The sequence below is a fragment of the Equus asinus genome, chromosome 12, assembly GCF_041296235.1.
Source record: "Equus asinus isolate D_3611 breed Donkey chromosome 12, EquAss-T2T_v2, whole genome shotgun sequence".
Classification (NCBI taxonomy): Eukaryota; Metazoa; Chordata; class Mammalia; order Perissodactyla; family Equidae; genus Equus; species Equus asinus.
The window spans coordinates 39,943,432-40,087,610 of record NC_091801.1 but is presented as its reverse complement, the minus strand read 5'-3'; the positions used below and the strand labels follow the sequence as shown (position 1 = coordinate 40,087,610).

Genomic DNA, 144,179 nt, shown 5'->3' with positions numbered 1-144,179 from the left:
GAAAGAATTGAATCTACAAATTAGTTTGGAAAGAATACATTTCTTCATAATATTGAGTCATCCAGTCCATGCACATGTCTTCTCTCTTTATTTACTATAGTCTTCTAAATATTTCGTTAAGCAGAGTTTTGTAATTTTCAATGTTTTGGTTTTGCACATATTTAGTTAAATTTATTTGTAAGTATTTTATACTTTTAGATGCTATTGAAGATATTTTAAAATTTTATTTGGCAATTGTTCATTGCTAACATATAGAAATATAATTGATTCTTGTATATTGACCTCGTTAGATTCACTATTAGTTCATTAGCTTTTTTTTCCACCCTGTCTGAGACTTGCCTACTTTTTTTTTAAACACTGTCTTTTGAAGAATAGAATTTTTAATTTGGATGTAATCCAAATAACCAATATTTTACTTTATAGTTTGAGCTATCTGTGTCCTATTTAAGAAATCATTGCCTAAGAAAAGATGATTTGATTTCTTTGGAAAGTATAATAGTTTAGATTCTGACATTAAGTCTATTATCCCTTTTGAGTAAATTTTTGTACATGGTGTGAGGTAAAGATTGAAATTAATTTTTTTGCATACTCCTGTAATTGTTACAGCATCATTTGTTGAAAATATTATCCTTTCCTCATTAAATTTCCCTGACACATTTGTCAAAAATCAAATAACTATATGTGTGGATCTACTTACTGACTCACTATTTTGTTCCATTTATTTTTATATCTATCTTTACTCCAATACTAGACAGTCATGATTCCTAGAGCTTTAAAATATATCCTAAAATCTAATAGTGTATGTTCTCCAATGTGCTTTGGCTATTTTAATTTCTTGTCACTAAATAAGATTTAGAATAAGTTTATCAATTTCTATAAATAAGCCCACTGAGACTTTGATTACTATTGTATTGAATCTATAGATTAATGCAGAAAGAGCCAAAATTTTAACAATATTGAGTCTTCCAATCCAAGATTATGTATAACTTTCTGTATATTTATGACTTCTTTAATATTTTTTAGTTTCGGTATACAGTTCTCACTAATCTTTGTCAAATTTCTAGGTATTTCAAACATTTGAGGCTATTTACATGGTATTGTTTTTTAAATTTTATTTTTAATTTCTCACTGAGAGTATATAGAAATACTTCTGACTGCCCTAGGCAGTCCCTGGGACCTTTCTACTCCGGCTCTGCAGAACTGGAACAGCTCCCATTCTTGCTTGAACTCTGGGAATTCCTCAGCTTACCGTTTCCCCTTAGCTGCTATTTTCTCAGTAGTTGTTCATTGCCTGGCCTTTGGAGTCCCACCTTGCAACTGTGCAGATTGATATTTAGCTAGAGATTCAAAGGGCCCCTTACGCAGATTTCTGGAACTCTTTTATTGTGAAGTTCCCTCCCCTTCACTTCTCTGTCCCACACATTTTAGCTATCTTAGGCTTCTGAGACTCAGATCTCTTCTCCCTCATCTCTGTAAGACTTCTGTCCTGTGTTTGGGCTCCTCCTTTCCACACGATGGTTCAGTTAAAGTGCCTCCAAGCAGAGATTGCTGTAACCGTAGTCTCACCTGAGTTGTTACCTTTTCTCAGGGACTCACAGTCTTGCATTGCCTGTTATCTGATGTCTGAAAACTCTTGTTTCATGTATTTTATTCAGGCTTCTCTCTGATTGTGGTGAGAAAACTGGTTTGGTACTAGCTGGAACCAGAATCACTTGTAAACTTTTGCAACATACACCATGCCAACCAAGAGGATGAGTGTTTGTTTCCCAGGTTGTTGGTGTTTCTAAAGGAGCTGAGTTATTGCTTATAAAGGAACTGTTTATTAGTAACCATAAATTAATTGCTTGATAATAAAGTGATGTTTTCAGTATTTTTCATCCTGATGTGATAGTTTTTACTCTTTATAAGTGCTTTATTATTTTTTAGTGAACACGGAAAACTGGTTTGCGGGTTTAGGCTCAAATGAAATGCATTATAATTTTCCTACTTAAAATAGTGGGAAATACACCTTTGCTTTGCTATATTATGGACAAGTTCTGATTTCAGAAATTTCTGAATTACTAATGTTAACGAGCAGATGCCTTTATGTGTGTAAGGCATCAAATATTCTTGCACAGAGCAGTTATCCATCATTTTCAAAGCTATATCTTAAGGGCTTAGAACAGCTCCTGGCACATAGTGGGGGCCATGAAATATGTGTTGATTAAATAAATAATAGGTGTTCGAGATGGAATCTTCTATGACAATAATAATAGTATAATAATACTATAAATATTATTATCATCATCATCTCTTTTGGATATTAATTGCTACTTTAATTAAATAAATCACATTGAACCATTCCATGTGAATTAATGGCTGAACTAATTAACTGAATTAATTAACTTGAGGAGCCATGCTCCTTTTCCGTGAGATACTAGGAATTGAGAAAGGATAATATGGAGTCAGTAAGCACATTTAGCAGGATTTAATAAACTATCAGTCAGGTTAGTTGGGACTATTGGTTTTATTATTTAACTAAATATTTAAGAGATGTCTGAACTGCAGTCAATTTTATCAATGCCTGACTTCTCAACATGTGGAAGTACACTAAGTTAATGCCAGTTTAGAGATAAGGACTCATTTCCTCAGAGCCCATGAATTTTTGGCCCTGTCCCATCCCAAACATTTGTGTGGCTGAGAGTCAGAGTACAAATGGAGCCCCACATATCATGGATGTAAATATAAGTTATTAATCAATTGCTAAACAGTTGAATAAAATATGTCCTATCTTGCTACCTTGATAACTATATTTTCATAATGACTGGCAAACCAGGTTTGAATTTCGAATTCTTGGACTCCTCAATGTTCATCCTAAGGTAGTGGGTCAATCTACTCCTATCCCACAGCCTGTCCCTTTTTACTCCCCACCCTTGACTCTGTCCTGCCATATAAGGATCTTTACATACACATTTGTAAACACCCTGCCTACAGGCCCTGGCTCTGTCTACATCCTTTGCAAGCACTTGTCCCTTTGCCACCTCTCAGGCATTTACGCCAGTTGTGAATTCAGACTTCAGAAACACTGACCCAAAGATAAAGTCCACCTAGGCCATGTAAGAGGCTCCTCAGTCATTTGGGCAGGTGATTCATTGGCCTGATTATCAGGGGCATGATCTAGCAAGGATGGGAATATGGCTTCTGTGTAGATGTCTCCCTTTGATCCAATAAACTCCCCTCCATTAGAGGGAGGCATGGCTTTGGAGAACCAGAGCAGTCTGTCTAAAGACCCAGGTCCAGAGCAGGGCCCCTCTTGGCTAGACTTTATACACTAGGATAAGAAGCATATGGGGGAATATAGAAGTTGGGAAGTTAAGCTATTCACATAGTGGATTTTAATCGTAGGCCCTTGCATATAGCTGTCTGACCAATATCCACATTCCCTTCTTTCTTGTAACTAGAACCCTGGTTTTGTTTAGGGCAGCAATACTCCTAGCTTAGAAGCTATATCTCCAAGATGCTTTGCAATTAGGAGTGACCAGGCAACATGTTTCTGGCCAGTGGAACAAGCAGAATTTTGCTGGAGATTTCTGTGAGAACTTTGCTCTCTTGATATAGTCCCTGCCCTTCCCTTTTTGGTTCTTTCTTCTTCTTCTTATCTGGAACACGTATGTGAACTTGGAGCTGGAGTGGCATCTTTATGACCATGAGATGAACTCAAAGATGAAAATCACATGATAAACATGACATAGCAAAAACATAAAAGAATCCTGGAATGTTAATGACATTAAAGAGTTCCATCACCAGCCTTCTTATGGTAAAATAAACCTTTATTTGGCTAAGCCATTGTAGTCATGTCTAATAAATGCATCCAAAAGCAACCACTTGATTGATAAAATTGTTTGATAAAATTCAATCAATTGATTTATATAATCCTTATTCTTCAATAAATATATGTATTTGTGGATTGCTTATTAGCTTATCCTGATAACAGGGAGAAAAGAACAAATTGATGAATTAAATTTATGAATTATCTTTTTGTCTATCCATTAAACTTTAAGCTCTTTGAATATGGAGACTGGGTTTTATTTATCATTTTCTCCAGTACTTTCTGCATAAGCTGAAACATGATCAAATCAATAACACAAAGATAGAGATGTGTTAAAAGTTTGCATAAAAAAATATTAGTATCTAGGGGCTGGCCCCATGGCTGAGTGGTTAAGTTTGCGTGCTCTGCTTCAGTGGCCCAGGGTTTAACTGGTTTGGATCCTGGGCACAGACATGGCACCATCCATCAGGCCATGTTGAGGCGGCATCCCACATGCCACAACTAGAAGGACCCACAACTAAAAGTATGCAACTATCTACTGGGGGAGATTTAGGGAGAAAAAGAAAAAAAAATATATATATATTAGTATCTAAATTCTGAGCTCTCTCCATTGTGCCATAAATGGTTTATAATCAAGGTAGATAGTAAAGCAATGGCATCTAGAATTAAAATGTAAGTAGAAGGATGCTTTATAATTTCTGAATTTTTCTTTCATATGGGTTCTCCAATATTCTTTTTCAAAAAAAAAAAAAAAGATCTGTTCTGAGATGTTTGAATTGTGCTAGTGAAAAGGTAATGGATGAATATTTTTCTTTCTTGGTGATTCACTAACAATTTCAAAGAAAAAATTTAGGTTAAATTTATAAATGCTTCAATCACTTATTCTCAGAAATGGAAAAATATTTTTATTTCTGATTTTGTTAAATATTTTAATTATTGTCTCTTTGGTGATAACAGAAGCGCTGTCATTTAGAATTAAAAGTCATATGCATTTGCATAAAATGAATATCTTCAGTATTTTTTTTTACAGTAAAACATATAAAACTTCAGTGAAAGATAAGCATACACAATGGCAGAATTTAGAATTTGGTTTACGGGAGTTTTACCAAGAAATATGGCTTTCTTCCACCCAATTCATTAACTGTCTTTTATGTTTTTGAGAAGAGAAAGTGTTTATTCTTTGATTTTACATCAACGTCTTATTATATGTACATAGGAAGAAAATAGAAATAATCTAAAAGACATCCGCATTTTCACTTGAAGTTTCCCCTGTGTCTCTTCCAGATCCAAATCAGTATTTGAAAAAAAATGAAAAAGATCATTTTTCCCTTGTTTAGAAAGTGTTACAAGTGAAATTAACAGAGAGAGTGGGTTATAAATTGAGCAGACTTAGCATTTAGATTTTCAGAGCAAAGGTGCTTGAATATAAAATCATCGGTTCTTTGTGGATAAAAATGTTTTCTTTTATAATCTTATTTTTCTTTGAATTGTGCACAGTTGGTCCATAAAATTCTAGTTCCTTTCTGAAATGCACTCTGTGAACATATCATAAATTCCCACACATTCAACATTGCACACTTAAGATGGTATCAACTTGTAAAGGTGTTCTGCCTTTATTGACATCCACAAGTTTCTTCTCTCTCTTTCCTCTTTCAAATTAAAGGTATAAGAAATGATGTCAAATGTCATTTATTACTTACTTCTTCAGAGGGTCAGAACAGAAACTATTATAGCCTTCAAATGTTTTGTGCTATCTTTATAGAAAATTTTCAGGGAGACCTGAACTGGTGTACTTACTGTTGACCTCAGAGCTATGGTAGCACTATATCTGTGCTGGGAAGATAAAAAATATGAAAGAGCTGGAAAAGGATAAACATTCAGAGATGCAAAAACCAAAAAGCCTACACTATGTTCTGATTGACAAGAACTCAACATATTACATCATCTGAGGCACATCTAGTTTTTTAAAAAATACTATTGAACACATGATACAGTTTTCATATTTATGTCATTATAATACATTGACAGGACATAAGAATATTTGCAAAGAAAAAGGTTATATTACAAATAAACTATTTGCCTATAGGCCTAAACATATTAGCATTTTTAGTAAATTGTATTAAAACTGAAAATGGGTTAAATTTCGTGGTAAACATTATCAATCTTCATTTTTAAGCTTGTATTAGTTAACTGAGACATTAATTCTGCATCACCCTAAACTAGAAAAGGGAAAGCTTCATTCTGTTTCTTCCCGCTAGGATTAATTGTTCATTTGTTCATTTATTCATTCAACAATCACTTTTTCAGTGCCTCTGTATGAGGTAGTTCCTACAAATAAATACAAAACCCTGATATGTGAAATAATATAGATATGTGCAATATACAGTGGGGTCTCAGAGCAAAGAGCTATCAATTCTCTCCAGGGAAGCAAAAAGATGACTCTTGGGTCAGGATGTTTCAAAGTTGAGTTGGAGAGGATGCCTGACCAGAGTGGAGGCGGTGGAGATGAGAGTGTGAAGGTGGTAGAAGAAATGAGGAGTCAATAATTGATTTGCCATCAGGGGTGAGGCAGAAGGAGACTTCTGGTACAAGCAACTTGGTGAATGGTGTTGCTGTTTACTGAGAAGCAATAGTCTGAGATAGTTGATGATGAGATAACTTTGAGCTTTGTTGAGTTCTAATTGCCTGGGACACATCTGAGAGGCAGTTGGATCCGTAGATCTGGAGCTCATGAGAGAAGATGGTGCTGACACTAGTGATCTTTAGCATAGAGATGATCTCTGAAGACTTCAGAATAGATGGGGTGTGAAGGGTTGTCCCTTCACATGAAACATGAAGACCAGGATGGCCAGTGGCTTGGCTAGACTGGAGCATAACACGGGCAAAGGAGAGCCAAATAAGGGGCTGGAATCAAGAGACCACTGAATGCCAGGCTGAAGGAATTGGAATTTGTTTCCTAGGTTCTGTGGAACAATTGAAGATTTGTATAGTCCAGTGGCTGATCAAAGCTGGATTTCAGAGGATTAATAAGGAATGAAAATAGGCTAAAGGCAGATGACTCAATTTGGAAGCAACTGTTGATGAAAGGTACTGAAGATCTGGGTGAAGATGACCCAGATCCTAAGGCTCTGGAGAAGATGTGAGGTTCAGAGCCATTCAAGTTGTAGATTCTACAGGACTAGGCAACTGATAGGAAATAGGGGAAAGAGTTATGTGACTGGGAACACATTAAACACCACTGATAGGAAAGAAAGCCGAGTTTGAAAAGAAGGTTGTAGGAGGGATGTTGATTAAGGTTTCAGTTTTCAACAGGTTGCATTGAAGGAGAGGGAAGATATCCTGCAGGCTTGGGACCCTGACCACAGTTCTGACCAGAGCCGAGGAGAGCTGTCTGGGATGGACATTAAGAATGGGGAGTTATCTGAAGAGAGGTGATTACTGACTTCGTGGGAATGTTTCCTGTCCGAGAAATACAGTCCTTGCTGAGTCCAAGACTCTTAGGAGAAGTGAAGTGCTTTGTATTTCAACTGTGGTTGGATACCCCTGGTCTATATGTGAAGTAGCAGGATGATCAGTGACTTTTTAGGACTTGTTGGTAGCAATGTTAAACTGAACAACAATCCTTTGTATTATTTCCTTTGCCTAGGACTTTAAAATAATTATTTAAAAAATCATTTCCTCGAGTGTTTTTGTTTTTTTTTTTAATATAACGTTTTAACTCATGTTTAGTATTTCAGACAAATTTCCTGATAACCCTGTGGCTGAGGATAGACTCCCCCAAAAACCTGGAGCAGCCTCCCAGCCAAGCCCATTAAAGGTTACCAGTTCTCTACTATCACTTCGGTAATGCACCCACCACGCCTAAGGCATTATTAACTATTCAAAATGCACTCACGTTCCAGCGTTCCTGCCATTTCCACAGGACAAATATGGCAGCCTGCATGGTTTTGCAAAACACCTTTCAAAACTGGCTCCCAGTTTTGCCTTACCTGCTGACATTTAAAAATAACTGAGTTGTTTATGCTATTTTCATTTCTTGGAGCAAATAAAAGTAAAAAAGATACTGTGAGCATTTCAGTCCTGGAGCCACAGTTGGAGATGTATTTTTTTTCTCTTTCCTTTTTATTGCATTTTTTTAATGAAAGGCTGTTATTTTTGTTGATTGGCCAATTAAAGGAGCCAGTGACTGCTATCTACTTCTAAGACTTGCTTCTATGATAAAACCTCTGAGGCTAATGCTGCTTCAGTCTTGCCCTAAAGAGACATAAAAGGATACACTTGCAGTTAAGTCTCCTGGCAAAAGGAGCATAAACCATTGATCACAATGTGAAATGCTGAAAACTGAAAAGGAATCCAATTTATTTTAAATAAAACTACTCTGTTCTCCAGTGACAGATTCCAGACTCAGACAACAGAAAGGAACTGACAGCAGATGTTTTAGAGCCAAGACACAGAAAGACTGAGTAATAGTATAGAAAAGAAATTGCTTTGAACTTCACCCCTGCTTTAAATACTTCAAATCAATAGGGTCACAGAGCTCTTTAATAGAGTGATGAGGTCTTGCCCTAGCAGATCTGCACAGTGACAAGTTGATGTGCGTCCTAGCAGCAGGGTCATAAAAATGGCAGGCTTCTCCCTGAAAGGGGGCTTTGTGTGAGCGGGGTCCATTTGGAGTGACACCCCTGTACGGCCACTCTTGAGAGCCAGGCCCTAATAGTCTCCATCTAAATGGGACTGACCTCATGAATTACCTCAGGAAACTTAATCTATAAACTGGCTGCTTCTTATGCAGACTGGTGAATTCTTGTTTATTCCTAAATGGCTGTCACAAGACCTATTCATCAAACTCTTAAGGGGGAAAGGAGGCTCACAGAAGCCAGCCTCGAGTGCAGCACCGTTAAATAATCATTAGGCTTCACGGCTGGTCTTGAGATCCACTCCAAATCCACAAAGCGGGCTTCTTTTTATTTTTAAAACTATTCATCAGAACTGCATTTAGAGGAGATTCTAACCTGATACAGAAAAAAAGAGTGCTTTTTGTCACTATCAGTTTCATGGCTGTGCTCTTTCTCTTTTGAGAGCTTTTTTTTAAACAAAAGTAAAAGAAAATAAAGGCAGATGGCCAACTCTTTGCAATATCCGTTTGCTTTATTTGAGCAGTTTAATGTAGTGAAACAGAGTGAAATGTTGCTACTTGCTAAATGGTAAACAACACCATTACCCAGAATTCTGCGGTAGATTGGTACGAAACAGAGTGCTGGTGATTAATTAACTGTTGTTGTAATTGTAATGCATGATACATAATAGATAGTGTGCCATGTATTTTAAAAGCAGCAAATTAGCAAATAATAACTTTCCTACATAGCACATCTCCATTGCTTGCCACTAATGCATAAATAATTAAAAATAAAAGGCTATTATGCAACTACCTAATATAACGAATGTTTCTGGTGTTCACCAATCTGTAAACATGTGTTAGTCAAGCTACACACCATGGCTTCTGTGGGTCAGATAGAGCTAGCCCTGGATGCAAGAGGAAGAATTTTCTCCCCAGTGGACCTTCCACTATCTGCTGAATTATAATATTCTCCATCCTGATAATAGTCATACATGCAGTAGTCTCCTACACATGTATTATGCTTTTGTGGGATACCAGCTTGGGTTCAGAAATGGCCGCACAAATACCTTTTATAGAGAAAATACGAAATGATAAAAAAAAGAGCAATTTTATGATAACATGTTCATGTTCTGTGTTTTTCACCGTGATAATTATTTTTTTAAAATGGGAATGTCAAGATGATCATTTCTCCTCCCCAATTCTTTCTACCTGAAATTCTCTAACGTGTGGTAGGCAAAGACAGAGACCCAAGAGAAGGTAATTAGGCAAATAAGTGCATGCTGACCACTCAGTTGGGATGATTGAGATAAAAATGTACAGATGGAAAGAAGGGGCTAATGTGTTTCTATGAATGTGAGAAAATTTCAGCACAGTATCATTTTTCCCCTTCTTAATTTTTCCCCTATCTTAATTAAGCAGAATGATCAACTGTGGATTTTTTTTCTTTAACAGCTTTATTGAGATATAATTTACATACCATAAAATTCACCCATTTTACCAGCACAATTCAGTGATCTTTAATAAATTTACAAAGTTGGGCAACCATTGTCACAATTCAATTTTAGACCATTTCTATCACTTTCAAAAGAATCCACGTGCCCGTTTGCAGTCAATGCCTGTTCCCACCCCCAGCTTTAGGCAACCACTAATCTAATCTCTGTCTCTATAGATTTGCCTTTTCTGGACTTTTCATATAAATGGAATCATACAATATGCAGTCTTCCATGTCTGACTTCTTTTACTTAGCATGATATTTTTGATGTTTATGCTTGTTGTAGCATATATCAGTATTTTACACACTTTTGTGGCTGAATAGTACTCCATTACATAGATATACCACATTATGTTTATATGTTCACTAATTGATGAGTGTTTGGACATGTTTTCATTTCTCTTAGGTAGATTCCTAGAAGTGAAATTGTTGGGTCACATGGTAAGCTTATTCAACCTGGGACTTTAGAATTACCTCTCTCTGTTTGCAAAATGACATTGAATTCCAGGACTGAAGAGCTATTAGTCATTTGAAACCTGGTGAGACTGGGAGATACTGGGTCTGCTTACGTGTCTACCATTTCCACCCATGTGACCGACCGCAGCCACAGTCATATCTCTCACTCTACTGTTCCCTAAGGATGGCTTCCTTCTAACTCCTAAAGGCAAGAGATACCTAGAAACAACCAACTCAGACATGGTTAGTATTGTTCTTTGGGTGACTTGGGTTAGCAGACTTGGATAGACATATAATATTTTGGCACATGGTAGTAAGTGCCCAGACCAGAGGCAGTATGCCAATGTCTGGAAAGGGGGAGGAGCAGAGCTGGTATGTCCCTCCTTTGGCCTAGGGCTACTCCATGAGAGGAGTGTGAGTGAACTGGAACAGCACTTTGCCAACACAGGAGCTCCCTTTATGTGATGCTGTTTGAGTGGGTGTTCCATATAAATTGCATAAATATATTTGCAGGACATAAGGTATCTGGGGCTCCATGTTTCCCACTTTGCTCAACCATTTATTCCTGATGATCAAGAAGGCCTCTGCCTGTTCCAGTGGCCAGGGATTATTTTAGGAAACATGGCCACCTTGGTGCTTTCTACTATCAGCCTTTGGCTTAAAGTGCTGATAAACCACACTCCATCCTACCTACACTCTCTGTAAATAAACACAAATGATAATCTCCCTACATGTAGTCTAGTAAAACTCTGATCAATGCAAAACGTGGTTGATTGCTGCCTGGTGCATAAGCAATACATTTCAACACTCACTGTCCTAGAGATCTTGTCTAGATGGTGGTGTAGGCAGACCCTGACCTCACCTCCTCCCATGAACACTACCAGGTTACAACTATCCTTGGAAAAATTACACTGGAGATAAAACTGAAAACTGGATAAAATGAACCCCCAAAACAAGGGACAGTCATTACTGAGGCAGAAATTCCTTCTGGAGAGAAAGAAAGCCACATTTACAGGTGGAAGAGCTTCATAGTCAGCTAGGTAGGAACCATGCTAAGGTACACAGCCTTCCCTGGAGAAGTGGGGACCTTAGTGGGGGTGCCTTAGCACTATAAGCATCCTTCAGACTCAGCACAATGGAGACAAGTGTCTTACTATCTGGCTTTGCTGGCTATTAACTACAACAGGGAACACACCCAGAAAAACTATGGGACAAAAGCCAAAAAACCCCAGCTCTTAAATGGCCCACACAAAAACTCACCCATCTCAGAGAGCAACCTAAAATCACCAAAAAGAAAGCTGCATGATCGTTTGGTGGAAAGAGACTCATCTTTTTTATTAAAGGCTCTGGGTGTATTTCAGCAAGAGGTGAGACCTCTCAAGAGACTGAGACATTCGTGGCAGCCATTGTTGTGATGTAGTACAGGCATGCTGACACAGACTCTGGCAGATGCCATTGAAGTTCTTCCCCTGGCCTATTAGCCCAGGTGTCTGCCACATCCACTAGAGCACAGATTTAATCCAGTTCAGCCAGGGCAGGCAGCCTGCCCTAGGGACTAGCTCCACTCAACAGCAAGACCCCAGGAAGCCTGTTGGCCTGCATAGACTGGGTGCCTTGATCCTCTACAGGCAGACCAGTGTGTCCACCTTGATGGGGCAGGGCCTGTGTGAAGACTGGGTGAACTGTGCAGGGTGTTGGTGGAAAGGTGAGGGCCTCTGCAGTGAGGCCACTGGGTACCCTCCAGAGGATCAGGAAGAGTGCATGGATCAGGGCTGTGTTGACGGTGTGTGTAGACCTGTGAGGGGTGGGGCTTAGCAGTGGCGTTAGACCTGTGCTTCACAAATAGCCACAAAGAGGATCAGCCCCACCTTCCAAAGCCTGAAACAATTGGGTGCTCCCATACCTATGGGAAAGCACACACAGCTGCAATCCTAAGAGATCTGACAACAGCCTTGCAGGCCAGAGGTACACAGCAACTGGAAGCCCCTGAGCCTAGCAACCAGCTACACTGGGTACCTACTCAAGTAACAGGATAACTGCGACAGGAGTGTGCTGTTAGACCTTGTAGCCAACAGTGCTGAGGCTCCCCAAACTGGGTTTACAAACAGCTGGCCAGGGAAGGAAAGACTAGACTCCCTGGGGACCTGTATTAAGAGTAAACCTGCCACAGCAGATGGGTACAAGTAGCCCACACAGTGGTAACTCCTGGATCATATGGACTGGTGATGAGAGGGAAGAAAACTGCTGGGCTTCAAAGGCATCTCTTACATAACAGCACTTCTCCAAGATCAGGAGACATAGCTGATGCACCTAACACAAAGATATAAGCACAGAGAAAGAGGCATACTGAGGAGCCAAAGGAATACATTCCAAACAAGGGAACAGAAGAAAACCGAAGAAAAGGAACTAAATGAAACAGAAATAAGTAATCTACCTGACAAAGACTTCAAATAAAAACTCATAAAGCTGCTCACTGATATTGGGAGAAGACTGGATGAACACAGTGAGAACATCAACAAAGAACTGGAAAAGATGAAAAAGAATGAATCAGAAATGAAGAATACAATACTGGAAATGCAAAATTCACTAGAAGGACTCAATAGCAGAATAGATGATACAGAAGAACAGATCAGTGAACTGGAAGAAAGACTAGAGGAAATCACCCCAGTTGAACAGATAAAGGAAAGAATTAGACAGAAGGAGAACAGTCTAAGAGAACACTGGGACTATATGAAGCACACTAACATTCAGATTATAGGTGTCCAAGGAGAAGAGAGAGACAAAGGGGCAGAAAAATCTATTTGAAGAAATAATAGCTGAAAAGTTTACTAACCTAAGAAAGTAAACAGACATCCAAGCACAGGAAGCACAGGGAATGGCAAACAAAATAAACACAAAGAGGGCCACCCCAAGACATAATATAATTAAATGTACAAAATGAAAAAAAAAGAGAGAATCCTAAAAGCTGCAAGAGAAAGGCAACAAGTGACATACAAAGGACAGCCCATAAGGCTATTGGTGGACTTCTCAGCCAAAACCCTACAGGCTAGAAGAGAGTGGCATGGTATATTTAAAGTGCTGAAAGGAAAAACCCTACAACCAACAATACTCTATCCAGCAAGGTTATCATTCAGAATGGAAGGAGAGATAAAGCGCTTTCTAGACAAGCAAAAGCTAAAGGAGTTTATCACCAAGAAACCAGTTCTACAGGAAATGGTGAAGGGACTTATTTAAGTGGGAAAAGAAAAACATAAATAGAGATAAGAAAATTATCCAAAAAACAAGGCAATAAATTCACTGGTAAAGACAAAAATATAGTAAAGGTAGCAGATGAACCACCTATGAAGATAATATGAACGTTCAAAGACAAAAGTACTAAGATTACCTATTTTAATGATAAGAGGATAATGGATAGACAAACACAAAACAAGAGATTAGATATTATTCCAAAAACATAAAGAGATGGAAGAAGGGAGTAAAAGAGTAGAGCTTTTAGCAAGAGGTCAGACAAAAAGGACTATCAACTCAGTATAGATTGCTATATATGTAAAATATTATGCAGGAACCTCATGGTAATCACAAACCAGAAACCTATAATAAATAAGCAAATAAGTAAGAGAAAGGAAATCAAACATATTACTAAAGAAAGCCATCAAAACCACAAGGGAAGAGAGCAAGAGAAGAAGAAAGGAACAGAGAAGAACTACTAAAACACTCAGAAAAATAGTAACAAAATGGCAATAAATACATATTTATCAATAGCTACTTTAAATGTCAATGGACTAAATGTTCCAATCAAAAGGCATAGGGTGGCCAATTGGATGAAGAAACAAAACCCATATATACGCTGCATACAAGAGATACACTTCAAACCTAAAGACACTTACAAACTGAAAGTCAAAGGATGGAAAAACATACTCTGTGAAAATGGCAGAGAACAGAAAGCTGAGGTAGCAATACTTTTATCAGACAAAATAGACTTGAAAACAAAAACTGTAACAAGAGACAAACATGAGCAACAGATAATGATAAAGGGAATAATACAACAAGAGGATATAACACTTGTAAATACCTATGCACCAAATGTGCACCTATGCACATAAACATATAAAGCAAATATTAACAAACATAAAAGGAAAAATAGACAGCAACACAATAACAGTATGGGACTTTAACACTCCACTTATACCAATGGATAGGTCATCCAAACAGCAGATCAATAAGGAAACATTGGCCTTAAATGACACACTATACCAGATGGACTTAGCAGATATATACAGACGATTCCATCCAAAAACCACAGAATACACATTCTTTTCAGATGCTCATGGAACATTCTCCAAGAAAGATCACATATTAGGCCACAAAACAAGTCTCAATAAATTTGGGAGGGTTAAAATAATACCAAGCATCTTTTATGATCACAAAGTTATGAAACGAAAAATCAACAACAGGAAGAAAATCAGAAAAGCCATGAAAATGTGGAGATTAAACAGAATGCTACTGAGAAACAATTCAGTCAATAAAGACATCAAAGGAGAAATCAATAATTACCTGCAGACAAATGAAAGTGAAAATACGACATGCCAAATCTATGGGATACAGCAAAAGCAGTTCTAAGAGGGATGTTTATAGCAATTCAGGCCTACCTCAACAAACAAGAAAAATACCAAATAAAAACTCTAACAGTACACGTAAAAGAACTGGAAAAAGAAGAACAAACAAAGCCCAAAATCAGCAGAAGGAAGGAAATAAAAAAAAATCAGAGCAGAAATAAATGAAATAGAAACTAAAAAACAATAGAAAAAATCAATGAAACCAAGAGTTGGTTCTTTAAAAAGATAAACAAAATTGACAATCCTTTAACTAGACTCATCAGGGAAAAAAGAGAGAAGGCTCAAATAAATAAAATCAGAAATGAAAGAGGAGAAATTACAATAGACACCTCAGAAATACAAAAAACCATAAGAGAATACTATGAAAAGCTATATGTCAACACATTGGATAATCTACAGGGAATGGATACATTCTTAGAATCATACAGCCTCCCAAGACTGGACCAAGAAGAAGTAGAGAATTTGAATAGGTCAATCACTAGGAGGGAGATCAAAACAGGAATCAAAACCCTTCCAAAAAATAAAAGTCCAGGTCCAGATGGCTTCCCTGATGAATTCTATGAAACATTCAAAGAAGACTTAATACCTGTCATTCTCACACTCTTCCAAAAAAAAAGAGGAGGGGAAGCTTCCTAACTCATTCTACCAAGCCAACATTATCTGATACCAAGACCATATTCTGATACCAAGACCAGACAAGGACAACACAAAAAAAGAAAATTACAGGCCAATATCACTCATGAACATCAATGCAAAAATCCTCAACAAAATACTAGCAAATAGAATACAACAATATATTAAAAAGATCGTACACCATGATCAACTGGGATTTATTCCAGGGATGCAGGGATGGTTCAACATCCACAAACCTATCAACATGATACACCACATTAACAAAATGAAGAGTAAAAATCACATGATCATCTCAATAGATGCAGAGAAAGCATTTGACAAGATACAGCATCCATTTATGATAAAAACTCTAAATGAAATGGGTATAGAAGGAAAACACCTCAACATAATAAAGGCCATATATGGCAAACCCTCAGCAAATATCATTCTCAATGGAGGAAAACTGAAAGCTATCCGTCTAAGAACAGGAACCAGGCGAGGATGCCCACTGTCACCACTCTTATTTAACATAGTATTGGAAGTCCTAGGCAGAGCAATAAGGCAAGAAAGAGAAATAAAACGGATCCAAATTGGAGAAGAAGAAGTGAAACTGTCACTATTTGCAGATGACATGATTATATATATAGAAAACTCAAAAGAATCCACTAAAAAACTTTTAGAAATCGTAACTGAGTACAGTCAAGTCACAGGATACATAACCAACATACAAAAATCAGTTGCGTTTCTATACACTAATAACAAAGTAGCAGAAAGAGAAATTAAGAATACAATACCATTTACAATTGCATCAAAAAGAACAAAGTATCTAGGAATAAACTTAACCAAAGAGGTGAAAGATCTGTACACCGAAAACTATAAAACATTGTTGAAAGAAACTGAAGTAGACACAAAGAAATGGAAAGATATTCTGTGCTCTTGGATTGGAAGAGTTAACATAGTTAAAATGTCCATACTTCCTAAAGCAATCTATAGATTGAATACAATCCCTATCAAAGTTCCAACAACATTTTTCACAGAAATAGAACAAAGAATCTTAAAATTTATATGGAACAACAAAAGACCCCGAATAGCCAAAGGAATCCTGAGGAAAAAGAACAAAGTTGGAGGTATCACACACCTTGATTTCAAAAGATACTGCAAAGCTATAGTAACCAAAACAGCATGGTACTGGCACAAAAACAGACACATAGATCAATGGAACATCTTTGAAAGCCCAGAAATAACCCACACGTACATGGACAGCTAATGTTCGACAAGGGATCCAAAAGCATACAATGGATCAAGCAGAGTCTTTTCGATAAATGGTGTTTGGAAAACTGGACAGCCACATGCAAAAGAATGAAAGTAGACCATTATCTTACACCATGCACAAAAATCAACTCAAAATGGATGAAATACTTGAATGTAAGACAAGAAACCATGAGACTTCTAGAAGAAAACATATGCAGTACACTCTTTGACATCGGTCTTAGCAGCATTTTTTCAAGTATCATGTCTGACGAGTCAAGGGAAACCATAGAAAAAATTAAAAAATGGGACTACATCCAACTAAAAACCTTCTGCACAGTAAAGGAAACCACCAACAAAATGAAAAGACAACTTAAAAATTGGGAGGAGATATTTGCAAACCTCATAAGGGGCTAATATCCAACGTACACAAAGAGCTCATACGTCTCAACAACAGAAAAACTAACAACCCAACTAAAAAATGAACAAAAGATCTGAACTGAGATTTCTCCAAAGAAATTATACAGATGGCCAATAGGCACATGAAAAGATGCTCAACATCATTAACTATCAGAGAAATGCCAATCAAAACTACGAGATATCACCTCACTCCCATCAGAATAGCTATAATTATCAAGACAGGAAACAACAAGTGTTGGAGGGGATGTGGAGAGAAGGGAACCGTCATGCCCTGCTGGTGGGAGTGCAAACTGGTGCAGCCACTATGGAAAGCAGTATGGAGTTTACTCAGAAAATGAAGAATAGATCTACCATGTGATCCAGCTATTCTACTGCTGGGTGTTTATCCAAAGAACTTGAAAACACAAATGCACAAAGATACATGCACCCCTATGTTCATTGCAGCCTTATCACAATAGCCAAGACTTGGAAGCAATGTAGGTACCCATCAGGGAAGAAATGGATAAAGAAAATATGGTATATATACACAATGGAATACTACTCAGCCTTAAGAAATGATGAAATCTAGCCATTTGCAACAACATGGATGGACCTTGAGAGTATTATGCTAAGTGAAATAAGTCAGAGGCAGAAAGTCAAACACCGTATGATCTCACTCATAAATAGAAGATAAAAACAACAAGAAACAAACACATAGAGATAGAGATTGGATTGGTGGTTACCAGACAGGAAGAGGAGAGGGAGGAGGGAGGAAGCGGTGATTAGGCACGTGTGTGGTGATGGATTGTAAGTAGTCTTTGGGTGGTGAGCGTGATGTAATCTACACAGAATTCAAAAGATATTACGATGTACACCTGAAAGTTATGTAATGTTATAACCCAATGTTACTGCAATAAAAATAAATAAATAAATAAATTCCATCCAAAAAACACCACTCACTGTCCTACTTTAACAGTCCAAGTAGCATTTAGTCAATAAAGACTCGTGTGTGTGTGTCTGTACCCTTCCTTTCCTTGCCAGACACAAGATTCCACTCTCTGCCCCACAGGGGGATTCAGTAGAGCTCAAAAAATTAACCAAGTGAAACAAGGACATCCTGGGAGCTGAAAGCAGTGTAAACCCTGCAGAGTGAGCTTCCCAAATTTCTGCAGGGTTCAGAAGTTTCATGGAGCATAGATACTTCCTGGTGGGAGATGAGAACATTATGTACAAATAGCTCTGTTTGCACAGGGTGTGTGCCATGCACAGGTTCTGTGTGCTTGTATTTGTTTCTTCTCTGTGATAGCACAATTTTTAAAATAGCATAAGAACAAGATGATGCTTTTACTTACCTAAGATTGTCCATGCTAGGGAGCTGGGATGTGGCACAGAAAGTGTCCCGTGTAGGACTCATGCATATAGAATAGTGCAATCAGACAAAAGGCAGGGGCATCTCAGGCAGAGTAATGCCAGGTTTGCAGCATAGTCATTACAGGTGTCTTCCCATTGCAGCATGGGCAATGTAGCCAAGGACTGGAATGTACTTGGGGCAAAAGTTGTGCCAAAAAGGTTAATTTTACTCTTTTGGTTGGCAGGATCTGAGATTCACATAACCCACTCTAAAGAAAACAAGACATTTTAAGGATAAGTGTGTTGAGAATTGGAAGTGAAAGACCATCCAGAGTCCAGGAAACTCTAATGACCTGTTATTTGTGGCCAGCACAGTATCTCGGTCTCATAGCACATGGATCATTGGTCCATCATGCATGCCCATCCATTCTCCATCCATTGCTGATTGGTCAGTTACTCCATCTTCTTCAGGACCAAGTAAGACAGAGCACATCTGATTGGCCACATGAAAACCATCACCCCTGCTGGTTAGAGAGCTTTGACCCAGATCACCTCATAGATTACTTGCCAAACTGTGGATGATTCTGGAGATGATTTTCATCCTTGTACATTCATTGGACATTTCTGCACAAAGGCTGGGCAAGCACTACCTTCTTGAGTTTGGAAATAAAGCTTTTCTTTAGACAAAGGGAAGTTGAACAGGAGGGGATTAATCAGCTCAGCATAGAAATCAGACAAAAGGGATTTGGTTCATATTCTTGCAGCAAAGAAGTAAGCCAAAAAAAAAAATAAATAAATAAGGTGATATAGAGGAAAGAATTTTGATTTGAACTTGTGGCAACTGTTTAAGAAATAACTCAATAATTGTGGGCTGAATTCTTATTTGGTCCTGGCTACTAAGAAAATAACGTGAGCATGAGTTGAGTACCTAGTACTACAAGGAATTATTTTCTCACCTACAAATGAAAAGCCTGAAGGTCAGAGAAATTGAGACTTGTCCAAAGGCAAACAGCTGCAAGCAACAGATTCTGGACTTGAACCCATGGTTCTAGGGCTCCAAAGTCCATGCTCTCTGCCAGACTGCCTTCCAAAGATGAATGTGGCTGGTCTTCTCCATCTGGGAGCTTAAATATGATTAGCAAAATAAAAGGTAACTTTTAGAAAAGAAGATAAGTTATCTCTCCTGAGAATCCATATGTCAGAAATATGAATTATTACAACTTTTCCCTTTATAAGCATAGGAAGCCTAAGTCTTTGGCACAGAACATAGAAATCACTTGTTTACTCTTCACTGTATGTAGTTTATGATTTTGCTTTCTTGATAAAGCTTGGATGAGCTAGAGCCTCTGACGCAGAAGTTGTCAACCCTGCACAGCCTCCATCTAATCAGCATTGCTCTCTGAGGACTTGCCATCACGTGTTTATTTGTTCAAGAGTGACGTCATTTAACAAGGACTGTCAATGGTTTTTATATTATCTAAATGAGAGCAAAATTCTAAGGCCACTCTTTATTAACTTAGCTAATGAGACAATTTCTAAATGGGAAAATAGTTCAAAACCCACATGAAATGACTTTTTAGTTGGTTTTTCCTCAAGTTTAAACACAGAGCTATTTTCTTTTAGTAGGTAAACAAAACTCAATTTTTCTGAGGTAGTTCAAAGAATTTGTGTTTAGATATAAGGTAACAAAAAAACTGCTCTTAATATTAAAAAAACATTAAAAAAAACCCTTTAAACAATTGCTATGAACTCTCAGCAGTGTGAACACCATGTCTATGTCACTGGATGAACCTCCCAACGTGAGTGCCAGCAGCAGCTTCTGACTCTTACCACCTCTGCACCCCAGAAGTCTGGTTTGTTTTATCGTCATGGTGGCTGGGCTCATCTTGGTCTTGCTCTGTTTGAGAGGACTCTGCTAATGGTGCACATGATGACCTGGGTTTTCTCTTTACTAAGTAAAGAACTCACTAATGATTTAGAGCTATTCTTTCAGAGTCACTGATCTCTTTTAAGTCCACCCTCTCCTACACAGGGAAAACGTGATCTGCTTACCTTATCCTCCTTCCCCTGCTGAGTTGGGTGTCTCAGTCTGGCAGAACGTTAGAAAGAATTGGGTGCTTTCTTCACCAACAAATAAAATATTTTTTTCTTATCTAGAAGAAGCTGTCCTATATGTGAGGAGTATGTCATGCACATGTTTTTCCAAAATTCTCAGCCTCCAAAAGTCAGTCTTCTTTATCTTCTTCTCCAGTTATCAGTTAGAATGTGAGATTCTCCCAAAGTTTATGACTAGAGAAACTATAGCATCCTAGTAGAAAACTAGTAACTCACATGCTTTTTTCATGGGATTTTTTTTCGTTTTTGGAATTGGTACTCTCAGAAACAGTGCTAATTTGTATTAATTTATTTTACAATATTTTATTGGGTTTAAATTAATGTCAATTTGATTTCTTTTTTAAGAATTTTATGACATTGTGGGTATTACAAAACCGTGAATAACATTTTATTTGAATTATTTGGTCTCCTAAACTCTGGAAAGTAGAGTGAAAGTCAAAATGAGCATGATATGAAAATAGTCTGCGTTCCTTGGGAACCAGGTATTCCTCTTAGCTGATGATAATTTCCTGTATTCACAGACTTATTAATGTTAAGATCTCCATCCCTCAATATTGTTTTTTTTAAATTTTTTTTTTCCTTTTTCTCCCCAAAGCCCCCCAGCACATAGTTATATATTCTTAGTTGTGGGTCCTTCTAGTTGTGGCATGTGGGATACCACCTCAGCGCAGCTGGATGAGTGGTGCCATGTCGGCGCCCAGGATTCAAACCCAGGAAACACTGGGCAGCCTGCAACGGAGCACGTGAACTTAACCACTCGGCCACGGGGCCCGCCCCCTCTCAACATTGTTTTAATGGGCATTCTATTTAAATTGTATTCCTTTTGACCAATGAAACATTTTATAAGCATGGTTTCTATGTGACTTTTACTGAACAATTATTAAATGTTATCATTTTGATTGAATTTATTAGACATTATATGAAATTACCTTTTCATGAAACTTCTCTAGATTTGAATTTTCATTTACTTAGAAAATATGAAAATTACAATTCACATTAGTTCAGTATATTATGGTTTGTAAAGCTGTTTCAAGTCCAATATGATATCTGATCCTCAAACCAATTATTTGAAAGAAGTAGGGTAAGAGTTTCCGTGTTTAAATTCATTAGATAGCAAGTGCTGAAGCTGAGATGAAAACTCAGGTCTCCACTCTCTGAGTTTAATACTGTTCTGAGTCAATATTATTGAAAAATAGCATCTCAGAGGCAAGGAGTATCTTAACAGTTCCGGGCTGAGTCTCAGTCAAGAACCTAATGTAAAGGGAAAATTATATATACCAGACAGTCTGAAGAGTTATCATGGGAATAACAGCTTGCGTTCCCATTACATGTCTGCAGACTCATAATTTTTGGTCAAAGTTGTAATCCTAGCATCATTTTCCCTGGATACTCTGGTTCAGCTCTCTTTTCTCCCAAATGGTCAAGTGTTCAAACATCAAGTAATAGGAAGCAGTCAAATTTAGTTAGGAAAGGAAATTTGCTGTGAATAAATGTAAAAACCTTGTGCTATGGAGGTCCTTGCCCAGAGGTTTGCTTATATTGAAAGGACTGGTGGTACTTTTACTGGTTCCCGTTCCACTTAAAAGCCTATGAAATATATCTCATGGGACATCAGTCTTCCCTATTCACAACAATTCAAGCATAGTTAATATAGTCTTTTCATGAGGAAGAAGACTAAGAGGACTGAAGTTCTGCACTCCTTCCATGATGGAGTCTTTATGGTCTTGGGGACACCAAGTTTAGACTGAATAGACAGAGCCTAACAGAGACACCCTCACAGTCCATCAACACAACCCAATAAACCTTTAGTTCCCTGTAAGTACTTGATTAGAAATAGGATTAATAGGATTGAGCCAAAATATGAATTTCCACATGATAAATTTTAACCTGTTAAATAGTGAAGAGTCATTGTGGTACAGTAGGGTAATACTTTGAAACGTCAACTAATGTATATTTTCATTGTTCACCAGGACCCCTTGGCTTCTGAGGTTCAGAATCTTAAGTCTAAAGCAAACAGGAAGTATTTGTGTACTTAAACATAATTTTGAGTGAATACATAACAGGGAAAAGCAAGACTTACATGCATCCTTACCCTGCAACCTCCAAGACTTGAAACCAGTTACCCCAGATTGGGGAAGGAGGAGAATAGAAAGGTGAAACAAAAAGTGAGGAGATATTGAGAAAGGAGACCTGTCAGCCTGGTTCCCCCACCTCCTGAAACAGTAGTTTAGGAAGACTAAGTATGGCAGCTGTGAGAGGGAAGACTTAGTGGGAAATGAAACTGAAACTTACTTTTATAAATCGCAGCAACCCTTGAGAAGGTTATCATCTAATATGAAAAAAAATTTGCAACCAATACCACAAAAATAAACAAATGTTTGTTGAAAATAGTCCTGAAATTTGTTGAGCTGACTTGTTGGACCAATGGTTGTTAGATTAGATTAGGATGAAGGATGCAATATTTGAAAAGAATGATGATACCTTTAATTGTATTAATCTGGATATGACCCACTTTTACTTCCTGATCCAATGGTTTATTATGCTGCCACAGACTAGCTACTAAACATTAGTTATATGTGTATATATACATATGTATATCTTTATCCTAAAAGTAACCAGAAAGTAAGAAACTTTTGTCACTTGGGGCTTTTGGATGGCAGCAGCAGGAAGCAGAATTTGCCTAGCTTAAAAAGATAAGCAATTAATTGCAAGATAATGGGGAATTTTCGGAATCAAAGAGGAGGCTAAAAGCCAGGCAGAGGAAGAGCAGACGCCAGGTAGCTTCAAGAGATTCATGAATATCACTACAGGGAAGACATGACAGTCTTCTCCAGGCACTGTGGCAGGAATGAGCATATCCAAACATATTTATTTCCTGTCATTCTGTTCATGATTTATATTTTAGGGAGAAAACTTGGGTCACATGCTTGAATAGGAGGACAGGGTGCCTTGACTGACAGTACTACCAAGCTGTACTCAATGATACAGAGGAAATGCCTTCAAAAGGAAACCAGAATTTGAGTACCCAAAGAATGAGGAATTGGTGTTACAGAGCCAACCAGTAACACGTGTTCCCTGCTGGTTGTATGCTATTTTGACATTTGTGAATAAACAGCAGAGGTTACCCCTAAACGCTATGAAACAGTTCCACATGTTTCTTTCTGTGTTTTCTGTCTTGCAGGTTCCATTTGATCAAAGGATGTCAGAATTACTCTCAAGTGCCAACTGCCTTTTAGAAGAAAGAACAACTTAACAGATCCTGAGATGCTAAGACTGGGTCTGAGTCAGAGACACTCAGTGCTAAACATTAACATTTGGCCGGTGACCATGAGTTCTCCTATATGCAGTCATATATCTCTTCTTAAAAGAGAGAGTGTCGTTCCCAATCATCTTGAAAAACAACCTCAACACATTCATTATTTAATGTGCTTTTGTAAATATCTTCTACTGACAGGATGTTCTTCTGTTGTAAGGGAAATTGCTACCTCTTCATTCACCGCTAAGATCATCACAGGAACCTAAGTATTTGGAATCTCTCAATCCTCACAATTCACGATTAAGTTATGTTTAAATATGTCTATTATGTCTAAAGTAAATGGTATGTTTTATTTATTAAACTAAGTGATCACCTGCATTCATCATTAAATAATTAAAGATGAGCATTTTTCATTAAAGTCTGAAATTTCCAGTCTATGATAGCAACATTGTGACTAAGTAATGCCTCTCATTCCACTGAACTGTCTGCACCAATACACTGGGTTTTCAGTTGGACTAAAGACCTAACAACTGCTTCCCATATAAATGCATTAATCACTCATTTATTTATACTATTTATTAGAAACCAATTATTATAGAATACTCAAAACTCACTTAGGGACCAATTCATTTAAAAAATCAATTACACAGTTAGGTTGTATAATGTACCAATTAGCCTAAATGATTTTAGGCTTTTGGAAACTATTTGTAATTTATAAATATATCTCACTAAATTAATAGAAATGATCTATAAATAATTCAGCAACCTGCATTTTTATCCACATAGTTTCTTGTGATAGCACTAGATATAAATATTGGAAATGAGGGTATGGAGAATGCTCAACTCATCACTACCCACATCCCTCCCCGCAAAGACTGCTTGGGGTAGACGACAGAAATAACACCAGCTATGGGCTTGTTCCTTCATGTCATCGAAGCGGGAGGCAAAAACCAGAGCAATTGATTTCGGGTCAAGTGTGAACACAGACACAACATACAAACATTACAGACACACACTCAAATGCACACAAAATAAATGCACACTCACAGAGACACACAGAGCATAAAAGTGCTCATTACACAAGGCCAGTTGAGTCGACTCCTGATTATCTGTAAGTACAGACTGCTAAAATCCACATTATAAAGCAGTTTTCTGTTTCAGTTTCACCTTTGTATTCATTTCATCATGATATTCTCCACTGCACCTAGCACAGTTCATTCACAGTAGTTGTTCAGTTGTGGGGATCTTTTTAAATAAAAATGAAATGAAAACATCTACACAGTTTAATAATGTCTTTTTACAGTAGTTTCTTCTGTGCCTAATTATTTGCTTTTTGAAAGAAACACAAAAGAATTAATTGTTTTATTCAGGCTTGACACCTTTCCTTATCCTATCTGCTGGAAATGTTACTGAGAACTTTATAACCTCAAAGCAGGTGCTGGTGCAGAAAAGTAAGAGTCCAAAATTATCCACAAACTGAGTCACCAGCTGCTGGACATAGGAGAATAAGTCCTCTCCCGATTGAATATTCAAGTCCTACAATATGTCCCACACTGTTTTTTCCCCTCTAAAAGGAAAGTGAAATGAATTATGAGCAATTGTCAATTTTTAGGATAAAATAACACCAGATTTATCTAGTGTACAGTAAAAAGCACATGTATGTTAAAGACAAATTTCACGCTCAGTATCCATGACATTCCTGGTATCTTGTTCAGCTATTCCTGTGCAATTCCTGGAATCTTGACTATTTTAACCGCTTTAGGGCACGAGCTGCTGTCGGACACGTGAGCTTTGATACTAATTACCCCGTCGTTTAGGCTTGCCTTTAAATTTTCAATGCTGCAAAGAATTCCAGGGAAACATTTAAATAGACTGTTGGCAATCCGAAAATTGAAATACTAATGGAGTAATCCCTACACACCACTATTTTTCCAAGTAAAAACTTGGAGTGTTTCAAAATATATCATTTCATCAACACTTATAACCTAGACAGTAGAAAATTTCATTTTGAAATAGTAAAATTATATGACTACAAAACAAATCAGAAGCAAATGTTTATATTCTCATAAATGTATTTTTAGAATCATTGTCATTCTTCACAAATAATTGAAAAGATTTTTCTGAAATTCAGTCCAACACTACTTTCTACTTAAGTGGGTATTTATTTTCAGAGTTTCAAGGTCTTTTTTGCCAGTTTTGTAAGACCAGTTTTTTTTCACTTTTTTCTTCTAAAATAAATAACCAACAGGAACGACAATGTGTTATTTCACCTCCCCCGGCGATAACACAGATATGGTGAAGTCACCCAATCCTAAAGAGATTTGGCTCATATCTTAAAGTCTTCCTTCTAGAACCTGGCTTCATGAGACAAAAATCACTTCATTTTCAATGGGATTAATTTAGAGAGATAACAGATAAAGGATTCATGTCATAACTCAGAGGATCAACACTATGATTAGGAAAATAACTCATCATGAGCTATTTAGGTTGACCAAATGAACTTTAGAATGAAAACATGCCCTTTGTAATGCTAACACCAAGTGATAGGTCACCTTTAGAAATTAAGTAAATAATTTACTTTTAAATTTAAAAAAATAAAAAGAAAGGAAGATACTTTCTGGCGAATTAAAGAAATATGGATTTCCAGACTTCCTCCCTTGTCCTTCTTAAATGTTTCTATATATGAACATTTGGTCTAGAATCTCTTTCCATTCCAAGAAGAACTTGTCACTATGACTCTCAGAATAGGTTACAATGTCCCCATTCAACACAGGAAGGACTGTAGGCAAGAATCAGAGGTTAAGGACAAGGAGAGGAAAGAAAGGCGAGTCCAAGTTCTCCACCTGTGGGAAATGCAGCCCCTAGAAAGGAGCAGCTGACTCCTATTCACCTCCATTTGTGAGACGTGTCTGAGCTCCCTAGATCCTACCAGGTGCCTGGGTGCCTAGGTGCTGACTGCCATCAGCTGAGGCCAGGTCAGGGACAAGTACTTGGTTCCTAAATTTCATGTTTAGGGCAAATTTGATCAAACAGAACATTAGAAATATGATTATCTGAGTAATTCATGTACAGGCAGAGTTTTGATTGAACCACCACGAATGTGCAGACAAATATGCTCATGACTAATAACAGCCATTCCTAGAAGCATAGAAGCTGGCTTGGTGATCTTTAAAGCTCTTTTTCAGTTCAAAGGCCCTGTGGTTTCCTGCAGAAGACTAGAGAGATGGGAATACAGTCATGCACCACTTAACATTAGGGAAATGTTTTGAGAAATGTGCTGTTAGGCAATTTCATCATTGTGTGAACATTGTAGAGTATTACTTACACAAACCTAGATGGGATAGCCTACTATATACCTTGGCTATATGGTATAACCCATTGCTCCTAGGCTATAAACTTGTATAGCACATTATTGTACTGAATTCTGTAGGCAATTGTAGCACAAAGGTAAGTATTTGTGTATCTAAACATAGAAAAAGTACTGTAAAAATACAATATAAAAGATAAAAAATAGTACACCTGCAGAGGGTACTTACCATGAACGGAGCTTGCAGGACTGGAAGTTGCTCCGGGTGAGTGAGTGAGTGAGTGGTGGGTGAATGCGAAGGCCCAGGGCCTCACTGTACACTGCTGTAGACGTGATAAACACCGTACAAGTAGGCTACACTAAATTTATAGAAAAATATATTTCCTTAATAATAAATTAACTTTAGCTGACTATAGCATTTTTACTTTATAAACTAATTTTTTAAAACTTGTTGACTGTTTTGTAACGACAGCTTAAAATACAAACACATTATACAGCTGTGTACAGCTTTCTTTATATCCTTATTCCATAAACTTTTTTCTATTTTTAAATTTTCTTTTGTACTTTTTAAACTTTTTCGTTAAAAATTAAGACACAAAACACACACATTAGCCTATGCCTACACAGGGTCGGATCATCAATATCAGTCTTCCACCTCCTACATCTTGTCCCACTGGAAGGTCTTCAGGGGCAAATAACACACATGGAGCTATCATCTCCTTCGATAGCAATGCCCTCTTCTAGAACACCTCCTGAAGGACCTGCCTGAGGCTCTCCTTGAGGAGATACCATTCTTTTCAGAAATATGTCCCTGGTGGGTTGCTCAATTTGTTTCTTTTTTTTTTTTATTATAGATTTGCTTGTAAGTAGATAATACATCATGAACATTCCTCTCTATTAAGGAAAACCTTTTGTTGTTGGGGTCCACGTCTCAAACTTTTTGAGATTGTTGAGGTTTGGAAAAGCTTCTGTTAAACCCTTCAGTGTGAATTTTCTTGAGGATTCTGCTTTTGTTTTTCTCCTGAAGCTTCCTTTTCTTCTTGCCTCTTCTTCAGCGATGTGTTCCTATTCCAGTTCCAACAACTCCTCCTTGGTCAATTCCTCAGGAACCACCTCTAGGAGCTCCTCAATGTCATCCTCAACCATACCCAGGGTAAAGTTACTTGCCATCTCAGCAACAGCCTTGTTGATTTTTGCAACCTTTTCATCCTTGGAAAATCCTTTGAGGTAGTGAAAAAACCTCTTGGATGACTTCTTCCAGATGACATTCATATGCTCTTTGGTGACATCACCCCAAGCCTAAGCAAAGTTCCTGATGCTGTCATAAATGTTGTAATCCTTCCAGAATTACATCAGTGTTTTCCTCAATTCCAGCAATAGCCTGGGGGACGTCTTTCTTGGATAGTAGACCTTAAAAGCTACTATAACTCCTTGATCCATTGGTTGGGTCAAAGTGGTGGTGTTTGGAGATAGAAACACCACTTTAATATTGGGATGAATACCCCCAAAAAAAGAAAGATGTCCTGGAGTATTATCAACAATAAGTAAAATTTTGAAAGCTATGTGATTCTCCAAACAGTACTTCATCATTTTGTTGGCATAGCAATTCAGGATGGCATCTTGGAAGAGAAACTGGGTCATCCATGACCCAGCTTTTTTATTGCTCCTGTATTACACTGGCAATGTGTACTTACTGATATGCTTGAATTGAATATGCTTCTCACTGTGCCAGATCACAAAATGTTTCAATTTGTGGCCTGCAACATTGCCCTCAAGCAAGACTATACTGTCTCAAAAGCCTTGAAACCTGGCATTGACTTAACCTCCTAATGCATCAAAGTCCTTTCAGGCATCTGTTTCCAGAATAGGGAGGTTTCATCCATATTGAATATTTGCTCTGGCAAGTAATTTTCCTCAACAATCAACTTATCTAGAGTTTCCAAAAATTCTTTAGCTGCTTTCACATCAGCACTCACAGACTCACCACTCACTTTCACATTATGTATGAACAACAATGCTTGAATCATTTAAACTGCCCAGAACCAGCAGTAAATTCAACATCATAGTTGGCTCCAGTCTTTTCTTTCAACGTCATAAACAAACGTTTTGCTTTGCCTGAGATTGTCATGGTGTTGAAAGGGATACAGTTCTGTCTCTCTTCAATCCAGATCATTAGAAGTTTTTCTGTCTGATATAGGCCCTTCTTAAATTTTTGTTGGTCTCATTACCTTCTGTGAGCAGATCCTTTAACACCTTCCACCACTTTGTTCTTGTTCTTCAAGATCATAGCTATGGTGGAATTGGGCATGCCTGACTGGTGAGCAATAACCATCACCACTTTTCCACCTTTGTAATCCTTAATCACTTTTAATTTTGTTTCTAAGTCAGTCACTCAATGTGACCTCTTACTAGCAACACTAGCAGTGGATTTTCTATGCTGGCCCCTAAGAACACTGCTCAGTTAAACTATTTTCCGTACTTTGAATGAATATGATTCAGATTTAAAACAAAACAAAATTTCTAACTCTTTTAAGTTGGTCAAGTTTAATTGAGCAGCAGTCCTGATTTTCAAAAAAATGACAGAAATGTTTCCTTCTTTCCTGGTTTATGGATCAGGTCTGTACTTCCTCAGCACCTCAAAAGATGGGAAAAATGTGCTCTGGCCCAAAGGTTTCCAGATTTAGCAAATAAAAGTGCAGAATATCCAGTTAAATTTGTATTTTAAGCTTAAAAATAAATACTTCTTTAGAATAAGTATGCCCCATGCAACATTTAGGACATACTTATATTAAAAAATTTTTTGTTGTTTATCTGAAATTTTAATTTAACCAGGTGTTCTGTAGTTTAGCTGGCACCCTGTCTGGCCTCTGCCTGTGCTCTGTCTCTGTGAGTGGCTTCTTTGACAGACAGTGTCCTCTGTACTACTCACCTACCTTGCTGCTCAGAGATCCTCACCAGAGCCACTATGACCTCAAGTTTCTCCCAGACATGAACCATTTTATTTCTGCTGACAAATTATAAAAGCCAGGAGAATTTAAGATTTTAGTGATCAACAAACACAACTTGTTGCACTGAATATCTTGATAAAATTCTCATTCTTTAGAAGTTTAGATGTCAGCAAAAGAAAAAGAAATGAGATAGTATGTACCAAATCCTCTTCACTAGAGCTTGCCAATGAGATCTGAAACCCTTGGATTTGAATTCTGACTCTGCCACCTACAAGCTGTGTGAGTATGAGCAAGCTATTGAACTCTGAGTTTCAGCATCCTCACTTTTAAATTGGAGATAATGGCAGATAATAATAATAGCTACCCCAGGAGGAGGGTAAAAATGAAATAAAACATGTAAAGTACTTAGCACAGTCATGGTAACAGCTATTTCTATTGCTGCTTTTACCGTTACTACAACTATAACTATCACTATCTTTATATGCAAGGCACTGTGGCAGATACCATAAAGCAGTTGTTAAAGAGCCTATGGGCTATTTTGGAAGTAGACCAACTCCTAAAGAAATAAAGAACACTACAAGCCAGCAGGCCCTAAGTGCCAAATGAGGGTCACAGATGGGTAAACTACAGATCAGAGGAGGAAGGGACATTGGTCACATCCCTGGAAGAATATGAGGATAGAACAGTTTGTGTCCTATCATTTTCCCCTGGGAACTTTCCTCAGTGTACACCTCCAAATGAAGATAACTGATTACCTGATATAGTTCTACCAGCTGCCTCTATTTCCACCAATATTACCTGCAATGCCTTAGGGATTCTCACTAACCAACAGAAGCAGTCTCCCTAGAATCACCAAGAACTTTCTCCAGGTTAAATTCGAAGGTTGTTATTTCTTTTCATATCTTTCCAAAAAATTGTCTGATCATGTGTTGATCATGCGTCATTCTTAGCATCCTTTTTTAGTGTTCTATATGCATTCACTGGCTTGGCTTTCTTCTTTCTACCCTTTGTTTTGTATGTCAGTTCCATGCCATCTCTTTTCACTTTTTTCTACGCTTTTTTTCTTTTTAGCTCATTCATGCAAATGGTTTCAGTGGCTCATTCTATAGAAATATTTTGTAGCTTCTAAAACAACCCCTTCCCATAATCACTAAAACACTTCAGTCTCTATCATCTAGACTCGTCATAATTACATAGTATTGAAAGAGGTATATCTTGGTAATGTGGCACATTTATGTGAATACTGGCAAGACTGTAGTCTTACGTCAACAGTGAATTCATAAAATTGAAATTGATATAAAATTAGCATTACAGTGAACCAAGTGAGGTTGATGATGTCCACTCCATTAAATTAATATTTCCAACTTAATCGAATCATTTGGCAAGTTTCCTGGGATGATTCACATGGTTCTCCTCCAGCCCCATCCTGAAAAGTATATTATTAGGTTGTCACTTCAATAAACATTGAGAAACAGTAAGCGTTCTGTTTTTTTGCTTTTTACAATGACACCCATTGACCTACTCCTGGCATTTTGTGAAACAGGCATGCACCAGGGTCCATAATAGTAGAACAATAGAAGGAGGCGGAACGTCAGAGGTGGGGGGGACTCAGAGAAGGAAAGTGTTGGTGGGAGGAGTTTTCTAGTTTTTCAACATAGGAGCCCTGGAACTTATTTTTTTTAGTAAAATAAATGGTACAGCCTTAAACATATTACAGAAAGTCAGATGTTCAGCTAGTGAAGGGTAAAACCTTTCCAGGGTATCAACTATGTGTCTGCTCCTTATGGTTCATCTCATATGTAGCATAAGAGGATCTTAATGGTATTTGACTAATAAATTGGCCTATCTCAGTAAGACATTTGTTGTTTTATAAACTAAGAAATCAACAGAACTGGTTAGTTTAGGTAACCTTCTGTTTAGGAAAGAATTTTAAAAACAAAGTGAGAAAAGTGAAGTACATGGATCTGCCTGGGCACTAAAGAGGATTCAGACACTAATGAACAATAAAGTAAAACCAGCTATCAGTCAATCCATCACTTATCTTTTAGAATTGAAGATCTACACAAAGACGTAGTTCGTAAGCCACTTTCCTCAATCATTTTTGTTCAGAAGGATATTTCTCTTTTTATTAGGAATAAAAACATCTAGAATTTATATAAAGCCTTTTCATTTGTGAGGAGTTTCTTTACACACATTATGAAAGGACAAGATCAATAGTCAGAGGGCACGTTTTTTGGTTCAGGCTCTACCACTTTCACGGTTATCACTTTTCCCATCTGTAAAAAGGAAACGCTGGGGCCAGCCCAGTGGCATAGTGGTTAAGTTCATGCAATCTGCTTTGGCAGCCTAGGGTTCATGGGCCTGGATCCCAGGCAGGACCTACACACCGCTTATCAAGCCATGCTGTGGCAGCATCCCACATATGAAATAGAGGAGGATGGGTACAGATGTTAGCTCAGTGACAATCCTCCTCAAGCAAAAAGATGTAGATTGACAATAGATGTTAGCTCAGGGTCAATCTTCCTCACTGAAAAAAAAAAAAAAGGAAATGTTAATACTACTCAGGATTGTCAAGAGAATTCACTGAGTTTGCCTAATACATTTGTCTATTGGGATGTATAAGAGTATAAGAAATTAACACTTCAATTATCCAAATTATGTAAAAAAAATAATTATTATAATAAGGCAAACTAATTTTGAAACAAAAAACAAATGGTTTCCTCACACTTGTCTGTCATTCAGAAATGCCTACCAATGTACATAAAAGATTTAGTTTATCAATTAATTACATATATATATGTGAGCATCTTGAACATGGCAATCAACAGATATTTGCTAAGGTTATAAGATGACACTGATGAATATCAAGATAAAAATTTCATCAAATAACTCTGAAGTTTTTATGTGGATAATATAAAAGCAAAAGGCCCTTCTTAGCATTACATCTGGATTACATGCCCTTTGTGGTAGGGCAGATTTTGTGCTGATAGACCCCAGAACAGTCCTACCTATCATTTAAGGTCAGCATCCATTATAATTGGCTGATGTTTATGTCATAGGTGTTAAATATTTTTAATTTCACCCTACTTATAGTTATATAAAGACATTTTCAAAATTGCAAAAAATAATTGGTTGATATCTAATTCATTCTCACCATATTACATCATTAGAGAGATTCAGTGTTATTTGTTATTTAATTACCTCATGGGAAAGATCTGTGCTGCTGTTTTGTCCCATTTCTTAAGCAACATACATAATAAACTTAAATAGAACATCTGTAATAGTGGTAAATTTCCCATCCCATGAAACTTTTTGTATCTTAAATGTTCTAATTGGCTGCATCTGCTTGGTGCCAAACATCTAGATGAAAATTTAAAAGATATTAAATTAAAAATTACTCAGATGCTTGGAGATATGTTTTATATTTCCACCTTTGGTATTCTTCTTTGTATGTGTTTTGGGAGTGTCTTGGATAATAAATTAATTAATTTCCAGCCTCCATAAGCAAATATTTGTTGATTGCCAAATATTTGTGGTATGTTGACTGATTGGCAAATATTCAAGCAGGTAGCTGTGCATATTGATGATGGGAAGTCACCAGAAGGATCACTAGTACTGATTTTTCCTTCTGCCTCAGGATCCAATATGGCTCAGCATGACGCTGTTACTTATCATGCGTCATTTACAATTCTGATATTTTGTTTGTCATGGATTGTTTTGTATTTATTTTGACTGTGTTTTATTGATGGAGGGTAGATCTGTAGATCAATGGAATAGAATCAAGCCCAGAAATAGACAAGTACAAATATGCTCAACTGATTTTTGACAAGGGTGAAATAGCAATTCAGGGGAGGAAAGATTGCTTTTTTAATAAATAGTGCTAGAGCAATTAAACATCATAGGTAAAAAAATGAACCTCACCCTAAGTCTTACATATAATGCAAAAATTAACTCAAAATGGAATTAAATATGAAAGATGAAGCTATAAAACTTTAGAAAAAAAATAAGAGAAATTTTTGGAATCTGGGGCTAGACAATGAGTTCTTAGACTTGACACCAAAAGTACAATCCAAACATAAAAAAAGTTGACAAATTGGACTTCACCAAAATTTACAACTTTTGCTCTCTTAAGACCCTGTGAAGAGGATAAAAAGACAAGCTACTGCTGGGAAAAAAGTATTTGCAAAACACATACCCAACAAAGGAATAGTATATAGAATATTTTAAAAGCTCTCAAACTCAACACTAAAAAAAAAATCCAATTAGGAAACCAGCAAAAGACATGAAGAGACATTTTTCTGAAGAGGATATACAGATGGAAAACAAGCAATGAAAAGATGTTAAATATCATCTAGCCATTAAGAAAATGTAAATTATAACCACAAAGAGATATTGCTACACACCTATCAGAATGGCTAAAATGAAAAATATTGACACTGACAAACACTGTTGAAGATGGAGAAAACGGATCACTCTCACATTGCTGGTGGAAATGTAAAAAGCTACAGCCACTCTGGAAAACACTTCGGCAGTTTCTTGAACACCTAAACATGCAACTACCATATGCCTCAGCCATTACCCCTGGGGGTTTATCCCCCCAAAATGAAAACCATATTCACACAAAAATCTATATATGAATGTTTTATAGAAGGCTCATTTGTAATAGCCCCAAACTGCAAAAAGCCAGATGTCTTTCAACAAGTGAATGGATAAACAAAACTGTGGTATATCCACACCATGGAATACTACTTAGCAATAAAAAGAAACAAACCACTGATGCAAGCAACAACCTGGAGATGAATCTCCAGAGAATTATGCTGAGTGGAAAAAATCCCCAAAAGGCTATAGACTGTATGATTCTATTGAGATAACATTCTGGAAATGACAAAATTATTGAAATGGAAAAGAGATTAGTGATTGTGTAGGACTAAGAAGAGGGGGAGGGGGGAAAGAAGTGGAGGTGACCATAAAAGGGCAACAGGAGGGACTCTTGTCGTGATAGAAATGTTCAATGTCTTGACTGTCTCAGTGTCAATATATCCCCCAAATTGGGAGAAAGTGAGTAAAGGGTAGTGGTGGGGAAATTTCTCTGTATTATTTCTTACAACTGCATGTGAAACTATAAATATCTCCATAAAAAAAGTTTAATGAAAACCAAACTTTAAAAATATACTGTATTGAAATAGTACTTACCTTGGTTACTGAGTTTTTTGGCGTCCCCTTAAATTTCACATTTGAGAAGGTTGTCTTTCATGCCTCACCCTAGTCCCAGCTCTGGAAGTCAGATTATGTGTGGGAGAAATCAGAATGAACGGGGGTCCAAAGGAACTGCCAGAAGTTCCCAAGGAGTGCTTTGCTTGTTTACAGTGACAGAATGATTTAAAATATTTGGGAAAATAAAACAAGAAAGATAGATAGTGGAGGAGACTAGAAATCACAAAAGGTTCGGGAAATGCAGAGACACAGAGCTTGGGAACAGACACTTCCTTGAAGCACTTACGAGTGGCAGGCACAAAGAGAAGGGATATTATGCAAATATAGATATTTAGAGGAATAAAACAAAACCAGGTTTTTGCTGTTGTTCCCCTTCCATCACCTCCTGTCTCCTGCTGTGCATCTTGCCAGGAGGAATCTTAGAATGCTAATATCTCTGTTTTGACATAGCGAGTGATAATTGCACAGTGGCCGATTGATTTCTAATTCACGCATTTGCAGATCAGCCCTGCAACTTTGCATTCATTACAAGCCTAAGGAGTTGAGCACAGCAACAGCAGAGCCCACCTTCACTTGTCAGATAATAAAGTTTAGTCATGCAGCTTAAAATAAAATAAGCAAGAAGCAGATGGCAAAAGGACAGAATGTAGCATATTTAATCTGTCCATGTTTGCAAGGAAGCAATTGTTTTCCTAGCTCCAGAAAACAGAGGAGGACAAACAATAAAGCTTCTCTTTCCTGGGCACGTATGACACTGTTTATATAGGGGATCTGGATTTGGGGGTAATTTGACCCTCATCTTGCTGAATTCTCTTTCTTGGAAGCAGGAAATTGAGCTGGCCCACTTCTCCCGGTTGGCAATCAATGAAGTGGGAGGTGTGGCCATGGCTGACTCAGTAAACAACTCTGAACAAAATGATCAGACCCAAAGGAAACAATATTGGACCAAGTGAACCTCTCAGAACCTCGGGTGGTCACCTATAATGAAAGAGCTGTCCCAGCAAATGGGCAAGTGTTACACAGTTCAGTGTAAACTGTTCTGCAGCCACCACAAGGAAAACACAAGGTAGTAAAGTAGCATCATGGAGATTTTATTCCAATTTGGCTTGTTTAGAATCACTGCAATGCTAGAGAAAGGCAACGGTAAAATGACTTTGCCTCCTCTGAGAGGGCTCTCTGACATGGAAATCTGTAAGGCTGGCTTGAGTCCTTTGCCTGGAATTTATTCTTGTTCCAGTTCAGATGGTGCCTGACTATATTTTATTGATGTGTCAATTAAGGCCTATTGTTGACTGCCAGGGTAGAAGCATCCAGTAGATATCTAAATGCAAGAACAAGGTAGAGCTGGGCAACTAAAGGAAAGGGGAAGGAAAGTTAAAAAGCAAATGAAAACGAGTTTCAGGCTAGTTATTTTTTCCATTACATTTAATCATGTGACAGGGGAAACTTTCATAAAGTCTGCACGTCTTTAAAAAGAATCCATTCAAACAGAAGGAACTTGATGAGCGAGAAGAGAACTGGCAGTAGGTCTGACTCTCTCCCCATTGTTCTGCATCTACATCCTTGGTGAGTGTGAGTTCCAAAGAAAGAAAATGCTGCATGACCTACCAAGAGGTGAAAGCCATTCCCTTATTCACGTGAGCTGGACTTTGCACTTTGTCTTCTAGTACTGTGCTCTGTGGTTTACTACTATGAGTCAGGAACTGAAGGAAGAAGAACACACAAAAAAACTGGCTTCCCCTTGTCATTATACATCCATTTTCAACCATTCCAAGTCTTTACCAAGTCCAGTATACTTCAATGCTTCCTTTCCTTCTCTGGTTCCTATCCCACAGAGCATGTAGCACACATCTCAACACTTAGCTTTCCCACGCATTCATTTTCATCTACCTCATTTGTTCACACACCTGGCCAACCGGGTTAGCACTAGGGTTAACATGGTGAGGAAATAACCACAGCAGCTATTTTCTTAGAACTTTCCATCAGGCAGGGGAGCACATTGTAATCAAAGTTCCTTAAAAACCAGGACTTTCTCTGTATTCCATGATTTCTCAAAGATCATGGAGTATGTTTAAGTGGTTTCGTCTGAAAACAAGTAATCTCAGGAGTGCACTGAATTCATCCAGAATATGGCTCCTAAAGCAGTCTTTCTTTATAAAAATACAGATGCTGGGCATATAATTCTGATTATTTTCTGAGAGCAAAGTATGAGACTTTTAAAAATGGAGATACTGTAAACTATAGTTTTGTCATGGGCAATAAGAAATGTAATTTCCCATGCTAGAACAAAATTAGAGATTGGAACCTACCACTGACTGTGGTTCTAAGTGGACAGAGAAAACGCAGAAAGCTGGTCAGCAGAGGGAGAATGAAGCAGACACTCAGAAGGGCTCAGCAATGACGGATGGTGACCAACTGTTCCAGTGTGCCTGCACTGAGGGGTTTCCTAGGACACTTGGATTTCAGTGCTAAAATCAGGAATGTTCCAGGTAAGCTGGATGAGTTGGCCACCTTACTAAGAGTTCCTGGAACCTAGCTTTGTTCCTGCACTTGATTCTGAGAGATTCGTCTTTTTGCTTACACTTATCTGGTGTGGGTTTCTGTCACTTACTTGCAAACTAGAATTCAACTAAAAAATAAGTGTATTTTTCACTTATAAAGTATAAACAACTTTTGAGTCCCACACAATTCTTTAAAACAAAGTAGATGAGATCCCCATTTTAGAAAAGAGAGAAGGGACTTAAAATCCTGAGAACATTTATCAAGATCATATGGCTGAGGGGTCAGGTAGCAAAGCTGGGTCCTCTGTCTCCTATCAAAGGAGCTTTGTATTTCTAAGAAGGCTCCTGCAGGGGTTTTAGCATCTTGCAGAAATGGATTCTGCAATACATGGGCAATCCATTAATCACAACCTGCACTTTTAAAGAGATTCTCAGCCATACCTCTACTTTGCTAAATCTGGGGGTTGCCTACATGTCCTACACAACTACATTGTTTTAAACTCTACCATTGTCACCCCCTTTTCTACCCATGGTCTTCATTGAAGCTTCACTGCCTGAAGAAGTGGGAAAGTAAGAATAACCAAAACTCAGAGATTACTTCCCTTGGGGTTTTACATACATTATCTAATTTAATCCTCAAAGCAATTGTGTAAAGTAAATTTTACTATTTCTTTTTACAGATAAAGAAGCTGAAACTCAGGGATTATTAAGTGGCTTTTCCAATGTCCATTCAGTGGAATCATGATTAAAATCCAGAGCTTCTGAGTCCAAAACCCATTCTTTTTTCCCATACATAATGCAAACTTCTAGGTATGTAAGTAACACTATTTTGGAGCATACAACTTGTTTCATAAGATCAAAGGAGAGTCTGTGGAGACTTTCATGGTGGTGAAAGGCCATTGAGAACGTCAGGTGACTCTGGCTACTCAGTCTTCGGGCTGTTCTATGGAGTACAATTCTAGAGCTGCTTGAACAGGAGAGGCCCCAAGATACGTGATAGTTTCTATTCACAATTCATTTACGCTCACTTTGGAATTTTCCCCTTTGTGTCTTTGGAAGGCCCTCATAATGATTGTTGCCCCAAACGAAATAAAACATTTTGAAACAAAAGAGAAAAATAAGAATAATCTTGTGTTTAATGTCTATTATTTTTTACTTCATAAGTAATAGGTGTTTATTATAAAATTATAACTGAATCATAAAATTATTGAAAATACAGATGAATAAGACAAATGGTAAAAAGTCATCCTTAATACACTATAAAGATTTTGCCATTTATCCTTCTAGGTTAAACACACATACAAACACACACATTTTTTTTATCTGAAAATAAAATCATATAAAAATGGCTTTGTAACCAGTTTATTTTCTTCTTATCAATAAATTGTGAATATCTGTACATGTCAATGAACGCTAATTTTTATTGTTTTTTCTTAATAGCATAGAGCATCAATCTCCCCTAGAGAGACGCCAGTGTTTATTTTTTTTACCTGTTATTTCCTCCTCTCCCTCCTCCATCAACACAATTCAGGTCCTTCCATGAGTAACGCAGGGTCTGATGAACTGGAGCAGTTAGGAAGTTAATGTGCACTGTTCACAGCAGGAGGCCTGCACAGCTCAGCTGCTGAGAAGTGAACTGCCTAAAGCCATCTTTTAATGGCAACTAATTTCCCATATTTGATTCTCAGCTTAGCCAACTAATGTCTAGTTCAAGTGTGACAAGGCATTCATGGTTCTCTTTGAAAGTTCTCTACGTGAGAAACCAAACAATGTGTTCAGGGCCATCGTGACCGTCTGAGATTTTGTCCTGACTTCTCCAGACCAAACTTTGATCAACTGAGGTCAGTGATCTTATAAAAAAAGTTTAAGGGTGGATGTCTTCATATTGAGCCCTTTCTCTTTTTAATTCTATTTTCAGATAAGTTAGTGATGAAAATTACTGGACAATAAAGTTTGTAAATGTCAACTAAGACTCTTGAGAAAGATCATACATCTAACCCCTAAAAATATTTTCATTTTGTTTCCTCCAAATGATTTTGTATCAATCAGTCCTTTTCACTCTTAATGCATTTAAGATATCTAGTATGTATTAAGCTCCTCTATCCTTGCCTTAAACAAATCCTATTACTCCGTGAGTCTATCCCATTACACAGTGATTATTGAATAGAGCTCAACTTAATTGGATACGATCATGTCCTGGTACATAGAGTTATCACCCAGGAAAGTTAGTATTTTTAGTTGTCACTAATATCCCTATTTCTGCTGTATTTTACATTTAACTTTTTTCCAAATATACAGAAGGTTTCATTAACATTTTTTTAATGGCTCTTAAAATTTTTAATTTTTTAATAGCTATAGTATGACCAGATTCAGGAGACAATATATTCAAGGATCACTTGGTCACAAGTTTTACAGGCAGAGAGGCGGTACAGCGTAGCCTAGTAACCATGGCAGGTCTTAAGAGTAGGAGCATACACGTATGTACACACATGCACACACATACACTGAAGTCTTTTATATCAAAGAAAAATGTCACTTCTTACTCCCTTACCTTGCAGCCATGACCTCTATTCCACAATCCTGGTTTCAGAAAGCCAGAATTATAAATATTTTTATTCTGGACTAGATCACCATTTTTCAATTCTGAGACAACCTCACCACTTTATATACACTTCAGTAAGAATGGCAATCTCAAATGGTACTATAAACCATTTACAAAAGCCTAGCCTGATATAGGCAGCATGGCAAGCCTCATAGAAGAAAAAAAGTCAGGAGGCTGTCAGGGAGCATGGTGGGCCATGGGTCCTCACCCTAAGCACACTAAAGCACGGATGTGTTCCTGTCAATGAGCTAATCCTGAGCTGTTCATTTTGGAGGATTAACCTTCCCACAAAACTAGACTCCAATGCTTCATTCCATTCTAGCTCCTCAGCAAGAAGTGAGATCATTGTCTGCCTTAAAAGAAGGTGAGTCCAGATACTCTTTTGTCCCAACATCCCTTTAAATTGCCCAGGAAGTAGTTTACCTAGTTGGAGACTCACTGATACTGGCAGAGTATGGAAATATTTTCTCTTCTATGAAACCTAAGAAATTCTGTAACTTTTCTAGAATGTCTTTACCTTGAGAGGTACAAAACCATGGCATAGTAGTTACAGCAGGAGACTCTGGAGTCTGACTGATCTGGCTTTGAATTTCAGCTCTGCCACATGTTTTCGCTATGACCATGGACTAGTTATGTGGCCTTTCAAAGTCTTGGTTCTTCAATTAGGAAGATGGGGGAAATAGTAACAACCATCTCATAAGGCTGTCATGAAGAATAAATTACACAAAGTATGCAAAGTTCTTATGAGCGTCTGAGACATAAGAAATGATTAGCTGTTGTAGTTACTCTATTAGTATTACTATTATAATTTTGTCTATGTCTTCAAAGCCACATCAAGTTAGGAATAATTTTTAGGCTATTGGATTTCAGATAGTTGGCTAGGTCACAGACTTTGATTGTTTAACAGTCCATCTCAATTAGATGATATTCTGGCACCTAATGTCCATCAACAATCAGATTGCGGGTATTAAAGACTTTAAAAAAGCTCTGCCTTTCTACTGCCTTGTTACTTGTTTGTTTTGCTTTGGTTTAGGTTGGATTCTAATAAGAGAAAATTAACTGTTATCTTTAGATCCTTGTGCCTTTTTTTAGCTTACTGATGATGACAAGGAACAGGTAGAAGAATTTCTTAAAAAGTGTCAAAGATTGCCATGCAAAGGGAGCATTAACATATTTTTAAAGGGTAGGGGTAAACAACTGTGCACGGTAAATAACATTCATAGTCTATAGTGTCAAATTATTACTTGATAATTATTAAGTGAAAATTATTGCATTCCTTTTGGCACTAACATGGTAGCCATTAGCCTCATATGGCTCATTAAATTAATGAAAATAAAATAAAATTAAAAATTTGGTTACTGAGTACCCATCAACAACACTTTAAATGTTCAATGATCACAAATAACCAGGGGCTGCCATATTGGACAGTGAAGATTATGGGACATTTCCATTATCACAGAAAGTTCTGCTGGACAGCTTGACTTTCTAGGGTGAAGGAAGAAAACGGCCAGCTTCTGGCTGGGTTGAGGTTTATGTGCAGATCCTCTCCAATGTCCTATGGTAATCATACCATCTAGGCTTAAGAGCCCTGAAAATGTGCCCAGTCTTCAAATTCAGAAGACTAACCTGGTTTTGACCCACCCTTGGACCTTGGACTAGCCTTAAGGAGATTTGTTAGATATGGAGAAGGTCAGGGAAACCGACTTCAACTGAGTTGAGTTGCCTGTTACCTAATGGTGAAAGAGGTGGGACCCAGGTTGTCAGCCCCATAAAGTGGAGGAGGGAACAAGAAGTTGAACAGAAAAACACTAACAGATGAGATAATCCCGATAGGGTTCACCCTGACCTGGCACAGGCATCGACACAATTTACTTAGCATCAGCATTAGTAATACAAGATGCAACGAATAATAATAATCAGATTCAGTTTCCACATGAACAAGACTATTATTTCTATTTTGAATAACTGTGATTTGGTGTTAAGTGACTTGCCTAAATTTGCATATCTGGAATAGACATAGTTACATGGGATTTCAACTGAGGTTTCCTGCTTACAAATCTTGAGTTTTCTCCCACAAACTAGGATATTTTTTAGCTTTAATAATAAATGTCAAATAACTACTATCTTTGCCAATGTGGTCAGAGCGTTTATCTTCTTCTTGGGCTAATGCCTTATCTTGCATTAGCATGAACCTCTCATTCACACGTGGGCACACAATTCTAATAAGAATGTGGCAAATATAATACGATTATAATTATTATTTTTTCCAACTAGAGTGCCATGGGTACCAAGCAAAAGTGCCTTTGCCTTATTATCTCTCAAAAGCTCACCTGGCATATGCCAATCAGGTAATTGCTTGTGCAAATGGATCATTAGGTGCACAATTACCTCATTTGAAACACAAATTCAGGGCTGAGTGGAAGCAATCCCTGCATGTGCAATTTTGTGAGTGTACTCATCATTACACCCAATATGGAAAAATTAGCCCTTAAATTCTGTTCCCACCTATGGCTTTCTGTTTCCTTCACTGATGGTATCCATTAAAGTCAAGCAAACATGATGTGTTTTCTGGACATAAACAATTAGTCACTTTCCATCATCACTTCTTGAGTAAACATGTACATAAAACTGAGTTGTGTATGCAAACTTCACCTCATTCTAGCCAGGCAAGGAGGTTCTCCCTTTACCCCAGGCTCCAACTGACATTCTATTTCATAACTGTTTGCATGGAAATGATGAAGGTTTTATTTTATTTTATTTCTTCTTCCCAAATACGTTTGGCAAAATCTTTCAAGCTGTCTCCTTTATGGCAGAATATTGTCCCTGGCCCATTTATATGCTAATTGCTGAAGTGCTACCTTTCACAGACAAGTATTTACATGTTAATTAACTTTGGGAGGAGGGTTAGAAGTACTAGTTTGCCCTGTTCAAAGTGGTAAAGGGGATGCTCTTTCCTTTCAAGAAGAGAACAAAGACAGTATCATAAAAGGATATTATTTAGTTACCTCCTCCTAAGAATTAGAAATATGTTTTCCAACCTTTCTCTCTGTAGAAGAATTCTCCAGATTGTGACCTGAGGCACAAAAAGAAGGATCAGGGAGTGAACATTCTTCCTTTTAATCCGAGTTCCAGGTGAACACATCTGGTGTGGGGAATCTAGGTCAGTGATAGTGAAGGAGAAAAAAAGGAAAGAAAAAAAAGTGTAGGGGAGGAAGACGTTTCCTCTTCCCAAATGGGGGTTCGTCTGGCCGGAGAATGAATTAAATTCACATGAGACAGAATAGCAAGAGAAAATTAAACAAAGCTTTATGAGGAACCATGGCCCGGGGCCTTTCTTCCCGAAGGAAGAAAGCGCACAGAAGAAGTGGGGTGCACAGAGTGGTTACATACCCCCAAACAGGGTGTTTCACATGATTGAAATGTCCCTTTTACAATAGTCACGAGATTGCCCTGTCGGCACAGCACTTGATGGACACAGCAGGTAGTGGTCTGCTATCTTGGTGGACGTAGCAGGAGGCAAGTCTATTGTCTGGAGCTGGGTGGTCACAGGTGAGCACAGCAATCAGTTCCTAGCCTAAGGAAAGACGCTTAATCCTTAAAGAAATGCCAAAGTTGGGAGGGGGAGGGAAGTCAGTTACAGGAGGTTACCAGACAAGCACAATAAAATGCAGATTTAAGTCTTTGCCTTTGGTATTGACTAAGAGTTTCTAGAGAGAAGGTCATCTCCTTTCTTCTTCCTGGTACAGAGAGGGAGGCACCTTTTACAGATAGAGATTTACCTTACAAATGTAAATGTGTCCTACCGAAGGGCAAGTTCCATTCCTCAGAACCTCCTTCCCTGTCCCAGTTTGTCAAAAGCAATCAGCCTCAAATAATCCTGATGCCAAAGAGACATATCTTGGGGTGGCCATTTCCAAGTCCCCACAAAAGCAAGCTTAGAAATAGTATATTTTTAATTGAAAATATGTGAGAATAACCTGAATCCATGAAAACCTATACAAGTGAATTAGAGATAGTTTCTTGATCTCTTAGCTTTTGATAAATAAATGACAAGCAATAGGATATTGGTGTATATGAGGAAGACATTTGGGGTAAACCTAATTCTGTCTGAACTTGTTTTTTCCAAAAGTCTGACATGGCTATTGTGCATGCATTATATAGCTGCTTTAGGTATGTACTATGTCCCAAAGACAAGAACAATGTCCTTAAAGATAAGGATGTAACTTCCCCCCATTGGCATTTCTTAAGGATAAGCATCTCCCCCTAAACTAAGGATTGATTGCTGACCTGCTGCACTCAACTTGTGACCTCCTACCTTGAGACCGCTGACCCACTGTGTTCATTGAATTGCTGTACAGGTAAAGCAATCTCATGACTATCGTAAAAGGGACAATTCCAATCATATGTGATAGATGCTCTTTGACAGTATACAACCACTCTGTACATCCCCACTTCTTTGGAGTGCTCCGTTGTTTTGTGGAACGACTCTCCTGGGCTATACAATCCTCAGGGCAGGCTCATAGTAAACTCACCCCAATTTTGATTTATAGATTGTTTATAGATTATTTCCATTGACACTTTATTAAACTGCTGTCTGTCCTGGTGATCACTGAAGTCGGCGTAAGAGGAGAGCTATGATAGAAAGATGATGTAACAGTGAAACTACCGGGGGCCAGATAGGAAGATATGATCAAAGTAGGAGTCAATAATGTTAGAAGAACTAAAATGAAGAGTACTTTGAATTTAATGAACAAAAGAAATGTTCACTGTAAAGTGCAGCCATCAAATGGGAGTGTTAAAAGATAAACTAAGATTTTTAAGAGTACATTTGAGCAAAAACAGATTCAAATCAGGCAGCACCCAGCTGGAAGTGGTTAGGAGCGCTCCATGGACAGAAGCTAGGGAAAGCTATAGAAAAGAGGCAGAAGAAAAGGAAGGAACTTTTGATTGGTGGTCACTTAAGTGGATGCATTATTTGGGAATTACTTGGCTCTATGTTATTGGTTGACCTTAGAGCTCCATTTCTTAACCTGGAGGCATTAGACGCTTAGGTTTTGGTTTGCTTACATAGGCTCCTAAGTCTTTAAGGCCACCCCAGTCTAATGGCCTCCTTATTTAATAAATTTAACAGCAGTAAGAAGTTAGAAAGACACAGAAAAGTTCATCCCTGTAACCTTGTGGAAGGACACCTGAGGGAGATGATTTAGTAATGGTCAGTACTTGTACCTTCTAAGTCTTGTAAACTCATAAATGTCCATGTTTGCCCTAACTATATTTATAGAATTTTTTGGAAATGTTCAGATTTTAGGTGAATACTGTTACCACACAAAATTGGGATTCTTTGCCCCATGTGCATAAACAAACCAATTAATTATGACATCAGCCTTTGGGAGAGAAATCAGATTTTATTCTGAAAGATCGATCTGCAGGGAGGCAGGAGCTGTGTGCCCTCAGATCTGCCTCCCCAATTCAGGATTTGGGGTGAAATTTAGGAGATTAGAGAGGACAAGCCAGCATGAGAAAATGCTGGTGGGACAGGTTTTGATTGGTGGGCTTCAAGCATTTATGGTAAGGTTCTAAACATTTATGACAGAGTTCCAAACATTTATGACAGGGTTCCAAACATTTATGAAGAGGTTCCAAACATTTATGAAGAGGTTCCAAACATTTATGACGGGGTTCCAAACATTTATGATGGGGTTCCAAACATTTATGATGGGGTTCCAAACATTTATGACAGGGTTCCAAACATTTATGATGGGGTTCTAAATGTTTATGACAGGGTTCTAAACATTTATAACGGGGCACTAAACATTTTTGATAAGGTTGGGAGGGAATTTTAACACCAGATCTTCCTGAACGAGGGACTCCTCACTTCTGATAAAAGCCTGACCCTCAAGTTGCAGTCATGTCCTGGTCCTTGGGTTCTATGGGAAGGAGGATCTTTGGTCCTGAGGTCGTTTCAACTCACAGTTTCTTCTTTTGCCCACGCCCTGACTACGTAACTTTGCGGATTTTCCAAAAGGCAATTCTTTTTATTTTTTTCCAAGTAAATTTGTTGGGATTATGATGGTTTATAACATTGTGTACTTTCGGGTATACATTATTGTTGATCAATTCCTAAATATACTTCATCGTGCTCACCCCCAGTAGTCTAATTTGTATCCATCACCATATGTATGTGCCCCTTTATCCCTTTCGCCCACCCCCGAACCTTCTTCCCCTCTGGCAATCACTCTCTGTTCTCTTTATCCATGTATTTGTTATCTTCCACATATGAGTGAAATCCTGCAGTGTTTGCCTTCCTCTGTTTGGCTTATTTTGCTTAACATCATACCCTCAAGTTCCATCCATGTTGTTGCAAATGGGACAATTTTGTCTTTTTTTATGGCTGAGTAGTATTGCATTGTACATATATACCACATCTTCCTTATCCATTCAACTGTAAGTGGGCACTTGGTTTGCTTCCACATCTTGGCTATTGTGAATAATGCTACAAAGCTGGAGGCATCACAATCCCTGACTTCAAAACATACTACAAAGCTATAGTAATCAAAACAGCATGGTACTGGCACAAAAACAGACAAACAGATCAACAGATCAGAATTGAAAGCCCAGAAATAAAACCACACATCTATGAACAGTTAATCTTTGACAAAGGAGCCAGGAACATACAATGGAGAAAGGAAAGTCTCTTCAGTAAATGGTGTCCAATAGGCAATTCTTAGTCACTCTGTTGATGAAAGAAGAGGTCAGTTGAACTGGTCCTGGATGACCCTTGGTTACAACACCAGCTGGTATCTGGGATTTCCTGTCTTTACTGTCCTCTGGATACTAGCCCCAAACCCACTTAAGCAGCAAACCCTAGAGATGTTACTTCCTCTCTATCTTTAACACTTGTCTAGCCCATGATCTTCATTTCTGCTACCTTTTTAGATCTTTGTCACTTACCTCCCTGATATAATTAAAAATCTCCTACCTGGTCTCACAAGTTCCAGCTTGTCCAGTCTCCAGTTCAACTTCAACACTTCAGCCAGAGTGATTCACTGAATCTTCAGTTCATTGACTTATCTATTTACCAAAGATTTATTGGGAATTTTGCATGTCACAAGCTCAGTGCAAGATGTGTAAGTTTGACATGGTATTTGAATGGATTTGATACCTCTTCACCTGCTAATTGATAATAACTTTTATAAAATATAATAAAGTTTAAGAGAACTATGCTGGTAGCTGTGAACTTTGTATTTGAAGTATTTTATGTGTTTAGTTCAATAGAGAAAATGGAAATATTTGTATTTTTCTGTAAATTTAACTATGTAAAGTTTACATCATTCTTCTCTAACAGAATAGATCTGCCCTACTGACAGAGGTATCTTTAGTGAAGCTACCATTCAGGAGAAACGGAAAAATAGAAAGTGACACGTCATCTTCTCTAATTTCTCTATGCCTTAAAAGGGAAGTGGTGAATGCTATAAAAATGAGGAGGTCAATTTGGGGAGGGAGATGAGACCTTGTGTGTGTTAATGTATAGAGGAAGAGAAAAAGGCAAAGAGAAGACAAAAGATAAGTTCAAGGAATTATGGAGGGGGGAGGATAGTGGAGGGAGAAACAAGGCAGGCTAAAAAAGACAGAAAAAAGACAAAAAATTCTGATTTCAAATAGGAAAATAGTCACGATAGAGACCAAGAAAAAGTACAGAGTAAATGCCTTATATCTACTTAAATATGTTTAAAATTAAACTCTGGTAATAGACAGCACTTTATAACTAAAGATGGTATATTCCCCTTGAAAGTCTCTTTGCTGTAATAAGAAAACATGGAATGTTAATAGGGTTTTATTCGTAAATCTAAGCATTGTATGAAATCTCAAATTTCTGATCAAATGGAAGAAAGTTTATATCAGTATTTGGTAGAAAGTAAGTAATCTTCTGATTGTGTTCCACACAGAAGAGCATTATTGCCCTGCTATTTTTTTCCCTTTCACATTATGTTTGGCCTTAAGCGAAAAGAGGAAATAGGGTCTGAGTGCCAGAACTTGGAAGGATAATAAGGGACTTTCCTCCAAATGGCTGGATATCAGCAGGCAGTGAGGGCTTTTTCTCTAGGAAGTAGCAATCTCTAAGAGAAGAAAGACCAAATGTTTTTTGCTTTTTCATTTTTGTGGCAATGTACTTCTAGTTCCAGCAGTATTTACACCTCAAAAGCGTTACACCTCAAAAGTACCTAGGATGTAAACAGAAGTATTTACACCTCTTGTCTAGAGACCAATATTAATGGTGAGATGACATAACCATCCTACCTAAGCTTGGTGGAAAGCCATGGGTACGTAAAGATTAAACAGTAATTGGCCACAGTTGAAATTTGGTGAGAAGGATATATTGAAAAATTGTACTTATACATTTATTCAACAAATACTTGACAGCATATTCAGTATTTATAACATATGCCAGACTATGTCGTAGGTGATGGGAATACATGTGTGAACCAAATCATCCATCCTCATGGAGATTACAGCCTGGTGGATGTTTGCCTACTTGTTTGCTTTTTTTTTTTTTTAAGCTTGCTTTATTAATGTATCTTTCAAATAGAAATTATTACTAGTTACTGGTTATGTTGGGAAAGCAGACAGTAATCTTTACCTTTTAATAAGGGGTAGAAAAGCTGTCTGGACCCTAAAGCCGTGTTAAAGCCCACTTCTTGCTATGCATTTGCTACAAGTATATTCTAATTGTAGACAAAATATCAAGGAGAATATTAATTAATTCACCTTTATTCTGCTTGGGAACCCAAATCTAAGAGACAAGAGTAAGCATCACAGTCTTCTCGGGGAAAGTTTTACACTGAAAAAGGATAAGATATTTATAATACCTGATGTTTTGTTAAAGTTCTCTCATAATCCACACACATAAACAGCACATTGGAATCTTCTCATTGACTGTTCATTTGTACTTGAAAAATTAAATATAAAAAGGAAGAAACTGTTAACTTTTTCTGAAACTTCAGAGGCTTTTGTATACAGAGGAGAGAAAAGAGTTCACTGTACGTCCAGTCAATAAGTACAGCAATTATTTGGCACAGTGAAGATGTTGTAAGATATGAAATTAAAAAACAATCATGCTAATTTTTGGCAAATGTTATTAGTTATAGGTCTCTATTTCTCAGGTCTTCTATTGTTTAAAACTTTATCTCCCTTTCCTTTTGAATACTAGAGTTAATGACTGAATGCTCATGTCAGAATGCTTCCCTTTTATGTAGCTCTCTCAAACCCCACTGCTCACATCCACTTGAAACACGCATAATTACAAACCATGAGAGCCTAATTATTATCTTCTCTCTACCCTGTGCCCTCACAGGTGCCTGGCTACTTCAAGAGTGTGAGCTAATCACAGAGAAGATTCGTTCCCAGTTCAGCGGCCTCAGCTGATCAACTCCAGACCAAGTCCAACAAAAGTGGTGTCTAATGAAACTAATTGTCATTTTTCTTCATTAATTTATACAGGATTAAGATTGTGGAAGGACAGAAGAACATAGTGAAGAATGACAATTTAAAAATCATTTTTTCTGACCCTTTATTTTATTTTGACACTCTCTTTTCTTAAAAAATAAAAACTTTAGCTATTTGTTTAGTTTTTTCTTTCTCATTCTCTTCTACTTGTCCTCCCCTGCTTTTCCCCTTTATCAAAAGGAAATTAGAAAATCCATGATCTGAGTGCTGAGATGATCTGATTGGCCTCCAGGTTTTCATCTCTACTGTGGATCAGAATGATATATTCCATCGAGGAGCCTGACACTGGCACTGTCATCCCAGAAATCCAGGACAGACTTCACATAAGGAAAAACAGATGGGAGCAAAGTCAGGAAATTGTGAGCATGTGTATAAAATTGTGTATTTTTGCTCACATACAATAATTATGCATTTCTGCTAAGTTTTCCTCTTAAAGGCTACCATTATGTTATTCAAAATTCACTGCCTAGTAAAGTTGTAATTCACCTTTCTAACTTCACCTGTTTTGTTCACTTTAAAACAGAAGAAAAGAAGTCTTCTACTCTCCTTTAGTAACAGAATCAAAATAAAATGAACTTGGAGAGAAAATGACTGTGTCAGAAATCTTTCGACTGCAAGTAACTGAAAACTTGAGTCCAATTGACATCTAAAAAAGGGGTGGGGAGAGGCATCTTACAGAACTAAAAAGCCAGGTGAAGATTAACCCTATGGATCAACGACGTGTCCCAAAGAATCCATTTCTTCCCTTGTCTCCTCTCTGTCTCTCTAGCATTATAAGCTGGTGGGAACTATTTGCTCCTTATTCACCTCTAGTAGGAAGAGACAGCATATCTTACAGAAATTCTCTTAGGGCATCAAGCAAACTTTTTAACATAAGCCCCTAGCAATGTATCTTAGTGTCTGATTGGTCCAGTTCGTTGTGTTCTCTGAACCAATCAACATGGCCAGGAGGATGGAACCTGAGCATTGATTGGTTGAGCCAGTCAGGACCTCTACATGGAGATGGGGTGGAGTTAGTACCTAGGATGTATGGATGAAATACTGTTGCCTGAGTTGTGGAAAACCCAAGGAAAAGGGTGAGTGGATGCTGGGAGGTTCAAAACAGTCCATATTCACCTCAAGGCTGAAAATCAGAAGGCTCAGGCAATTCTCAAAATGTCAGTCACAAAATGATGAACAGTGACTCGGTAAGCGTTGATTCAAAAAAGATTTAAAAATTCTACTAAAATTACTTTCGCATATGTAAGGCAAATTTTTACATAAGGTGAGTTTTACATATGTATGGTGAATGTATTGTATGTACTTTTTATTTGCTGTATGATTTTTTTTTGACATCTTAAACTTATCTGACTAGGGAGAGACTGACCTCCCTAGGCTAGCCAATTCTTAGAAATAGCAAAACATGCTTTTGACGTGCAAGCTAATCAATCCAGAGCCACCCTCATCTGTCTGCCGAGGAGGCAGTATCCCTCTGATTTAATCCACCCAGGCCAGGCCCCAGGCAACTAGAGACCACCCATATAGCTTAGAGTCTACTGAAATTATTCCAACTAGACGATCCTAAACTGTTTACTCTGCCCTGTCTTGCTTTTCATGGAAACCCTAATAAACGCGCTAGTCTCAGCTCTCGCCTTGCTCTTGTCACCTGACCAAAACCTGGTACTTCCCCGTGACCTTGTGCAGCATTTAGTGACCCCTCTTTAGGACATGTGAGTATAATAATCTTTGTTCTCCTCAGCCTCTCCTGTGTCTTCTCTTGTGGCTGAACCTGACTGACCATCACATAATAGAACATAGAAAAGTGAATTATTTATCAAAGTTTTATTTATCAAATAAGTGGTTTTATTTATCAAAGAGAATGGACATTCAGGCACAAGGATTGTATGAGAGACACATTTTACTGAGTTATCCACAAGTTATGTAATGATGACTAGTCATGACACATGACCTGTAATGATGACCAATCTGTGGGTGTGAAGTGCCCAGGAGGGACTGAAAGCAGCAGGCTTCGCAGGGCCTATTGCGTAAGTCATAGATTTAGAGATACTCTAACATGGTCCTACAAAGATGCTGACTTTAGCACAACCCAGGGTTCTCTGTGTACCTTATAGAGAAAGTTCAGGATGTAGGAGATGTCAGAAGATCTTCACTTAAAAATTGATTTTCTCCTAGAATGTGTGACAAATGTCAAAACATAAGAACTATTACATCCTATTTTCTTTGAATCAAACTAAATCCAATTAATTTCTTTGGTGATGATAGAGAATGTAATCTAAGACATTAGCAAGATTTTCTCTTCTCTTCCTCCTCCTGACCTTCCTTCCACCTTTGCCTTTATCTCCTTTCCATAGTCTCGTCAAGTTGCTTAGTCTTTCAGAGTTCATATCCCAGTAAATTTTTATTACACTTTGAAACAAAGACTTTCACCGCAGTAAGGGAATGTATGAATCTGGCTACTTCATTCAATAGGAAAGGGAAAAATGCAATGAGAATAAAACAAGTGACTAGTTCAAATCATTATATTGCCACACATTACTATAAGATATACTCTACAAACAGTTACATCGTTTCCTGTAATATATATTGTTTTCCCCCCCAAAAAAACCCATTAGGATAGACTCTCAAGGGAAAGTGTGCACACTCCTTCCCTGGAGATCTTAATGATAAGCCTGGAAACTTCCTGTCCCAGAGAGTTTAGTCAGTTCCTTTCAGTTTGTCAAATTCTTCCACTTTTGTCAGCCTCTAGACCTCTCTGTGAGGAGAGTTTCCTCTCTCCCCTCTCGAATCTTCACTTAGTTAAATCGTAGTCATTCTAATGACCTCAGGTCAGAAGTTACCCCTTCCAGTCCAAATGATCCCAGCACATCCTGTGCTTTTCCCTAAAGTACATAGAGTTTGGAAGTATAATTTGTGTGCCATTAGCTGGTGAATGTCTCTCCCCAACCCTGCTAGACAGTCAGACTCGTATGGCCAACGATCATGTTCTATTCCCAGACTCCAGAATAGTGCCGGTTATGTAATAAGTGTTCCATATATGTTTATCAAATAAATTAATGTCTCACCTGGTAGGAAGAAAATGGCTTAGAAAGAAAGGAGGAAAAAAATTTTGGAGTGTCCAGCACTCTACCATGCTTATTTTATTCTAACAGCCACCTGAAATGATCAATGGCATTATCTCTATTTTGCAGATGAGAAAACTGAAGCTTCAGAGATTGTTTGACTTACTTGAGATCACAGTAATTAGGTACTAAGAATATCTGGCATCAAGTGGTAGTGTGTTTTCCCATGGTCCCATTGTCAAAGTGATTTATCTCTTCCATCAACAGCCTCTGGAACACTGAAAGTGGGGAATGCGAAATATTATTTTTCCCCCTAGAGGAATAGACAGAAAAGGAATAATTCTGATAAAAACAAATAAGGGAAAAGACATTTTAAACGGGACTGAAAATCTAAAGAGAGGTGTCTTTTTTTTTTTTTTTTTTTTGAGGAAGATTAACCCTGAGCTAAAATCTGCTGCTAATCCTCCCCTTTTTGCTGAGGAAGATTGGCTGTGAGTTAACATCTATGCCCATCTTCCTCTATTTTATATGTGGGACACCTGCCGCAGCATGGGTTGCTAAGTCATGTGCAGGTCCATGCCTAGGATTGAACCAGCAGACACGGGCCACCAAGCAGAGCATGTGAACCCAACCAATGCACCCTGGGAGGCCCCAGAGGTGTCATTTTTGTGGATCCCTGCTGTGTTTACCCTCTGCCTTCATCATCGACAGGAAACCAGCATTGAACCTAAATCTCCACGGAGGATAAACTTGTATGTAGCAGGAAGTTCAAGGTTCTCTGATGGTTGGTGTGCTTATTTCTGCAAAGTTGAAAGGCCAATTCACTATGTTGATGCTCTGAACTCAATCAGAGATTTACTCTTATTCCATGGAATGAAAGTAATTTTACTGGGATGGCTTTTCCAAGTGCACCCTGTAGAAAGTATGGGACTGCCGAGGTTCATGGCCGTCACTGGGCCTGCCAGCATGAGGGGGATTTCCACAGGCATGCATATCAGCATTCACTGGCCCCAGCAATGCTATTTGGTAAACAAGATTCTCTCTACTTTAGGTCTGCTTCAGCCTTTCAAGCAAACGAACGAATCATTTTTAGTGGGTGCCCTTGTCGGCTGTTTCTCTGAGAATAAAGCTTTGATAACATCCAGAAACAGAGTAATTGTGCCACCACCCCTGCCTCATTTACATGACTTAGATTGATGAGAAGGGAAGGAAAGTGTTTACAGTGCAGGAAGATAGGAATTTCGGGATTAAGTAGGAAGCAAACCAAAATGAGCTGTCTGGGGGAATTATGAAAAACATACTTCATATGTTTTCATTAGATATTGCTATTATACTACACAAGGCAAAGGAGTTTGATGAAACTACAGTTCAGTGTATAAATGTATGCGTAAATTACAGGGAAAGGTGCTATTTCATTGCGTTTCAAGAACTCTTCAGGGATATTAAATAAGTAGAAATTTAGTCATTACATATACTGCATTGGAATAAAACCATGGTCGGGGAGGAGAGTAGAGTCACAAAACAGCTCAGAAGCATGCCCACAAAACATGGCAAATAAAACTTGATGATCATGGATTGAAAAACTGAAAGCCAAGGTGACAATGTGGTACACAATATAAGAAAGCATAACAACTTCATAGCTATTACTAGAATCTATTGAAAAATAATATCCTTAAAATAATCTTTATAAAAATTATATGAAATAGTTTACCCATTCCCATGTGTTATGTATGTTATTTATACTTTTTTTAAGTCCCTGAGACAAAAGGAATGGTTTCTCATTGTGCCAGGATATCTTTGAGAAAGCCTCCAGGAGCCAGTTATTCCTCAGGCAGGCATGGTCATGGTTTAATCTTCCCTGAATAGTTGTTTGTCCATGAAGCACCCACATGACCGGTTCTTTAGAGGCTCTGCTTGTATCTTACCTAGAAATAGAGTTAAAGAAAAAGTAATTTTCCTCTAGCACTAGCCATAGGCATTCTCTCTCCTCCCCAAACACTTATTGCTATTCTCCTTAGTCAGCCACTGTATCAAATTGAACTGATTTATTATACTCATGCAACAAATATTCCATATACAAATATTTGCCTACTAAGTGAAAGACAGAGTGTTTGACTTTCCTAGAGCTGCTGTAACAAATTACCACAAATTTGGTGGCTGAAAAGAAAGAAATTTATTGTTTCACAATTCAGGAGGCCAGAAGTCCAAAATGAAGGTTGTTGGCAGATTGGTTCCTTCTGGAAGCTGTGAGGGAGACACTGTCTCATGCCTCTCTCCTAGCTTCTGGTGGTTGCTGGCAATCCATGATGCTCCTTGCCGTGTAGACACATTGCTCCAATCTCTGCCTCGGTCTTTACAATGCTTTTCTTCTCTGCATCCCACTGTCTCCTTTTTTTGTGTGACTTACAAGGACATTTTCATTGGATTAGGGCCCGTTCTAATCCAGTATGATCTCATCTCAAACCTTATCTTAATTATACCTGCAAAGACTGTTATTCCAAACAGGGTCACATTCTGAGGTTTTTGGGTGGACATGGATTTTGGGGAAACACTATTACACCGACCTCACAGATCAAATTGGATTTGCCTTGAGAAATTATCAGAGCTATGGAGATCACAAGTTTGGGGCTTGCTCAATATCCCACAGATATCTAATGTGTTAGGCATCATGTGAAGAAAGTCCTGAGTGAAGCTCAAGACCAGAGGTTTGGCCAAATCCTCAGAGCAAGGTCTTCAAACTGTGTTGGGAGAGGCAACTAGGGATAGGGGCAGGATGTTTAGGGAGCCTCTAGGTAAGTGATGCTTCAACTAGAGTAACTGGGCTTTTTCCTGTCTTGTGTAAAAATTTACTTGTAAAAGAGGATCCACTTCAGAAATGATTAAAAATTAGTGGCCAAGAGTTCCTTGCCCCAAACACATATTTTTTTCAAAAGTATATTTTCAAGTAGGGAAGCACATTACAGATTTCAAAATTTGGCATGAAGTGAATTCCATCATCTCCCAAGCATCTGAGGGAATGGCTCACAGGGCTGGTGAGTTTCAACAGAAGAGGTGGCTGTCAGGGAAGGTCTCGACCCGGAAGACGCTGCTTCGATGGATGACTCTTTTTATCACTTTTTTGAAACCAGCAGCTTCAAATAGGACTGTAACCAAGGGTCATCAATATATTCTGAGAACAGAGCAAAGCATTTTATGAAAGGCTATGCCCTGAATGCTTAGGGGGTGAATGTTCCCAGCTTACAGTCAAGCTCATTCATTGCCTTTGTACTGGCAAATTACTAATAAACATGAATAGTATTGGGTCGTGAGAGGTAGACTCAAGTCAAGGTACTGAGGTGATTATTCAGAGACTTTGGGAAAGTTTCTTTAACTCACATTCAGGCTTCTAAGCTCTTAAATAAACCCAAAGCAGAGAGATTGTTCGAGTTATAGAGGCTTTCTGGACCCTCACATCTGTTTATGAATAACCCCAAACTCTAAGCTAAGCAAATCTATTTCACTCAATGTAATTATAAATATGAGCCTTTATTATTCAAATGACTTCTTCAGTTGCCAGGAGAACCACCTTACAAAGCTTATTAAGAACACAGAACAAAATCTTTGTTCACAGAAATGACAGATGTCTTAAAGCAAAACAGAGCATAATAAAAATAAAATACCCAGTGGCTCCCCAAATGGCAGCTTTTTATACTAGAGGAAGAATAGCTATTTGACCTCCAAACCAGTAAGTTGTCTGGAGGGGAAAAACTGGCTGTTTGGCCACTTGCTGCTTCATCTTGATTAGTAGACTTCTACTTCAGTTGGTTTGGGACACTCATTATGAAGTATTTCCATTGAGACCATGTGGAGTCAACTCTGAAAGCCCCTCTCCTCATTCCATTCACTTCCCCACACCATCATTACCACCAAATAAAAAGTAATTCTAAATTCTACATTTTCTGACATCACTTTGATCTTAAGAGCATTCTTAGTCATGCTGGATTCTCATTCTCCATCAAAGCATGTCTCTGTTCTGAATGAGTTTAACCATGGGCACTGATGGCTTGCTCAGAGAGTTGCATGTCAGAGTGAGGACACAGAGCTGAGGGCTTGTTTCAAAAGATGGGGTGGTGGAATCATTCATTCTCTTCAAGGAATAGTCCAGGTAAGTGGTGAAAGGCACAGGCTCCAGGTAAAATTTAGCTGTCACTTACTAGCTGGTGACGTCCAGCAAGGTCCTAGGCTCTAGTCATGAAAATTATGTAGATCAATGTGTGTAAAGTATTTAGACCTGCACCTGACACTGTAAAATGTTAGCTATTAAACAACTCGGACAAGAGCTCTTTTCTCACCATCTCCATGATCCATCAATCAATCAATTGGTTAATTTCAGATACTGGTATGAAATAAATAAAGAACAGGAAAGGGATAAAGGCCCAGTTGGAGAAAAGAACTTGATGTGACAGGGTTAGACAGGAAACAGTGTAGCAGGAGTGTTGGGGAAGGGGAGAGAGTGAGATTAGATGAGGGAGACAGACAGGCCAGATCACAAGGGGTCTCATGGGCCATGGGACAGGAACCGGATTTTACCAAATGTAATGAGAATTCACTGGAAATGGAGTTATGAGATTTAAGCTTTAAAAAGATCTTTTGTTTATTGTGTGGACTGTGAGCTGTGGAGGTACAGAAGCAGAATCAGGAAGGCCAGTTGAGGGGTCTGTGTCATGGAAAAAGTTGTTGTTTGTGTGGTCGAGTGGATTCCAACTCCTAGACACTGTGTACAGCAGAGCGGAACCCTGCATGGTCTTTGGTCTTCCACTGCTGCATGAGATAATGCTCTGCTGCTATTCATAGGGTTTTCATGGCCAATTTTTTTGGAAGTGGGTGGCCAGGTCCTTCTTTCAAGCCTGTCTTAGTCTGGAAGCTCCACTGAAACCTGTCCATCATGAGTGACCTTGCTGGTATTTGAAATACTGGTGGCATAGCTTTCAGCATCACAGCAACATGCAGCCACCACAGTATGCAACTGACAAACCATGGAAAGAGTGTATGGTTTAGAATTGGAAAATTTGTGTTTGACAGGAGTGTGGTCAAAGGTAAGCTCTCTGAGACTTGCTTTTCTCATTCAGAAATATGAGTGTAGGGGAGGAAGACATTTCCTCTTCCCAAATGTGGGTTCATCTGGCTGGAGAATGAATTAAATTCACATGAGACAGAATAGCAAGAGAAAATTAAACAAAGCTTTATGAGGAACCATGGCCCGGGGCCTTTCTTCCTGAAGGAAGAAAGGGCACCAAAGAAGTGGGGTACACATAGTGGTTATATACCCCCAAACAAGGTGTTTCACATGTGATTGAAATGTCCCTCCCACAATAGTCACAAGATTGCCCTGTTGGCACAGTGCTTGATGGACACAGCAGGTAGTGGTCTGCTATCTTGGTGGGCATAGCAGGAGGCAAGTCTATTGTCTGGAGCTGGGCGGTCACAGGTGAACGCAGCAATCAGTTCCTAGCCTAAGGAAAGATGCTTAATCCTTAAAGAAATGCCAAAGTTGGGAGGGGGAGGGAAGTCAGTTACAGGAGGTTACCAGACAAGCACAATAAAATGCAGATTTAAGTCTTTGCCTTTGGTATTGACTAAGAGTTTCTAGAGAGAAGGTCATCTCCTTTCTTCTTCCTGGTACAGAGAGGGAGGCACCTTTTACAGATAAAGATTTACCTTACAAATGTAAATGTGTCCTACGGAAGGAAGTTCCATTCCTCAGAGCCTCTTTCCCTGTCTCAGTTTATCAAAAGCAATCAGCCTCAAATAATCCTGATGCCAAAGAGACATATCTTGGGGTGGCCATTTCCAGGTCCCCACATGGGAAACAGTACTCACCTTGCAGGGCTGTATGAGGATGAAATGAGATAATGTATATGGAAATGTTTGATAAACTGTAATGATAAATGAACACCAGTTCTTAAGAATATTTCTATAACTACTACCTAAAACTGTGTTTTTCAATATATGGTTCTCGCACTATCTGCATCAGAATCACCTAAGGCACTTATTAAAAGTACAAGTTTTAGTTTAGACTTCTAAATTTCCACCTACTTTTTCTGGTTCTGACTGAGGTATTGCAGTGTAGTGGGGAAGAGTGTGCAGGCTTGGGCAGGACAGCATATTTTCAAATTCTAGTTCTTTCTCGACAGTTTTCTTTACCTCTCTGTGCCTCAGTTGCTTCACCTATAAAATCGGAATGATAATTAGAGCACTTCTCTTATCAGATTTTGAGAAGGCTAGTGACTCAGTACATAGAAAGGGCTAACAACAGAGATAGACTCATGGTAACTGCTAGAATGTTAACCATTATTACTATCCAGGAAGGGTCTGATTGGGCACAAATGTTAGTGTTGGACACAACCATTCAAGACTGTTCCCTTGACTGCAAAGACACAGTCCCTGTTTGTGAGGTGCTCACAGTCTTGAGGAGGTGACAGACATACAAGCAGATCAATGCATTGCAATGGAATAATTGGCACAATAAATATTAAAAGAAAGAACTGTGGATGATAGGAAGTTCATGCTGGTAAATTTTGGTTTAATTTGCATTCCTTGATGATCTCTTTTTTTATTTAGATCTAGTTTAGTATTCTTCTATCTTTAGAATTGTTAAACCTGATTAATTTAAATGTCAATTGAAATACCATTTAAATATTTGGTTCTGAGAAATGAGCCTTGGAGAAGAAAAAGGATTGCAAAAGCTTTACTCCCTCTATTTTTCTCCTAGGCTTTCTCCCAGTTCGTGTTCCAGTAAACATTGATATTTATAGCTGACTGAATGAGCTGGCTTCAGCTTTAAAGAATTCAATGCAGTCTGGCTTTAGATATGGAAACATTAGCAAAGCTGAGAATATGAGTATTAAACCGAGTATAAACTGGAGTCTTGGATAAAGACTTGGATAGAGTCTTGGATAAATTTTAAAGAGTTCTCGCTTTGGGGGTGGACTTTTTAATTTGGTGTTGATTTTTAAATTTAATGCTGGATTTTTCATGTATTCCATCAAGTAATTTTTTAAGTGGCCATTGTGGTAGAAGATGTGTAAACTTTTACATGATTTCTAGGAGGTAGAGCATACACAAAAATGCAATAGTATATATCAAGTAAGCTATGATGGGCAAGGACCGTGAATGCTGTAGGCATTTAGAGAAGGAAAATAGTCAGGAGAAGCTTAATGAAGGACATGGTTCTTGAGCTGGGCCTAGGAGGAAGTTTAAGAAAAAAAAAAAACATTTTTGATAAAGAGATATTCTAGCGCTTGATACTAAGTATGGGATATCTAACCAAAAATAAATTACTTTCTTTATAAGACCTGTCATGTAATGAGAAAACATTTTGAAGCTATAATCCACCTTACATTTCTGGAACTGATTCCTTCATCTTGGACAAATTGTATTTGTATATTATTTTACTTTATAGGTTTTACTGGAACAATACACATTGGCATCAAGAGTATGGGCTCCAGGCATCATATTACTTAAGGGTCAAATATGGGCTCTACGGTGTCAACGTCACCTAGAGTCGATAAGTAAAACTCCCAACCCTTTATTTTCTGATTTTCAAAATGAGAAACGTAATAGTACCTACTTCATGGATTTTTTTAATTGGTAAGTGTATTGGTGGCATATTTAGACACACTATTGGGTAGAAGTTCTGGTCACATTAATCTAAATGGTTTTTATATTTGAGAGCTTTAACTCAAGAGAAGAGGTAGATGATGGTTACGCTTTTTAAAAAATACCACCAAGCTAAAAATGAGTCTTAGGGGAGTAAATGCTTTCCCAAAATTACACATTGAATATTTAGCCAAGCCAGAAATATAATGAAGAAGGCTTCCCATTCTATAGCACCAGATTTTTCTTCCAAATGTGGTTCATGGCTATTTAGGTCATGTCCACCTCCTCACAACCAATTTAATCCTTGCTTAATCTAGTTTCCATCCAAATCTACTATGGAAGGCTCTCGAGGGTCACCACTGTCCTCTGAATTAGGAAATCTTCTTTAACCTTGTAGAGTATTCCTCCCTGAAATGCTTTCTAAAGTAGGCTTTCTTGTTGTGGCATAATTGGACTATGGTCTTTTTCCTAAGAGCCCTATCATTTCTTTTCTTTCACATAGCCCTATCATTTCTTTTCTTTTCTTTTTTTTTTTTACCATTTTTGCATTCTGCCTGTACTATGCTTTAATCAGTAATTTTCTTTATGCACTCTCTTTTAAAAAACTAAGCTAGATCTATTCAACAATTAGGAATAAGAAACAATGGTAAAACTATAGTGGAAAAGTCAGTATCAGTAGCCATCAACGGAAGATGACTATCAAGATAAATAGGATGTGAACTAAAGAAATTTTTAAATTCTAGATACATTTCTGCTGGAAACTTTGAACCTGCAATCCCCCCTCTTTTTATTACAGAAGGAGACTAATGATTCTTAAAGAGGTGTTTCAACTCCGTGTGTAAGGGAAACTGTCTCCTTAATGTGATCCCAAGGATGCAAATAGTTTTCTCTCCATATGATTAAATGTTACACATAATCAAATCTGTGTACTCTTTAAAATAATATTTTTAACTCCTAGTCATCCTGGCCTCACACTTTAGGAAACACAAGCATATAGAATGAAACATAAGTCCTTCAGCCTGGCACAGAGATCAAAAGTATATCTCAATTCTTTTTTCTAGCATTGCTATTATCCGTCTACATACACCTTAGCCTGCAGTGAAACTGAGCCTCTCTCCTTTCCTAAACACATCTGGAATATTCCGTATCTTGCTCATACTTTTTCCTCTGCCTAGAATGTCACCTCAAAAGCTCTGTTCTCTACCTATTCTCAAATGTTAACTTGAAGCCTTCTTGATTTCCTAACTTGAAGTATTTTCTTTCCTTTAAGTTTCAAGAACATACACTTCCCTTGGGCTACCCCATTATTGAATTGTAGGGGAGGAAGACATTTCCTCTACCTTTTCTGGGTTTGTCTGGCTGGAGAACGAATTAAATTCACATGAGACAGAATAGCAGGAGAAAATTAAACAAAGCTTTATGAGGACCATGGCCCGGGGCCTTTCTTCCTGAAGGAAGAAAGGGCACCGAAGAAGTGGGGTGCACAGAGTGGTTATATACCCCTAAACAGGATGTTTCACATATGATTGAAATGTCCCTCCCACAATAGTCACAAGATTGCCCTGTCGGCACAGCGGGCACAGCGCTTGATGGACACAGCAGGTAGTGGGTCTACTATCTTGGTGGGCGTAGCAGGAGGCAAGTCTATTGTCTCGAGTTGGGTGGTCACAGGTGAGCGTAGCAATCACTTCCTAGCCTAAGGAAAGATGCTTAATCCTTAAGGAAATGCCAACGCTGGGGGGGGAGGGAAGTTGCACCTTTATCTCAAGAGCCTTTGTTCTTGCCATAGTAAATGTTTTAAAGCAGATATACAATGCGTGCTCAATGGCCTCGGTCATGCCCTTTTGGAAAGACAAGGTCAGGCCGAATTAGGTTTACACCAAATGTCTTCCTCATGTACTCCAACACATCCCATCGCTTGCCATTTCTATTTGTCAATGTATAGATGGGAGAGGCTCAGGCAAGCCGAGCAACTCGCCAAAATGGCCAAAACGACCACCCCAAACATCATATCCAGCTAAAAGACAAAGAAGGATGTTGGGGGTGGGGGGTGTCACTTACAGGAGGTTACCAGACAAGCACAATAAACAAATGCAGATTTAAGTCCTTGCCTTCCCCATTGATTAAGAGTTTCTAGAGACAAGGTCATCTCCCCTTCTTCCTGGTAGAGAGGGAGATATCTTTACAGATGGAGAGCTCTTTTACAATGTAAATGTCTCTTACAAAGGGTAAGTAAATTCTACTTTTCAGTTGCTTTCCTGTCTGCAAAGTAACTAGTGCCAAATAATCATCATGCCAAAAAGACATATCTTGAGGTGGCCAATTCCAGGCCCCCACAAACTCATCATCCAATATTGTAGTTATTGTCTGCCCTTCTCTTTGGTAGGGAATGCTGCATTCCTTGAGGACTTACTTATTCTTACTCATCGCCAAAAGCTAGCAGATGGACCAGTAGATAATAGGCATTTAGAAAATATCTATAGACTTGCATAGTTGGGTTGGGTTTGGGTGCAATATGATAGAAAAGAAACTTATCTGGGAATCAAGGTATCTGAATTTTCACTCTGCCAAAATTGAGTGTCTCTTGGCAATCAACTAATTTCTCTGACCATTTGTGATAATATCAGATCTGTTCCTCTTTAGATAGAGGGGAGAAGTTTAGTTACTGGATACTTAAAAGGGCTCATGAGAATGCCCCTGAGGGAGGAAGGGGGACTGGATGGAGCTCAAAAGGCAAATCGTGCCCTAAGATGGCCATTGGCCATTATTTGCCCTCAGTACCCAGGCTCTTTGTGGCCAATAACTCCTTTATAAGAACCAAGGTCTAATAACCCTTATAAGGGTTTTGTCTCCTTTAAGAGACAAAAATACTTGTACTCTGGACTCAATCTAATCTAATTTCTCATCTTTAAACTTCCTGTTCCTCATCTATAGCAGGGAGATCATAATGGTGTCTACCTCCTAGAGTTCATGTGATGATTAAATTAGAAAATGTGTGATTTACTCAACGTTAGGTGCATAGCAAGTGCTCAGTAAAATATTAGTTTATTATTCTTGCATATTAAACTACATCTTAAAAACATACGGACGATTCAGATCAAGCATAAGGCATATAACCCAAACCTTACCCATATTCTTATAACTAATGAAATTCAATTTGGTTGGTAAAATTTCCATTTGTCCCTGCTTGTGTGTCTCTCCACCTTCCTCTTTCCTTATTTACTAAACTGCATCTCTTTTCATGGCTTCTGATATCAATGAACAAGTGACCCCCAAGCACTTCTCACCTGGAGCCAAAACATTGCTTTCCTTCATCTATTCCCGTAGAAACAAAGCTGTAGGGGAAGGGCGAGGGGCAGTTAAGGAGGGGAGGGGAAGGAGGAGGATGGGCCAAAGACAAATTTGCAGTGATATTTCCTCTGCACCTTAGGCACCTTGCTTGGACATGGTTATTTTACTTTCTCTATAATTTTAATCTTACTCATGACTATGTTTGTGCTTCTTTTTTGAGTAAACACTAAGTATTTAAGATTTTTTTGACCATTCAGCCTCATATGCTTATCAGTAGAATGAAAAGACATAAAGTTCTTTGTTATTTGTATTTGATTTAGCCACTGTTCTCCTCTCTCATCTTTTTGCTTTTTTTTCTCCATTCCTTCTCCCCTCCACTCCGCACTTTGCCCATAACCATTTAGATTTATTGTCAGTTCATTGGCTATTTGTTTGATTTGATCTTCAGTTCACGTCTACACTGAAATTTGATTCTCAAGCCTTCGTTCTTTATCCTCTCTGCTTTCATTCCATGATAACTCTGCCCCCACTTCTATGTCTCCAGTATCTCCTATCTCATTTACTTCAATGGCTTCAATAAAATGTATAGCTACTCCTTCCATTCCCTCTAATCACTTTTAGGCAGTCATTATGCTTAAATATTTAGCCTTCATTGATTTCCACTTGCACATCACAGTTTAGTTAAGACTATGATGTCAAATATCATTTATAGCTTTTTCATTCCTCCTTTTTCCTTGTCATGCTTCTTTGCTCCTGCATAGAATTTCCACAGAAATTTCCCTGGAGTGACTTTCTAAGATCTGCCTCTATGTTCTTTTCTCCTTAGGCTGGCTTTCTATTTCACTGTTCAATATTTTTTCTTCTGCTGCTGCTTATGTTAACTATTGCTTCTCTCATTTTCTTTCCTCTGTTCACTCACTAATGAACAACAGTGCTGATTCGTTACACAGTCTTCTGCTTTAATTAATGAAGGGATCTCCAATTGCAGCTGCTCCAAAATTTTTGCTACAGTGTGATGGGATTGAAGAGAAAGAGAAATGTTATTAATTAACATATGAAGAACCAATATATAAGTTGTCCACACCAGCTAGAAGAAAGCAAAATGTCATTTTTATAAGCAGAACTCTGGCCATGAAATTATTGAGGAACCAAGGGTGTCTGAATTTGGGAAGGTAGTGTAGTAAAGAACCTTGCTACTCAAAGTGTGGTCCATGGACCAGCAGTGTTGACATCACCTATATGCTTGTTAGAAATGACGAATCCTTGGTTCCACTTCAGACCCACACAATCAGAATCTGCATTTTTGGCAGATATATGCACATTATGATTTGAAAGCACTGGTATAGAGAAAAAGCATCCTTAAAATCAAGCTCAGCTTTAGAACTCCTTAAGCAGACTTTGAGTAAGTGATTTGACATCTTTGAATTTCTGTTTACTCACCCAAGAACTGTGAGTAATAATACCTAAACTTTGAAGTTGTTGTAGGTAATAGAAATACAATGTGTACAATTCTTGTAGCAGCCAATAAATAGCAATAGCTATACTTGTGAATTTCTTAAAAGACAGAACAGGGAGCAGATTCTAGTTTCTCTGACTCCCTTTTAAGTTTGGAGTCATTAAAAGGGGAAAATGCTTGGTTCCAAAAATGTTCCCATTTTTCTCCCAGCCATCTGAAACAAAAACCTACATTTCTCAAGTCATATAGATGAAAGTTAAATTATTTTGTAAATTACAAAGGTATTAACACATAGGTAAATGTTTAAAATTGTATTTACAAACCAGAAAAATGGATTAAATGTTAATCGTTTCAGGAACTTCTCTCTTTTTTCTTGGTTAATTGAGATAACATTGGTTCATAACATTATATAAATTTCAGGTGTGCATCATTATATTTCGACTTCTGTATAGACTACATTGTGTTCCCCACCAAAAGTTTAATTGCTGTCCGTCACCATACACATGTGCCCCTTTACCCCTTTAGCCCTCCCCTTACCCCCTTCCCCTCTGGTAACCACCAATCTATTCTATATATCCCTGTGTTTGTTGTTGTTTTATCTTCCAGATATGAGTGAAATCATACAGTATTTGTCTTTCTCTGTCTGACTTATTTTGCTTAGAATAACACCCTCAAGTTCCATCCATATTGTTGCAAATGGCACAATTTCATCTTTATGACTGAGTACTATTCCATTGTATATATAGACGACATCTTCTTTATTCATTCATCCTTTGATGGGTGCTTTGGTTATTTCTAAATCTTACCTATTGTGAATAATGTTTCAATGGACATAGTGGTGCAGGGACTTCTGTTTGGTAACAAGAATAATGACTGGATTTGGGTTTGAGTCTCGATTTACTTGCTAATTAAGCTTGGGGAAGTTACAGAACTTTACAGGGCTTCAATTTTCTCATCTATAAAATGTGAAAAGTAACAATTCATAGGGTTACTTTGAGAATAAAATAAAAATAACATGATTATTTATGCACTGGTCCTCCCATCTGTCCATCCATTCATTTGACAAATATTTATAAACTGCCTGCTATATTCTGGGCACTAGGAAAGGCACTCAACATCTAAAAGTGAAGAAGATGTAGTCCTTCTATCAATCAAGGTGCTCGCTCTCTTGAGCCAGCCCTGATGCTCAAGAGAGTGGCCCAGTGGTTGAAGTTTGGTGCTCACTGCTTTGGCAGCCCAGGTTTGCTTCCTGGTGGTGGAACTATACCACCCATCTGTCAGTAGCCATGCTGTGGTGGCAGCTCACATAGAAGAACTAGAACAACTTACAACTAGGATATACAACCATGTACTGGGGCTTTGGGGAGGAAGAAAAGAAAGGAGCTCTCTTAAAAGAATATGTGTATAACCTTGCTACCAATAATTATTGCACGTATAATAAATGTCAGGCACCATACTAAACACACTATGGTATGTTACTTGTTTCTCAAGAAATCTGAGGCTTAGAGAGGCTAAGTAACTTCCCAAAGACATTCAATTTGGCAGACACAAAATACAATAAACCCTGCTAGTATAAGCTGGAGAGCAAGCACTCTGCAAAAGTTAGCTCTTATGATCATGGCAGAGGGCAGAGCCCAGAACTAGATGGCTTTATTGGAAACTACTCATCCCTGAGGTTCCCTGTTTTGCGTCTTTTCCTGAGAAACAAATTCCTTCCATTGTGCACTGTTTCTCCCGTACAGATGCCTCCCAGCTGGAGCTGGGACTGAGAAGTCACCTGCAGAATGTTGAGACTCACTCTCCTTCCATTCCCATAAGAAAAAAAAGCTCTTCTATGGTTAAATTGCATATGTCTTTTAACTCTCCAGCAGCAATGTGGTCTCTGCTGTTTCTGTTTTGTGGATGAATTTATTTTATGTGTTATTTCTCCCTTAAATTTTAAGGACATGTATCTTCATGAAAAGAACAAAGGAAGAAAATCAACTTGTAAATTATTACAAGAAAAACCCGTGCTAAAAACAATAAGTTTGCTGACAGATGGCAGAATCAGTTGAAAAGCGAGTACCATATTTACTAAGTCTAACCCATTTAGGAAGCCAAAAAAGTGTTATCTAATTCTATCCACTGTGTATGTGTATGTTTTGGAATAAACAGATGCCTAATGAGGAATGTGTCTAGTGCAGTTTTGGAGGAACCTGGATAAACCCAGGTTCTGATTCAGGGTTTGATTTTGATAAATAACGAAGTGTGCAAAGTCGAATCTATTGTAAATAGTGTTGTGAGAGCAAAAACAGCATTAAAATGCTGTCAAAGCAATAACATTATTTTTTAAAAACAACACACCCCAGAATTATTGTACCTCATAAATTTGCTTTTAAAAATCCCTCTATTATTTATATAGTTTTATAACAACTACAAAGTACTGAAAATGAGGACACATGGCCTGTCGTCATTAGGAAACCTGGATGTGTGCCTGGCCAGAATAACACATTTGGATATCATCAAGCTTTCTATGAAACAATACAAACCATAATGGAAATAAGTCATCAAGACATACATTTGTTTATATTGTGTAGGACATGGCCGAGACACAACCTTCTCACCTTCACCTCCTTCCCCCAAAGCCTAGTTTTCTGAAAGAAGGAAATGTTAATCCTGCTACTGTCTTATTTTGAATACTGAGTTTTGAGGCTGTGGATTCAGATGAAGATGTACCATCCAGTCTAAGCCGTGAAGAATAAATAAAGTCTGGGATACATACAAAGAGCTTAGAATAGACTCAAATTCTAAATGAGCACATATACCATGGCTTCTAGAAAGTGAATTTATTGGTTATTACTTAATGCCTCTGTGAGTTTCCTCAGGAAAACATTGAGAGCAGTGATTTTCATGGAGTCAGCATGGGCATAGGTTTTCCTCCCTAAGAAGCCAACACACATGGAGAAAAAGCTAAGAAATATCTTTTCTTTTTGGCTTTTCTTTCTCTTTTTAATGAAAAGCATGGAAATATGATTAATCAATTAATATCACACAAAGTACTCTTCGAAATGAGGAGTATTGCTAGAGAGAAAGAAAAAATGTCACGTGATAACAGTGTCCGTTAACTAAGAATGCATTATAGTCCTAAATGTGTAAGCATCTAGTAACCAAACTTCAAAGTACATGGAGCCAAAGTGACAGAAATAAAAAGCCAAGTAGGAAGAACACCCAATCATAATTGAAGATGTGAACAATCCTCCCTTAGTATTTGGCAGAACAAGTAGACAGAAAGGCAGAAAAGATATAGACAGGAACGACTATAAACTGCACCTAACAGACTGATAGAACTCTATACCCAACACCTGCAGAGTATACATTCTTTTCCAATGCATGTGGAACATGTGGTATCTCATTAGGCTTTAATTTCCATTTTTTGTAACTGATGAGGATAAGCATACTTTTATATCTTCACTGGCTATTTGGCTATCGGTGTAGATGCTATTAATGCCCTAACCAGATCTCCTTCACCAGGTCAGGCATCTGTGCTTCTGCTGCTGATAATAGCTTACACCTGCCTCTTCAGAGAGAACTGCCACTGGCTGATGGGAACCGCCTCACCCTATAGAAGCCACCTTGCTTGGAATTCCTAGAAGGATATGCTGCCCCACCAAAGGCAGCTCATAGCTAGTGAGTGAGTGAAGTGGGGGTACACCAGGCCAGCTAACTTGTGTCTGGGCAGGACAAGCTGTGGGGTACAATTCATGTTCCAGAGCTCCCTATAGGATTAGGCTGAGGCTGGATTTTAAAAAAAAGAAAAGTAAAGTGCTTGGCTTTTCTTCTTTCCCATGCCTGCCAGGAATGGGAGCTGTGTGTGGAGGAAGGCAGCAAGGCAGGGGGCACTGCCAGTTCTTCCATTTCAACTCACCCATGAGAAGCAGGGAAACACTCAAGTCTGACCACCTTAGTCTTTGTTTCTTTAAGACATAAATTGCTGATAGTGATGGCAGAGAATCTGTTGGCCGCTTTTTATCAAAACAACAATGCAGGCCATTACAAGAACAGAGAAACTTTGATTTTCTTGATTTGAGTCCTAAAACCTTTTTAAATCCGAGGTTACCAGCAGGGTTGAGTTACCTTCTTAAAGAAGGCAGAGCCCATCATGCCAAGCCAGTAAGTGACACACACTCTCCAAGGGTACAGTAGCCAGTGTTTCCCCTTTCTTTCTAAAATACAAAAAGTTTTAGTTCACGTAAAGGTCCCAGATAAAATTCTTGACTCTCTTTTAGATCGATTCAATCAAGATTCAAGTACAGAGCTCCTTCTTGTTTTCTTTGCAGTAATTTGTTGAGCTGTGCTGTGCTGCTTGGCAAACTACTTAACCTTTCTGAACCTGAATTTAGAAAACTCCAAAATATTTGACACATTTCTTCCGAGGCGCCAGTGGAATTAGTGAATGATTCAGCAAATGTGTTTTAGGATTCCTGGAAAAGTAAGCTCATATTTTTTATAAGTACTGGGTAATGTAAAATAAGTCTTATCAAACACGCTGCCCATCTACCTTGATGTACTGTGTTAAATGAATACTTTTTCCTTATTTACGTGTTTCTTTTATTTATGCTTTCCTTCTTTTTAGAAAGCCAGTCTATATAGCCTTCATTTAATGAAGCAAAGTCTGGAAAAGCTAAGCCTTGAACATGCTATACTGGTTAGTTCTTTTTATTTTTTATTTTTCTGACTGAAAAACTAAAATATATTTGATTTTTAAAAATTTCAAATGCACAAATGTATGACTTAGATCAGGGGTCAGATTAGGCCTGAGACCTAGTTCGCCAACCTGTGATGGAGCTGGTGGGAGAAGCCCATATTCCCCCCGTCTTATACACAAAGTCAATCTCTTTCTCCTATAGCCATTATTTATTTGTGGTTTGGTTTATATGCTTTAAGAGGTTTTTTTTTCTTTTTATTGTATTTATTAATGTAGCAGAATAATCTCACAGAGAAATGAGCTCTATATAATATTCAGCTGTAGGATACTAGTATCCTGTATCCTATGATAGTAAGTTTAAGAGGTAATTTTCTCTGACTCCTCTAACTCACCATTGCCACCACCCCTAAAACAGCTGAATCTTCCTATCTTTTTCCTTGCAAAATTTAAAATTTTATCTTCAGTTGTTTTTATCTTTTACCCTCTCTTTACAATTGTTTTTCAAACTTTTTATTTTCAAAAATTTCAAACCAATAGAAAAGTATGAGTACTCATATAAAATTCACCTGACGCCACCAATTGTTAACATTTTGCCATTTAGTTTGCTGAAATATTTGAAAGTAAGTTGCAGACATGCAGATATTATTACATTTGACCCATTTATACTTCAACATATATCCCCTAAGACAAGGACATACATCCTGTAGAACAAGGACATTCTCTTGCATAAACACAAAACCGTTGTCACGCTCCCAAATTAACCCCCAGCCCCTAGCCCTGAGTTTGAATCCAGTTAAGGATCACTCTTGGTGTTTGTTTGTCACGTATCTTTCGTTTCCTTTAATATAAAATGACCCTCTTGCTTTTTTTGTTTGTTTTTCATGACACTAATATTTTGGAAGAGTATGGATTAATTGATGTGTAGAATACCTTCAGATTTGGATTAGCCTAATAATTTCCTCATTACTAGATTCAAGTTAAACGTTTTGGCAAGAATATTCCTTAGGTACTATCTTGGATTTTGCCTTGCATCACATCAGGAGGTGTATGAAGTGTGTTTGTCTCATTACTGATGATGCTAATTTTGATTGTTTGGTTAAGGCATATCTCCTAGCTCTCTCTTCGCAACCAAGAGGTACTCTGTGGTGTGATACTTTAAATTATGTGAATATCCTGTCTCTCAATAATGTCCCAATCTTGATGTTTGAGCAAAAGGATGATTTTATGATTTTTTCATTCCTACCACATTTATTAGTTATCCTTATTTAAATGAAAACTTTACCATCTGTATCCCCACTTTTTGTGGAATCTTATTATGGTCTCATGGACTGTTTTTATTCAATACGTTGTAATCTATTACATCTTTATTCTTTTAGATGCTCAATTGAAAGCAGTTTGGTCAATGGGAACCTGTGAAGCTGACTTTGTGTCTTATGGATATTTCTCCATCATTCTTTGAGCTCTTCAGTGCAGGATTTTACAGGCTGACTTTGTATTTTCCCTGCCCATACTTGGAATCGACCATCTTTCCAAGGAACTTTGTTTTCTTTTAGAGATAGAGAGTATTTAGAAACCAAGCTCTTGGTCCTAGGTGTGTTCATTGCTACTGGGACGTCATTTCTTCTAGATTATTTCAATGGACAGTTGAGATAGATATCTTTAAAAACATCATGAGTTCATATGGGTTCCTCTAATTTAAAATATATCACCATAGAGTTCTTCTTGATCTTCTCCTCATTCCATATTTATATCTCTCTTTTTCCCCCATAGTGAGATCCCTGACTCCAAAATGTGTCATTCTATTTACTCATGTGTTCTATTGTAATAAAAAAAATTTAGATTAAGTTTAAATTTCTTTGCAGTTATTGATTTTTTATACTATATTGACCAAGAATATACAGTAAAGGTGATGTGTTTACAAGTAACTTCATTTGATTATTTTTTCTGTGTGGTTATGCTATCAATTTGATTAAACATTAGGTTTATTTGTTTCTGTTTGTATTTAATTTTAGGGTTATGTTTTTACATTCATTTTGATTGAATTCTTTTAATTCAGAAATATTTATATGGCTCAAATGCTAAAACTATAATTTTTAAACTATGTTTAAAAATATAATCAGCGACATCTCATTCCTACTTCTGTCCCTCCTACCTACTGCCTTCTTAACTACTCCTGTAGGTAATAATTATCATTTTTGTATAGTTTAAGCTATCTAGTTTGTTTTTTTTGTGAAAATTAGCAGCATCCACCCACTCAAAATATATATTCCTATTTTGTCATCTTTCTGTGTATACTCATATGCATCTTACTTTCTTCACTAACAGCATATCTTTGAAATCACTTCCTATCACTTCATGAGACCATCTCATTCTTTTGTATAGCTTATTTCATTGTGTGGATTTTTCCACAGTTTATTTAATCAGTCTTCTATTAGATATTTAGGTTATTTCCAATATTTTGCTGTTATACATATTTCTGCAGTGAATAATCATGGCACACCTGTGTGTGCGTGTTGCCTCATCTCTAAGGATGGATATTCTTATCTTGAAGACCTAGATTTCATTGTCTCCTAGGAGATAATAAAGCTATATTATGGGAGAAGAAGGAGTCAGTGGGATTGAAGAAGAAGTGAGTGGGAGGTCCCTGAAGAGAAGAGTTGGATTCCATGACACTGAAAACGAGAAAGGTGCTAGATTCAGCAGACAGTAGAGTCCTGTGTCCAGTTCCAAACAGCACCTCAGAGATAGCAAAAGCCATGTGGGAGAGACTCATAGAGGAAACAAAAAGGAACTCTAATGGCCCAGATCTTGGGAGCCTAGCAAATTTCCTGGTGGCTGAGTGGATTTTGAAGGAATGGAGTCTATGAGCAACAAAAGCAGCCAATCTCCAAAATGCCACCCAGGTTTGGGCAAGGTTCACCTCTTTGGTGGTGGTGATAGAAGCAAGGAGAGATGTTTTTCCCAAAGTTACATGACTTTTAAGATCCAGAACTCTCGTATAATCTTAGGAAAATTCAATCCCAAATACTACTGGATTGAACTTTCTCCCAGCTGGGAGAGACAGAAAAATACAGACATAGGATGTTTCTTTGTCCCTACTGTTGTGAAATAAATTCATTCCTATTCCCAAAATGATTTATTGTATGTATGTGTATGTATGTGTGTTTACTGAAATGGTATAGTGTTCTAAATATTCACTAAAATGGTATAAAATTTTCTTTTATGACTCATTTTTCTCACTTAACAAAATATATTGGACATCTTGCATTTTTTTCAACACCTGCCTAGTATTTCACTATATGGTGTATGGTGTTTTGTTCTTGACAAGGTGCTATTAGGATACATAAGGACTAAGATATCCAGAGAGTATTATACAGATTTCTTAGAAGCAGAGTTTGCAGCTCATTATGCTGCTCTAAGAAAGTTTTAGCCCTAAGAAAATTTGCATTCATCTTTTTCATAAGAACAATAATTATACAGCATTCTTTGTATTTTTTCAGCATTGACAGATGGTAAGCAAACAGCCTGGGAGGAGGAGAAGTGACCCAACTTGTTTCTGCAGTGTTAGAAAAGGTATCAAAGCAAGAGGCGGACACTCCCAGTGCCAAAGGCTTTGTTTTCTTTCTCACTCATCTCATTCAAACTGATCAAAAATTGCTTTATTACATTCTACTGTGTCAAAGTTCTTTTTTTTTTTTTTGAGGAAGATTAGCCCTGAGCTAACATCTGCTGCCAATCCTCCTCTTTTTGCTGAGGAAGACTGGCCCTGAGCTAACATCCGTGTCCATCTTCCTCTCCTTTATATGTGGGACACCTGCCACAGCATGGCTTGCCAAGCAGTGCCATGCCCGCACCCGGGATCCAAACCAGTGAACCCCGGGCTGCTGAAGGAGAATGTGGGAACTTCACCACTGTGCCACCGAGCAGCCCCTCAGAGTAAGTTCTTTTTACCTTCACATTGAAGTAACGTCTTAGCCTGTAATAAAATGATTTCCTCAGATCATATGAGGTTGAGTGATCGGGCATGGAAATTGTTCAGAAATCTGTCATAGTCAGAATAACAATATATGGAAAGACAGAATATATCAGTTTACTATTCAATAGGAAAAGCCAAAAGGAAACTTTCCAATGAGCATTATCCTGTGGACTGCAGAGAACACACTAGCAAGAAGCAAAATTTATGACGTGATTCCCCCGCCTCCCAAATGTATCCCAAAGTGTCCTGCTTTGCACAATGCCAAATTAAAGTTGTCAGCTGATTAAACAATAATGTTGAGAATATTCTGTATTGCCAGTGGGATCTATTTTGTCCATTTTTCTTTCTTATTTAGCATATTTGTAGAACCAGTTAACCTAACAGTCTCTAAGGTAGAAACTCTGACACCCTAATTTGCATATATTCTTGGGAAAAAAAGAAAGGAGGTTTTCTAAAGCACAGAAAATGGTTTACACCTCATGGGGTGAGGGTCGGGAGTGGAGGGATATGAATGATAAATAACCCATATACTTAATTTCTGTTTTCAGATATCTCAGATATCAAAAAGAGACGGTGAACATGGACAACAGCAATGATTGAAAAGTGTATATATAACAGAGTACAAAAGTTAAAGTCGGAGCATTTGAGCTTTGGTTCTCATTTTTTCATTAGCTATATGATGTGGGCAAGTGATTTTCAGCATCATTATTTGACAAAATATGTGTGGGAGTATTGGACTAGATGGTTGTCAAAGTACTAATGATTATTCTGTTTCTCTTGGCAACAAGCTTTGCGTAGAAGTAAGATGTTTTTAAGATAATGTGATTTAGCACTCCAAAAATTTCTCTAGTGCTATGTAGTTGTTTTTTATTTATTGATGGCATATTATGGAAAATAGAGTATATTAATTTTCATGGTATAGGTGATGAAACCAATAATATTCATAAACTAATTTTTGTCTCAAAGGTCAGTATATTGCAAATATGTAATTATAATCCAGATTCTCTGAATATTGATTTTATTCACAAATAGTTAGTAGGTACTAGCAATAGACTGACATGTACTGAGTACCTGTACCAAGCTAGGAAGTTTGAAAGCAAGGACTCTGGAGTCAGAAATGCCTGAATTTTAATCCTGACTGCCATATTTTAGCTGTGACCTTGCACAACTTGAAGACCTTTGGGTGGCAGAGAGAAGTTTGTGGGGAAAGCCTTAATTCTCTGAAGGCGAAATATGTTTACTTAAACACTTTTCAGTGAGTGTATTTCTGGCGCAAGTGTGCTACAAAGTACTTATGAATCTGGATTATTATGAAAGTTATTTATTAAAAAGTTATTTATAATAATCAGAATATATATTAAGCTTATTTTTATAAATTATTTGAGTTGATAGCAGAAAAGTTCATTAGCGAACATGTTGAGTGTACATTGTGGACTAAGATGGTACTTAGGAAAAATATCTGAAATACTAAGAACCAAATCTCAAGGTAAGAAATCTTGAGCACTGGGTGAGGGATTTGGAGACCCAGCAAATAGATGATGGACAGACAGGCCATTCAACCCAAGATCCCACTGATAGAAGAATTCAGGATCCTATTACACTCAGAGTTCACGGTCATATTACACTCATTTTAGCAAACAGAAACCCAGAGCAGCTTCCTGAAAAGATAATAGCCCCAAAGACCTCTGCTCCTGAGAATGCCATGGGAAGCCTTCTGACTTCTCAATGCATACGTCTAGGAATCTTGGAGAGTGGCTCAGATGGTTTTTATTGGATGTATAATCTGTGAGGGTCTCTGTCTTTCAAGCCAAGAACCACAAGAAAAACCCTTTGATTCTTTCCCGTCTGCCTCCATTTCTCTTTGTTTTCCCTGGGTAAATAAAAATGGGACAAAAAGTCTTTCAAAACTAAACCTTTGATTCTTTTTTTTCTTTTTGGTGAGGAAAATTGTCACTGAACTAACATCTGTTGCCAATCTTCCTCTTTTTACTTGAGGAATATTGTCGCTGAGCTAACATTTGTGTCAATCTTCCTCTATTTTATGTGGGATGCTTCCATAGCCTGGCCAGATGAACAGTGCTAGGTCCTTGCCCGGGATCCAAACCTGCCAATCCTGGGCCACCGAAGCAGAGCACGTGAACTCAACCACCACACCACCAGGAGGGCCTCTAAACTTTTGATTCTTATTTTCAGTTCCTGGGTACTCTTCAGGTAAGAGAAAATAATTTAAAAATCTTTTGGGTATTGAAAATTCAAATCTAACAAACTAAGCTTAAAATGTAAAATGAGAGCGCCAGCCCTGTGGCTGAGTGGTTAAGTTCATGTGCTCCACTTTGGCGGATCCCAGGCGCAGACATGGTACCACTCATCAGGCCATGCTGAGGCAGCGTCCCACATAGCACAACCAGAAGGACCTACAACTGGAATATGCAACTATGTACCAGGGGGCTTTGGGGAGAATAAGAAAAAAACAATTTAAATTAAATTAAATAAATATTGGCAAAAGATGTTAGCTCAGGTGCTAATCTTAAAAAAAAAAGTAAAATGGGAATAACAGTATAACCTTGTGCATGGGGTTGTTGAATGAATTAAATACAATAATATATGAGCAACTGAGATATACTTAGTTACCTCAAGACCAGACCCCGCTTTGTCACAGATTCAAAATAAAAATAAGGGGCTGGCCTGGTGGCATATTGGTTAAGTTTGGCACATTCTGCTTCAGTGGCCCAGGTTTGTGGGTTCGGATCCCAGGGATAGACCTGCACCACTCATCAAGCCATGCTGTGGTGGCAACCCACATACAAAATAGAAGAAGATGGGCACAGATGTTAGTTGAGGGCCACTCTTCCTCAAGCAAAAAGAGGAAGGTTGGCAACTGGTGTTAGCTCAGAGCCAATCTTCCTCATCAAGAAGAAAAAAGGGAAAATAAATCTGAATCCATGCAAAATCTCTGATAAATCATGAATATATTCTCTGAAAATTTCTTAGGAGCATGATGGAGGAGGTCAGATAGTATGGCTCACAGAGAAAATCATCTTTACCCATCTTTCTTCCCAAAGTCAAACCCCACAGGGCAGCTGCTCCAATCTTTCCTAATTCTCTTTACACACACTTCTGAAAACTGCTCTTTCCTCCCTTCACCTTGGTTCTTCTCACCTTCTCCTCCACTACTCTGGCCCACTACTTATTACATAAAGCAATCTGGTCTTGGATCCTTCCACTTGAACTCCAATTGAATACATTTTGTCCTAGTGATCTCCTCCAATCCCATGACCATATATAACAAGATCTATATGCTAGTGTCCACCAAATTACCATGTTTAGTAAGCATCTAGAGCATTTGACAATAACTATAGACTCATATCTAACTTCCAAGTTTGATGTTATCTCCAATTAACATGCCAAAAATGTAACCCCTGATTCCCATGATCCAGAATGTTTTCCTCTCCCATTCTTTCCTATACCAACAAATGGCCCCATTATCCATCAACTTTCTTAAAGAGAAGAGTTGATTTATCCTTTCTCTTAATGCTTACATTGAGTCTATCAGCAAAGCCTTTTATTTCTAACTCATAAAATGTCACGAATCCGTCCACTTCCATCATCCTAGATCTAGACATAATCACTTCTCAAATGGTCTACTGTAACGAACCACAAACTGACTCATGATTATTGACACTTGACAGTGGGTTTTTTAAACAGAAGCCAGAGATGTTTTTTTTTATTTATATCATAAAGTTCTTCTGCCTAAAACTCTCCAATGGCTTTCATCTTATTTGTAGAAAACTCCAGATTCCTGCAGCCCATAAAGTCTTACAACACCTAGTTCTGGTTTTCTATCCCTCCATCCTCATGGCATAATACTCCCTCATCTCTCACTACATCTCAGACATCTTAGCTTTCCCCTTTGTCTCCTGTTTCCAGCAGGGACTTAGACTTGCTCTTCCTCAGACTGGACTCTTCCTAGTTCCAAATGACTGTCTTCTCTTTTCATTCACACTTCAGCTCAACTATCACTTCAGTAAGAAGCTTTCCCTTACTACATTATCTGCAGTCCTTCCTTCAAGTCAGATCACCCCAACTTATTTTATTAACATTAGTCATAACTCTCAGTAATAATTTTAAATATATATATTTATATATGTATGTATTTGTTCATTTTCTGTCTTCTGTCTGTTTCACGTATGTCTTATTTGAGAACAAGGAGAACAGGGACTATGTGTTTCATATCAACAGCTATAATTCCACAGCCTAGAACACTGCATGGCACAATAGATACTTGATAGTCAATAGTTGAGTGACTGACTGAATGGATGAAGGCCTTTTCACATTTTTTTTTTCCGATCACTCTCACTCACTTCTTCAGTGAATTGTTGTGTCCACTAAGGACACCCAGGCTTTCCTCTAGGAAATCTTTCTTCCCTATCTCCTGCTAGATTGGGAGAGAAGATTTAGGTGCCCTTAGACGTGTTATTGCCTCTCTTTAGTGCGTTGTTAAGAGTAACTGCATTGTGTTTACAAAGTTTCTTCTATTGCATTTTGAAGCCAAGAAATTAGAAAGTATTCTTGGGAGCAAACCCAACAGTTTCAGACTTCATATCCCCAGCGTTCTCCATGGTCTGTGTCTATTGAGAGAGAAGGGAGGTGGATGTCCACTGAGTTTTCTCCTTTATGTGTACTCCTCTTGCTGCAAGTAAAATAATCACATGGGTGTCACCAACCTGCAAGCACTTGGTTGTTCTGCACCTGTCAGTGAATTCAATAATGCATCCTGAGGTCTGTAAGGCACCAAGAGATTAATGCTGAGATTTGCACAGGAATTTCATTTGGGACCAAATGTGGCACTTGGAAAGCAAAAGAGACATCATAGTCTAGTCTACCCACATTTTGAGCTGCCCTTTAGGGGTCTTATGAGAAGTCTCCAGCTTTGTTAGATGGTGATTATTCTTGCATTACTTCTAGTTAACGAAGCCTTCCTTGACTTCTCCATTTAAACCTTCTTCTTTGGTCTTAATCCCTGAGGGTGGCTATGTTGTTCCCTTTCTCTTTCTCCTCTTAAATGAAGTTCAGGAATCACATGTATTTCATTGACCTCTTGGGTTGAAGGTGAAATCTAAATCTGTTCAGCAGCACTTTGTTGTAAATTCTTTGTAATCTGACTTGAGTTTCTGATTTTTTACGCTGTGCCCCCTACACCTCACAGAGAGCAGATTGAAGAAATCTCTTCAATATACATGTAAAACAGTTGTCCCTTTTATGGGGATGTGCAGTTATAAGCTCCACATATGAATCCTAGACACCCCCACCCCCTACAATACTATAAACTATTTCTAGAGGTGACCGGTAATCCACTACAAAGACAGATCTCTTTGTGGCCTGACCCTCAGAATACTTTTTTAACAGAACATGGGAACCCTCACCTAGCCTCTATAGTTCCCAACCGCCAATGTCTATCACTCCACCAGAATTTCTATTGTTTCATCTAATTACAAATCTGCGTTCTCTCCTCTCATCCCTAGCATGAGGTTCCTCACCAGTTTCTTTAGTTTTGGGTAGCAAGCAATTTCAATGTGCTCCAAAGCCTGACTGATTTCTTGTCCAGGCCGAGGCAGACATGATTAGATAAGGACATACTCATTGCCTCAAATTCATTCATTCCTCCTCCTCGAGCATCACCTTGTCCATATTAACCGTCATCCTTTCCCAAGTTCCTGCATCAGCCTCTTACCTGGTCTTCCTGCATCCACTGTTGCCCTCATCAACCTTTTGCACATTTGTACAGTGATCTTTTCAAGCCTAAAATGTGATCATGTCTCTTATTTGCTTAAACGTTTTAAATATTTCCCATTCTTGGGAGTTAGGATAAAGACTAAAATCCTTAATATGGCCTTTAAGTAGGGTGATCATATAATTCCCTGAGCACATTGGTAAGCATTTAAGAGTGAAAAGGTGTGTTATTATTAATTACACTGGGCAGTAGGCTTAAAGAAAGACTGTCTTAGACTTACTGGGACATGTGTCATCCTACTCTAAGCCTCTGTGTTGGCTTGTCCCTGCCTCTCCAGCCTCATGTCTCACCTTACCTGCTCTTGCTTTCTACTCTTAGCCACACTAGCCTTCTCTCAAATTCTCAAATGTGCTGTGCCATTTTAATTGCAGTAGCACTATTTCCTGTGCCTGGATTGTTCTTGCATCCACCTCAGCTCCATCTTTCTTTTTGCATAGTTAATTTCTTAAGTGAAATCCTACTCTAATGTCATGCATCAGCTAATTATCATTTCCTCAGCAAACTTCAACTTTCCTGCCTCATTTCACCAGTTCCCCCATTCCTCACTCACTGTACCAGATACCTCACTGACAATGGACTTAAACTCCTCTAAAGTTTACATTTATTGATGCGATTACTTCATCATGTTCTTCTCTCCCTGATAGACTATGGGAGCAACAGAAGGCATGATACCATTTTATTTCTGCATTTGGAAAAGTTCCTGAATCTCTGTATGTAGAAAGTGCCCAATACATTATAATGCCTGCTTAATCAACAGCTGTTGAGTAAATTAATTAATGCTGTTCTTACACTCACAGAGTTTACATAGGAGACCTAAAGCATATATCATATACATTTTGTTAAGAATGATCACCATGTATGTGTGATTTTTTAGAACATGTTTTGTTTTCTCTTTGAAAAAATGTTGAATTCAAGAAATCTTAGATGCTTGCCCACATCTCTTCTGTAACCATTTAAATTTCTCCTTCTTTTAGAAGAAAAATAGAGGAAAATGAACATTTTGGTTTGTGTAAGATGAGGTGACCAGCATGGGAATTAAAGACTCATGGTTCAATGACTGTATTCTACATTCATGAAAATGAATAGTCCATAGTATATCCAATATTTTAATTTCAGACACATTCACAATCAATACTGATCATCACAGTTTAGTCAATTGTTCAGTGATCCATGTTGATCATGATGACAGCTGAAATTCATTGATTGGGTATGTCCTACACAGGCAGAGTTGACATCGGGAAAATCGTTCTCAGAGAAGCAAGACCAGGCCTGACCAATTTGTAAAATAACGGTCAGTTGCCACATGCGCCCCTAGGTGGTCTTGTGCCCTCAGACGATTCCTCCAATTAAAGTGCCAAGTTCTCTAGATGTTCCCTGATCCTTACCAAATCCTACTTTCAGAAAATTATCAGTCATGTTATATTGTGGGGAGAATTCTAACTTCAGTTACAGAAACTTCAGAATTTTCAACAACATCTCTTAATACACTAAAGGAATACTAGGGGATTTGAGATGGGACTTAGGGGTCATCCTAAGCACCTTCAAAATAAAACCTGTTGAGGGCTGTGATAAAGAATTAGTCTCACTCTTCAGAAAAGGTTACTCTACATTAGTAGTTTCACACTCATGTTTAGGATATTGCCTCCATTCCTTTTAAGATTTCAAGAATCTTAGTTTTAAAAAACTTTTTTCAGGGCAGGCCCTGTTGCTGAGTGGTCAAAGCTCTGCACCCTTGGCTTCTGTGGCCCACGTTTGTAGGTTTGGATCCTGGGCACAGATCTACTTGACTCATCAGCCATGCTGTGGAGGCATCCCACAACAAAATGGAGGAAGATGGGCAGAGATGTTAGCTCAGGGCTAGTCTTCCTCAAGCAAAAAAAAAAAAAAAGGGAATATTGGTAACAGATCTTAGCTCAGGGGAAATCTTCCTCACCAAAAATTTAAAAAATACTAAAAATAACTTTTTTATGCCTGAGGAAAAATGGGTAAATTTAACATGAAATTCAGCATCGAATAGTAGTCAACCAACATTGTTTTCAGTACAAGATCTTACAAAAGAAAATTTCAAGAAAATCTTCAATTGACACAGAATCTGCTCTTAACAGTTTAACGATTACAGTCCCTAAATTATTCTTTCTCAGGATTGGTTACACTCAAACTATGTGGATTCCATCTTAGCATAGGCCATTTGACTAGAGAGGGAGAGAGAGAGAAAAGTGCCAACGTGAACTTTCTGTCATCATCCCCTACACACACACACACACACACACACACATGCAGAGGCAGGTACACACACTTCCATCTCCTATTGCATCAAGTACAAGGCCTAGTCCTCAACTTGTAAGTCAGAAGAAAAGATAATTAAGTAGGTAGAGATCAATAGGAAAGAAACCACAGAGACTATCATACTTTGTCATAGCAAATAGAAGCTGTTAAAAATATCTGTAAATAAGGAAAGTTTTATTGAGAAAACATGATTTGTATTTTCTAGATTTTTGTGATCCCTATAGAAGCTCTACAGAATCTCTTACTTTTATAGTCAGTATGTTTTCTCGTGTTAAGCATGAAAAGAACATAATAAATGGCACAAAAGCCCTGCATATAGAATATTGGTTATGAAGAAAAGCAAAAGGAATTTAACACACTTCGCCCTATGAAATACAATGAGAGTTCAAAGATGAAATGAGTGAGATGAGAAGGATATTGAAGAGGCAAGAAAACAAATTGAGAACGAATATACAAAACTACAGAGAAAAGCAAAGATGAAAGAAAGACAGAAAGAAAGAGGCAAAATAAATTGATTCATGACAATAACATTTAATTTACTAACATTAACTCAGGATAATCACAATGAAAACAAAAGAAAAAGGCAAAGGGAATAAAGCCATTACAGTAGAGATAAAAGATTTGATGGGAAAAGAGATTCAACCTCATGTATCACTGATATCTTCAGAATGAATAACCCAATAAATTGAGCAGAAAATGTATACAGAGTTAAAATGAAGGACAACTTCCCTGAGATGAACAGAAACATTGAATCTACAGAGTGAAAACTCCTCTGCATCTCAGGAACTCTGAAAAATTACACAGAACCATATCTTGGTTAACTAAAATGAATGGCAAAAGTAGAGAAATAATTTTGCATGCATCTATAAAAATTCAATAACTAAAGGGTGAAATTAGACTGATTTTGTATTTTTACACAAGAGTCAATACTAGAATGTGATGGAGCAATGCTTAAACAGTTTGAGGAAAAATAAAGTGTGACCAAAAAATATTAGCCAAGATGTAATTTAAGTATACAGGCAATAGGCAGATATTCTGCAACATACAGGACTCAGAAAAAGAGAAATAATAAATTCTTCTTGGAAATAAAGAGGGAAAAAGCACCTCATATATTCAAGCCACATGAAAGATAAATTAAAAAAAAGAATTCATAGATGGTAAAGTGGTAAAACAACTGTAGCTATTTATAATTATTGGAGACTAAAATGTAAATTAGTAAAATTTGGAAGATAAAAATAATATTCCAACTATCCAAAATCAAGAAGTGGGGCACTGGGGAGGAAATCTAAGATTGTTAGTTTTGCACATCGTAGTGAGAGGTTAAATGTAGCATGCAAGTAAGAAGATAGAATTATCCCAACAAGCTGATGATTTTCACAATCTATTTTTTTAAATCGTATAAGAACTTTTGAAAAATAGTTTTCCTTGTGACTAAAAAATTTTTGTTTAAATTTCAGCATTGCTTTACTTTTATTTATTTTTTTAAAGATTGGCAGCTGAGCTAACCTCTGTTGCCAATCATTTTTTTCTTCTTCTTCTCCCCAAAGACCCCAGTGCATAGTTGTATATTCCAGTTGTAGGTCCTTCTGGTTGTGCTATGTGGGCCGCCACCTCAGCATGGCTTGTTGACTGGTGCCGTGTCTGCACCCAGGATCCGAACCAGTGAAACCCTGGACCACCGAAGCAGAGCAGGCAAACTTAATCACTTGGCTATGGGGCCGGCTCCTCAGCATTACTTTAATATTTATTTTAGCTTCATTTTTTTCTATTAAACATGTAAAAAATTAATTTCAATGATTTTTAACTTAAGGGGAGATAGCATTTACAATTTCATCTCACCTTATAAAAATATTTTTTCTAACTCCCCAGTATTCCTTTGGTACATATGATTGTCCAATGTTTACAATCATTATTTCTGGGTGGTGATATTTTCTGTAATGCTTTACAATTTTTAGTTCACAGTTTGTCCTTTACAGTTTTGTCTGAACTTTTATTAAACATGTATAATTTTTTTAAAGTACAATAAAGTCATCCATGTAAAAATAACAAAGGAGAAAGTTAAAATATCTCAGTAATTTATTAGTTGATATGCTTTCATTTTTAGGGCGTCAGAGTAACTCTTTCTGCTTCTGTTTCTTCATTTTCTTTACTTGAGGGCTAATGTTCATGGATAGCGAAGCATGTTGAAATTCTTCTTTGCCAAAGATTAGCTTAATAATTGGTAATTTTCACATTCACACTGTTTCTCATTTTTATAGAGTTCATTTTCTCATAATTCTTATTTCCATTTCCTTTTTGTTGCTCTACTGGCACACAGTCATTTTCTTAAACCTTTAAAGTATAAAAAAGCATATACTATTCATGTATACAATTAAAAAAAAATAAAAATAACATCCAGGTAACCATCACCTAACTTATGAAATAGAATGCTCCTAGTATTGTTGAAGTCTACACCCCTTGCCATTTTCTTTTCTGTCTTTTTTTACCTCATTGTTCATTCTGTGCCTTTTCTCTCCCTCACAAGAGGGCACTTTTGTAAGTATCTTCTTGCTTTGCTTTATGGAATTTACATGTATATACGTATAAATCTAAAACAAAACACTTTAATTTGACCCATTTTTTAGTTATATAATTAAATCATTATATGTACATATTCATTCTTCTGTGATGCTATGTTTTTGAGATGCATTCATATTATGCATTTATTATAGTTCTTATTTTTAACCACTGTGTACTATTTGTAGTAGAGTTCTCCAACAAAACAGAACCAAAAGGATGTATAGAGATATATAGAAAGAGATTTGTTTTGGGGGATTGGCTCATGTGATTATGGAGGCTGAGAAGTCCCATGATCTGTTGTTTGTAAGATTTGTAAGCTAGAGGCCCAGGAAAGCCAATGGTTCAATCCTGAAGGCCTGAGAACAAGGGAGCCAATGATGTAAGTCCCATCAGAGTCCTCAGGCTCAACAGCCAGGGGCAGACAGTGTCAGTCCAGGTCTGAGTTCAAAGGCCTGAGAACCAGGAGCACCAATGTCCAAGGGTGGATGACTCAGCTGAAGCAGAGAGCAAATTCACAGTTCCTCTGCTTTTTTGTTCTCTTTAGGCCCTCAAAGGATTGGATGACGCCCATCATTGGGTATGTGAGCACTCATTTTATTCTCTATATCTCTTACTCTCTCTTTTATGTTTTCCATCTTCTTTGTCTTGCTGTGCTAACATCTGTGTAAATTATTGAGTTAAATATTCTGGCTTAGAAATTATATCTTCAGCTCTGTCCAGTCTCCTTTTCAACCTATTCATTGAGTTTTAGATTTCTGTTTTTATATGTTTAATTTATAAAATTTTATGTGCATTTTTTCAAATCTAAGTGATCTTTTAAAAATATTGTTCTGTTTTGCTATTTGTGAACTGTTTCATATTTTTAAATACTAATCATAGAGGAGCAGTAGCTGTCTGTAGGCAATCCCTTATAGGACTTCATTCCCTTGAGCGTTTTTATCATTCTCAACTGTGAGCTCATATTCCTTAGAATTTTATCTGTGGGAATATTTTGATTCTGGATTGAAGTATTGTTCCCCTAAAGAAGACTACACAGATAGTGTGAATTAATTAATTAATTAACTCATTTAGTTTTGAGGATTTGCAGATTATATTTAGAAGGCCTGAGGTTCTAGGAAGTTAGTTGTGACAGTGTGAATTTAAATCATTAAAATACAAGAAAACCAAGTTGTATTTACAAATTCTCAGGGACTATATTTATTTTTCCCATCACCCAGTGCCAAGGTGTAGATAGGCAATATTTCTGCTGTTTCTTCTGTGCAATTAGCTGATTTTCATTCATTCTTTTGCTGAGGGTATAACCATTTAGGTTTCTTGCTTTGTTTCCTATCGAACTCCCCACCGTGGACAGCTCTAAGACTTCTCTCCAGTTTGCACCAAACTTGTAAACAACTCAAATATTCATCAACAGTGTATTGGACAAATCAATTATGATATATTTATACAACAGGTCCTATACATTAATAGAATAAATAAACTATTGCTGGTTGTTATAGCATGAATAAGTTTTTCAAACAAAATATTTCTTAAAAAGGAGCCAGTCACAAAATGCATGTGATTCCATTTTTATGAAGTTCAAAAGTGGGCATAACTAATCCATAGTTTTGGAAGTCAAATTAGAGGTCACACTTTAAGGGAATTAGTGACTGGAGATGAGGGGGACTAGTGGAGCTGGTAATATTTTTTTTCTTGGTTACAAAGTTTACACATGTGTAACATAGGTGTGATTACATAGGTGTGTGTTCACTTTGTGAAAATTCATTGAACTGACACCTGTGATTTATTTCCTTTTCTGTATGTGTGTTATATTTCAATAAAAATTTTGCTAAAAAACATTTTTGCTCCAAAGCCATTTATTGCATAACCCACAATTTCCCCATTAATATCTATGGCCGACTTCAGAGAGAGAGGGAGAGTCAACCAGCATGGCTGCAAAAAACAACAGAGGCAACAGCTACCTGGATAGCTGCGCTCCTGAGGGGAGCCAGGCTCGTCCTGAACCCTGGCTCCTGACTCCATGTCATGCCAGTAGCATTAGGAGCACAGGTTCGTACTTGCTCTTTGCACGAGTAATTGCAGGTTCTCTTTTTCTCCTTCTGTTTCCTGACACATGATGATTAAGTGTGCAAGCACTGGGTTTGAATCCTGACTTTGCCACCTACTAGCTAGTTTAAGCTCGATACTAACTTTCTTTAACCCTCAGCTTTCTCATTGGTAATTTGAAGATAAAAATAGTTCCTAAATGAAAGGAATATTGTGAGGCTTTAATTAGATAATGTGTGCAAAGCACTTGGCACTGTGGCAGGTATATAGTAAGCTCTAATCAAGATTAGGTATGACTATTATTATTAACCTTCCACTTCCTTTGATTTCTTCTTACATTCTCTTTCTCCCTAGTCTATTCAGACTAGAGCATCGTCTATTTAGATTCTCATCTATCCATTTCCCTTGTTCTCACTCTCCTTTCCACTATGCTACAATCAAAGTAGATGGTGGCGGAGTGCCCAGTAATTTATGATCTCCAAAAGTGTTCTCAAAAGTTATCACGCAAATTGAAAAGAGACAATAGCTTGATCCAAAATGAGAGAGAAAGGGTTGTGTTCTCACGTATTACAGCTACAGCCTTGCAACTCCCTCAGTACCTAGCACAGGATTCTGTATTTAGACCTAGTGTTTAATAAATGTTTTTGACAAGAATGGTGAGAAGAGTCTATCCACTTCACATGCGTACATGCAGGGCTAGAATCCTATGAAGTTACAAATAACTTCCAGCAGGTCCCTGACAAGGTGACTCCGTGAGATTTGTGGTGGTAGTGGGTGTCCTTTATTGCCTGTGTTTTTTAAACTTTAGTCTTCAGTTTGTGAATTTCTTTTGTTATGTCGCTTCATGACTAAATAGAAAGAGGTTTTTTGTGATGGGGATACCCATTTAAAAGTTTTCTCTTTGTAACGTCACAGTATAATATTTTTATTGAGTTATTACATAGAACCACACCTATAAATGGATATACTAACATGTTATTAAGTCATTAAAAAGATTAAAAGAACAAAGTTTCTGGCACAAAGTAAGTGTTCAAAAAATGGTGGACTCTTCTCAGATCAGATTAGAGTGTTGACCTGGAAGTGTAAACTGAGAATAGAAAGGAAGGAACACTCTGAGTCTACTTCACTGCCCAGAATGCTCCATCTCCTCTCTATTTCAGAGATGGAGAATGGCCTCAAGCTGGAGGTGGGAAAGACCCTCATGTGGTTTTATGCCGGATTGTGAACCATACAAACCACTTCACCCAGGATACCATTTCCAAGTCATTTACTGTTGGTAAACGCTAAACTAGTGACACCTTTGTAAGTGGGTTACAGGTTGTTGCTGCGGTACATGCAAAGTTTATTGGATAAATGTCTTTAGGAAAAGGGAAGACATTAGTCTCTCAGTGATCAATAGGATAATAAATTGTGTTTTGTTTCTCTAACTGGACTTAATGTTTACCTTTCAAATAAATGCTAGCTTGCTCATTGCTTCTCTGGTTTTCAGGGCTTCTAGTGTTTTCAAACACTTACAGTCACTCTCTCCACAGTCAGCAAATTCCTAGCTTCTCTGCTGGACAAATAGTCACACAAGTGAAGAAAACAGAAAATTAAAGCAACTAAAAGCAAGGATAGAACTCTGACATGGAACAGAACTTTGATCGTCGACTGTACTTATCATGTAGCATGTGAACCCCAAATAGAACCAGATTTTCAAATAGAAACATCCTCTCCCACCCATCAGAAACCCTCATATGTTCCCCTCCAACTTGCTAAGCCCTTTGTGACATTCTTTTCAAGGAATTTGCCCTCTATCACTTTGTCAATAATTTATGAAAAGACAGGTATCTGACTATTCAGTATTTAAGAGCAAATGCAGATAAGTTTTAAATTAATAGCAACTTAAACACTTTCCACTCTATTCAGCTTTCTGCAATCCAAATATGATCAAGATTTAAGATTCTGCAAAAGCCAATGTGTAAGGGCCCATCATTAGCAAGGAGATAAAGGAGAGGAAGAGAGTTCTGTTGGTGTAGTTTCCCCCTTGCCTTCTTTTATCTGAGTTGCTCTTATTGAGGCGAACAGCTTCCTAACTTCCTGAAAGATCATGAGTCAGCCATAAAAAAATGAGAATAGAGAGAATGTAAAAAAGGCCTTCATACTTTCTTTCCTTAATTTTCCTCCAAAGGACCCATTCTGAAAAAGAAAAGTGATTTATTATATTCCTTATCCCAGTTCAGTATGGTAGCCAGCAGACACAGAGGAGTGTTTATCTCCTCTCTCTTTCTCCCCCTACTAAATAATTTCTATCCAGTATTGGTTATATATATAGCGAATCCATGATATAACTAATCAACGACAGAGTGTTTGTAATCAACGTTAAAATTAAACACCCAAGTGTAACCAGTCATCCTTCTAGGCGAGTATATATCGTGGCAGCACAGAAAGTATTTAACAAATATTTATTTATGGTGCCAGGCACTCTGCTAGCATCTTGAATCAGAATGTGGCGATTGAGAAGGAATGAGCAATTTAAAACCAGGGAGGAAGCCAAATTGTAAATGGTTTTATTTTCCTCACTAATATTATAAAGAATATGTCATTTTTAGAAACCTCCCATACTATTGAGTGTGTTGATACGTGAGTGTAGATAAAATATACGAGGCTTGCACTGGGTTATATTTATATGCCTTGTTATTCCTACTTAAATATGCCCAGCCCATCTTTTACTAATTGCTATTTAAAGTAATGGTGATTAAAGTAAATACAGGAGTACAAATAGGAATGCTTTAAAATAATGGTGCAATCATTACTAATTCATTTTATATTTATTGTGGTATTAATTCTAATGAACCTTCCTGATATTAATGTGGGCGTTATAAGTACTCAGATTGAATTTTTCACTGTGAGTCAGTATTAATTAAATGAATGGTTATTATTACCTGTGTAATGGGCCTAGAAGGAGTATTATTTTAGTGTTTATAAGAATCAATAGTAATGCTTTAATAGTAAATTTTGTTTCTATTCTTTTGTGTTGATTATGGGTGCTGCCTGATTAATGCATGCTTTTTGCAAAATAATATAGTTAAGTAGATTCTGAGCTCATGACCCTAAGTTCCTGTCAGATCTCCCCTACCACCAAAGAAAGAGGAAATCCTATTAAAGTAACCCTGACCTGGAATAAACTTTTTGTTTTTCCTAACTCTTTGAAATTGATAGCCCATATATGGTTTATACAGAAAGCTCTCAATTAATCATATTGTTAGAATAATCAGTAGAATTTTCTGACAGTAAGTTAAATGAGATGATATAAAAGGGCTTGGAGACTATAAATTATTATTTTATTATACCCTACATTGGTAGAACATTTTTATTGTATTCAAAGACCTTTTACAACCATTTCCCTACTCTAATTATCATCATCAACATGGTTTTTAATAAGAAGCAATATATTTAGTTGATTGTAGTGAATGGTTCAGTTAAGAAAATAATTTAGCAGAGAAGTGAAAATCTTGCTTCTGGTATTGAATTTTCGCTCCACTGCTTACTAACCATGTGACCTTCAAAAAGTGTTATCATTTATAAAAGAGCAATAACAAATGCAGGTACCTCACAGATTTATGACACACTTCATTCAGTAATTGTCACGGCATAAGCTCCCCATTGGTTTTAACCACTACAATTGTAATAGACCATTCAGCGGGGGATAAATGAAGATGGAGCAGTCTATGGATCCATCTAAAGTTAAAGAGGCATTTAGGTAACATTTGTGTTGGTTACAAGGCAGGTACCTGATGGAAAAAATAAGGGAGGGAGCAGAGTACCAAGTACAAAAGAAGGTGGTAAAGCTGGCTGCTGAAACAGCTCACATGGGCAGTATGGCACCAGCTTCAGGAGGGTAGACCCCAACATTTTTATAGGACTTCACTTGGAATGAAAACAGCAGGAAGGAAGCGCACCATTGAAACAGTTGAAGGAGCCAGAAACAAGCCTGGAACACTAAGAAACCTGACCACGCAGTCTACACATTGTGAGGAGGAAACATCATAAATGAGCCAAACTTCCAAAGGGTATGCCACACTTGGGAATTTACTGCCAAAAGTGGGACCAACTTTTATCAAACTTTATACATCTGAATTAACTGACAATTTGATTTACTTCATGAGTTAATAAGAAATACTGGAATAAAAAGTAATAATTCTTCCAGTTGTACTTCTCAAATTGTATTTTGCATTAAATAAGATTGAGAGTTGTCAAAATGTATAAGATATAAAATTTTAATGATCTGTTGGGAATTAAAAATTATATCAATCTTACTTCCATGTAGACTATATATATATATATATATATATATATGCTAATAGAAATACTATTGTAAAATATTAGAGAGTAGTTTTTATTTAACGTGAAATGCCACATTTGTTATATAGAGGTTTTAAAGGTAGAAACTGATATATATTTCTTTTTTGCTAAAAAGCAAAACACAGATTTTGATAATTATTTAATAGCACACAAAATGAATTTAATCTCATTAGTTGTAATATAATTACTTTTGTATTAAAGCATAAATTAAAAATTTACCATATTTTTACAATATTTTGAAAAATTAACCTTAATGCATAAAGTATTGTTAAATTTCAATACATGTATTAAATAAGTACTCTGTTAATTTATGTTCCCAATAGTTTCAATATATATTGGCTTATAGTATAATCTGAATCATAGTGTAAATTGAAGTATTCTTAATATCTAAGCACAAATAATCAAAAGGAAAAGTGGAAAATTTCAAATGGAGAGAAAATTGGTGAAAATATAGATCAGGCCATCATCAGTCCCAACACAGTGCTTACACAGTGATTGGAAAACTGAATACTCCCCAAATCTGCCAAAATCTGGTATGTATTTTTAAATACTGGTAAATTCTAATCTTTCTCTCTTTCTCTTCCTCTGCTTCCCCACCTTCTTACACCCCTGTCCATGGGGAAAAATAATCCAAGAAAAAGTAGTCAGGTATTGCTTTCTTTCACATACACACACTCTAGTGTAATTGATATTGAGGGGCTTTTTTAGTAGAGAATATAAGATTTACAACTCACCTAATATTTAAAATAAAAATTAGCACCAGAATGCTTATTTCATAAATAAAGTCGCTATTTTAAACATAGATAAATTATATGTAATAGTTTGCTTAATAGAGTGGAGGACAAATGGTGTAAGAATCAAACAAAGAAGAAAGAATGCAAAAAGAAGAAGGCCAGAAATGAGAAGATCCAGTGAGAGAGAAAGTGAGTGGTGAGAGATGGTGCGTGACCGAGGGAAGGAAGGAGAGGAAATGAGATATGTCGAGGAAGAATGGTTCAGTAAGTGATATAGGGGTTACTGTGGGAGTTCACAGAGTAAGTTTCAGAAATTAAAAACCTATTTCAGAGTTTTGCCAGAAAAATCAGATGTGCAGTCTAATCTGTATAGTTTTTTCAACCATTCTTCATCATGCCCAACTGATTTGAATAGTACAAAAAGTTATTCACTAGGATTGCAGATCACAGAACACTGTTGAACTCATTTTACAGATGGAAAAAAACAGGACAGAGTGAAGTTTTCTGACAAGTACAAGTCCCCACACTGTATAAGTACATTTTAGGCATTGAAGCTATCTGCAACTTATAAAACTATTTTCCAATGGCAAAGGAGAAAAAAAAAGGGCCTCTCTTCAACGATTAAAAACAACAGTGGTGGCTTCTTTACATGTTTTCCAGGTAAGACTAGGATCCTAAAGTGATTCTGGTTTCACTTTATACCCTGGATTGTTGATATCTCTCTTACGCTATTATGAAACCAATACTACATTTTCCTTTTGATCCTACCTTCTCTCCTTTGAAGACAAACATGGCAAAGAGAGAACCTAAATGTCCATGTAATCAAAACAGCTATGGCTGTTTAAAAATAATTGCTTCCCAGGGATATCTGATTCAGTAATTATCTGCATTAAGTTTTGGATTAGATATTTGCTTCTTGGATATAGTGGATATTTGATATTTAAGAAGCATGGATGTTGCCATTGATAAACAAAATGAGGTCTGATGGATAGCATGGAGGAACAGGCTGACTCTGCAGCCTCGTACAGGAGCAGTGCTGTTCCTTCTCAGCATCAGTGACCAGGATGCCCTGTGACATTCCTTTTGTTTTACCCATCCTTCAGGGCTGAATGATGTAAAGTCAGTACCAAATATATCAGTCAATAAACTAAAAATCAGAAATACATCTGTGTATATTCTCTGGGTATATTCTCTGGTTCTGGATCACAGAATTTCTAAGTTAAATCTATCACAATAATGCTTTAAACGATGTTTGTTCTTGACTTCCTTGGTTCTGGTTTTCCTAACTCTCATGTTTCATTTTCCACTTAACTTGTCAGACGTACGATAACCTTTCCCTTCATTCTTGCTATTTACTATGTTATTTAGGGCAAATTAATGAGGTACTCAGAGCTTTTAAGTCTTTCCTTTATAAAATAGGGTTAACGATTCTGCCCTAAATTTTTTTAGTAACTGCTAAATGAGTAATTATGTATTCTTTCGGATAGTGCCTGACACATGGTGGGTGTTCGTACTCAGTAAGTGTTAATACACCACCTCCTTAGTTTGCATTACAAATGTACTTTCATAATAAGTTATAAATAAAAAAGAGACAGCAGGCTATTACTGCTTCTTCCACACTGAGAGAATGAAAAGAGCACAGATTTCTTCACTTAACCTGGTGGGACAAATATATACAATAATATTGAATTGTATGGGGAGATTTTCATTTTGCGAGGTGCTTCCGCATTGCCCCTCATGGAGATCTGACATGTGGATCCTATGTCTCCAGCCTCATTCACCATTTCTATGTACCCTGAGTCCCTCTATTGCTGTTAAATGGCAACAGTCTGTATTCCATGAAGCACGAAGATGGGGTCTTTGATGCCCTCTTTTAAGCAGGACTTGAAAGAGTCTACACCATTTACCTTTTCATGAGTTCTCTGTTTTAAATGGACCCACTTGAGTAAAATCCTTCACAAAGACTTGGTAAATGCTATGACCTGCAAAAATTTTATAGAGCCTGGTTTTTTCACATTATTTGCATGATAATTTAACTTGTAACTGTTAAAAGATAAACTAAGGTACACTGAAATTTTCAAGAGTTTATTTGAGTAAAGATGTGTTTGAATTGGGCAGCAGCAAACTGAAAGCAGTTAGGAGCACTCTGCCCACAGAAGCCAGGGAGCAGTCTTTTACAGAACAGAGGAGGCAGCAAAGCAAGGAGATCATTTGGTTGGCCATAGTTTAAGTTTCCTTATTTGGGAAAGCCTAGTTGGCCCTTTGTGATTTGTTGTTCTTAAGTTTCATGTTTTTGGATACCAGTGCATTCACAAGAATTGACTCTGGCTTGGATTGCGGTTTGCTTACATAGCCTAACAAGGCATTAGAGCCTTCTCAATCTAATGGCCTCCTTGTTTACTTACTTTAACATATCATATTATTTTGTCTTGTGAATTATCCTTTCTCTCTTCTTACTAAATAAGTGGCAAACTGGAGAAAGCATGTCATGCACAATGCAGGTCAAGCAATTTATCCACAGGCTGAATTAAATGCTCATTGTTTTACAAATTCATTCTTTTATTTTTTTAATTTTTTTTATTGAGTTAATGATAGGTTACAATCTTGTGAAATTTCAGTTGTACATTAATGTTTGTCATTTGTGTTGTAGGTGCACCACTTCACCCTTTGCGCCCACCCCCCACCCCACGTTTCCCCTGGTAGCCACTAATCTGTTCTCTTTGTCCACATTTTTAAATTCCTCATATAAGTGGAGTCATACAGAGATTATCCTTCTCTAACTGGCTTATTTCACTTAACATAATTCCCTCAAGGTCCATCCATGTTATTGCAAATGGAATGATTTTGTTCTGTTTTACGGCTGAGTAATATTCCATTGTATATATACACCACATCTTCTTTATCCCATCATCTGTTGATGGGCACTTAGGTTGCTTCCATGTCTTGGCTATTGTAAATAATGCTGCAATGAACATTACGGTGCATGGGACTTTTGGAATTGCTGACTTCAAGCTCTTTGGATAGATACCCAGTAGTGGGATAGCTGGGTCGTATGGTAGTTCTATTTTTAATTTTTTGAGGAATCTCCATACTGTTTTCCATAGTGGCTGCACCAGTTTGCATTCTCACCAGCAGTGTATGAGGGTTCCTTTTTCTCCACAACCTCTCCAACATTTGTTATTATTAGTTTTAGATATTTTTGTCATTCTAATGGGTATAAGGTGATATCTTAGTGTAGTTTTGATTTGCATTTCCCTGATGATCAGCGATGATGAGCATCTTTTCATATGCCTATTGGCCATTTATATATCTTCTTTGGAGAAATGTCTGTTCATGTCTCCAGTCCACTTTTTGGTCAGGTCGTTTGATTTTTCGTTGTTGAGTTGTGTGAGTTCTTTGTATATTATGGATATTAAGCCTTTGTCAGATATATGACTTGCAAATATTTTTTCCCAGTTAGTGGGTTGTTTTTTCGTTTCAATCCTGTTTTCATTTGCCTTGAACAAGCTCTTTAGCCTGATTAAGTCCCATTTGTTTATTCTTTCTATTGTTTGCCTTCTCTGAGAAGACATGGTGTCTGAAAAGATCCTTTTAATACTGATGTCAAAGAGTATACTGCCTACGTTTTCTTCTAGAAGCCTTGTGGTTTCAGGTCTCACCTTTAGGTCTTTCATACATTTTGAGTTTATTTTGGTGAATGGTGAAAAAGAATGGTCAATTTTCATTCTTTTACATATGGCTGTCCAGTTTTCCCAGCACCATTTGTTGAAAAGACTTTCTTTTCCCCATTGTATGCCCTCAGACCCTTTGTCGAAGATAAGCTGTCCATAGATGTGTACAAATTCATTCTTTTAAATATAGAATAATGGAGATATAAAATTTTACAGTGAAAGGGCCATTGAAAGTGTAAATCTGCCCTAACTGTTGACTCCATGATGAACTCTCCCTCTACTAACCCATACCAAGTAGTAGTGCTATCCAGAAGCAAACATCTCTCCAACAGTCCCTCCATCCAATTGGTCACCAAGAGTTGACTGATTCTCTAATGCGTCTTGTGCAATTATCAGGGATATAATAGTATCAGGCTATTTAATCCAGTTCCTGAAAAATAAAAGCCTCCCATAGCTCTCAATTTAAAAATTCATGATGGCACATAAAAGATGAAACATCATAACTCTAGAAACTGAAGTCAGCAATTTATTAGAGTCTGAAATTTTCTCTAGTTGCAGAATTATTAGTTCCTCTTTCACTTTTCTTAAACTGATTTGAGCTCATTTGCTGAACATAATCAGTGTCCCATAGACACTTTATTCTCTGAAATAAAACATGTAGCTAGACAGGTATCATGAAAGGAAAGGCTTCTCCTTACTGTTTGACCTTGTCTTGGAGACACAGGGGCCACACAAATTACAAACATTATACTTGCTCAGGGGTATTCAGACATGGCCAGATTTGGAACTTCTTTTTCTACAACCATTCAAAGACCCCAGCCCTCAATAGACAGTACACTGAAGGTACTGAAGGCAGACAGACACACAAAGAGTCAGGAGGAAAATGGAGACTGGACACTGTTCTTTGCTGGGCTGTAAGTGCTCTTCCCTCTGCACAAAGTGTTCTTCACAACATATGACCTTAATCATTTGTATTACAGCTATTGTTTTTCCTTGCCCAGAATCCATTTCTTTCTTCAGTAATAGCTTCCCCACTTTCGGAGAGCCCTCTCTCCCTCTCAGTCACTCTTTGCTCCAGGTAAGGGAACAGAACCCAGACCTTGTCACTCGGGACATTCCATTCCTCTGGTCTCAGCAATTCTCCTGGAAGAGGGCATTTGACCCACCTAGGCAAACAGGACTTATTTCTGAGACTTATGTTGGAATCACTGGGAATGAGAAGCCTTCTTCTTGTTAGGGTAGCAGACATGGTAGGAAGTGAGTATGGACCCACTTTTGGTCTGTCTGAGAATTCTGGAGTCTTTTGGAGAACTAAGCCAACACAGAGGGTAGCAGAGTCAGATGATGGAGAGACAGATTACCTGGACACAGGCATGCCTAAAGCCTGACCTGGCCTGGCCTTCTCAATTCCTTGAATCAGTCAGTGCCTTTTATTTAATTCTGTTTGCTAGAAACCTGCTGACAAATACTCGTGGCTGATCTGTCTCAGCTCAGCTCAAGTGTTGCTTTCTTAGGCGAGCCTTCTGTGACACAGTCACAGGCGTAACCACCTCTTTCCTCTGCCTTCCTCTTGGCTGCATCAGGTTCCTTTGTTCTGTACTCTCATGAGATGGTATTCATTTCCTTTTATCTCAGTGTGGGATTTTACATTTATGTATGTGATTTTTGGATTAGCATGAATCTTTCCTGTAATAATAATGATGATGATGATGATGGTTATATTGTATATATTGAGACCTTACCATGTGTCAGGCATTGCTGGAATCATCTGTACTGAAGATAGATTCTTCTCACACTTGAAAACTGAGGAACAGAGGTGTAGATGTTCCTATCTCAGATCAACAGAATGAATGGATAGTGGAAATTGGATTGGGGGTGGGGAAGTCAATCATCAATTCATTAATTCATCCACAACATGAAATATGAAAATGGGACTAATAATCTATAAGCGTTGAAGTGGACATTAAAAGCAGAGGAAGGTAAACAAGGAATACATGTAGATTCATCCTAAACCAAAAAAGAATTTTCAAAAATACAAATCAATAACATGGAGACTTTGGGGTAAAAGTACTTGGCATAAGAAAAGTAGAGTATTATATGAAAGACTCAGAGGAAATTACATCGCTATAAATTGTTTATTATGGGAAGCTTAAAAATATAGACTTCTTGGGCCAGTCTGTTGGCACAGCGGTTAAGTTCATACGTTCCGCTTCAGTGGCCCAGGGTTTGCTTGTTCTGATCCCGGGTGCGGACACGGCACTTGTCAAGCCATGCTGTGGCAGGTATCCCACATATAAAGGAGAGGAAGATGGTCACAGACTTTAGTTCGGGGCCAGTCTTCCTCAGCAAAAAGAGGAGGATTGGTGACAGATGTTAGCTCAGGGCTAATCTTCCTCAAAAAAAAAAAAGACTTCTTCAACAAGACAGGCAAAATGATGATCTGTATAGAAAAATAATAACAAAAAAGGAAATCATAAAGAGATCAGAATAAGCTCATAAAAGTTAGGCTGACATGCAGAATGAAATAAAAAAGCAGATGCTTGAAATAACAAAATAAAATATAATAATAAAATAAAAATTAAAAATCATGGAAACCAAAAAGAAAAATCAGTTAAAATCTGCATTGGGAATACAAAATAATATTGGTTTTAGAAAACTACCTCAGTTACATAAAGGACCAACTCGAAAACCTCTCCCAGGGTGAAGAGGGAGAGCATGAAGACACTGCAGCAGCCATTCCTGCTGGCTGAGCAGCTCCATCCGCAGCCTCCTTTCCCAGCCTCTTACCAGCCAAGGGTGATATGTGACCAATTCTGGCCAACACGGCTCAGAGATAGTCCTCGCCTATATCCATTCCAAATAAAAAGCTAAACATTGCTGGAAGAAAGCCTACTTTGCCTTTTTGCTGTCCGCACTCTGTTCCCTCTTTATAGTTACGATGCCTGTAGTTGCAACAACCATTTTAAAACTAAGAGGCAACAAACCCACACATTAAGGCTGGAAGAACAAAGAAAGAGAATGAGCCTAATGCATTAATATTATTTAATAACTATTGCACGAGCCATGTCCTGCCTATCTCTCTCTGGCCTTCTTGTTGCATGAAACAAGCAACTCTGCTTGTTTAATCCACAATGTGGTACCAATTCTGTTATTTATATCTGAACACATTTCTGATTGATAGAGACTAAAAAATGACAAGATGGAAGGGTGGATATGGAAAACAAAAAGAGGGTCAACTTAAGAATACTGGAAGTTTTCCAATTAAAAAGCAGAGAAAATGAAATAAAAGTAACAAGCATTTTAATAGAAGAACTTTGCCTGACAAAAGAAATCTGAGCCAGCTGATCGAACTGTGTCATCATGTATCAGGCCAAATCAATAAACATTGACCCACTGCAAGACATAGATGGGAAATATTTTCTGAATTAAAAGGATAAAAGAGAAAAAAAAAAAGTTCTACGTGAATCAAGTTAGAAAAGCAGATTGCCTAAGAAATAGTATACATTAGGAACAGTCTCCAGCCTTCCTTCTCTCCTGAAGCAAATTCCACAAAAAGAAATGCAGCCATATTAGCAGTTCTGATTCAAATTCAAACCCAGGCAAAATTTTGTGTATGAAGACAACAGAAAAATATTCTGGTATGTAAGGGCTTAGAAAAAAAAGCCACCCTTGTATCTTTACCAAAGGAAAAAAATTATCACAAGACATATATTAGACACTCGATGAAGAGAATTAAAATGAAAAGTAAAAAACTGGGAAGCTAGGATGATAAATAACTTTAAATAAACTAAATATGTAAAGGCTGGAAAGCCGTGAAGTATGCATCCGATTTTAAATAAACAACCTCAATAATTTTGGAAATTACAGTTCCAAACCCAATGTGTCCAGCAGGGTCCCAACATCTATTGACAGTGGTTGGCCATGTATCTGCCACTCTGCTTGTTTTTCCTCCATCTGGGGAGAGTGACTTGAGAGCAGAGGATAAAGGTTTGCGCCCCTGGTGCGGCTGTAGTTCTTTCTGGCTGACACCAGTTCACCATCATGCCTTCCCATGCACTGGGCAGACATCACAATGCCAGGTTTTCTTGGAGCTCAGATATGCGTTCTCTGGGAGGTGCCTACAGTGTATTTCCCATATCTTTTATTTTCTGTATCCTGAGGCTTTGGCATCTGGGGCTTTGCTGACCCTGGAGGGACTGCCCCTCCCGGGATCAGCCAATTCCTTGAGATAGTAAAGAACTTGTCCAGAAGCACTCTTTTCAAATACAAACTAACAATCCAGAGCCCATACCCTCACCACCTCTTTATCAAAATGTCGCGCTCCAGGCCACTACCCACCTGCCCTAATCTCTCCAGGGCCAACTACCAGACAACTAGGGACAGCAATTATGCCTCAGAGCCTGCTGAAATTGGTCAAACTAGTCTATCCTAAGCCTTTTTACCCTGCTTCACCTGTTACTTTCCAGGGAAACCAGAATAAAGGCTCTTGCTCACATTTTCACCACTCCCTCTGCCTCCTGAGAGAGGTCATTCACTCTGGTACTTCTCTATGTGGCCTCTTTGTGTGGCATGCTTCCTGTTTCTAGGGATCTGTGAGTATAATAAACTTCTTTACTCATAACAGTCATTACCATGCATGTGTGTCTTCCCATACCTGGTTAAAACAAATCCTGGATACCCTTAAAACACACAGGGACCTCCTCATATAATTCCCTGATATGGGTGATGCACACTCTGGCTGACCTTTAAAACCCCCCACTTCTCAACCTTTTATTGCTGGTATCTGCTAAGCTCTACTGGCCTCCCTTTGAGGCAGGGTCCAATCACAAGGGCTTGAACCAATGTAACAGATACAGTCCACTGAGCCAACTGGCACAAGTGCAGGATTCTCCCTCTTGCACCCTTGCTTTCATGCATAGCTTCAGCCAATCTGAGGCTTCGTGAACTCACCAAGTGGAACACAAGCACCAGTCTCTGTATGCCAGGGACACATATCTCTCACAATGCTTATTTCCAGGCTCATGGCAGCAACTACATGGCCCATCCAAGCATGAGGTTTCCATTTTCCCTTATTCAGACCCTTCTAAGGCAGCTTTCTTAACCTTTTCTCATTTGGCTACAATAAAGGGGAAAACACCACAGCTGTTAGGTCCATAATGTTCAAAGTTAGTGACTCTTTTCATTCCCCTTTTAAATGGAGGTGGCTGACGGGAGTGGTGGGCACTGCTTATTTAATATGAATTCTGATGAGTTTTTAGTAAATCTAACATGGGGCTGCCTACCATTTCTATTTAGAATGTGGAAGTACTTTTGCTTAATTTCCTCAGCTTTGGGGGCCTAAGCTACAATTCCAACACATCATGAAAAATCTCACTGTGTATCCTGCATTCCAGCACTATAAGAAGAATCTCCATTGTGGGGAAGCTTAATATAGTGAAGCTTTGAGCTACTGGAATCATAAGCAAGTAGTTTCTGCCTTTATCAGTTCCCTAGTACGAGTGAAATTTTAAGGGAATTTTCATTTTAAAGGTCCCAGGGCATTTTATTCTAAAGTGGGAGAATATAGCAATTCCTAATAATTTACTTCTCTGTGGTCACATTAAAATGCACAGCACAATTCTTTAATTACCAGCTCAATCTAATTCTCTAAGAAGTTTGCCCTAACTGCATTGTTGATATGCATGAATGCAAATAAGATGTTGGTTGTTTCCCTTGTAGCCAATGACTGTTTCTAATATGTACCGATCTATTCCCCTTTTAGAAAAGGTGGTGTGGTTCCACTGAACCCCCGGAAGTTGTCTCCCTCTCACAAATGATAATAGCTAAACCCAGAAACCAAAGAACATATTGCTCCCCATCAAGCACCCACCCTACACACACCCATACACAGCAAAGGAATGTTCACAAATAAGGCAACGAATAGCAGAGAATTCCCTGTAGACTGGCAGGAGGGAAGTGAGAATTGGACATTTGTGGAGCCACACTTGCCAGAAGGTATGTGAAACAAACACCCCCCAGCTGCTATGCATTGTTTTTGTAAAAAATCTTAAGGTTGTTTCACAAACACAGGTGTGAGAAGGAAGAAAGAGAAAGAGGAGGAGATATGGATTATCTATGGAAAACTGGCAACCACAAACAGTGTCGCTACTCTTTTAAGGAAGGAAAATAGATGCCTTGATATGATGTGGGGCATCTGCCTCAGTCCCCTTAGCTCTTCCCATTGATTCCTAAGAGGTACACTGCAGCCGGAACATGTGTAGATAGATGTTGGGGGAAGGTCCAGGGTTAGCTCGAGGGAGGGGTCTGAAGCCTGATTAAAATGCTTTTTTTATTTTGAATAAGCTAAATGGAACATTTATAATTTGTAAAATTACCTCTTCTTAAAATCACATTTATATTCCTATAAGAAATAAGTAAGAATAAATATTTCTCTATATGAAATTTTGGATATGCACACATATGGGCACATTTTTATTTATCCTTCCATTTATTCCACTTGGCATATTTTATCCCTCTGCAAAACGCCTTTGTTGTGGAACACTTTATGCAAGTGTGTTATAGTTGCAAAACTTGTAGAGCTCTATTTTTCCAATCGTGATGTGGACCTGGAATTTAATTTTGTAGACTGCATTATGTAAATAGCCTAACTGAAATTTTATATTTTCTGAATGAGGGATCAGATCTGGATTCAGGACATCATAATGACCAAATTCTCCCCTAACTTCTGCCTGAGGGAGCTTACTTACACTTACCTGTGATTCTTTGTACTTTAGTCAATTCTTTGTTGAGTTAAATGGGCATTTTTGGAATTGATACATTTCTTTTCACCAAAACCTCCCGGAACATTCAGATTTAGGGAAACAAAGTCCTTTATTACAACATTCAGGGAGAAAGAAAGTGACTTTGTAGGTGAACGAATCACTGTGACAAATTTTGGAATAATTCATGCTCTCTCCAAATGCTTTAAATATTTGGATTACATATTTGGCATACAGTTAGCATGACATTTGTTTATCCCTTGACTATACTGAACTTCAATATGTCCGACGGTAGGAATTTCAGAAGGACAAAGAGATATACCGGCTGTTTTTTTAGCCTACTCTTCGAAGATCTTTGCATTTTTGCCCACTGAGCACCTTTTCCCCCTTCTGTTAGAGGATCCCAATTCTCCTTTATAGAAGCATCCTCTTTAGTATTGCAAGATAAAATACAGGGCTCCCAGTTAAATATGGATTTCAGAGGAACAACAAATTACACGTTGATGTAAACGTGTCCCAAATATTGCATAGGACACACTTATACTAACACAACATTCATTGTTTATCTGAAATTCAAATTTAACTGGGCATCTTGTATTTTCATTTGCTAAGTCTGGCAACTCTAACGCTTTCCACTCTCTGTGCATTTGGTTCTTGTGCAGTTGACACCAGCACTCAGCTTCAGGGTCAGGCATGTGACCCAGACTTGCCAATCAGAGCATGGCCGTAGTGATTCATTCAGAGACTAGCCTATGACCATCCCAGGACAATAAGGACATTTTTTGGACCTTTTACTGGAACTATTGGGAGTAAGAAGCCTTCTTTCTATTGGGATTATTCAGGAAGCAAACCTAGAACTTCTGGAAGACAATATGCACAAAGAACCTGCCTAAGAATGGAATTAACAGAGAGGAAAGCACAGTCAGTGACACAGAAAGAGACTGAATCTTAACATCACTTGAGCTTTTTAATCTGGCTGTGCCTGAAGCTCAAAACTTTACTTGAACTAATAATTTCTTTGTGTTTCTTTGTTTAAGCCCTTTTGAATTTAGTAGGCTTTTTGACATCTTCATTCTTAGTCCTTGTCTTTCCTTTGTTTGTACTTCTACCCCAGCAGATCTGTAAAAGAGATGAACTAAGACAATTTTGGTGCAGTTAATGACACATTTCTTTATTTGTAAAATTACATTGGTTTTGGATCTAGACCTCTACTCTCAAATTGTTGGGAAATATTACACCTTTGGGATTTTTCTTATCCTTGCCTAGACAATAAAAGAACTAGAGTGGGTTAGGAATAATATCCCATTATATGCATATATCACATTTTATTTATCTGTTTATCAGGTGATGGACATTTGGGTTGTTTCTACTTAGCTATCATGAATAGTGCTTTTATAAAGATTCATGTTCAAATTTTGCATGGACATAGGTTTTCATTTATCTGCCATTGCTTCTTGCTATCACTTGGTGCCACCATTGGGCATGGCCTTCCCCTAGGCCTGGGGTTCTAGTACATAACAAGCAAAGTCTTTCTTGCTCAATTTTTTTTTTCTAATTTCTTCCATCACAACTCTATCCATCACTTTCAGGAAGACCTCTGCTATAATTTTTGCATGTCAATCAATGTTTCAAAACTTCTCATAGTCTGCCACTGTTCTCAAAATGAAACCCCAAACTCCTCAGTTTAACCTTTAAGATTTTTCTTAATATGGTCTTTCAATTCCAAATCATATTTTTCGCTTTCCCTGGACATGACAAAATCTCTGCTCCACAAGATCCTCCCTAGTCTAGCAGCCATCCATGTTCATTCCTCTCATTGGCCTAGCTTTATATTTACTCTCATCTAGCCCTCTCCACTCAGATGGCCTCCTTCCATCTTGTGCTCTTTTCTAAATCCTACATATCCTCCCCGCTATATAAATCTATTGCAGAATCCTTTACCTTTCCTTGATTTCCAAAGCACTTAATGTCTATATCATCCATATTTGCATTTAATCACTAATTGTCTTATAGTGCTCTGAAACTCCTCAATGGGCATGCACCATATCTCCCTAGCCATATGAAAGGTCCAGAATGGCAGGCATTGTGTCTAAAAGGAGGCAGATGTGAGAAGATAAAAAGTCCAAGGATGGCTGACTTCTGATTCCAGTAATGGAGGGCTGGGAAATTCAGCGCAACCTTTCCAATAAGGATTACTTGAAAAGCTGGGCAAAATACATTTAAAATCTGGTTTAATTACTAGCCTAATGTTTAAGTAAAGATAGAATATTTAAAATTCAGACAGAAGGTAAAGGAAAATCTTGAGACTTGGTCACTATGATAAAAGAATATAAAAGTTTTTAAAAAGAACCAAAGAAGAGAGGCCAGCCCCGTGGCCAAGTGAATAAGTTCTTGTGCTCTTCTTTGGAGGCCCAGGGTTTCGCCAGTTTGGATCCTGGGCACGGACATGGCACCGCTCATCAGGCCATGTTGAGGTGACGTCCCACATAGCACAACCAGAGGCACTCACACCTCTGATATACAACTATGCACTGGGGGCCTTTGGGGAGAAGAAGAAGGAGGAGAAAAAAGAAGGTTGGCCACAAATGTTAGCTCAGGTGCCAATCTTTAAAAAAAAAAAGAACCAAAGAAGAATATTAGAACTGAAATTAAAAATTACCTATATTGGGATGGATTTAACAACATATTTGATGCCACAGAAGCAAGGACTAGTGAACTGCCAGATAGAAGAAAATATCCAAAACGAAGCATGAAGTAACAAAAAGGTGGGAAACAGAGAAGAGAGGTTATGAGACATGGCAGATAAAAGTATATAATATAATATAAGTAACCAGAGTCCAAGGAGAAAAGGAAAGAGAAAATGGAGCAGATACAATATTTGAAAGGATAATGACTGAAACATTTTCAAAACTAATGAGAGATATCAAGCCTGATTTTAAAAAGTTAAAATCTTTGTTATTCACAGATCACATAATTGTGTCCATGGAAACACAAACAAGAAAAACAGATTAAATATTAGAATTAGTGAGTTTAGGAAGGTTGCTGGGTATATAGTCAACATACAAAAGTCAATTATACTTCTACATACCAGCAGCAGATATTTGGAAAAATAAAATCTTAAATTCTTAATTTTTTGACACTCTACAATAGCATCAAGTTATCAAATTCCTAGTGCAAAAAAAAAAAAGCAAGAAAAGAAACCTTTAAAATGTGTAAGACCTAGATATAGAAAACTATTAAACATTCTCAAGCAAAATACAAGAAGATCTAAATAAATGGAAGGAAATACTAATTCCTGGATTAGAAGACTCAATACTATCTGGATGTCAATTCTTCTCAAATGATCTATAGATTCAATGTAATCCCAAACAAAATCTCATTAAGTTTCTCTGTGTATGTAGTCTGTGAAAATTAAGGAACTCCTCAATTTGCATATGGGTATGCTAAGCGCCAAGAATATGCAAAACACTGTTGAAGACGAATAGTTAGAAGATCTACACAATCAAATATCAAGACCAGTTATAAAGCCACAATAATTAAAACAGTGAAATATTGGTGCAAGAAGATATAAACAAACCACTGGATCATAATAGAGAGTCTAGAAACATACCCACATCTGTGCAGACACTTGAGTTTTTGTAAAAGATAGCGCTTAAGAGTCTTTTAAATACATCCTGAGACAACCGGATATCTATTGGAAACCATACCTCACATGGTAGACAACAAAATAAAGATTCTAGATGGATTTTAGATTTAAATGTGAAAGACTAAGTAATGAAACTTCTAGTTTAATAATAATAATAATAATCATCATCATTAGAAAATAACTTAATAGTCTCATGCTAAAGAACACCTAGCATAACGAAAAAGATTAATGAAACTAAGAATTTCTGTTTATCACCATTAGGAGAGTAAAAAGAGGATGACAGTCTAGGATAAGATGTTTCTCACACACAACCAAAAAGAGCTGGTAACCAGAATAGTTTTTTAAAACTCCTATAAATCAATAAGAAAAAGACAAATAGAAAAATGGGCAAGCAGCTGGAAGAGGCACTTCACTAAAGAGGATACATAAATGGTTTTATATTTTCTACTTAAGTTCAAGATGTGCACACTTGATGACCCAGTGTTCCACTTCTAGGCATATACTCAATAGAAATGTGTGCACAAGTGCACCATGAGACACATAGAGTTATGTTCACAGCAGCATTATTGGAAATAGCTGTAAACTGGAAACAATTCAAATATCCATCAATAATGGAATGGATATATAAATTGTGGTACATTCATATACTACACATACCATCAATAGTAGACAGCAAGGAAAATCTAGAAAGTTCAGCTATACCTAAACGTGATAAAGCATAGTTTGAGTGAAAAATATCAGACTCAAGCTATATGTTTATGTACACACACATGCATGCAGACCCATATGTTTTTATACACATATATATGTATACAGATTCTACGCATATTAAATACAAACACAGTCAAAGTCTTTAGGGATGAATGCTTGGGTGGTAAAAACATAAAGTAAAGGAGGTGTTGCCATATCTGTAAAGATAGTAGTTACCTTTTGGGGTGAGTGAGAGGATAACGATTGACAGATGACACCAAAGGGGCTCTGGAGCCCTGGGAATGTTTTATTTCTTGGCTTGAGTGATGATTCTGACTGTGTCCTTCTTAAACTTTACACGAAAAATATTTAGAAAGAAGGAGGAGGAAGGAGAAGAGAAGGAGAAGAAGACGTGAGGAGCAGATGTTGACTACCATTCACTCTTGGTGACCTTAGGCAAATTGCCTTGTCCTTTTGAACCTTATTTTGCTCATCCTTAAAACGGGAATCATGCTGCCTTCCTCCCAAAACTTTCCTGAGGATTATGAGATCCTACATGTAAAAGCACTTTATAAAGATATGAAGCATCTTAGAAATTTTGAGGGAAAAAATAGTAGTATATTAACATCTAATGCCATTCTGGAATTGTGACGTCATAAAAATCTTGGATTTAAATGGATCTTCAAAGATTATTCACTACATTCATCAGAAAACTCAGAATAGAAATGAATTAGGAGGAAACAAAATGAAATTATTTGTAATAAAGTATATTTCTTGCAACTTACAAATATTATATTTATTCTGTACAGACATACACAGCAACTCATCCCCACCACTTCTTTATTTTGGATTCCATTATCACAGTTTCATAGAATCTTGTGCTCTCTTGAGCTCTCTTATCTAAACCCAAGTAAAACCCTTAAAGGGGACAATTCAGAGAGAGGTAGATGGAGACCCAAGGGGTTTTGTTATTACCAAGCACAGAGCAGAGCCTGTATAGTACACTGAATAGCAGTGGTCCTTCCAGAGAGAAACTCAGAGAATTCCTCAGTTGAATAGGGCACAACCCTGCTCCTCCAGATTCTTGACTAAACCCTCCTCAGATTGTTGTAAGTCTGATTAATTTCCAGAGTTGTGGAAGTGTTGATTTTGACAATTTTTGTCAATGTTCTCCTTGCTTTTATAAAGAAGTAGGTTTTCAGAGGCCCTTAATCTGCCATTCCTGCGGCTGTCCTTCTAATGTCCCCAGATCCTGACAAAACCTCCTTTTCCCCTACCCCCATCCCAACAACTTGCCACTTAAAGATCTTCCATACAAAGACTGACATAAGTTCTGCCAGAGTTGCCCCATTAAGACAAATAGTTGGTAGCCACTTTCTGTCAGCACCACTCACTTCTTAGGAGACAATCATAGCTCTTACCTACAGTTTTTCTGCTTCCTCATTCTTCCTCTCTTTCTTTGACATCACACTCCAAATGTTCAGGCTCTTCTAGTAAGATTGCATTTCTCAGCTACTCTTACTAAGCCTATTTTGTTTAAATTCCTATTCAGCCAACTACAGTGCTCCTTACCCTTTCATTCCTGAATAGCTAATGTTAACATCTGTATGCGCCACCAAGTCTTGGTTTAGGTAACCATGTTACTTGAGGCTGTAGCCCCTGTGCTTTTCACTCCTACTGTACATTCTTCAAAGAGCTCTTTCCTTTTCCTGGTGTCAGCTGCCACAACTATACAAATGATTCATAAAGCTCTCCAAGCCTTCTCTGATCTAAAATCAAGTCATATACCTCTCAACGTCTGTAAGACTTTTTTCCTTTGATATATCTCCATTAACCCTATCACAACAACCTACATGGAACTCTTGTGAAACTGGCACATACAAGAAAGAAAAAATAATTTTGACATCTAAAAAGATTTTAAAAGTGGTTCAAGTAGCACAGTCCCTACCAAAAGACCAAAGGAGAATTTCCTTAACAGAAATAACAAACAGGAAAAAAAAATTTTTTTAATCCCTTCGTCAACGTATCTTCTGAATCTTTTGAAATCTTATAGTAGCAGCTAACCAAATAATTCTCCCTCTCATACTTGAAACTCCCCCAAACTCTTCCTCAAGTACGGCACATGCTAGATAGTGCTTGTCTTCCCCCCACACCTCACGGTCTTATCTATAAATAACTCTCCATCCTTTCCAGTGGGAATCAATCACATCAGGCTTCTTTATTCTCCGTCTTATGCATTACCCCAATTCTACACGTCAGAGCCTTAGAAATAAACCTAGCAAGATGGAGTTCTTAGAGATTAAGGGAGGAAAAAGATACTGTGAACAATCACATAGTAATATTATTTTTTCTATTATATCACAATATTCCAAACTAAAGCAGCCTTCCTATTTCCTTCCTCAAATAACACCCAGGCACTTGTTTCCTTGGTGATTATCATTACATAATTTTTGGGTTTTAAGTGGCTCCTCAAGACTTCATGCATGAACTTAGAAGCAATTTTGAAGAAAAAGTGCCATTATGAGTTATACTGATGCTTTGATGGTTTAAAAGCTAATTATTATAATGAGACTGAGTATCCAAAACAGCCAGCCATAGAGAAAAATATTTTCATCACTATGACCAGACCAGGGAACATGATGCCCACTTGTATTCAGATTATTCAATAAATTACTGAAATATTTACCATGTATCTAATATTTGCAAAGATGATTCTTTGAATTGGCAGGAAAAGGAGAGCCAGCAAAGGATTTTGAAGAAAAGAGGACTTTGAAATGGTCTAGGAGGTCACAGAAAGCTTCAAGAGTGGCATCAACATATGCCCAGGAGCAGGCATGTACATTGAACAGAGTGAATACTCTGTTTGCTACAGACTTGGGCATGTGAGGGGGAGGACAGTGTCTAGCACCCATTTAGTCATCAGAAAGCATTTCAAAGAATTAACGGGGATAGTGTAAAATACAGATGGAATGGCCAATAAAGGTTTCCAGGTGATCATTCTGGGAACATTTTTGGGAAGCTTGAACATTTTTGGAAAGCTATAGATAGTAAATATTTTTTTAAAGAAAATGTTTCCATTTTATATCATGTTAATATTTTCACAAATGAAGGAATCTGAAGGGTAGTGGGGCATAGTGAGGACAAGAACTCTTATCTGTGTGTACTTTTTATGTTTTCAGCTTTTTAGGCAAAATATTAATCACATTAAAATTGATTTACATGCAAAAGAATAAGTAAGGGAAAATGCCTATTTATCATTTCAATGCAAATTAAAAATGAATTAATCAAATGTGAACAAAATAATTACTGCTCTTGGTTAACACTAACTTAATATGGCTCCTTTCTTTCTCACTTTTATGTTCCTTTCTCCTCTTTCATTTGAAAACCTTGAACATTTTTCCTTTGAAATAGCTTTTGTAGAATTTCTATTATGTGTGTGTCCACAAAATTCAGCATCTTCTTCCTTAAACACCTAGAAATCATGGAGAGACAGTAACCAGAATTTAACAATTATAAAAACAACAACGACAAAACGAAGTAAACATTTCAATGAATCTAGAAGTAAATCTAATCCTTAGACATCAACATGCATATAAGTGTTGTCAAAAGTGGCTTGGATGGATCAGAATCCATGTGAGCGTGGGTGGCAGTGAGGAGAAGAAATGTGGAAGGTGGAGAATAGATTCAGTGCGTCAGCTCTCAGAACACATCTTTATAAACGTATTTCCAGAGGGTGAGGGCCCTCACCACACCAAAATGAAAAATTATGGTTTTTATTTTCAAGAATGAGTCCAGAACTAGGATGAGCAAGGCTGCCCATTTCACCCACAAATACTATATTTCCAGTTCTGTCCCAAAACTCTAGCTAATTTCTACCTTTCTGTCTATCTGAATTGTACCTATCTTTCCAAAATTTACGTTCACCCAATCTCTTTCAGGAAGACTTACCTGAATTCTTTACTCGAATGTTGTTCCTACTGTACTTAATAATATATTAATTACATGTGTGTAAGTATCATCTTACACACCCCAAAATGTAAGTTTCTGGAGAAAAAGTATGTTATTTCTCTGTTGCCTATGTTCCTTGGTCAAATATTAAACACACAGGTAGTGGGAAATCAAGAAATAACTAATAGATTAACTTCAATGCATTTATGTACATTGTATTATATGTGTAATTTACATATAATACAAATTAATAAAATGCATTTAATTAATTTCTGCATCAAACCAAACCAGGTATCTTTTTAATTGACACTTTTCAAGTGTTATCTATCTTGGGACTGACAACTATCAAGAACAGCTCCAAAGAATTATTAAATCACCAAACACCACCTCACTGTACAAGAGAAACCATGCACCATACCATCATAATTGTTGGCAATCAGTGCATATTAGAAGAAAGATCTTTCAAGTATCTGAATAGATTAATATGCGTCTTTCCAATATCAGCTTCTGTTGCAGACTCTGAGTTGGAGATTATCTTTCAGGACTTTTATTAGGAATGCTTTGGGGACCAATCAACTCCGTTGAAAGGAAGAGGAAGAAGCGGAATTGGCAGAGGGAGGAGTTGGGCAGTGATCAGGGAATTGGAGAGTTCTGATGTTGGGATGGCACTTCCGAGGAATCATAGTTGGGTACAGGGGCCAGAACTGATACCCCTGAATAAATCCATCAGTCGTTGCATGTGGGCTATCTCCAGAAGCAGGTGTGCCCTTTGATAAGGCTGTTTTCCTTAACAGAGGTAGCACTCCTACTAACTGGAGAAAGGAGTCCTTCATTCTTGAAGCGGAATCTGGGTGGCCCATCACATCATCCATTACAGTTGCCATTTATGTTGTTATTGTTATTTCTTGTTACTTATTTGTTAATGAAGATTTCTTCTCTCTCTAGTTAGATTACTTTATGGGTTCAAACCATGTCTTATATATCTCTGTCTCCCTAAAACCCAGCACAATGCCTATTCATCATAGGTATTTAATAACTGTTTGCAGTTGATAGTCATATATTAAAAGCAAGATTTATCTTAAATTCTGATATTCCTTTAAAACCATTTTATTTGATCTTAAAATGAATACAGGCTTTTGAATCATCTGCCTGACAAGACTTCATTCAGAGAAGTGTTTGGGTCTGAATTAGACAGAAAAAGGAAGGTTGGTGTAGGTGTGGAGATGCTCAATAGGAAATACTCAGCGTGGATTTGATATGAGGGAATTACAGGCCATGACGGCAGCTGTCAGATTTCAAGTAAGAACTTCAAGAGGGTCCTGACTACTGCCATGTGATGACTCACAAAAGAATGGTTTTATGGGTGGCTCTTTCAGATTCAGTGAGTTCAAATCAAGCACTTCCAGCAAAGCAGAGAAAGGTCAAAGCTGCAAACCACCTAGCTTATCACATTAGCTGAAGCATTTCTCATTCATTTGGACCCATAGTTTATCCACTCAATATAATAATGCAGCATTTGTCATTGTATTTTTTGTTGAATAGAACACCCAGCAAAGTCAGCAGAAGAAAAAAGATCTGAACTTCATCCCCTGTGGGTGTTTAGCTGCAATGCGGTTAAGGAAATGGTGTGGTGTGCCTTTGGAGTCACAAAGACCTGGATCAGACATGGCAGGGCTACCTACCAGGGTCATTCTTCAATTGCAAAATTACATTCCTGCTTGACCTGCCATTGGTACCAGGCTCCTGCCTCTCAATTTATCTGGCATCTGCTTTGGTTGGATTCATTTTGCTTCCAGCTTTGGTGCCTGCTCTGAACAACCAGCTGGGCCTCTCAAAGTCTAGATTTTTGATCCACTTCAAAGTATTGGCTGTGTTCTAAATGCAAACTCTCCTTTCCATATCCAAACCTAAAAGGAGAAAAACTAATTATGAAATAGGATTGTGGAATCTCTAAAGAGTTCAGCCTTTTACTTTTGGCTTTATATGACAGATGGCTGTTATACCTTGAACTACATTGAATGATGTGTTTAGGTTTAAGTCAAACAGCCACTCCCTCCAAAAAAACCCCACAAATGCCCATAATACACACCTTAAATTATACAAGTAGCTTCCTAAGAGCCAAATCTTAAGGAGAATCTCCCACTAGAAATTGTTTGTTTAATGTTGTTTTAAGAGGGAAAGAAAAGATCCTAGGACAGTTAAATTCAGGGTTAATATCAAATGTAGAGGAGTGAATCTGTATATTCTACCTCTGATGTTAAAGATGAGAGAAGGCATCACAAAAACTTGAATCACATTCTGACCTTGATTTGAGAATAAAGAACTTCTAAAACTTCATAGTGAGACACCGAACTAAGAATTGCATGAGCAGGCAAAGATCATCCATCAAACCACTACCCAGAGTGCAGTTGTGTCCTAAACCTGTATCTGGCATCAAGAACTTGAAAGTTCAAGGTAGGGAGTGAGATGGGTCCTGGGTGCAGCAAAGTCTGTTCTGTATTCCAAGAGTGTTTCTAGTTCATTTACGTGCTGGGGACAGGAACCCCTTCGTGCCCCTTCCCACTGTAGGGGAGGAAGACATTTCCTCTACCCTCTCTGGGTTCTTCTGGCCGGAGAAAAAATTAAATTCACATGAGACAGAATAACAGGAGAAAATCAAACACAGCTTTATAACATGTATACATGGGAGAGACTAAGGCAAGCTGAGCAACTCACCAAAATGGCTGAAGCCACTACCTTAAATATCATCTTCAGCTAAAGACAAATGAGGATGTTGGGGGTGGGAGGAGTCAGTTACAGGAGGTTACCCGATAAGCACAGTAAACAGGAATAAGATTATGCAGATTTAAGTCCTTGCCTTCTGCTTTGATAAGAGTTTCTAGAGATAAGGTCATCCCCCCTTCTTCCTGGTACAGAGAGGGAGACACCTTTGCAGATGGAGATTTCCCTTACAATGTAAATGTTTCTTAACAAAAGGCAAGCAAATTCCACCCCTCAGAGTTGCCTTCCTGTCTGCAGTTTATTAAAAGTAACCAGCCTCAAACAATCCTCATGCTAAAGAGACATATCTTGGGGTGGCCAATTCCAGTCCCCCACACCACACTTATCACACTGATTTTAGAACATCACAGAATCCTCCCCTGTCAGCAGCTGTGGAAGCTACAAGTCCAAATTTTCTCCTCTTAAATTTGGGCAGATGTAAGCAATATCCCTGCTTAACAGCAAATGAGAAAAACAGCCAATCCTCTTTTCTGCTGCGCTCCTGGGTTGTCCCCTCAGGCTTTCCAAAATGTCTCATGACCCTTCCTAATGATGGGCATTGACTACATTTGACTGCGTTCATCACTAGCTGTAACGTGTGAAACAGAACTTTCAGTTTCATCACCTTTTATTTTTAAAAATAAGAATGGAATTTACATATGATAGAAAATCAACATAGCAATGGGAGTGTAGAAAAACAAGCAAGTGTTAATAAATTTCCAAGAAACATTAAGTTTCTGCAAACATATCCTGTTGTTCATTTAAATGGAATGATACTCTATAAATTTACAACTTCAGTCACTCTCTGAGCTATCAAAATGTAACATATAACACCTTCAATGATCAAAGGGAAAGTAAGTTCAGAAATCCAGTTTGTTTTTTCACAATTTAAGCTCTTTATTTAATTTTTGCATTCCAGCTCTCATTTTAATCTAACTTCAATTTTGTTTACTCACATTATAGGTATGCTTCAAAAGTTGTCATAGGATGTTGCAATTGCCAAAAATAAAGTTCTATTCCAAACCAAAAATATCTATAAATGAGAAAAAATGTTTTCTATCTCTCACACTTAAAGATTTGAAACAACATACCATCGTGCTATTCAAAATTAGTAGTCATTGAAGGAAACAGAGGTAACCATTGGAGGAATTGTGAGCAGGGTTGCATCTTTTTTGAAAAAAAGTGAGAAAGGAGTACTGGATCAGTGCGGCATAAGTGTGCTCCCTCTGGTTATCATAACACATAGCCAATATATAAATCCTGAGGGTGATAATACGGAGACTGTAGATGGAATCCATCAATCAAGGAGACTGGCAGAAACTTTGAAGGAACTAAAACGAATGAAAAGAATTATAAGCAATTGCCTCTAGGGAGATGGATGAGGGGATGGGTTAGGATGAAGTGAGCAGTGGTAATAGGCGACTTTGTTTTTCATCCTGAGTTATTCTGCCATATTTCATTTTTCACTATGCGCTTATATTACTTTAATTTAAAAAATAGAATAAACATAAAGAAAATAATTTTTAACTTTAAATTACTTGATGTTCACTTAATTAAAATCATTTTAACTTTTTAGTTTTAATGGGCAGGTAACAAATTTCAATTTTCATAATCACTATCGACATCTATGTCTATGCCACCTGAAATACAGTCCCTTTAAATAAGTTGGATTCTTAAAGAAGCCCTTGGAGCCTCATTTAGCACCCCAGTGGACTGATTTAAGCAGAAACACGTAGGATGAATCTGATTTTACCAGGAGGGATTTTCTGAGATGAGACTTAGACAACCAAGACAAACTGAGCAGTGTCGTGAGAACTCAGAACCTCTCTATTTCCTACCCCTCACCCTACAATGGCCAGAGGGCATTCTCTCCCTTCCTTCTCTCACTCCTCTTACAAATATTACTTTGTGTTAACATGGGACTCATGTCCCTTACCTTGCTCTTGAGAACACACCTGTTCAGGGCACAATATTAAGTAGTTTAGAAGACAGGAAACACACCATATCTTTTCCCTGCATGGAGTTTACAATCCATGCTTTAAGCCTGAAATTTTACCTTCTAAGATTAAGGGTTACCTTACAAATTAGGGGATAAAATAAGATTTACATTTAGGTCTTTAGAAGGTAAAATAAAACTGAAAGCAAATAAGGGCCTGAAAGGCAGGTCAGGACAAGGTAAGTTGAGTGTAATTTGGAATCTGTGCAAGTATGTGTGTGTGTACATGTGTTGGGGTGGGGCTGGAGGCTCTTTGGAGGAGGAGTTGGGATGTCAGCTGAGCCATAAAGGTATAATGAAGTTTTAAATTATTTATTCATTAAGTCATTCATTCAAACAAAATTCAGAGCACTGGTAGCAGCCAGGCATTAGAGTAAGTGCTGGAAAATAAAAATATGTAAGACCCCGTTCCTAGGCTTGGGGATCTCACAGTCTAGAGGAATAGATAATTGTGGATATAAATAACTGCACTACAGGGGAATACATTCTGTAATACAATGCAAATGGAAGCAACAGGAGCAAAGGTCAGGGGCAGTGGAGAAAGCGGGGTGAAGAAGATCGGTTGAAACTCTGCAGAGGAGGTGCCGCTAGATATGGATCTCTGAAGGTTGAGTGGAAATCTCTCAGGAGGAGAAAGGAAAGCGAGCATCCCAGGCAACAGGAGAGTGGCAGGTGCAGATGTGTGGAGACCTGAATGGTCCCTGAGCAGGGAGCGGTGAGGGGTTCCACATAGCTGGAGTGTAGGGCTGGCAATTGAACAGCACAAGAACAGAAAGGGTAGCAGGGGTTGAGATTGTGTGCCATGATAAGTAGCTTGTACCTTACTTTCTATTCACTGGAAACCACCAAAAGCATTCAAGCAGGGAAATGATATCATCGGACTTATGTTTCAGAAAGATCTAAACTTATTTTCAATCTTCTCTTGTATGACTCTTTACTCCCAATTTATAAATTTCTTCCATCTTAGAAAATGAAAACAAACCCAAACAAACAAAATCCCCACCCTCCCTCAACCTTTGTTAACTCTGTCTCTCTCCTTCCCTTCAGAGTCAGAGTCTCCACACACACCAATGTCATGTTCCTCGTTTTCCAATCCTCAACTCAGTTCAATCCAGCCCATAAGCCCATTTAGTACCTTAACGTGCTCGACCACCAACGACCTCCCAATTCCCAAATGTAGTCTCACCTTATGTGGTTCCTCAGAGGCATTTGGCTCTGAGACCACTCCCTTCTTGAAACTTTCCTGGCATCTAAAATGTCTCGTTCTCCTGATTCCCCTCATGATCTCTTTACCCAGGCCTCCCAAGTCGGCTGTGCTGCCAGCCCTTTCCTTCCCCCTCTTAAATCCAAATGTTTTCCTGGGTCTGTTCTCTCTTCTCTCTCCTCACACCTGCTTGAGGGATCTCCTCTACTCCTGTGGCTTGGATCACTCTTTATGGACTGAATTGTGTCCCCCACAAAAATTTATGTGTTGAAGTCCCAACCCCCAAAACCTCAGAATGTGATCGCATTTAAAGATAAGGTCTTTGCAGAGGTAATTAAATTAAAATAAAGTCATTAGTGTAGGCTGTAATCCAAGAAGTCTGGTGTTCTCATAAGAAGAGGAAATTTAGACATGGGCACACACAGGGGGCAGACCATGTGAAGCACAGAAGAGAAGAGGGCCATCTACAAACCAAGGGGAGAGGCCTGGAACAGCTCCTTCCCTCATGGCCCTCACCAACTCTGCCAACCCCTTGATCTCAAACTTCTAGCCTCCAGAACTGTGGGAAAGTAAATTTCTGTTGTTTAAGCCATCCAGTCTGATATCTTGTTATCACAGCCCAAACAAACTATTCCACCCATCATACCTAGGCTAATGGCTGCCAAGTCTGTAGCTCTCTCCTGAGCTACAGATGCACATGGTCAACTGCTGACCACACATCTCCACCTGCCTATAGACACACCCTTATTTTATTATATTTGCCCCAAAATGTCCTCCTCTTCAGGTTTTCCTTATCTTGGTGAATGATACCATTATGTAATTATCCTAGGTGAGAAATTTTAGTCAGCACCAACGTCTCCCCTTTCTTTATTCACATTCCTCTAATCCAATTAGTCCCTAAATTCCATCATGTCTTCCTCTCATATATTCCCAATTCTATTTTCCCCACCACCTCTATTCTGGCCCAGGTCACATCTCTTGACTGCTATTACCATAGATTTCTGACTGTTTTCCCCATTGCCCTCTCAAGTCCTATGAGAGTAATCCCTACAAAGAGAAAATACAATCATTATTCTACTGCTTGGAAAATATCAATGGTTCCCTTTTGCTTATGAGATAAAGCCCAAACCTGTCTATATGGCATATCAGGCTCTTGATGATCTTATTCGTCTCATGTCCAGTTTCATCTCTGACCACTCCTCCCCTTGTACTTACAATCTGTCATTCAGAACTGCTAGCATTTCACAGCTGGCATCATAGGGATTAACGGGTACAAAAAGAGGTGAATTTGATGTGGGAATTGTATTGCTAAGGTCAAGTCAAAGGGAAGAAAAGGTGGAGCAAGAACAGGTGTCATAATCATCCTTGTGATATGAGATATAGCCCAATAGACATTTTAGAGATCCATGCATGTGTTCTGCCAGCCCTTAGACTGGGCATTGTGAGTGTGCAGAGGTCATGGGTATATTGATTTCTAGGTAAAGCAAGTCCTTCAGAAACAGAGTCTGTAGTCCAAAATGACCTGGTTTGGAGAATTCCAAATCTGATTTCTTTAAATTTTTTTTGGTTGTATTGGCTTTTGTGAGAAGGCCCATAAGCCAAGATGACCAAGGTCCCAAAATAGTGGCAAGCTGTGATAAAATCAATTCACACATTCTTCTAGGACCAACTGCGAGGTTAGGTAAAAGAATAAATAGATTTAGGCTTTTTATTAGGATTCTTATTTCTCACAAAGGCATTGCAAATAATCTCTCCTGTTATCTTGGGGGAGGATTCAGGTCTTTCCCAATCTTGATGAGCTTAATTAGTGTTATGAATTCCCTTACTACGCTCTATGATAGTAGAAGTATCTGCATACCCAGAGCCTACTAACAGAGAAATGTAGAGAGATGTGCCTTTCCAGCCAGATGTCACTATTAAGGGCCTTTCCTGTACCAATAACTCCACTTTGGTGGAATGATCAATGGAGAATCAATTGACAAATGATTGGTTCCATGTGGGTGGCAGATACTCTTAAAGGGCAAAACCTAGGTTCATGAAATTCTTTGGAAACACTAGAATATGGATGTCTATTCACAGGAGTTGCAATCTCCAGCCCCAATTTTGAGAATCAATCTCATGGCACATAACCAAAAATAGTCTAGGTGAGAAGGACAAAACATGGTCTAACTGGCTTCCTTGGCTGTTATTGTCCTTCCCAGATATGCCCATTTGGTAACACAATCTTCTGTGAATTGCCCACCCTGGCCATAGTAGATTATATCTATTTTCCCCACCATATTAATTACTTACTTTTGGAGATAAACTTCAAGGATTGAATAGGATGCAATAGAAGTGCTGGTCCTAGGGGCTGGTCCCCCAGTTCAGTCTGACAAATTTTCCAACACAACTCTGGATGTCAGTTTGTCCCAGATTAGATCATCCAAGTCCTCTTGAAATATATGTCAGAGCATGATTTAATTTTGTCCAAGGTCTTAGATGAGAAGGAAGGAAGTTATAGATTAGTAACATGTGTTTCACCCTGGCATGGTAGGTGAATATGATGGAAGGCCAGCAAATTCCTATTTAATTAAATTAATTAATTAATTAATTTTTTTGAGGAAGATTAGCCCTGAGCTGACTGCTGTCAATTCTCCTCTTTTCACTGAGGAAGACTGGCCTTGAGCTAACATCCATGCCCATCTTCCTCTACTTTATATGTGGGACACCTACCACAGCATGGCATGCCAAGAGGTGCCATGTCCACACCCGGGATCTGAGCCAGTGAACCCCGGGCCACTGAAGCAGAATGTGCGCACTTAACCACTGCGCCACCAGGGCAGCCCCAACAAATTCTTATTTTAAATTAACAAATGCCTCCTGAAATGCCTGAAAAAAAAAATTCAAATTCACCCAAAGGTAGATCCTACCTGCAATGACTACCCAACATTTCACTGGTCTTATCATGTGGCTGGCAATAAATAGAACTGCCATATATGATAGTTCTGATTATGAACTGCATGACTACAGTAGACACCAATTATAATGCAGCACATGTGCATAGTGCCCATTGGCATTATATATTAAACAGCCTGCAAGGCTACACATATAAACTTTCTTTGCTTCTCTTCTGTGGGCTTCCAACTCCTTGGGCCTTCATGAAAGTCATTAGCAGAAAATGGAAACCAAGGGATTTTTATCAAACTGTTTTAGATGTTCATACCGGGCAGAATTACAGCCTCCTTAATAGACACTATCCCTTTGTCCAGAAGGAGAAGCTCTTTGTTTATCATAAAAAGAAGTGAGAGAAATGGTTTGTATGGTGGCAAAAATGCCAAGTTTCCTTAAATGGTTCTGGGAAGAAACTGAAATTAGCGTCATGCTAAATTATAAATGAGAATACAAAATCAGGTAATAAGCTCGCTTAAGAGGTATTTCAGGAACCCTGAGTGAGGATCAGTTCCAAGCGATAGTAAGCAAGTAGTGAAGGTTTAACTAGGAAGCAGCACAGACTGTCATTATCCCAGAAGGCTGAGATCAAGAAGCAAGTAACGGATGAAGTTTCAAGAGAATGGAACCTCTGATGGGTCAAGATGTCACTCAGGTAAATCATTTCTTTTCCTGGGTGTCTTTTTATTGTGCTATATTTTGAAAGTATTTTCAGGATCTGACATCCTCCAGGTTTCTACCTTTTCTGGCAAAAGTTTTCCAGTTTGATTATGTTGCCTGATTCACTATCCCCATGACTATCCACTCTGCTTTGTGTGTGAGGACCTGACATGAGGCATCTGTGCATTCCTGTCCCCAGGCATTTTCATTTCCATGGCTCGATTTGCAAATGGAGTCATTGTTCATACGGCACAGAAGAGAATGGCAATCTTTGGGTGTTCAAAAGTCTCAGTGATGCCTAATCCAGTTCTAATGCTTGGTATTTGATGCAGTTTCCAAGGAGAGCTGTGACACAAGGGCATTCATCTACATCATGACAGCATGGGGTTTTAATGCATTTCCCGTATCTGAAGAAAGAGCCTCCTATAGCGGTGGTGAAAGGAGCACGGGAAATCAATATCTTCATTTCACTAGCACACTGACAAATTGTAGTGATGATATGAGGGATCACTACACAGGGAGAGCTTGTTGGACAAAATCTAATGTACAGTACATATACTTTCGAAGATCAACCCAAAGACTTACTCCATGAGTTTAAAAAAAAAGACGAGTGGGCTACTCAGAGCCATTATCTTTCTAGAAATATATAGACAACCTGTTGTAACACTAACAACGTGATTTTGGAGCAAGAGGGTTTCTTTGCAACTCTCTTTTGCACGATGAATGTTATCTGGGAAGAAAGGTCAATTCCATAAAGTCTGTTTAGGAGTCAGGGGAAAATGCCTGTCTATACATTGAGATACCAAATCAAAAATATGATAGTTTACTAAAGGTATAGACCAACCTAGAAAACCATACAGTAAAATGCCAAGAATAAGGCCAGTCAGCCTTGTCAGTGAGATTGACTGAGGAGAAAAGCGAGACCACCTTCAAAGGTATTATGGGATGTGGGATGAGTCAGTGTACTAACTAGACCAGACTCTCCAATCCTTCCTCAATCACAGATATTAGATATGACGTTAGTATCATAGATATTTGAAAATGAAATTTAACAGCCAACCACTCATTTGGTTTGATTTCTTTTTTTCCTAAGTACTATTGCTTAGCTCACCCTGATTTCTGTGATAGTCCAGTGTTGTAGGTAAACTGCTGTAATTAGCAGTTATGCTTCATATATCCCTGTATATCTATCTGATATCTTCCAGATAAATAGATAAGAAGGATGGATGCATATTTTTAAAGATGATCATTCATTGTTTTGGTATTTTCATAAATTCCACAGGTTTAAATATACACATGGAAAAGTTTCTTTATACCTTACCTGGGTGTATAATCTTGTTACTCATAGGAATCATTTATCTTATTTTATATACAAGTAAAAATAAAATGAGACTGATTAATTTTTCCATATTTTCCATCAATTTTACTGTTTCTCCTTTTTTATTTTTTCTGACAATGTTAAGGAATAAAAAGTTCCTTATATTTGGGTGGTTTCAAGCTTCTCTTTTCCTGAGTCATGAACATTTTTTTTTACTATGTCTCTCAGATACGGTGGCTATTTCGAAAGAAGGGTAAAGACAGGACACATACAAGATGCAGATAGTCAAGAAAATACAGTCTGGGGCCACCCCGTGGCCGAATGGCTAAGTTCACGAGCTTCGCTTCATCAGCCCAGGGTTTCCCCTCTTCAGATCCTGGGCATAGACATGGCATCCCTCATTAAGCCATGCTGAGGTGGCATCCCACATGCCACAACTAGAAGGACCCACAACTAAAAATATACAACTATGTACCAGGGGAGCTTTGGGGAGAAAAAGGAAAAATAAAATCTTTAAAAAAAAGAAAATTCAGTCTACTGCAAAATTCCCCAAACTCATGTTCTGTGGAAAACCAGTCTGAAAAGAGTTCCATCATCAAATAAGTTTGGAAGATGCTGCATCTTATCTCCTTTCTTGGAGATTAACAGCACACTTGAGAATAGTTAAACCTTTGGTAAATTCTGCAGGAAAGAAACTGGTTTAACAAAGCCCAGTATTTTTAAATCTTACTTGACAATGAAACTCGTCTTTAAAAATTCATGAAATATCCATTAACATCCTGCTTAATTGTGGGGAAATTAGAATCTTATATCCTTTGCAAAATTATCCCTTACCCATGGGCAGGAGATCCTGCACACAGACTCTTGGACTTTAACATATATGGTGAATACCGTGTAATGCCCTTGGCAGACCAGGGTAGAAGCAACAATGAATCCGTCTATTCTCCACCTGCCTTGATGACTTCTTCCTTTTTCATTACCTTCTTCACTATTTCATAAATTTGGTGTGAAGAAATGACCAACTAAATGGTCATTTGTCTTGTCAAATTAAGTGCTATGTGAACGTTACAATAACAGCAACCGTTAATTGAGTACCCACTGCCTGTCAGGCGATGAAGCACTAAGCCAGACACTTAATATAAACTTACCCTCTTCTATGCAACAGCTAGCAGAAGAGGTAGTGCATCCTCACATAAAATGTGAGGAAACCATTTTGGAGAGGCCATACATCTTGCCCAAATTCACTTGCTACTAGGCAGGATAAAGCCAGCATTGCATAATGATCTCTCTTTTGTCTCCCAAGTCCCTGTACTTTTCGCTGTATCATACTGCCTCTCTAAATAACATGAATTCAGCCAGTTCCATCAAGATAATAAAATATTAAGTGATAAGAATAATGATGCCAATAATGGTAATTAATAACTATCAGAAAGGTATTAAAGCTCTACATATTGTCAGTGTGTCAAATTTACGGTGGTGCAATGTTTTAATACTATAGCGCCCGGTCTCCTTTCCCTCACCCCCACATCCAATTAATCACTGACTCTGCTTGATTCTTGCTTAAATATCTCATAATCCTTCTACTGCCATTACCTGTTACTCAAGTCACCATCCTATCTGCTCTGGATTTTTACTGCAATCAATGCCTAACTGGTATCCTTGCCTTCCTCCAATTCATTTTGTGCACTGCAACCTCAATGATCCTTGTAAAATGCTGATATGATTATCTAGTTACTCACTATTCAGTTTAAAACCTCTAAGACTTGCCACTGACAGTAGGGTAAAGAATGAACTTAAAGGTTTCTGGGATCCCGCACCTTCTGGCCCTTGCTACATTTCCAGCTTCAAACTCCACACTCTCCTACCTCGTTCTAGGCCTTATCAATACCAAACTAACAATTTCATTGTTTCTAAAATGCACTTTTATTTCATTTCATAATTTTACACCTCTGAAATGAAGATGTGTTTTACAATCAATGGGTCATCATATTTAAGTGGCAGCATTTTTCCTTTCTTGGCGGTATATAAAAAGAAGGGCTATCTGACAGTTAGTAACTTTATAGATTCAATGAGATGCTGATCTTCAGTTTCCATAAAGTGCCACACTTTCTTATCTGAAGGGCTATTTCCCTGGTCCTGCCTTCTGCCTGGGCTGCTCTTTGAACTCCTCTTTATTACAATTCTCAGGCTCAACGTTCCTGTGGGAAGACTTTTAAGATTCTCCAGGGCTGGTTTAAGGATGCCACTTTTTGCTCCCATAGCACTACTTTATCACATTTGTGGGTGGTGATTTAAAAGATGTCCATAGAGGGCCAGCCCGGTGGCGCAGCGGTTAAGTTTGCATGTTCTGCTTCTCTGCAGCCCAGGGTTCGCCGGCCCGGATCCCGGGTGCAGACATGGCAGCACTTGGCAAGCCATGCTGTGGTAGGCTTCCCACATATAAAGTAGAGGAAGATGGGCACAAATGTTAGCTGAGGGCCAGGCTTCCTCAGCAAAAAAGAGGAGGACTGGCAGTAGTTAGCTCAGGGCTAATCTTCCTCAAAAGAAACAAAAGACAAAAAACAGTAAAAGATGTCCATAATTCTTTGATACTTCTCCTTTTCCCATATGAAGCCTAATGGCCCTTCCCTTGAGGATAGGCCATATTTAGTGACTCATTTCTAAAGACTAGAATGTGGTAGAAGTCACCGTGTATCCTTTCCAAGATTAGGTCATAAAAAGATTTGTGTTTTCCTTCTTCATCTCTTTTGGATTGCTCTGTCCAAGGAGGCTAGCTGCCATGTTATGAAAAAACTCAAGCACGTCTATGGGAGGTCACATGACAAGGAACTGAGGCCCCCAGCCAAGAACTGTGTGAGGGTACCATCTCGGAACCGGGTTCTCAAACCCCAGTCAAGCTTTCAGATCACTGAAGCCCTGGCCAACATCTTTCCTACAGTCTTATGAGAGACCCTGAGCCAGAACCCACATAGCTAAGCAGCATCCAAATTCCTGTCCCGCAGAAATTGTGAGATGATAAGTGTTTGTTGATTTTAGCCACTGTATTCGGAGTGATTTGTAACATGATAATAGATAACTAATGTAATAGTGAATTCGAATTGCCTTTTTTTCTTGCCTGTATTTCCCTATGGACTGAAGTCTCCTGGAAGACGGGGCCTGAACAATGTTTACGTCACCTTTCCAGCGCGTAACATAGTACTTGACATGTATTATGTGCTCAAAAAAATATGTTGAAAGAATGTTTACATGTAAAAGAATTTTGTCTTGGCCAGTACTCCATATTAGGTAAGAAACCTTTCCCTTCTTCATCAACAAATATTTGCAAGACTTGATATACATGAAAATTTCTTTATTTATTTATAGTGTAAGGAAGAAAGGGTTAAGGAGTAGTTTTGTTTTTGATGCATATGTTTCATTTTCCCTACAGTAGTAGAGGGATCATATAAAACTATTCTGCTTTCTGCTCAAAATGATTTAGTAGTTTCCCCTTGCACTTAGGACAAAATTCAACTCTCTTCTTACAGTCTACGTAATTCTCCCTAACCCAGTCCCTGTTTGCTTCTCTGACCTCACCTCCTACCATTCTCCAGAGATTCTAGTCTTCCTGTTCCTCAAAGACATCAAGCTATTCCCTCTTCAAAGGCTTTAAACTCACTCTTCCCTTTGCCTGAATTTTCTGCCTCCATATTTTGCAAGGATGAATCTGTTTCATATAAATCAGATTTATAGATTATGCCAATTCTTAAAAAAATCACCGCATCTAACCTTGCTCTTCACCTCCCCAATGACTACCTGCCCCAATACCCTGATGTATTTTTCCCTCGCTATCAGAAATTATTCCATTTGTTGGTTCATTTGTTTGTTTGTTTTCCTCCTCCCTCCCTTAACTAGAAGTAAGCCCAGCTAAGGGAGAGACTTTGACTCTCCTGTTGACCGTTGTGTCTCCCAACTCCCGGCACACGCTCTTACATACAGTAAGCACTAAGTAAAGTTCTGTTGGATGAATGAAGATGGAAGGGTGTATGAATGAATGAAAGAGAAGTAGTGCATGGGAGAGACAGACAGGTGCAAGTTATGTCCAGAACATGTACCCTGCCTGTGTGTCCCCTTTGAGTTTATTGGAGTTGCTATTAAGAATAAGGTCAGGATTAGAAGAGGAAATTTGTTTTTGATCAATTTGGTAGGACTTGGCTTTAGCATAGCTGCTCCATGGCCTAGGTGAACCAGTGTAATGAGAGACAGGGATGGCCACTATCTCCTTGACAAGGATCTTAGCATGATCTTTGCAACTTCACTGAGAGGCAGCTTTGGAAACATCAGAGAGAATTCCTTTAGACAGACCCTCAGCCTCCCCAGGATGGGCCCTGCTGATAGAGGCAACAATGAGAGTCTTCAGGCCCCCTTCAAGGGCAGTGGAAATTGACGGGTGGAGAAACAGCAGGAAAAGTTGAATAAAGCAGACACTTCATGATGGGTCTGGTTGGTAAACTTCTTTGTGAACACGTGTAGGACAATCATTCAAGGATCATGAGATCTATTCAGTAAGGGTGCAGGGAGGGGAACCCTCTCAGGAAAGAGACTGGAAGTCCTGTTTTAGGAAAAAAATAAAGAACAAGACAACATGTCTTCAAGTTTATCCACAGGCTAACAAATTCAGAAACTACTGTTCTAGAGCACTGAATTTGAAGTCAGAATATCTGAGTTTTAGTTCTACTCTTCCAAATTCTTGTTGTGTGCTTTGGGGCAAGCTACACAGTCTATTCAACTCCTATTTCTTCATCTGAAATACAGGAATGATATCTCCTGAAGGGTATTGTGATGATCAAATATGGTAAAATTTGAAAATATATATAAAAGTGTTTTTGTGAAATATAAAGTGCTATAAATTATTAATTTGTCAGGGTCACATTTGGAATGGTCTGCCTATCCTATAATGATGTCCTTCAGCCCTTAAATTCTTCCCTTGTTTACACAACTGAATGCCTCAGGGGTCATATTTGTTCTTCTGCATCCCACCCCGTTGGTTAGAGTTTTTTGGACAAAGAGAGGAAATTTGACCCAAGCTTGCCCAGTCAGATTTTACGTCCATGGATTTTAGAATTGGGACCAAAAGACGCTAGTTCAGTCCAAGCTGGTCTTTTGAATGACAAAGGCCTAAACCCAGAAGCCATAGGGTGTCATCATAAATCCACATGAAAGCAAAGCATGTAAAGCAAAGAAAGCCAATCAACAGAGACAAAAGATGAAACAGATTTGTAGAGAGAAGCTGCCTGAATTCAGGGTGGGTTTTTAGTCCCTAGGTCTAGCCTCATTTGATACCTTTGTCTTAATTATAAATTCTTTGTCTTAATCATAAATTTCCCTTTCTTTCTTAAGTTAAATAAAGTTGGCTCCCGTTCTATTACAAAGAAAGAATCCTAATACATTATTATTATTATATTGTATTATGTTATTATTGTATATATAATTGGAGATCGTTAGCTCTATTACTGAATGACAGTTATGGTTAAAGAAAAACACTGTGTTGCAACCTTGAACACATGAAGCTCACTTCATAAGCATGTGGTGTATCTGCTTTGTAGAGTTGTGTTTAACATCTATATGGTGATTTGCCCAAGAACCATTATATGAAGTAAAATGATAACTGTAATATACCAATAATAGTAATAACAGTACTTAGTAAAAATAAGAAAGGTTTAAAAACTCTACTCATGGGCTGTGTGAAATGTTCAGCAGCGGATTATTATAATATGGGCCATCATAGGGACTTGCTGGGCTGTTAGTCTTATGATCTAGGCAGTACTTTCATATGGTAATATCAGCAGCCATTGCTCCTCTGTCTGCACTCGTCTCACCTTTCTTATTTAAATGAATTCCATCTGTTTGGAAACACTTTCCCTTTCACAAGCTTGCAGTATCCAAGTTACTAATCAGACAAAAGAAATCTTCCAATAACAGAAAATGTTTATTCCCATCGTTTTGTCCAGTCATCTTCTGGAATGTTTGTAAATTTCCATACTGATCTTTGACTACTATAAAAACCTTTAAGAAGGTTGCTGCCTTAATATTTCAAAAATACGTGTTAATGAATTCCTGGGAACACGTTACCAATGCTATGTATAATTTCCATCTTGCTCCACATAATCCTACCGCACAATTAACTCCCGCAAAACTGAAGCTTATTCTCTTGGAATGCCTATTCTTTTAGTGACAATGATTGAAAACCAAGAATATTTTGTAAAATAAAGTAATATATACTTATGAAACTCCAAATATGAACACATTTGCTGGCTCACAGGCTGACATGGAACCAAAATAGTGTTGAAGGATCTGAAGCCTATGGTAACATAGCACATACATCAAATTGAGCTTTCTGATTTGTAGGGTCAATGTGAATGCACAAATATATTATACATGTGTTTATGAATACAGAAAGACCCCTTATAAGCACCCTACATAATGTACAATTCAGTTGTTTCTGAATTATTTTACAGTGATACAATTACCTTCTATAGCCTATTTTTTATTTTTATTTATTTATTTATTTTCCGAGAAAGATTAGCCCTGAGCTAACATCTGCCAATCCTCCTCTTTTTGCTGAGGAAGACTGGCCCTGAGCTAACATCCGTGCCCATCTTCCTCTACTTTATATATGGCATGCCTACCACAGCACGGCTTGCCACGTGGTGCCAGTCTGCACCTGGGATCCAAACCAGTGAACCCTGGGCCGCCGAAGTGGAACATGTGCGCTTAACCGCTTGCGCCACTGGGCAGGCCCCTGTAGCCTATTTTTTAAAGATCTTTTTGATCAAAAACGTTTGCACACCTGAGTAGGCAGAGCCTAGCTCACTGATGACTGAATTAAGAAATCAAGTATGTATTACAACCTCACTAATTTGTAGGGAGACATGTATGAATTAGTGAAAAAGTATGAATTATGTGATTTTATATAATAAACAATGGCATTTTATTAAATTAGCATTCTTTTCAAGTTTGCTTCAATGAGTTATAAATTTAACTATTAGTAAGCCACCTTCATTGCCATGCATGAATATGCTAAGATACTTAAAAATACTTCCTCTCTGAAGTAGATGTGTTACAGACATGGTTATATTCATTTTTAAAATGATACCCTTGGTTATATGGTGCAAAGGCAAGTAGCTCAGTCCAGTCTCCCCCAAAACAAAAAAAACTCACAGAAAATCTCTACTCTGGTATTTCCCCTAATACCCTGGGTCTATTTCCATCATATTTTACTTCAGTTTGCATGTCCTTTTCTCCCTAGTAGACCACGAACTTCTTGAGGTTAGGAATGGGTCTGATTCCTTTAGTCATCAGTACATCACAACAGTGTCTTGCATGTAATATCTGCAATGGTAATCATTTGCTGAATGACTGAATCAGTGTTTGGTTTTCACTGACGACTTTCACGGATTTTCTCAGTGAGGTAAAGAATTGTTATCACACACTACAGGGCTCAGAGGGCCTGAAATGATTTTCAGCATAGATTCTTTAAAATATTCCTAAGCAATTGGTTTTCTATCAATCCATGTTTATTAGTCTAGAAAACAGTGAGTTTAGTCCCATGAACAATGCTGAAGAAGCTTAATCAGAAACCAGGAAGAAACATTTTTGAAGCAAGACCACATAGCCATTCTGTGCTCTCAGAATTTCTGCTCTAATGGGCCCTTCCAAATTTTCTCAAGTTGAGTTTCCTGGCTAGGTCTTAGCAACAGTAATATTGTGCTGGACAACATAATGCAAAGGATCATGCTTTAGTGAGCCTACCCAAGAAGTGCCACATTGCCTATATTATTTTTCAAGGGGTTTGGGACACTTGATGGAAAAACGTTTTCAGCAGTTCTTAGTTTTGTAAGAATGGGCTCATTTTCCTCCTGAGAACACCTACATTTATTAATATCTTTAAGGGCAACTATTAGTGGTTTCCTACAATTAATTTGCACAACCACTTTTTCCAAGCTTTTTTTATGCTCTAAGTATCTAGAATTAGAAAAGATTGGTTCAATTTGAAGGAACCACCAATTGGCAGCATTTGTTAATTCCCACACACCTATATCCATCTCCAGTTGTGTCTACATAATGATAACTTCCCATCAGATCTGGTGACTTTGTATCACCATCAGCACAAGCAGAGATAAATTGGAGCAAATAACTGATTCCAGGGGTAGTCTTGTCTATGTGCTGAATATGTTCACTGCAGTCTCTCTTTCAAAGTGCAGCATCCATTTGCTCATAGGCCTGATAGCATCCCAAATGATTGCATTGCTGTCAATTTCTGTTCCCTTAACTAGATAGAAGTTTCCAGAGCTTTACCCTGAAATTCCAGGTTTTCATTTGGCATTTGGAAAAAGTGAGCTGTGTGTTCATGGTCAAGCTTGATCCTCCAGATCACTTTATCTATCACAAAGACAGCTCTGAGTTTCAGCTTGAATCTCTCCACAAGATGACCCAAGTTTCTTTGTTGTAAGTTCCTTGGGGATTTTCCCTCTGTAGCTCTTTAAGAGCACTTATCTGCAGTGAATGAGAGAGCAGATCTCAATTCTTCTCTGCTCTTCTAAGGCAGCTAATGAGATCAGAGCTGCTCTGGGTTTTTATCTACCCTTCTAAAGTATCACCTGAGATAAGAATCAGGGTTTTCCCCAAAGCAAACCAAAGGAAGTACAAAGAAACACTGACGGGTGAGGAGACAACCTGGGACAGGATAACTGAAATCGGCAATCAGTCATTGATGGTTAAGTATCTAGGTATCAAAGTTTTTTCCTTTTTGCAATTACTGATTATAGCTTTTAGCTGTTTGACCCACCCTTTGTTAACTGTGCTGCTTAGGCACTATGCTATCTGACTCCCACTAGGCTCCTATAGACAACATCTCCCGGGAGCATGGGTCACCATAGTAATGGGTGTGTGAGCTGTTTTTGAGGAATTAGAACTCCTTGTCTACTTCAGGCGGGTTGAGACCACCAACTCATCAACTGGGCCCACACAGATGTCCAACAGGCGACCTTTTGACATCAAGAGGCTAAAAACTCCACCCTCAGATGATGCTAACGCTGCCACTTTGTGAAGATGGGTCCTACGAAGAGGCATGAAGTCTGACTATGCTTGCACAGATCACCAATTACCTCACCTCTCCTCACCTGCAATCACCTCTCAGCACATTTCAGACCGCCTTGCCACCTACCCCATAAATATCCCTGAGTCTCTATTTTCGGGGAAGCGAATTTGAAGCTCATGCTCTCTCTTCCTCACATGGCTGCCTTGTGAGTAAACCCTCTCTCTGCTGCAATCTCGTCTCTCGGTGTTTGGCTTTCTGGGTGGCGGGCAAAAACAAAGCTGGTTTGGTAACATAACTTGCGCCAGTAGCCTACCTGTTAATTACCTGGAGCCATGATCCAATCATATGTCATGAACAAGAGCAGGAAGCAAATAAATTGTAGTCACTTCCAATTAGCTCACTCAACAGGCCAGGAGCAAGTTAATTCTTAAGCATTTAATTCAGTCAATTGGCACTCAAACAAGGAGAGGCAGAAAAGATGTAGTCTTTGTAAGCTTGCAAACCTGAGTCAAGCTCATAAGAGCAAATTAAAATGTTTCAGTCTTTCCCAAATTCTTCAGTATTGTATACATACACAATGTCAAATGGAAGTTTAGTGTCCTACTCTATAGGCTGGTCTCAGGTCTATCACCATTTACTTGGGCCTTTTATGTAAACTTTCTGTGTCTCAGTTTTCTTATCTGTAAAATGGGGGTAATAATAATAGCAATATTTACAAGGCTTAAGAATAATAATACATTTAATGCATTTATTAAGTACTTAATTGATATTAGCTATCATTATTATTTCTGTATATTCACATTTGAAACACTGAAAGATAGGAACTTTTAAAATTTTTACATCATTCTTTGCAGAGACTGGTCTGTAATCAGGGATGGGCATTCTCCCGTCCATGCTTAGCACACAGCAATACATTTTCATGAATTACCATCAGCATCAAACTATATGACATTTATTTTCTCTATTACTTTAAAATTAGATACTTGTTATAATTTAACAATTTTCTTCTCCTTTTCTTTTCTATAATTGATACTGGTCTTTTACCCTCTTGGTAAAGGAAAAAAACGTCAATTCTCACATTTCTGCACTTTGGCAATTCCTCAGAGAGCCATGGCCCTGATTTCCCTCCTGCAAAGTGCCATCTGTGTGCAGGGGGTCTTTTGTCGGCTCCTTCTGTGATTCATTGTGACTCCTTATTGTTGCAACCGAGATGGCCTTTTTTTCCTGCTCTCTTTCCTAATAAGGAACAGAACCAACACAACTGGGATCACTTTGAACACTGGCATTTCTGAACACAGTTCTAACTAGATTTGTATTTTTATGCTGTGGGTAGAAATGCCAGATAAGAAGAAACAGATGAAGACAGATGAAAGGGTGAGACAGAATGAGGAGGTCAGTTACTTGAATTTCCTAAGGTGGGACATTTGTTGCAGAAATGGCAACCAGCTCTTTTAAAAAAATACATTGGAGTTCAGTACCATTAACAATAGAAAAAGAAAGGTGGCAAGTAGCTCTGTGGCGTTAATCTCACCCCTCACAAATAATGGCACCAGTGACATTTGACCATGTGACAGATGAGTGAGCAGAGAGCCCTGGGACTGTGATAGTGACAGTTTTCTTTTTCTATCCCTGTGAATTATTCAGCATTGGCACAGCACTGGGAAAACACAAACCTGAGAAAGGGTAAGGGAGAAAAGGAATTCTATTGCAAATGAGAATGGCTGCTGACAAGTCCATTAAAAAACAACCACCGAACATTCAAGCTGCATCTGCTGTCTTCCAAATGTCCTTCAAAGGTTCGGTTCACTAACTTCTTTTAGACATGTAAGCAAGTGGCAGAGGAGAGAGGAGAGCCACTGTTAAAAGCATCCCATATTGGTCTCTTTCTGAAGGTGTCTGTGTCATTATCAAAGATCAGATGGTAACATCTTCTAAGATCACATGGATTATTAAAGCCCAACGTCCTTGCCACAAATTTCCACCCAAGAGTTACATTCTGCTGACTGGAGTGCTTCCTGCTGTTTTGGGTTCGATGTGATTGCCTTCCACCCCTTTCACTCTACTGTGTTAAAGCTGCCACTCCAGTAGAGGCTGTTTTTCTGAATGTGGTTATAAAATTTCACAGGCAAGTTGTAAAAATGCCATGGCAAAAAGAAAAAAAAAAATGCCATGGCACACTTTACAAAAATAAATTAATTAATTAGATATATTATTGTTTTTCAATGAGCTGAATTACTTTTCTTTTCTCTGCTTGGGAGGGAGGAAGGGCAGTCTTTCTATCTAAGTACCCCCAGCCTAAAAGGGAACCCAGTGAGATTTCCTGAAATGAGGCTATGAAGGCGAATTCTAGCACTGAGCCCGACCATTTGCTCTGCCCCAACCTTTTCTCCCACTAACATCTGCAGTGCAGCTGGGAGGCTGAGGAACTGATGTTTTTACATTGCTTGTCCAGTAAGGGGGGCTAGAAACTACAGTTCTATTCCTCTTGGAGGCTTCTCCCTGCTGGTATATCCTGCCAGAGAAAAATCACTGGTAACATCTTGTATTTCTACAATAGATTTTATGTGACATTTTCAAAATATTTTACATTAATGTATGAATCTTCCCTTGGTAAGGTATAATAAGTGAGCACTTCATCTCCATTTTCTGGAGGGGTAAAATGATACAACAGCAGGCGCGGTGAGGAATAAATCTGCTGCAGTGTCGTGTATGGCCCCCAGATGTCCTTTCCTCTGCCCCCTCCCCACCAAAGCTCTAAAATTTCTTGTCCACAGTTTTCTCTCTACAACAATGGTATGAATTTCAAAGCCTGTCCTCTATCAGCCCTTTCCTGCCAGGAAATAACACTGGAGGGTAGTAGGAACATCACAGAAGGTGGCATGGTTTCATTTACGCAGGCGTGATGATTAAATGGGAGACTTTCTACCCTTCCTGAGTGACTCACATCTTATTTTAGATTAATGTGGCCCTCTTGAGTCCCACTGGAGCTGAACATCACTAATCTGGTGTAGCATGGGTCTGAAATGTAAATCTCCTGAGCTTTCAATCTTTTAAACTTCATTTTGCACTAGCTACTTTCCATTCCCTCCCCGCTCACCACACATGCTCACACTCTCCAACATGGCCCCTAACAGACTAAACAACTTCCAGTTAGACCTAAATAAAAACTTCATTTTTTTTCTTTAATGCTGGACTAGGCTAGGCAGCCCAATCTAAAATCCCTTTTCTGATAAGCTAGACCTACTCAAAGGCAGACTCCTGGACCAAATGACCAGGAAATAGCAGCCATGCACCCTAGTCTTAATCTATGTGTCTGTGATCACTGCATGAGACATTTAAGAGAGCTATTTTCTCTAGGTTTATATAGGAAAATATCTCGGCCCCAGATCATCTCCAAGAAAGCTGACCCTATGTTTTCTGTCATCTTACTCTGGATTTCTTTTAGGTTCCTTTACGATTCTCATTGCCAAGCTCACAGCTTAGTTTGGAAGTTTTGGAAGACAGATTATGGTTATAGGAGAACTGTCCCTGCTTTCAGTAGCGTGCCAGGTAAGATGTTAGGAACACAAGATGCTGGTGTGCCTCTAGTCATTGCTTATTAGAAATCAAAAGGTTTGCTCGTTAGGATTTGCATAAACAATCAACAATTAAATGTTCAAAACGTTAACAAATGGTTAATTCATTTTTTCTGAAATTTTTAGGACACAACAACTCTCATAGATTAGGCTTTAAATTGGGTATATTTTCATGAGTGGTCTGACCTTTACTTTTTGGTGGGTATAAATAAGAACATAAAAGGAAGTTTACTGGAGGAAATCATTACGGTCTTTCCTGGTCCCAAAATGGCCTTCATCCCTCTCTTTGCTACCTGGGGAGGATTGGGAGGGCACTGGCTGCTTCCAGTCTTTCAGAAGAAGAAGCAGATGCAGGTCTACCTTATCTCCTTATACAATGGAAAGTATATTTCACAATCACTGTAACGGCAAGGATGAAGGATGAGCCATTCTATGTCTTTCTTTTGCAGCCCATGAGTCCTCAGGTCATGTCAGCGTTGGCTAAGATTAGAGCCACTTTAACAGTAATAAATGCCTGACATTATGGGGCCTGGAGCCTCTAATTCTCCCTAAATGATTCCTAGGCTTCCCTCTGCAAATAGGTTTCATCAAGCACCTTCTGGAGTGCCTTGTTGAGAAGAATAGACTCTCAGCAAGCCCTCCATATCTGCCTAGACATATTGGACTACTGCTGGCCAATTCAACTATTCAACAAATATTTGCCAAATACAGACTCTGTGTCAGAAACTGTGTTAAACTTGAAAATCTCCCAGTGACTATGACATGAGCTTAATCTAGGTCCCTTGTCACACTTTGGAAACCCACTTATTTACTTTGGAGATATCTACTGTTTAAGAAAATATAAGATTTTATTTTAATTTACTGGCATACTAGTACTAAAATATGGTGATAGAGGGTAGATAAGTACATGAATGTAGATAGACATCATTAGGTCACAATGGCAAGTTGCCTGTCCATTCTATCCTACCAAACCATCCGAGGTGTGGTGATGTGTTGGTTTCACAGAGGGCAAAATCAAACTCTCACTTTTCTAATCAAAAGTGAGAAGAAGAAAGTGTTTTAGGGAATATCAATTGTATAACTTTTTTATAAAGAAAAAAAGGTGTGATCTTCTCATTTGACAGATTGCCTAATGACTCTAGCATTTACCCTTTTAAGTTAGTGACCTATATTTGAATTTTCGTTACCTAGAAGCTACTGAACCAATCAAATTTTTGCAAAATTTCTCCAACTCTGCAAACATAGTTGACTATTTCCCAAGTTGAATGACAAACTCCTTAAGTGACTGTCAGTCCTGGGGCCACTGAGAGTCCTCATTTTTGTGATTCCTCCAGTGACTGCATAAAACAGGAAGGAACTCAGTTGCTGGGGAGAGTGACACAGATAACTTACTACCAAATAATATCATGGCACTGGAACTTATAGAGAAATACTGACTCGAGGCTTTGTCAAAGCTTCAGAAACTAGCTGCAGGAAGAGCTCAGTATCTAACCTGCTCAAGCAAGTTGGAGTTAGCTACCAGCCTTATACTTTTATGAGGTTGGAGAATCCAGATACTGTTCCGGGACTGAATGGGTGGCGTTTCTCATCAGAGGTTGTGTCCAAGAGATGACAGACAAAAAGGCAGTGGAAATTGTGGTTCTGCTCCCTTATGTTGTATAGGGCAGAAGCTGTTTTGGTGGAGATGAGTAAATAATATGTGTGCATGAAGTGGGAGGGAAGAGATTAAGAAAGAGAAAAAGAGAGAGATCCTGTGAAAATTATATCATCAGTAATTTTGTCATCATTTTTTCCTTATTGAGGATATGTTTTCTGAATGACTTTACAGTGCCATATAAAACCCAAAGTTACTCATTTCTAATTAAGCCTAAGGATATGCCTTGGATGGTATGGAATACAGTAGTCTCCTCTTATCTGCAGGGGATGCATTCAAAGACCCCCCAGTAGATGCTTGAAACTGCTGATAGTACCGAACCCTTCTATACTCTTTTTTCTTATACGTACATACCTATGATAAAGTTTAATTTGTAAATTAGGCACAGTAAGAGATTAACAGCAGTAACTTCTCGTTGGCATATCCAAACTGCCAGCATCACTACTCTTGTGCTTAGGGGCCATTAATAAGCAAAATAAGGGTTACTTGAACACAAGTACTGTGATACCTTGACAGTCAATCTGATAACCAAGATGGCTACTAAGTGGCTAACAGGTAGTAGTGGATACACTGGACAAAAGGATAATTCACCGCCTAGGAGGAACAGAGTGGGACACACGAGATTTCATCACGTTACTCAGAACAGTGTGTAATTTAAAACTTATGAATAATTTATTTCTGGAATTTTCCATTTAATATTTTGAACTGCAGTCAATCATGAATCTTGGAAAGTGAAAGCGCCCAATAAAGGAAGACTACTGTACTCAAGATTAATGGAATGCCTTGATTTACACTTGGGTCCCTGTGCTGTGTAGAATTTGGGGCTTAACTAAGTTCTCCAGCTGCCAGAACCTGAAGGAATAAATGGTCTCAGCACTTGTCAGAACTGGCTTAGAGCCTGAGAGAAGGAGAGTTGGATAGTTGATGGTTTAGATGCTACTCTGAGTTATCTGAGATACCAAAGAGCGAGGGGCACTGAAAAGTCTGCTAACAGGAGGTCCTGGCTGCTGAAGACTCTGGGACAGATGGCTGCCTCCACTGCCAGGAAGGCAACATCCAGGAATTATTGTGAGATCAAGTTCTAACTGTCTCAAGAACAACATTCCAGAGGCCACACAGGAAGTTTCCGCTTACTGAAGCTTATATTGTGTCTGCCTAGAACTAGGTCTCTGTACTCCTCTGACCTGCCAATAGGTCACTGTTGACCTCCTGGTACAGATATTTGCTTCTAATTGTATTCTCTTTGAGCAGAAAGTGATAATTTCTCACCCGAAAAATTTCATAGACTCAGACCCAGACTTATGAGTCCATGTCCCATCAAATACAAAGACCAAGACATCTGAGTCCCACTTAGAACGATAAGGTTAAAAAAAACTGGATTCAGAGTTATATAAGAAATTTTTTGAATTATATTTTTTATTCCAGTATATGCACATCCAATCAGCCTGTGAAATGCAACTTTCCCTACAGCTATGTGTCATTTGAGCCCTTCTGATGTCTCCAGAATTGATATTGACCTTTTCACATGAGAGTGCAGGAAATCTGACTATACCCTTTGATTCTCAGCCCCTCATCACACTCTTGCCTATGTCAGTGTCAGTGCAATGCTCCAATTTTGATATTTAGTCTGTGTCTAAGAACCAGCCTCATGGGCACTTCAGTTCAATTAACTGGATCCCTGCTTTGAGCCTGCCTTAGTAACCTGCCTCGGGTCTTCCTAGCACTGAGACCTTCTGTCCTCAATTTACATCTTCTCTTTTGTCTTTAGGCTTTCTGTTTCTAAAAGTTTATTATGAATTTCAGAATATTTAACTATTCTTAGTTTCTCTTTAATAGGTTTTACCCAATTACATGGATACCCTATACATTTTTGGAAGCAAAATGAACACAGAAACCTACTTTGGCATTTATCTAGTCAAAGTTCTTGGAGTTGACATTTGTAGTATTTTTGCCTGTTTTTTTGTTTTATTGGTTTTTGCCACCCAGCAAACATTTCCTCTTCTTTCTTCCAAAAATGGTATTTCATCTTCCTCTGGGAGACCATCTCCCTACAGTGTTCATTCAGTGGCTTTAGGTGACCATCTCTGCCTCCACACTGGGCACGCGACCCAATACAATGAACATATCTAATTTCCTGGCCAAAATCATTGGTCCAAGTTTGGGAATGTGACCTAATTTAGGCCAATAAGTGTCCAAACTTTTGTTCAAACTATTGCTGGGGGTGGGGAAGGGGGAACTCTTCTTGACATGGACTTGGTGCTGGGAGGATATAAGGTGGGAGCTATTGGCAGCCATCTTGCCTCAAGTGGTTTAGGGAGCTTTCCTGAGAATGGAGCAAATACAAAGAAATGCAAGACAAAGAGATATAGAGATTCTGAGGCCTGTTGACATCATTTGAGTTCCCATATCCCAAGCATGACTGAACTGCACTACCTCTGTTCTCTTCAGCTCATTAAGTATTTTTGTCCTTGTCAATTTGAGTTGAGTTTTCAGACACCTAAAGACCATTGACTATTTCAGGTCTATTTTCCTCATGACTGATGTTATGGTGAGAGTCTCTTTCTACAGTCGTTATACCGTGTTTGAACTTACTATTCAGTCACATCAAAGCTATAGATATAGGGTGGAAATACAAGTCACAGGCTAGCCATAATCATTGCAAGATGAATTATCCCAGGGACTAATGTTCCAGACAGTCTGCTAGGGTAAAACTAAGCAGAGAATCTTTTTTCCTTTGTGTGTTAAGAAACCAGAGCCATTTCTTATCCTGCTTCCACTTCCCATAAATGGTATGTCTGGAATAATGGTTGGAGGGTGGCAGAAAATATAAGACACAGGCCTGTTTCCCTCATTAGACCATAAAAGCTCCTTCAGGAAAAGTGCTTTATCTAGTTTACTATTGTATCCCTAGAAACGAGACTAGTGCCTCGCACAGGGCAGGTATTCAATAATTGTTGGCTGACTGAATAAGTAGAAAATGTATAAAATAGTGCTGCTTATAGACATACATTGTTCTATTTTTTTGTTCTTTGTCATCCTGAAGAAAAAGGCTTGTTACTTTCAGAGTTGTCTGAGGGCCTGTGGAGACCTGTGTGTGATATGCTCGTCAGTCACACTCACAACCACAAGCAAGTTCAAAGGAGCTTGTGGTCGTATGATATTCAGAATCCAACAAAATCCAGAATCCACAGAAATGAACTTTCCAAGCCACCCCTATTTACGGGATCCTGGAGTGCTGTTGATCTGGGAGGAACTGTCTATCACTGTGTCAATCACTGATACAATGAACAAATCTCAGAGGCGCGGCCTGAAGCTAAATGATGTTTAACTCTCTGTTGTCTATCTGGCAATGGGGTTCTAAATGTTTCTTTCTTTCAGGACCTTGGAATACTCTCAGATATGGTACTTGTTCCAAATTTAGCCAGCTGCAGACCATGGGGGCTTAGCATAAGGGAGGAAAGAGGAGGACTGCTTATATTTTGTGAAGCAAAGAAGCTCAAGGCTTCTGCAAGAGGGATTACCGTGGAGGAATAAGAAGTGTGAGATGAAGTGCAGAAAGGCTGTAGCTGGGACTCAGCCTCCAGCTGGAGCTGCGGCTGGCTCCTCGGTGATCAAGCTTTCACGGCAGATCATCCATTAACTTTGTCAAACCAATCACGATGCTCCTGGGTTATCGACACTGATAGTGGGGCAGAACTAATTAGGCAAACACAATCTCCAGGCACCCTGAAGACCAAACACTCTGTAGGGCCCATTAGTTCCTTCTTATCCCAGCCACTGTCTCCAGTTTGGACGGTTATATTTAAATAAAGGAGAACAGAAATCAGGACACGTGTAGTTGAGAGATGTGCCAGGTCTGGGACTGAGCCCAGAAATGCTGGGGCTGGGTCCAGGTGTTCAAGAAGAAGCCTTTCCTGCTGGGAGGTCAGATGGAATGAAAAGCCAGCTTGAGTTGTTCAGGAAGACGTGCTGGGCCTTTTTGTGATTGGAGGTCAAGTTAAATGAAAGCAAAGTCTTCCCCCTCTGTTCTCCGTCCTCCTCCTGTATGCTGGCAGCGAGAGTCTAACTAGGGAAAACTTGAGATTACTAGCAACAACCTAAACAATGGCATCCCTCCAAATCATGATAAAACCTTAGGGAATCTTCAAAATGTGCATCTTTTCCAGGACTCAAGTAGCTCCTAGGGCTGGAAAAAAGTGCACTAAAGCCTAATCTCTCTAACTTACAAAAACTCTCCTTGAAAATGAGGCCAATCAGGGAAGTTTTGTGGAGCCCTTGCTATGCAGATACACTGATGATGACACGGTCTGCTCTGGATGATGCAGAGGATGTGACAGCTGAGACAGCTGAGACAGGCTCCAAACTAATCATGTAATGTGAATAGTAGAGACAGGCAGGGGCTGGAACTACCTGCTCTTTACAACTCAGTTTGCCATCTTGCTACTTGCCATAAGATTTAAGACAATTAAAAAGAAAAATAGCAGTTAATGTCCAGACAGAATGTAAAAATGAGAAAGAGACAGAAAATAACTTTTACTTTAGGAATGGTTCTGGAAAACCCCAGTGCCATCACAGAAATATTTCAGATATGCTATTTTCCTCCCATGAACAAACAAAAACTAATTGTGAAGAGGTTGAGTCAACAGGAGCATCACTGACCTGAACCTCATTATTCAACCCACCTGGACTCTGCAGAAATTGTGTCAGTTCAATGGCCGCCATGACCCGTGGCATTCTCCTGCTTCTTTGAATCCTCCTTCTTAGTCTCGTTCTCTGAATTCATCTTCTAGCCAGTGAGGTTTTAGTTCTCGGCCTCTGTTCTTTTTTTAGACTCTTTCCCTTGGTGAACATATCCACTCACTCATGTTTATCTGTACCTTCGGCAGCCAGCTTTATTTCTGGCTCTGATCTTGTTTTCAAATTATTACCTTTATCTCTCCAGCTGCCTAATGGACATTTCTACCTAAATATTTTGCTATCATCTCAAACCCAACATGTCTATGATTAATGTATCATCCCCTCAGCCCAGTCCTGGCCTCTTCTCTGATTTCTGTTAATGATTTCATGATATTCTCAGGTCTCTAGCCTCAAAACAAAGAAAAACTCTGACTTAGTCCTATTTATCTCTTAGTGTCAGTCATTATTTCCTATCAGTTCTTCTTTGTGCCTTTTCTTACTTTTGTTTCATTCTTCCCCTTTCTAGCTTGCACCCCATAATTCATCTGACAATTGAGTTATATAAGTTGAACCACATGAAATTGTCATTCTTTTTGGTCAACATGGTCAAATAGTGGCAATTTCAAATGGTTCATTCTAATACAGTAGCTGATCAGAGCTGTCTCCCAGGCTGCATGGGAAACTAATGAAGTTTAGATTCTGGTCTTTTAGGAAACAGCTCAACCCTGTCTTAACTCTCAATATTTGAAACATTTTCTGGTGCTCTGGAGTGCATAGAAATATTTTGACTTTCCAGTTGTGCTTACATAGTTCAGGCGTTCCTGTGGCCACATATCTCACCCCCCAACCCCCCACCCACCTGTCAGATTTGGGGCAGGGGGCCCTGAGAACATATTTCTGTGACACCACTTTAAATTCGCTTTGGAAGTATCAATGGAATAAATTTTTAATCAGTCAACCAGGGCTTTAATGCCTGTACTTCACTTACTTGCTTCTACCAGAAAGAAAGATCCTGTAGGGATGCACGGGACTCTGTTGTTTTGCCCTCTGCTCTGACGCAGTCGCTGGCCTTCAGGGCACAGTTTCAGGCCCATCTGTTCAATCAAGCTTTTGCCTGATTGACATGGGAGAATCATCCAGGTGAGAAGTCCCTTAGATTATTATCTTCTTCTTTTTTGTGTGTGCAACCAGAGAGCCCTGGAACTGCAGCCTCCTCCAAGTGGCCTAAATGAACAAATGCATAAGCAATGTTTTCTGTAGCAATTATATCCATTCCAAAAACTTCCTCTTCAAATCCTCTGTGGAACAAGTCAGCATATAAACATATACATAAATAATAAATTTAAAACATTCCTAATGGTAGCTTAAAAAAAACTCTCCCTGCTTTAAAAGTAAGACCTTTTATTTTAAAACAAGCATTTCTATTCTCATTCCGTTGAAAAGATGACTATGAAGTATTTTTCTGCCTACGTATTTTTAAAATTTTTATTCTCAAATATATACAATAGCAGAGAGACTAGTATAATAAACCCCCATGTACCATCATCTAGCTTCTACAGTTATCAATACTTTGTCAATTGTGTATTGTGGATCAAGGCTGCCCCAGGGAGAGAAGCCCAAGGCGTCCTGGCCTACATGCCTATCTATATGACCCTATTCATAGCTAAAGTTATACAACCACACAATAACCAGACCCCACCTGCACTGATACCATTTTAATGACTTTTTACATCATCTTTCCTTTGTCTAGTAGAAAATAAGTCACGTACCCATGTCTTATAAAATTAGCCCTACCCTCAACACATTGCAGCCCTTCACTGCCGAGGGTTCCTGTCCCCATGCTATTCTCTGAATAAAAGAGCACCTCTACTAGACCTTGAGAGTCCGGGAAATCTTTCTTTTGACTCTTGGGCTCACCAAGCCCGCATCATTGTCTATCCTCCTGTATTTTTTCCTGGAATATTTTAAAGCACACTAATCCATTTAATCTACAAATATTTCAGTATACATAACTAACTGATACAAGCATGTAAAAGTATAACCAGTATGCCATTTTCTCCTCCAAAAGTTTAAAAGCGATTATTCATTTCATTAAAATGCCCGGTCCACATTCAGTGCAAACAGTAAGGCTCTAAAATCTCTTGTATTTGTTAACAGTGTTCCTCCTCCCTCTTTATTCTATGCCATTGATTCACGATTTATACAGCAGCACTTCCCACTCTCTGAATTTGACTCTTGACTTTGTATGGTGGAGTATATTTTATTACTCCATCCCTCATATTTCCTGTAAACTGGTACTTAGATCTAGAAACTCAGACTTTAATTGGACCTTTAGACTCAGGTCCAATTTTTTAAACAAGAATATTCTGTAGGTGATGCTGTAGATTTCCTATTTCCTTCTATCAGGAGGCATATAATATCTGGTTGTCCTACTTAGTGTTGCTAAGATTAATCAGAGGAAATGTCAAGGCCTCCATTTCTCATTCTTTGCAAAGAAAGCTTGAAATGTGTACACGATGGTCTACACCTCCTCATTCAAGAGACTTTCCCAGAAAATGAACTTCACAGCCGTGTGCTCAGTACTCAAGGACAACTGAGAAGTCTAAGTCTAACAGAGCATTTACCTTTAAGAAATTTATACTCCCATGGGAGAGGCAGAGACACAAAGATGTGCATGAGCTGTGAACAAGCAACAATGTATGCTTTAGAAAACAGTACAAACAAGGTACTGCATTATTAATAGCCATAAGACTTTCACAGATGCTATTTGGCGTAGGAAATCAAAAATGAGAGAAAGAAATATGGTCAGGCAGTTTTCAGGAAGTTTTCTCTGAAGAAGTGCCTTTGAGCGAGATTTGAAGGATTTGCGGGATTTACCAGCAGAGAGAAGGAAAGAGACGTGGGCACATAAAATGAGCTAGCTAAAGACCAGTGGGAAAGAAATGCACAGGGGGTCCTGGGCACAGTACTTTAGTCGAGTTTGTTCCATTAACACCACTTTCTCATTAACTCTGTACTTGAATAAGTACCTGTGTAAAAAGGGGCTCAGCAGGTCTCCATAATGACTGTAGCTATCTGAGTCAAGTGCCTTGGTGTCACGGTCACATGCTTTGAAGGATGAGCTAAGAAGTGACCTCATTTAGGGCAGTGGTTTTCAAACTTAGTAAATTTGTTAAAATGGAGACGCCCAGCTTAACACCCAGAGATTCTTTGTCTGGGGTGGAGCCCAGGAATTTGCACTTTTTACAAGCACTGTAAGAGAGTCTGATGCAGGTAGTCTAAGAACTGCATTTTGAGAAACAGTATCTAGGGGTAATAGATGCCTAAGATGATAGCAGATGGTCTGCTTCAGGGGATCACAAGAATTTTCTCAGCCAGTTTTAGTAATGATGATGATATTGAGCATTATATGCGAGGAGCCATGCTAAGCTTTTCACGTGCTTTTTCACACTGAGTTCCCACAATACCAACCAAAGAGGTAGGCATTATTTATATCCCCATTTTAGAAATGAGGAAACTGAGGTTTAAATGAGCTAAGCTTGCATAGCAACAGGGGAAATGAAATTTAAATCGAGGTGTATTTGATTTCAAAGGCAGCAATTCTAGTTTGACCTTGAAACATACAATTATTGACAATGTTTCTCCTCTCCCATAGCCATATATATTCTATGCCACAATTTTAAGGGTATATACCAACTCTCCTGGTGCCAC

At 38.2% G+C, this 144,179-nt stretch overlaps 1 long non-coding RNA gene across 1 annotated transcript; it reads right to left on the bottom strand.

Moving 5' to 3' along the window:
* Positions 1-97,699: 97,699 nt before the first annotated feature.
* Positions 97,700-140,608, bottom strand: LOC139039907 (uncharacterized). Its single transcript, XR_011493254.1, has 2 exons — positions 140,474-140,608; positions 97,700-98,018 (listed from the first exon to the last, which is right to left on the bottom strand). It is a non-coding gene; the product is annotated as an uncharacterized lncRNA (long non-coding RNA).
* Between the last annotated feature and the right edge of the window lie 3,571 nt (positions 140,609-144,179).